This window comes from Bufo bufo, chromosome 1, assembly GCF_905171765.1.
Source record: "Bufo bufo chromosome 1, aBufBuf1.1, whole genome shotgun sequence".
NCBI lineage: Eukaryota > Metazoa > Chordata > Amphibia > Anura > Bufonidae > Bufo > Bufo bufo.
The window spans coordinates 45,273,243-45,417,421 of record NC_053389.1 but is presented as its reverse complement, the minus strand read 5'-3'; the positions used below and the strand labels follow the sequence as shown (position 1 = coordinate 45,417,421).

At 46.3% G+C, this 144,179-nt stretch overlaps 3 protein-coding genes across 4 annotated transcripts; 1 reads left to right on the top strand and 2 right to left on the bottom strand.

Annotated features, from left to right (window-relative positions):
* Positions 1–40,884: 40,884 nt before the first annotated feature.
* LOC120994049 (60S ribosomal protein L26-like) lies at positions 40,885–61,180 on the bottom strand. The gene is given in 4 exon segments (XM_040422511.1): positions 40,885–41,124; positions 41,126–41,382; positions 52,423–52,427; positions 61,177–61,180. Coding segments are annotated over 2 exon segments (438 nt in total). The 5' UTR covers positions 41,378–41,382; positions 52,423–52,427; positions 61,177–61,180; the 3' UTR covers positions 40,885–40,938.
* Positions 55,283–81,790, top strand: LOC120994036 (ATP-dependent RNA helicase DDX19A). Its single transcript, XM_040422501.1, has 12 exons — positions 55,283–55,492; positions 61,828–61,885; positions 64,753–64,827; positions 66,694–66,829; positions 68,309–68,401; positions 76,360–76,462; positions 76,680–76,794; positions 78,145–78,322; positions 78,401–78,638; positions 78,721–78,883; positions 79,135–79,326; positions 80,697–81,790. Exons 1-12 carry the CDS (start codon positions 55,436–55,438, stop codon positions 80,756–80,758), a joined length of 1,470 nt encoding a protein of 489 aa, XP_040278435.1. The 5' UTR covers positions 55,283–55,435; the 3' UTR covers positions 80,759–81,790.
* A 9,134-nt stretch (positions 81,791–90,924) lies between these two features.
* UBXN10 (UBX domain protein 10) lies at positions 90,925–93,398 on the bottom strand. 2 transcript variants are annotated; one of them, XM_040422486.1, is made up of 2 exons: positions 93,348–93,398; positions 90,925–92,562 (listed from the first exon to the last, which is right to left on the bottom strand). In XM_040422486.1, the coding sequence occupies exon 2, from the start codon at positions 92,545–92,547 to the stop codon at positions 91,801–91,803; it is 747 nt and encodes a 248-aa protein (XP_040278420.1). In that variant the 5' UTR covers positions 92,548–92,562; positions 93,348–93,398; the 3' UTR covers positions 90,925–91,800. The 2 variants fall into 2 exon arrangements, with proteins under 2 accessions (XP_040278420.1, XP_040278426.1); XM_040422492.1 differs by lacking the exon at positions 93,348–93,398 and adding an exon at positions 92,836–92,984.
* Positions 93,399–144,179: the final 50,781 nt, after the last annotated feature.

The following is a 144,179-nucleotide window of genomic DNA, read 5'->3' as shown; positions in this document are numbered from 1 at the left end:
CGGCAATTTTTTGGTAAAGTATACACTATGCGCATGTTAAATAATATTGTAGGTAATCACAAGGTATCACAATACATAAGGAGTTAATCACAACTTTCCAAATTTTGTACTTAATAATACAATATTTGTGTTTTGACGGACTCTTTATATAGGAAATGTTATTACCTATACAAAAGGCATGTTTTATGTGCAATACTAACAAGTGCCGTGCCTCCCCCCCCCCCCAATTAATATTTTTTATTAAACACTTCAAATGTTTTAAATACCTTTTTTAGAAGTTCAGAGGTCCAGGTGTGTGAAGGACAGCAGTCACGGTGTTGGTCGCAGAGGTCGACTCCCAGACGAAAAGAAGAAGAAAGTGCTCCCACACTTCCTCTCTCTCTGATGTCACTTCCTCTCACTAGCAAAGAGAAGGAGGGAGGGAGTGTCTGAAGCTAGCGCAGCGCGGCGCTGTCATCACTCACAGCTGATCGCTGCGCCGGCAGTGACAGCTAATCGCCCGCCGCCGACACCTCATCGCTGGCCGCCTCTGACTGACGCCTAATCGCCGGCCGCTCCCGGTCACCACTCGCCGCCGCTCACTGCCCGCCGCAGCTTGCCGCCAGCTGTCAGGTGAGCAAGTCTGCAGTTTGAAATGAATCCTGTGACCGGGTCTGAGAAAGGCTTGTACCCGGGCACAGGATTACAAACCCGGACTGTCCGGGTCATTCCTGTACAGGTGGCAACCCTAGTCCTGCCTTAGCCAGCTAGAGCACCTTCAGCTCTGCTGGATATTGAGGCCAAAGCCTAGAGCCTCATCAGCCAGGAGTAAAGTTCCCTGGATTAATATAGAGTCAGACTACAGAGAGAGAGAAGTTGCGGCATAAAGTTAGAAGCAAATATTTAATTTAAGCTTCACAGCAGAGCCAGAGAGCAACAGATGTAGCAGAGCTGAGTGTGTTTGGCTTCCAGAGTTGATGCTAACGCCTGCTGGGAGCCAAGATGAAGTCTGTAAACCGTTTGGAGAAATGTCTATGCCAAGTAAAGCTGCTATTGAACTTCACCCAAGGTCAGGACTCAGTTTATTACTTTTCTTTTGCAAGTAATGGTGCTGGCGTCATGAACACCAGGGACCCTGCCGCCAAGGCACCTTAACAAAAACCCATTCCACTCAGGGCACCTCAAACACCATCTAGCGGGATTCCCGAAGGAACCGGTGCTGTCCTTCCCATCACTTCACGCCTGCCCAGGCAGGCTCTGCTAACCGTGAGTAAACCGACTACCACCCCCATCGGCCCACCCTGCCTCACGTGATGCCCCTGAGGACCCGGTCGATGCATTTGGTTCTCCTGGGGCGGAATATTGTGGAGAGAAAGCAGGCGACAGGTCTAGAAGGAGGCACACAGCAATGTTGTTTAGCTTTGGTAGTTAGCAGATCGTTACTGGCTTAGATATAATTAGATACAGAGGCTAAGCAGACACTATCACACATGATAGGATTAGATACAGTGGCTCAGCAGACCGTATCACACATGATGCTTAGATACAACCTTTCAGCAGACACTATCACACATTATATTATTAGATATAGCGGCTCAGCAGACAGTATCACCCATAAGGATTAGATACAACAGCTCAGCAGACAGTATCACACATGATGCTTAGATACAACAGCTCAGCAGACAGTATCACACATGATAGGATTAGATGCAGTGGCTCAGCAGACCGTATCACACATGATGCTTAGATACAACCTTTCAGCAGACACTATCACACATTATATTATTAGATATAGCGGCTCAGCAGACAGTATCACCCATAAGGATTAGATACAACAGCTCAGCAGACACTATCACACATGATGCTTAGATACAACAGCTCAGCAGACAGTATCACACATGATGCTTAGATACAACAGCTCAGCAGACAGTATCACACATGATAGGATTAGATGCAGTGGCTCAGTAAACAGTATAACCCATTAGGCTTAGATACAACAGCTCAGCAAACAGTATCACACATGATAGGATTAGATACAGTATGTGATGTAATAGGCTCAGCAGAAAGTATCGCAGATGATAGGATTAGATACAGCATCAGCACTAGACCTTTAAACAGCCGATTTCATGTACTTGAACTACTTATCGCTACGAGGGATTGGCTTTGTTGTCAAGAATATATAGAAGTTTCGTCTGGCGGACGACCTTGAGTCATGGCGTCTGAGTGAGCAGCGGTGAACGGCGCCAGGTGTGCCGGGTGTATACAATAAGCACAATGCGCCCATTCATCCAGCGGAACTTCACTTTCTGGTTGCCGCATTTCATGAACATTCCTTTTAGTGTCATATAAATGTAGGTTACGAGACAATAACACGCCGCTTATTATCCCCGTTATCTGTTTACACAGCGCATTCCCCGAAAACTGAGCAACAGCGGGTGACATCTGCGAATACGCTTCCAGGCTCTTAAAGGCACAGGAAGTTTTTGCTTTGACAGTTTTATATTTTTTTTTTGCATTCTTTGCACTGTTTTGCAGTTCATGAACACAATTCCAGAATTCACTGTAGACTGACACTTAGGGCATCTGTCGGCAGATTTGTACCTATGAAACCGGCTGACCTGTTACATTGCGCTTGGCATCTAAAGGCATCTGTGTTGGTCCCTGTGACAAATACCGTACCCCACGTGCCCCCACTGACGCCGGACGTCAACTACGTCGAGTTCACGAGATACGGTAGGGTCACTGGTTACCCAGGCGTGACGTTACGCCCTCCTGGAGGAGCGGGTAAGGTCAGTCTTGGTACAGTTTTCACAGACTCCTCCTGTCCACATGGGCACAGAGAGGCAACAAGCTGAGAAAACCTTTTCACTGCCCCAGTGAAACAGCGCGTTCTCAGCCCGGACGTGGGGATTCGTGATCGAGATATAAGACAGCACAAGATTAAATTATATATTTAATCGCCTTAAGGGCACACTAGACAATACACTATACACAAGGATATATACAGTGGTCTGAGGTTACAAATACAGGTGGTATGGTACAAACAGGGTTAAGCAGAACAAAAGTCAGTTTACCAGATGGATGAGTCCTTTTGGGTTGTAATGAGTTCTTAGCTGTATTCACATGGAGGGCAGTGATGTCAGCAGGTTGCAGGTCCCTCTAAACACATGGCACGATGTGATCCTCCTTCAGAGAAAAGACACGCCTGCTTGCTGGCACAAGCCTTTTAAACTGCAGCCGGCCCCTCCTCTTCCCGCCTCTGGGAAGGGTCCCCCCCCGCTGATCCTGGCAGCACAATGACCCACAGAACCCTTTAGGGTTCATACCTTCAGACCAGAAGGTCACAGGGAGATGGTTCTGGGTCCAACAGACCCGCCTGGGTTCCGGCTACAAGTAGAGTCCAAGCATGGTACAGTTATGTAGTTTTTGTGGGGAGATATGTATATCTCCCTTCCCTGGCCTCCCACCGCCAGACTATGACCACGGGCCTGTTCATCGTGGACAGAAATATGTATCCGGTTTGCGATTGTGATGGCGGGCGATTCATAATTCCTTATGAACTGCTGCCCCTAGAAAGTCTGATAATTTCTATTGAACTGGGGAATGGACTAGACCTCCTGCAGAGAAGTCTTTCCTGTTCCATTAGCTGGGGTTCCTGGCTGGCTGAATGGAAGTGTGAAAAGTTGGAAACACTGGTGGACTGCTAGAGGTCCTCTGCCATCTGCTGGCTTTGAAGCAGGGTCCCCCTTTGGAGCTCACTACCTCTGCTAACACCCCCGTTGCTCCTAGAGGCTTATTTGCATATATTAAAACATCAATTCTCTCAGCAATGTGAGCACATATGAACATGGGACCAACACAGATGCCTTCAGCTGCCAAGTGCACATGTAACAGGTCAGCCAGTGTCATGGGTACAAAACTGCTGACAGATGCCCTTTAAGTCATACAGAGGAAGCAGAGGCTACCAATCAATGCTGATCTAGATGTCGTCCAGGGTCTGGGGAAAGCTGGATGATGGCAGCATTATTCTACTGGTGACACAGACGTGCATCGGTCAGAATTAATTATTTTTGGCTGAGGGCGTCATCACATTGATCCTTACTGAGAAGACGTCTCCCAGACAATCTGAGACTAGCAATCATCTTCGGGGAATTGGTTTTTTTTCTCTCTTATCACAGCAATAATTAAAATTTTCTCAAATGTCAAATTCTGTAGCAGACGTTGAGTGAAGGAGTAATTAGAAGGAGATCAGAGGCCGCCGCGCTGATAACTCTTTTACCGCCGTGAGCAGCTAACTACATATTACAGCGGAAACCACTAAAAATAGCTATTCATCTATTACTGCTGACAACCAGCCTGTATATCATGTCTGAGAGGTTGTCACAGCCCCGCCCCCTGTCACTGACATCACTGATATAATATCATTACATTGTGATCAGACATGAGATCCTCACACCTTATACTACAGGAGCAGCTATTCATCCATTACTGCTGACAACCTGCCTGTATATCATGTCTGAGAGGTTGTCACAGCCCCGCCCCCTGCTACTGACATCACTGATATAATATCATTACATTGTGATCAGACATGAGATCCTCACACCTTATACTACAGGAGCAGCTATTCATCTATTACTGCTGACAACCAGCCTGTATATCATGTCTGAGAGGTTGTCACAGCCCCGCCCCCTGTCACTGACATCACTGATATAATATAATTACTTTGTGATCAGACATGAGATCCTCACACCTTATACTACAGGAGCAGCTATTCATCTATTACTGCTGACAACCAGCCTGTATATCATGTCTGAGAGGTTGTCACAGCCCCGCCCCCTGTCACTGACATCACTGATATAATATCATTACATTGTGATCAGACATGAGATCCTCACACCTTATACTACAGGAGCAGCTGTTCATCTATTACTGCTGACAACCTGCCTGTATATCATGTCTGAGAGGTTGTCACAGCCCCGCCCCCTGTTACTGACATCACTGATATAATATAATTACATTGTGATCAGACATGAGATCCTCACACCTTATACTACAGGAGCAGCTACTCATCTATTACTGCTGACAACCTGCCTGTATATCATGTCTGAGAGGTTGTCACAGCCCCGCCCCCTGTCACTGACATCACTGATATAATATAATTACATTGTGATCAGACATGAGATCCTCACACCTTATACTACAGGAGCAGCTATTCATCTATTACTGCTGACAACCAGCCTCTGTATCATGTCTGAGAGGTTGTCACAGCCCCGCCCCCTGTTAGTGACATCACTGATATAATATAATTACATTGTGATCAGACATGAGATCCTCACACCTTATACTACAGGAGCAGCTACTCATCTATTACTGCTGACAACCAGCCTGTATATCATGTCTGAGAGGTTGTCACAGCCCCGCCCCCTGTTAGTGACATCACTGATATAATATAATTACATTGTGATCAGACATGAGATCCTCAAACCTTATACTACAGGAGCAGCTATTCATCTATTACTGCTGACAACCTGCCTGTATATCATGTCTGAGAGGTTGTCACAGCCCCGCCCCCTGTCACTGACATCACTGATATAATATCATTACATTGTGATCAGACATGAGATCCTCACACCTTAATCTACAGGAGCAGCTATTCATCTATTACTGCTGACAACCAGCCTGTATATCATGTCTGAGAGGTTGTCACAGCCCCGCCCCCTGTTAGTGACATCACTGATATAATATAATTACATTGTGATCAGACATGAGATCCTCACACCTTATACTACAGGAGCAGCTACTCATCTATTACTGCTGACAACCTGCCCCTATATCATGTCTGAGAGGTTGTCACAGCCCCGCCCCCTGTCACTGACATCACTGATATAATATCATTACATTGTGATCAGACATGAGATCCTCACACCTTATACTACAGGAGCAGCTATTCATCTATTACTGCTGACAACCTGCCTGTATATCATGTCTGAGAGGTTGTCACAGCCCCGCCCCCTGTCACTGACATCACTGATATAATATAATTACATTGTGATCAGACATGAGATCCTCACACCTTATACTACAGGAGCAGCTACTCATCTATTACTGCTGACAACCAGCCTGTATATCATGTCTGAGAGGTTGTCACAGCCCCGCCCCCTGTCACTGACATCACTGATATAATATCATTACATTGTGATCAGACATGAGATCCTCACACCTTATACTACAGGAGCAGCTACTCATCTATTACTGCTGACAACCAGTCTGTATATCATGTCTGAGAGGTTGTCACGGCCCCGCCCCCTGTTAGTGACATCACTGATATAATATCATTACATTGTGATCAGACATGAGATCCTCACACCTTATACTACAGGAGCAGCAATTCATCTATTACTGCTGACAACCAGCCTGTATATCATGTCTGAGAGGTTGTCACAGCCCCGCCCCCTGTCACTGACATCACTGATATAATATCATTACATTGTGATCAGACATGAGATCCTCACACCTTATACTACAGGAGCAGCTATTCATCTATTACTGCTGACAACCAGCCTGTATATCATGTCTGAGAGGTTGTCACAGCCCCGCCCCCTGTCACTGACATCACTGATATAATATAATTACATTGTGATCAGACATGAGATCCTCACACCTTATACTATAGGAGCAGCTATTCATCTATTACTGCTGACAACCAGCCTGTATATCATGTCTGAGAGGTTGTCACAGCCCCGCCCCCTGTCACTGACATCACTGATATAATATCATTACATTGTGATCAGACATGAGATCCTCACACCTTATACTACAGGAGCAGCTATTCATCTATTACTGCTGACAACCAGTCTGTATATCATGTCTGAGAGGTTGTCACAGCCCCGCCCCCTGTCACTGACATCACTGATATAATATAATTACATTGTGATCAGACATGAGATCCTCACACCTTATACTACAGGAGCAGCTATTCATCTATTACTGCTGACAACCAGCCTCTATATCATGTCTGAGAGGTTGTCACAGCCCCGCCCCCTGTCACTGACATCACTGATATAATATAATTACATTGTGATCAGACATGAGATCCTCACACCTTATACTACAGGAGCAGCTATTCATCTATTACTGCTGACAACCTGCCCCTATATCATGTCTGAGAGGTTGTCGCAGCCCCGCCCCCTGTCACTGACATCACTGATATAATATAATTACATTGTGATCAGACATGAGATCCTCACACCTTATACTACAGGAGCAGCTATTCATCTATCACTGCTGACAACCAGCCTGTATATCATGTCTGAGAGGTTGTCACGGCCCCGCCCCCTGTCACTGACATCACTGATATAATATAATTACATTGTGATCAGACATGAGATCCTCACACCTTATACTACAGGAGCAGCTATTCATCTATCACTGCTGACAACCAGCCTGTATATCATGTCTGAGAGGTTGTCACGGCCCCGCCCCCTGTCACTGACATCACTGATATAATATAATTACATTGTGATCAGACATGAGATCCTCACACCTTATACTAGAGGAACAGCTATTCATCTATTACTGCTGACAACCTGACTGTATATCATGTCTGAGAGGTTGTCACAGCCCCGCCCCCTGTCACTGACATCACTGATATAATATAATTACATTGTGATCAGACATGAGATCCTCACACCTTATACTACAGGAGCAGCTATTCATCCATTACTGCTGACAACCTGCCTGTATATTATGTCTGAGAGGTTGTCACGGCCCCGCCCCCTGTCACTGACATCACTGATATAATATAATTACATTGTGATCAGACATGAGATCCTCACACCTTATACTACAGGAACAGCTATTCATCCATTACTGCTGACAACCAGCCTGTATATCATGTCTGAGAGGTTGTCACAGCCCCGCCCCCTGTCACTGACATCACTGATATAATATAATTACATTGTGATCAGACATGAGATCCTCACACCTTATACTACAGGAGCAGCTATTCATCTATTACTGCTGACAACCTGTCTGTATATCATGTCTGAGAGGTTGTCACAGCCCCGCCCCCTGTCACTGACATCACTGATATAATATCATTACATTGTGATCAGACATGAGATCCTCACACCTTATACTACAGGAGCAGCTATTCATCTATTACTGCTGACAACCTGCCCGTATATCATGTGTGAGAGGTTGTCACAGCCCCGCCCCCTGTCACTGACATCACTGATATAATATCATTACATTGTGATCAGACATGAGATCCTCACACCTTATACTACAGGAGCAGCTATTTATCTATTACTGCTGACAACCAGCCTGTATATCATGTCTGAGAGGTTGTCACAGCCCCGCCCCCTGTTACTGACATCACTGATATAATATCATTACATTGTGATCAGACATGAGATCCTCACACCTTATACTACAGGAGCAGCTATTCATCTATTACTGCTGACAACCTGCCTGTATATCATGTCTGAGAGGTTGTCACAGCCCCGCCCCCTGTCACTGACATCACTGATATAATATCATTACATTGTGATCAGACATGAGATCCTCACACCTTATACTACAGGAGCAGCTACTCATCTATTACTGCTGACAACCAGCCTGTATATCATGTCTGAGAGGTTGTCACGGCCCCGCCCCCTGTCACTGACATCACTGATATAATATAATTACATTGTGATCAGACATGAGATCCTCACACCTTATACTACAGGAGCAGCTATTCATCTATCACTGCTGACAACCAGCCTGTATATCATGTCTGAGAGGTTGTCACAGCCCCGCCCCCTGTCACTGACATCACTGATATAATATCATTACATTGTGATCAGACATGAGATCCTCACACCTTATACTACAGGAGCAGCTATTCATCCATTACTGCTGACAACCTGCCTGTATATCATGTCTGAGAGGTTGTCACGGCCCCGCCCCCTGTCACTGACATCACTGATATAATATCATTACATTGTGATCAGACATGAGATCCTCACATCTTATACTACAGGAGCAGCTATTCATCTATTACTGCTGACAACCTGCCTGTATATCATGTCTGAGAGGTTGTCACAGCCCCGCCCCCTGTCACTGACATCACTGATATAATATCATTACATTGTGATCAGACATGAGATCCTCACACCTTATACTACAGGAGCAGCTACTCATCCATTATTGTTGACAACCTGCCTGTATATCATGTCTGAGAGGTTGTCACAGCCCCGCCCCCTGTCACTGACATCACTGATATAATATAATTACACTGTGATCAGACATGAGATCCTCACACCTTATACTACAGGAACAGCTATTCATCTATTACTGCTGACAACCAGCCTGTATATCATGTCTGAGAGGTTGTCACGGCCCCGCCCCCTGTCACTGACATCACTGATATAATATAATTACATTGTGATCAGACATGAGATCCTCACACCTTATACTACAGGAGCAGCTATTCATCTATTACTGCTGACAACCAGCCTGTATATCATGTCTGAGAGGTTGTCACAGCCCCGCCCCCTGTCACTGACATCACTGATATAATATCATTACATTGTGATCAGACATGAGATCCTCACACCTTATACTACAGGAGCAGCTATTCATCCATTACCGCTGACAACCAGCCTGTATATCATGTCTGAGAGGTTGTCACAGCCCCGCCCCCTGCTACTGACATCACTGATATAATATCATTACATTGTGATCAGACATGAGATCCTCACACCTTATACTACAGGAGCAGCTACTCATCTATTACTGCTGACAACCTGCCTGTCTATCATGTCTGAGAGGTTGTCACAGCCCCGCCCCCTGTCACTGACATCACTGATATAATATAATATCATTACATTGTGATCAGACATGAGATCCTCACACCTTATACTACAGGAGCAGCTATTCATCTATTACTGCTGACAACCAGCCTGTATATCATGTCTGAGAGGTTGTCACAGCCCCGCCCCCTGTTAGTGACATCACTGATATAATATCATTACATTGTGATCAGACATGAGATCCTCACACCTTATACTACAGGAGCAGCTATTCATCCATTACTGCTGACAACCAGTCTGTATATCATGTCTGAGAGGTTGTCACAGCCCCGCCCCCTGTCACTGACATCACTGATATAATATAATTACATTGTGATCAGACATGAGATACACACACCTTATACTACAGGAGCAGCTATTCATCTATTACTGCTGACAACCTGCCTGTATATCATGTCTGAGAGGTTGTCACAGCCCCGCCCCCTGTCACTGACATCACTGATATAATATCATTACATTGTGATCAGACATGAGATCCTCACACCTTATACTACAGGAGCAGCTACTCATCCATTACTGCTGACAACCAGTCTGTATATCATGTCTGAGAGGTTGTCACAGCCCCGCCCCCTGTTACTGACATCACTGATATAATATAATTACATTGTGATCAGACATGAGATCCTCACACCTTATACTACAGGAGCAGCTGTTCATCTATTACTGCTGACAACCAGTCTGTATATCATGTCTGAGAGGTTGTCACAGCCCCGCCCCCTGTTACTGACATCACTGATATAATATAATTACATTGTGATCAGACATGAGATCCTCACACCTTATACTACAGGAGCAGCTACTCATCTATTACTGCTGACAACCAGCCTGTATATCATGTCTGAGAGGTTGTCACAGCCCCGCCCCCTGTCACTGACATCACTGATATAATATCATTACATTGTGATCAGACATGAGATCCTCACACCTTATACTACAGGAGCAGCTATTCATCTATTACTGCTGACAACCAGCCTGTATATCATGTCTGAGAAGTTGTCACAGCCCCGCCCCCTGTCACTGACATCACTGATATATATAATTACATTGTGATCAGACATGAGATCCTCACACCTTATACTACAGGAGCAGCTATTCATCTATTACTGCTGACAACCAGCCTGTATATCATGTCTGAGAGGTTGTCACAGCCCCGCCCCCTGTCACTGACATCACTGATATAATATAATTACATTGTGATCAGACATGAGATCCTCACACCTTATACTACAGGAGCAGCTACTCATCTATTACTGCTGACAACCAGCCTGTATATCATGTCTGAGAGGTTGTCACGGCCCCGCCCCCTGTCACTGACATCACTGATATAATATCATTACATTGTGATCAGACATGAGATCCTCACACCTTATACTACAGGAGCAGCTATTCATCTATTACTACTGACAACCTGCCTGTCTATCATGTCTGAGAGGTTGTCACAGCCCCGCCCCCTGTCACTGACATCACTGATATAATATCATTACATTGTGATCAGACATGAGATCCTCACACCTTATACTACAGGAGCAGCTATTCATCTATTACTGCTGACAACCAGCCTGTATATCATGTCTGAGAGGTTGTCACAGCCCCGCCCCCTGTCACTGACATCACTGATATAATATCATTACATTGTGATCAGACATGAGATCCTCACACCTTATACTACAGGAGCAGCTGTTCATCTATTACTACTGACAACCTGCCTGTCTATCATGTCTGAGAGGTTGTCACAGCCCCGCCCCCTGTCACTGACATCACTGATATAATATCATTACATTGTGATCAGACATGAGATCCTCACACCTTATACTACAGGAGCAGCTATTCATCTATTACTGCTGACAACCTGCCTGTATATCATGTCTGAGAGGTTGTCACAGCCCCGCCCCCTGTCACTGACATCACTGATATAATATCATTACATTGTGATCAGACATGAGATCCTCACACCTTATACTACAGGAGCAGCTATTCATCTATTACCGCTGACAACCTGCCTGTATATCATGTCTGAGAGGTTGTCACAGCCCCGCCCCCTGTTAGTGACATCACTGATATAATATAATTACATTGTGATCAGACATGAGATCCTCACACCTTATACTACAGGAGCAGCTATTCATCTATCACTGCTGACAACCAGCCTGTATATCATGTCTGAGAGGTTGTCACAGCCCCGCCCCCTGTCACTGACATCACTGATATAATATCATTACATTGTGATCAGACATGAGATCCTCACACCTTATACTACAGGAGCAGCTATTCATCTATTACTGCTGACAACCAGCCTGTATATCATGTCTGAGAGGTTGTCACAGCCCCGCCCCCTGTCACTGACATCACTGATATAATATCATTACATTGTGATCAGACATGAGATCCTCACACCTTATACTACAGGAGCAGCTATTCATCCATTACTGCTGACAACCTGCCTGTATATCATGTCTGAGAGGTTGTCACAGCCCCGCCCCCTGTCACTGACATCACTGATATAATATAATTACATTGTGATCAGACATGAGATCCTCACACCTTATACTACAGGAACAGCTACTACTCTATTACTACTGACAACCAGCCTGTATATCATGTCTGAGAGGTTGTCACAGCCCCGCCCCCTGTTACTGACATCACTGATATAATATAATTACATTGTGATCAGACATGAGATCCTCACACCTTATACTACAGGAGCAGCTATTCATCCATTACTGCTGACAACCTGCCTGTATATCATGTCTGAGAGGTTGTCACAGCCCCGCCCCCTGTCACTGACATCACTGATATAATATCATTACATTGTGATCAGACATGAGATCCTCACACCTTATACTACAGGAGCAGCTATTCATCTATTACTGCTGACAACCAGCCTGTATATCATGTCTGAGAGGTTGTCACGGCCCCGCCCCCTGTCACTGACATCACTGATATAATATAATTACATTGTGATCAGACATGAGATCCTCACACCTTATACTACAGGAACAGCTATTCATCTATTACTGCTGACAACCAGCCTGTATATCATGTCTGAGAGGTTGTCACGGCCCCGCCCCCTGTCACTGACATCACTGATATAATATCATTACATTGTGATCAGACATGAGATCCTCACACCTTATACTACAGGAGCAGCTATTCATCTATTACTGCTGACAACCTGCCTGTATATCATGTCTGAGAGGTTGTCACAGCCCCGCCCCCTGTCACTGACATCACTGATATAATATCATTACATTGTGATCAGACATGAGATCCTCACACCTTATACTACAGGAGCAGCTATTCATCTATTACTACTGACAACCTGCCTGTATATCATGTCTGAGAGGTTGTCACAGCCCCGCCCCCTGTTACTGACATCACTGATATAATATCATTACATTGTGATCAGACATGAGATCCTCACACCTTATACTACAGGAGCAGCTATTCATCTATTACTGCTGACAACCTGCCTGTATATCATGTCTGAGAGGTTGTCACAGCCCCGCCCCCTGTCACTGACATCACTGATATAATATCATTACATTGTGATCAGACATGAGATCCTCACACCTTATACTACAGGAGCAGCTATTCATCTATTACTGCTGACAACCAGCCTGTATATCATGTCTGAGAGGTTGTCACGGCCCCGCCCCCTGTCACTGACATCACTGATATAATATCATTACATTGTGATCAGACATGAGATCCTCACACCTTATACTACAGGAGCAGCTATTCATCTATTACTGCTGACAACCAGCCTGTATATCATGTCTGAGAGGTTGTCACGGCCCCGCCCCCTGTCACTGACATCACTGATATAATATAATTACATTGTGATCAGACATGAGATCCTCACACCTTATACTACAGGAGCAGCTATTCATCTATTACTGCTGACAACCTGCCTGTATATCATGTCTGAGAGGTTGTCACGGCCCCGCCCCCTGTCACTGACATCACTGATATAATATCATTACATTGTGATCAGACATGAGATCCTCACACCTTATACTACAGGAGCAGCTATTCATCTATTACTGCTGACAACCAGCCTGTATATCATGTCTGAGAGGTTGTCACGGCCCCGCCCCCTGTCACTGACATCACTGATATAATATAATTACATTGTGATCAGACATGAGATCCTCACACCTTATACTACAGGAGCAGCTATTCATCTATTACTGCTGACAACCTGCCTGTATATCATGTCTGAGAGGTTGTCACAGCCCCGCCCCCTGTCACTGACATCACTGATATAATATCATTACATTGTGATCAGACATGAGATCCTCACACCTTATACTACAGGAGCAGCTATTCATCTATTACTGCTGACAACCAGCCTGTATATCATGTCTGAGAGGTTGTCACGGCCCCGCCCCCTGTCACTGACATCACTGATATAATATAATTACATTGTGATCAGACATGAGATCCTCACACCTTATACTACAGGAACAGCTATTCATCTATTACTGCTGACAACCAGCCTGTATATCATGTCTGAGAGGTTGTCACGGCCCCGCCCCCTGTCACTGACATCACTGATATAATATAATTACATTGTGATCAGACATGAGATCCTCACACCTTATACTACAGGAGCAGCTATTCATCTATTACTGCTGACAACCAGCCTGTATATCATGTCTGAGAGGTTGTCACAGCCCCGCCCCCTGTCACTGACATCACTGATATAATATAATTACATTGTGATCAGACATGAGATCCTCACACCTTATACTACAGGAGCAGCTATTCATCTATTACTACTGACAACCTGCCTGTATATCATGTCTGAGAGGTTGTCACAGCCCCGCCCCCTGTCACTGACATCACTGATATAATATCATTACATTGTGATCAGACATGAGATCCTCACACCTTATACTACAGGAGCAGCTATTCATCTATTACTGCTGACAACCTGCCTGTATATCATGTCTGAGAGGTTGTCACAGCCCCGCCCCCTGTCACTGACATCACTGATATAATATCATTACATTGTGATCAGACATGAGATCCTCACACCTTATACTACAGGAGCAGCTATTCATCTATTACTGCTGACAACCAGCCTGTATATCATGTCTGAGAGGTTGTCACGGCCCCGCCCCCTGTCACTGACATCACTGATATAATATCATTACATTGTGATCAGACATGAGATCCTCACACCTTATACTACAGGAGCAGCTATTCATCTATTACTGCTGACAACCTGCCTGTCTATCATGTCTGAGAGGTTGTCACAGCCCCGCCCCCTGTCACTGACATCACTGATATAATATCATTACATTGTGATCAGACATGAGATCCTCACACCTTATACTACAGGAGCAGCTATTCATCCATTACTGCTGACAACCAGCCTGTATATCATGTCTGAGAGGTTGTCACAGCCCCGCCCCCTGTCACTGACATCACTGATATAATATAATTACATTGTGATCAGACATGAGATCCTCACACCTTATACTACAGGAACAGCTATTCATCTATTACTGCTGACAACCAGCCTGTATATCATGTCTGAGAGGTTGTCACAGCCCCGCCCCCTGTCACTGACATCACTGATATAATATAATTACATTGTGATCAGACATGAGATCCTCACACCTTATACTACAGGAGCAGCTATTCATCTATTACTGCTGACAACCTGCCTGTATATCATGTCTGAGAGGTTGTCACAGCCCCGCCCCCTGTTACTGACATCACTGATATAATATAATTACATTGTGATCAGACATGAGATCCTCACACCTTATACTACAGGAGCAGCTACTCATCCATTACTGTTGACAACCTGCCTGTATATCATGTCTGAGAGGTTGTCACAGCCCCGCCCCCTGTCACTGACATCACTGATATAATATCATTACATTGTGATCAGACATGAGATCCTCACACCTTATACTACAGGAGCAGCTGTTCATCCATTACTGCTGACAACCAGCCTGTATATCATGTCTGAGAGGTTGTCACAGCCCCGCCCCCTGTTACTGACATCACTGATATAATATCATTACATTGTGATCAGACATGAGATCCTCACACCTTATACTACAGGAGCAGCTATTCATCCATTACTGCTGACAACCAGCCCGTATATCATGTCTGAGAGGTTGTCACAGCCCCGCCCCCTGTCACTGACATCACTGATATAATATAATTACATTGTGATCAGACATGAGATCCTCACACCTTATACTATAGGAGCAGCTATTCATCTATTACTGCTGACAACCAGCCTGTATATTATGTCTGAGAGGTTGTCACAGCCCCGCCCCCTGTTACTGACATCACTGATATAATATCATTACATTGTGATCAGACATGAGATCCTCACACCTTATACTACAGGAGCAGCTATTCATCTATTACTGCTGACAACCAGCCTGTATACCATGTCTGAGAAGTTGTCACAGCCCCGCCCCCTGTCACTGACATCACTGATATAATATCATTACATTGTGATCAGACATGAGATCCTCACACCTTATACTACAGGAGCAGCTACTCATCCATTACTGCTGACAACCAGTCTGTATATCATGTGTGAGAGGTTGTCACAGCCCCGCCCCCTGTTAGTGACATCACTGATATAATATCATTACATTGTGATCAGACATGAGATCCTCACACCTTATACTACAGGAGCAGCTATTCATCTATTACTGCTGACAACCAGTCTGTATATCATGTCTGAGAGGTTGTCACAGCCCCGCCCCCTGTCACTGACATCACTGATATAATATCATTACATTGTGATCAGACATGAGATCCTCACACCTTATACTACAGGAGCAGCTACTCATCTATTACTGCTGACAACCAGCCTGTATATCATGTCTGAGAGGTTGTCACAGCCCCGCCCCCTGTCACTGACATCACTGATATATATAATTACATTGTGATCAGACATGAGATCCTCACACCTTATACTACAGGAGCAGCTATTCATCTATTACTGCTGACAACCAGCCTGTATATCATGTCTGAGAGGTTGTCACAGCCCCGCCCCCTGTTACTGACATCACTGATATAATATCATTACATTGTGATCAGACATGAGATCCTCACACCTTATACTACAGGAGCAGCTATTCATCCATTACTGCTGACAACCAGCCTGTATATCATGTCTGAGAGGTTGTCACAGCCCCGCCCCCTGTTACTGACATCACTGATATAATATAATTACATTGTGATCAGACATGAGATCCTCACACCTTATACTACAGGAGCAGCTATTCATCTATTACTGCTGACAACCAGCCCGTATATCATGTCTGAGAGGTTGTCACAGCCCCGCCCCCTGTCACTGACATCACTGATATAATATAATTACATTGTGATCAGACATGAGATCCTCACACCTTATACTATAGGAGCAGCTATTCATCTATTACTGCTGACAACCAGCCTGTATATTATGTCTGAGAGGTTGTCACAGCCCCGCCCCCTGTTACTGACATCACTGATATAATATCATTACATTGTGATCAGACATGAGATCCTCACACCTTATACTACAGGAACAGCTATTCATCTATTACTGCTGACAACCAGCCTGTATATCATGTCTGAGAGGTTGTCACAGCCCCGCCAAGGGTCAAGGGGAGGTGACTGCACTAGTCAGCACCGGTCTCCTCCGAGGTCAGGCAGTGGACTCCAGTGTTTGGCTTTCCCTTCCAGCGCTGCGATTGGCTGGAACAATGCTCTAGCCAATTGCAGCGCTATAGCAGCACAGGAAAGTGCTGAACCTGTCTGCAGGCAGCCATTCTAGCTGGTGACTGCATGCAGAGAGGTTCTGTGCTTCTCTGTGCTGCTTGTTGGCTTGCTGGGACTTGAGGTGCACCACCACTGCTTACTGGTACCTGTGAAAAGAAGAACATCTGCTGCAGTATTATTCTTTTTTTTGCAGCAGAAGTTCCAGATCCCTAATCCACCCCCCCCCCTTCCTAAACCCTAATCCCTCTCCCTATACCCCTCCACCCCCCCTTCCGATTTTGCCTACAGCGAACAAATTGTGACTTTTTTTATCACTTTTATCTGGCTTTTTTTTTTCCTGCTCTGCACCACATTTTCTGTGTGCGAGCTGTGAACGCCAAGCGCTGATCAGTCCGTAATACACTGTTCAGCACCTGGGCTAATTTTTTTGGTGCATATTATATATTTTTTTCATCTGTGCTTTTATTTTTTTTTCAGTAATAGTTAGAATCTTACATATATATAAGTTGATTTTTAGATAGTGTTTTTTTTTTCTGCAGTACATTTTTACTGCAGTGTCTGCACCGATGCACCAAATGTCACCTTGCGTGCGTTCTGCAGCCCTGAGCACCAATAAGTACCAATTTTTTTACTGGTCGTTTTTGTGCTCAGTTTTTTTTTTTTTGTAAAAAATACATTTAGTGTTAAATAGAAATCAATTTTAGGTAGTGTTAGTGTAGATTTTTGCAGGCACATAATATCTGTGTGCGTGCGTCCTGCACCTGCTGAGCGCTGATCAGAAACATCCATTTTTCTGATCGGTCTGCTCAGTTTACTGTGCAGATATTATTATTTTTTCCGTGTAGATATATATATATAAATCTCAATATACATATTGTAAGGGATCAGCTCTATTTCAAGGGTCATTCTCACAATTAGCTATAGCCGGACTGCAGGTCCAAACGTGAGATTTATTTTACAGCAACAACAAAACAGTACAAAATAAAAGCCTGCCTGTCTGGGCTCTACCCAAACACAACATAATCCTACCTCACCTATAGCACCGTTCACACAAGGTACCAACATGCGGCTTTCTTGGCCAATACTCCAGCACTTCCAGGCTGTAACAAAGTCCAGTACCTTTGGGGGATTGTTGCCCAGAAGTCCGCCTGACTCTGGCCTAGCGACCGTCGATTCCCAGACCTCGCGAGTCCCCCAAAGTCCAGGCTAGCCCCGTGGCCCCTCAGCCAGCCCGGCTGAGACCACTCTTCCAGAGCCTCCAGCAGGACTCTGTTGCACCAAGACTCTCTCTCCTTGACTGACAGTCTGGGCTCTTATCCCAGTCTGATTGTGTCACCTGGTGCTGCCTCAGACCTCATGACTGACGGGGAAGACATGGAAACTCCTGCCATGAATCTCCCCTAGCAGCTATGAGGCCTGTCACTGCCTCACAATAAACAGATAGAACTCAGTTTTAGTTAGGTAGTGTAAGGCCCCTTGCAGACGAGCGTGTCCGGATTAGGTCCGGATGCTTCCGGTCCCGGTGCATTGCGGCAAACCCGCGCGAGTAGGTACGCAATTGCAGTCTGTTTTAAGTGCGATTGCATTCCGATGTAAAGTTTTTATCGCGCGGGTGCAATTTGTTTTGCACGCGCGTGATAAAAAACCGACTGTGGTACCCAGACCCGAACTTCTTTACAGAAGTTCAGGTTTGGGTTATAGAGTAGATTGTATTATTTCCCCTTATAACATGGTTATAAGGGAAAAAAATAGCATTCTGAATACAGAATGCATAGTACAATAGGGCTGGAGGGGTTAAAAAAATAAAATAAAAATTTAACTCACCTTAATCCACTTGTTTGCACAGCCCGGCATCTCTTCTGTCTTGTTCTGTGAGGAATAGGACCTTTGATGACGTCACTGCGTTCATCACATGGTCCGTCACAAGATCCATCACTATGGTGATGGATCATGTGACGGATTATGTGACGGACCATGTGATGAACGTAGTGACGTCATTAAAGGTCCTATTCTTCACAAAAGAAGACAGAAGAGATGCCGGCTGCGCGAACAAGTGGATTAAGGTGAGTTAAATTATTTTTTATTTCTTTTTAACCCCTCCAGCGCTAGTTTACTATGCATGCTGTATTCAGAATGCTATTATTTTCCCTTATAACCATGTTATAAGGGGAAGTAATACAATCTACACTACAACTAACCCAAACCTGAACTTCTGTTCTCTGAAGATTTTGTAAATTTAAGGCCTCTTTCACACGAGCGTGACGGATTAGGTCCGGATGCGTTCAGGATGCGTTCAGTGAAACTCGCACCATATTGCCAGCAAGTTCAGTCAGTTTTGTCTGCGATTGCGTTCAGTTGTTCAGTTTTTTCTGCACGGGTGCAATGCGCTTTGATGTGTTTTTCACACGCGTGATAAAAACGGAAGGTTTACAAACAACATCTCCTAGCAACCATCAGTGAAAAACACGTTGCATCCTCACTTGCTTCCGGATGCAATGCGTTTTTCACTGAAGCCCCATTCACTTCTGTGGGGCCAGGGCTGCATGAAAAACGCGGAATATAGAACATGCTGCGTTTTTCACGCCATGCAGAAGTGATGCGTGAAAAAAAAAACGCTTATGTGCACAGACCCATTAAAATGAATGGGTCAGGATTCAGTGCGGGTGCTATGCGTTCACGTCACAGATTGCACCCACGCGGAAAACTCGCTCGTGTAAAAAGGCCTAATGGTGACCCAAACCAATTTATACGGAGTTCGGACATTTTCTACCAGACTCCAATTTACAGTCAGACCATGACCGGGAAGCGATTTGAGTCAATTCGGAAATTCCTACACTACAACGACAATACACAGTGCCCACCCCAAAACTGCCCAACATTTGACCGACTGTTCAAGGTTAGGCCTGTCACTGACCACTTTAACACCAGGTTTGCTGAGGCGTACAACCAGATAAAAATGTCTGTGTAGATGAGTCCTTATTACTTTTCAAAGGGAGGATTAGATTCCGCCAGTACCTGCCTAGCAAATGGGCATTGTATGGCATAAAGATTTATAAACTCTGTGAGAGTAGCTCCGGGTACAAAAAAATTGGGGTCTGCTAGTAATTTTTCATTTTCACAAATGTGTGCTTTAAAATCCTTTAACAAGTGTTTCTGCCTTCTGTGAGACACCTGTTTGCTGAAAAGTGCCCTTTTCACCACTTAAAATGTTCGTACAGGGGAGCTCTTTCTAAAATAGGGTGATTTCTCGGGGTTTCTAATTTTTGGGGACCTCAGGAATTTTTTAAAAGCAACATGGCATCTAAAATCAATGTCTGCCAATTCAGGTCAGCAAAATCCATAGTTTGCTGTTTGACTCCTGTGCGCCCATACATCATTTTTCGAGCACATATGAGGTGTTCGGGGTATTCGGCGGGGAAATGGGGAACAAAACGTGGGGTGCATTTTGTCCTGTTACCCTTGGTGAAAGTGAAAAATGTGGGTGTAAAGCAACTTTTACTAAACAAAAAAATGCAATTTTTCATTTTCACTGCCAAGTTTTTCCAAAGCTAGGAAACCCCTTTGAAGTCAAAGTGCTCACTACACACCTTGAAAGATTCCTTGAGGGGTGTAGTTTCCAGAATGGGGTCACTTTATGGGGGTTTCCACTGTAGGACCACCCAAGGGTGTCTTCATATGCGACATAGCTCCCGATTACCATTCCAGCTAAATCCGCTCTCCAAAAGCCATATGGTGCTTCTTCCACTGCTGTGTGCCCATACTTTGGTTTATGAGCACATATGGGGTGTTTCTGTAAACTCCAGAATCAGGGTAATAGATTTTGAGTTTTGTTTGGCTGTTAACCCTTGATGTGTTGCAGAAAAAATAGATTAAAATGTAAAATCTGTTAAAAAAAAGTGACATTTTAAAATGTAATTCCCATTTTCCTTTAATTCTCGTGGGACACCTAAAGGGTTAACAAAGTTTGTAAAATCCGTTCTGAATCGCTTGAGGGGTGTCGTTTCTAAAATGGGGTGATATATGGGTGGTTTCTAATATATAAGCCCCACAAAGTGACTTCATAACTGAACTGGTCCTTAAAAAAATTGGGTTTTGGAAATTTTCTTAAAAATTTTAAGATTTGCTTCTAAACTTCTAAGCCTTCTAACGTCCCAAAAAAATAAAATGTCATTTTCAAAATGAGCCAAACATGAAGTAAAGACAAATCCAGCCGGCGCAAGCTACTATGGGTCAGCGTTCTGCGGGGAGGAGTGAAACTCCACGAGGACGAAAGTAAAAGTAAATCCCGGCAACTGCTTAGATATGCTGAATCTTCTTCTTTTATTGCTTATTATATAAGAAGTAACAATACATAACGCGTTTCGGCACACTGCCTTTCTCAACGAGTACATTCCACATGTGTTACACAGATATATATATAGGCAGATCAATTACAGGTACAAGTGACGTCATCCACCCACTAATAGGCGGGTATTCACTACCCACCAATCAATCACCTACTTTCTATTCATCAAGAGGACCACCAGAGAGTATAGGAGCACCAGAGAGTATAGGATAACCAGAGAGTATAGGATAACCAGAGAGTATAGGAGCACCAGAGAGTATAGGATAACCAGAGAGTATAGGAGCACCAGAGAGTATAGGAGCACCAGAGAGTATAGGATAACCAGTGCCAGAGAATAGAAATCAGCGAATCAGCTGTGTCTAAATAGAAAAGGAGAAAAAGAAAGAAAGAAACACATATCATTAGTAATACCATAAATTACAGTCATAATCACGGTTTAAACCTTTTGGATACAATGTATCCAACATATGTATCCAATAGGCTTCACGGAGGAGGAGTTTTTTTATATCCCCTCCTCTCCTTGGTCTCGTCACTTGTTCCAGGACCTGGAATCTTAACTGCGAAATTCTATGTCTACACTTATCAAAATGATAGGGTAGTGGTAATAGGAGATTTCTGGTCCTAATGGTGGACTTGTGTTTACAAATCCTGTCCCTCATTGTCTGCATTGTCTCTCCCACATATCCCAGGCCACACGGACAATTAAACAAGTTAATCACATTTTTCGATTCACAGGTACAAAACCCTTTCACTTTAAACGCTTGACCTGTGCGTGGGTGATGGAATTCAGGACCTTTGATAATATGGGAACACTGCAGACAGTGAAGGCACGGAAACGTTCCGTTTTTCACAGTTCTCAACACATTTTGTCTAGGGGTCTCCCTACCACTGCCTAGGTCCGCATGCACCAATTTGTCCCTCAAATTTGGATTTTTCTTGTTACAAATCAGAGGTGGACATTTAAATTCATCGACATTCGGATAGACTTTAGTTAGAATGTGCCAGTACTTCCTAACCACATTATCTAAATGTGCATTATACGGATGGAATTTATGTATGAATGCCACTCTCTGTTGTTTAATCCTAGGAGGGTTTTGAGAGGAAAGATCTAATCGCGTCCTATCAAGTATAGACCTAGGATAGCCTCTTTTCTCAAATCTATCAGTCATCTCATCTAGCCTCAGCTCCTGAATCAGAGACTATACGCTTAATCCTCTGAAATTGAGCTCGTGGGATTGCCTTTTTAAGTGAGGGTGGATGAGCGCTAGAGAAATGCAGAATACTGTTTTTATCTGTTTCTTTCCTAAATAGATCAGTGGAAAGATAGCCCTGATCCTCCTCCACCACCACCATATCAAGAAAGCTCACTCTCTTCTTATCACAAGTCATAGTGAATTTCAAACCTTAACAGACCATGTTCAGATGGTCAAAGAAGCCGGATAGGATCTCATGTGGCCCCGCCCACACGCAAAAAATATCGTCTATAAATCTTTTCTATATAATGATGTTCTCTTGGTAAAAATTACTATTATAGACAAAACGATCTTCTAAAGCGGACATAAACGCATTTGCGTAGGGCGGGGCCACATTCGATCCCATCGCGGTTCCCCGTCGCTGTAAATAATAGACATCTTTAAATAAGAAATAATTCTCACATAGGACCAAACACAACATCTGCAAGAAAAATTCCTGTTGTATCTCTGAGTAATCACTAGTTCTCAATAATTTTGCAACAGCCTCAATGCCTTCCTCATGACCAATAGACGTGTAAAGGCTTACAGCATCTATTGTTACCAGGCAGCTCTCAGCCGGGATCATACGAAGGTCAGCAATCATCTTCAAAAAATGTGTAGTGTCCAATATAAAGGAACGCGTGTTCTTTATAAGTGGCGTAAAAGAGCTTTCTCCAAGGTCATAGAAAGTGGTGACAACACCGAATCCACTGAAGCCACAATAGGGCGGCCTAACGTATAATATATATGAGAGGAGGGGATATCAAAAAAACCCTCCTCCTCCGTGAAGCCTATTGGATACATATGTTGGATACATTGTATCCAAAAGGTTTAAACCGTGATTATGAGGTTGCTAGACTGTAATTTATGGTATTACTAATGATATGTGTTTCTTTCTTTCTTTTTCTCCTTTTCTATTTAGACACAGCAGATTCGCTGATTTCTATTCTCTGGCACTGGTTATCCTATACTCTCTGGTGCTCCTATACTCTCTGGTGGTCCTCTTGATGAATAGAAAGTAGGTGATTGATTGGTGGGTAGTGAATACCCGCCTATTAGTGGGTGGATGACGTCACTTCTACCTGTAATTGATCTGCCTATATATATATCTGTGTAACACATGTGGAATGTACTTGTTGAGAAAGGCAGTGTGCCGAAACGAATTATGTATTGTTACTTCTTATATAATAAGCAATAAAAGAAGAAAATTCAGCATATCTAAGTGTCACGGCGGGCGTGCACTCAGTATAACAGATAACGCACCAACCAGGCTCTGGGTGAGAGACAGGGGAAGGGTCACCTCCTAGCTAATCCCTGACCTCTTTCCCTGCACTGCTCAGCCCACCTACAGACCTTTAAGGTAGGTATGAGGTGTCCCCGTGCCTGGGATGACAAAACCCTGAATTCCCTGAGATGGTGAAGTGGGAAATAGGAGCAGCCTGCTCGCACAGAACCTGGATGGGATAGATGACACAAAACAACCAACTTGAAATAACACTTATCTTCCTGAGCTGGAACAGACAGCCAACCTTCCTTCCTAGCTTCCAAGACCACAATGATGAGTATAATCCGCTCAGGGCACTGGGCTGAGGAGCTATTTAAACTAATGACTCCACCCAGTGCACCTGATGAGGGGCGGATTAAGCACGACTCCAAAACAAACACTAAACTCGTACTGCAATCCTGGCCGACCTCCGCACATCGTCAGAGTGGGGCATGACAGTACCCCCCTTTCTACGGGTGACCTCCGGACACCCCGGACCAACCTTATCCGGATGGGACCTATGAAAACCCCTCACCAGTCGGCTGGCGTTGACATCCGATGCCGGAACCCACATCCTCTCCTCAGGACCGTATCCCCTCCAGTGCACCAGGTACTGAAGGGAACCCCGAAGAACTCTCGAGTCGAGAATCCTGGAGATCTCAAACTCCAAGTTTCCCTCGACTAGAACAGGAGGAGGAGGCAATGGCGATGGTTCCACCGGTCTCACATATTTTTTTAGTAAAGACCTGTGGAACACATCATGGATCCTCCAAGTCTGCGGAAGATCCAGCCGAAACGCCACAGAATTGATCACCGCTGAAATTTTATACGGACCAATAAATCTTGGACCCAGTTTCCAAGATGGCACTCTCAATTTGATATTCTTAGTGGACAACCACACCAGATCACCCACACACAGGTCCGGACCAGTCATACGTCTCTTGTCAGCCATTCGTTTATACCTCTCACCCATCCTCTCCAAATTCCCTTGAATCCTCCGCCAGATAGAGGATAAGGCAGAAGAGAATCTCTCCAGAGGAACCAGACCCAGAGAAGGTACCAAACTGGGGATGGAAGCCGTATGCGCCAAAAAATGGCGACTTACCCGTGGACTCCTGTCTACGGTTATTCTACGCAAATTCTGCTAAAGACAAGAATGAGGACCAGTCCTCCTGATTCTCAGCCACAAAGCACCTCAAGTAGGTCTCCAGGTTTTGATTATTACGCTCCGTCTGACCATTCGACTGCGGATGAAAAGCTGAAGAGAATGAAAGTTGAATGCCAAGCCGAGAGCAGAACGCCCTCCAAAACCTGGAGACAAACTGCGTGCCCCTATCAGAGACCACATCCGAAGGAATACCATGCAATTTCACAATATTATCCACAAAAATCTGCGCAAGAGTCTTAGCGTTAGGCAGACTAGTTAGTGGTATAAAGTGAGCCATCTTACTGAAACGGTCAACCACCACCAAAATCACTGTTCTCCCGGAGGAACTCGGCAGATCCGTAATAAAGTCCATAGACAAATGCGTCCAAGGACGAGATGGAATAGACAATGGAAGAAGTGAACCAGGCGGTCGAGTATGAGCAACCTTTGACCGAGCGCAGGTTTCACAGGCTGTCACGTAATTCTCAATGCTCTTACGTAACCCTGGCCACCAGAACCTCCGGGATACTAGATCACAGGTGGACTTACCACCAGGATGTCCAGCGAGAACAGTATCGTGATGTTCCTTGAACACCTTGTATCATAGGCCCTCAGGAACAAACAACCTCCCTGGGGGACAAGAACCAGGAGCCCCCTCCTGGGCTCCCAACACCTCCATCTCCAATTCAGGGTACAGAGCGGAGACCACCACCCCATCCGCCAAAATCGGCGCCGGATCTTTTGAATCACCTCCCCCAGGAAAGCTGCGAGACAAGGTATCTGCCTTGACGTTCTTGACCCCTGGGTGAAAGGTAACCACGAAATTGAACCTGGTAAAAAACAGTGACCATCTGGCCTGCCTAGGGTTCAGACGCTTGGCAGATTGCAGGTAAGCCAAATTCTTATGGTCAGTATACACCCGTAACGGGGTGAGACGCCCCCTCCAACCAGTGGCGCCATTCCTCAAAGGCCAACTTGATAGCCAACAACTCTCTATCTCCAACATCATAATTCCTCTCGGCGACCGAGAGCTTCTTGGAGAAGAAGGTACACGGGACCCACTTGCCAGGAGATGAACCCTGTGACAGCACCGCCCCAACCCCCACCTCTGATGCATCAACTTCTACTACGAATGGTTGAGACACATCCGGCTGCACCAGAATGGGAGCGGACACAAAACGCTCCTTAACAGCCGAAAAGGCCTGCAATGCCTCATCCGACCAGACAGAGACATCGGTGCCCTTCTTGGTCATATCAGTAAGAGGTTTTACTAGGGTAGAATAATTCGAAATAAATTTCCTATAATAATTCGTAAACCCCAAGAACCGCATCAAAGCTTTCTGATTCTCTGGTCGGTCCCACTCCAGAACCGCCCGGACCTTTTCGGGGTCCATACGAAAACCGGAATCAGAAATCATGTATCCCAAGAACGGAAGCTCTTGCACGGCAAACAAACATTTCTCCAACTTGGCATATAACTTATTTTCCCGAAGGATCGTCAAAACCTGTCTCACATGATTCTGATGGGTCTTCAGATCAGGAGAATAAATTAAAATGTCATCCAGGTAAACTACTACGAACCTCCCCACCAAGTGATGAAAAATGTCATTGACGAATCGCTGAAATACGGCTGGCGCGTTCGTCAACCCAAAAGGCATCACCAGGTTCTCAAAATGACCCTCGTGCGTATTGAAGGCCGTTTTCCACTCATCCCCCTCCTTGATCCTGATCAGATTGTAGGCTCCTCTCAAATCCAACTTGGAGAACACCTTGGCTCCAACAATCTGATCAAAACGATCAGAGATCAAGGGCAGGGGATATGGATCCCGGACTGTAATGCAGTTAAATTCCCGGAAATCCAAACACGGTCTCAGTGATCCATCTTTTTTCTTCACAAAGAACAAACCTACTGCCACTGGAGACTTAGATGGTCTAATATGACCCTTTGCCAAACTCTCGGCGACATACTTTCGCATGACCTCTCTTTTGGGTTGAGAGAGGTTGTAAAGCCGAGACTTTGGCAACTTAGCACCAGGAATGAGATTAACTGGACAATCATAGTCTCGATGAGGGGGCAATTCTTGAGCCCCACCCTCCGAAAAGACATCCGCAAAATCCGAGAGATACTGAGGTAAAGCCGTAATGGACACACCAGAGATAGATGTGCCAAGACAATTATCCGAACAAAACTCGCTCCAACCAATGATTTGTTTCGCTTGCCAGTCTATAATTGGGTTATGTCTAGTCAACCATGGCAACCCTAAAACTATAGGCAGGGCCGGCCTTTGGGGTGTGCGGGCTGTGCGGCCGCACAGGGCGCCATAGTAACAGGGGCGCTGGGCGGCCGACAGCTCGCAATGTAATCTGCGGCAGGCGAGGCTGTACTTGTGTTCTCCTTCGGGGCGCCCCCTCCATCTCCCCCTCCCCTGTCTGACCTGCCTGCTGCCCCCGCCGCTGCCAATAAGAAGAGAGGCAGGAGGAGGAGGGGAGGGGCTGTGGCCACTGCGCCACCAATGAAAAAAACTGACCTGAAATACAAATACAGGAGGCGGGTGCTGGAATCAAATAGCCGGCACCCAACCTCTGTGACAGGGAGCTGCGATCAGCTGCAGTTGAGTTAACCCTTCAGGTGCGGTACCTGAGGGGTTAACTGCCGCTGATCGCAGCCCCCTGTCACAAAGGTCGGGTGCCGGCTATTTGATTCCGGCACCCGCCTCCTGTATTTGTATAAGAAACGTTGGTGGCACAGTGCGGCCCCCCCCCCCCCCCAACACCCCAGTATAAGAAACGGTGGCACAGTGCGGCCCCCCCCCCCCCCAACACCCCAGTATAAGAAACATTGGTGGCACAGTGGGAAGTGCCAGTGAGGGTTAAAAAATAATTTAAAAAAATTAACTCACCTCCTCCAGTTGATCGCATAGCTGCCGGTCTCCTGTTTTCTCAGGACCTGTGGTGACGTCACTGAGCTCATCACATGACCCATTACCATGGTGATGGATCATGTGATGAGCACAGTGATGTCACCACAGGTCCTTTGACAGGTCATGAAGAAAGAACAGAAGACGATCAATTGGAGGAGGTGAGTTAATTATTTTTTAACCCTCATTGGCACTGCCCACTGCGCCACCAATGTTTATTATATTGAGGGGGGGCGCACTGCACCACCAATGTTTATTATATTGGGGGGGGGGCGCACTGCGCCACCAATGTTTATTATACTGGGGTGTTGGGGGGGGCGCACTGCGCCACCAATGTTTATTATACTGGGGTGTTGGGGGGGGCGCACTGCGCCACCAATGTTTATTATATTGAGGGGGGGCGCACTGCGCCACCAATGTTTATTATATTGGGGGGGGGCGCACTGCGCCACCAATGTTTATTATACTGGGGTGTTGGGGGGGGCGCACTGCGCCACCAATGTTTATTATACTGGGGTGTTGGGGGGGGGCGCACTGCGCCACCAATGTTTATTATATTGAGGGGGGGGCGCACTGCGCCACCAATGTTTATTATATTGGGGGGGCGCACTGCGCCACCAATGTTTATTATACTGGGGTGTTGGGGGGGCGCACTGCGCCACCAATGTTTATTATACTGGGGTGTTGGGGGGGGCGCACTGCGCCACCAATGTTTATTATATTGAGGGGGGGGCGCACTGCGCCACCAATGTTTATTATATTGGGGGGGGCGCACTGCGCCACCAATGTTTATTATATTGGGGGGGGCGCACTGCGCCACCAATGTTTATTATATTGAGGGGGGCGCACTGCGCCACCAATGTTTATTATACTGGGGTGTTGGGGGGGCGCACTGCGCCACCAATGTTTATTATATTGGGGGGGGCGCACTGCGCCACCAATGTTTATTATATTGGGGGGGCGCACTGCGCCACCAATGTTTATTATATTGAAGGGGGGCGCACTGCACCACCAATGTTTATTATATTGGGGGGGGGCGCACTGCGCCACCAATGTTTATTATACTGGGGTGTTGGGGGGGGGCGCACTGCGCCACCAATGTTTATTATACTGGGGTGTTGGGGGGGGCGCACTGCGCCACCAATGTTTATTATATTGAGGGGGGGCGCACTGCGCCACCAATGTTTATTATATTGGGGGGGGGGCGCACTGCGCCACCAATGTTTATTATACTGGGGTGTTGGGGGGGGCGCACTGCGCCACCAATGTTTATTATACTGGGGTGTTGGGGGGGGGCGCACTGCGCCACCAATGTTTATTATACTGGGGTGTTGGGGGGGGCGCACTGCGCCACCAATGTTTATTATATTGAGGGGGGGCGCACTGCGCCACCAATGTTTATTATATTGGGGGGGCGCACTGCGCCACCAATGTTTATTATATTGGGGGGGGCGCACTGCGCCACCAATGTTTATTATATTGAGGGGGGCGCACTGCGCCACCAATGTTTATTATACTGGGGTGTTGGGGGGGCGCACTGCGCCACCAATGTTTATTATATTGGGGGGGCGCACTGCGCCACCAATGTTTATTATATTGGGGGGGCGCACTGCGCCACCAATGTTTATTATATTGGGGGGGCGCACTGCGCCACCAATGTTTATTATATTGGGGGGGCGCACTGCGCACAACGATGGGTTAGGAAAATTTCACAGCAGAGTGCGCATGCGCTGGGAGCCTCGCCGGCGGTTAGGGTAGGGAAAAATTATGGGCCAGTGCACAGGTGCGGTGATCGGATAGATGTTCTCAGCTGGACACCGGCCGACACTGCGCATGCGCTGGGAGCCTCACCAGCGGTTAGGGTAGGGGAAAAGCACTGGCCCGTACGTAATTTTTCCCTTCCCTAACCGCTGGTGAGGCTCCTGGCGCATGCGCACTCTGCTGTGAAACTTCCCTAACCTGTCGTTGTGCGCCTGCGCGGCGCTGCACACCTCCTCACGTCATGTCCGGTGCGACTGGAAGTGACGAGGGTAGGGAAATCTCACGAAGTAGGGAAGTATAACATTACACCGGCCTTTGGGGTGTGTGGGCTGGTAACTACTTGGTTGGATAGTCAGCCAGCCTATGCCATGATGCCAGCAACAAGCAGTGTTTTTTTTTTTTTTTTGGGGGGGGGGGGGGGCGCCACAAGGTTAGCTCGCACAGGGCGCCTGAACACCTAAGGTCGGCCCTGACTATAGGAGCTGGCAAATCCTTCATGACAAAACAAGAAATAATTTCAGCATGTGAATCACCCACCAGGGATGGACTGGGACAATAAAGTGGCCCTGGACTTCAGCCAGACCGGCCCACTGACCGGCCCACCAGGGGCGGAGCAAATAAAGGGGCGGGGCTCACATACATCCATTCAGCGGAGCAAATAGAGGGGCGGGGCTCACATCCATCCATTCATCAGAGCCGGGGGCGGAGCACCAGGAGGGGAGGGGCTCACATTCATTCAGCTGCGCTGGAGGGCGAAGCAGGAGGCGGGGCTCACATCCATCTATTCAGCTGAGCCGGGGGCGGGGCTAACATCTCTCTTCAGTCTATCAGGGCCTCGCTGATAACCGCCCCGCCCCCGTCTGGTAGTGATGCCGCCGCTGAGTGTACTGTGCGTGCAGGGGGGTCGTGCGGCCAGGGCCCCCTGATGGCGGCCCTGGCCGGCCCATAATTCGATCGGCCCACCGGGATTCTCCCGGTACTCCCGATGGCCAGTCCATCGCTGTCACCCACCCTTAAAGGGTTTCTATCACTTCGTTTCACCTATTTAGCTTTCAGACACTAGCGATCCGCTAGTGTCTGCTTTATCTAACCATCCTAATATAAGAGCTTATTGTCCTGCCGTTTAGCTAAAAAAAATAACTTATATAGATATGCAAATGAGCCTCTAGGTGCTATGGGGGCGTGATTAGCACCTAGAGGCTCCGTCTACCTTAACAAACTGCCGCCGCCCAGCGCGTCCCTCCAGCCCGCCCATCTCCTCCGGAATGCGATGCTCCTTGTGCGCGTCTGTATTCGGCGCATGCGCAGTGAATGTCTGACCGCTTCCCTGCTCAGACATCTCCACTGCGCCTGTTCCTCGGAGCACTATGACGTCATCGGCGCAGGCGCAGTGGAGATGTCTGAGCAGGGAAGCGATCAGACATTCACTGCGCATGCGCCGAATACGAGGAGCATCGCATTCCGGAGGAGATGGGCGGGCTAGAGGGACCCGCTCGGCGGCGGCAGTTTGTTAAGGTAGACGGAGCCTCTAGGTGCTAATCACGCCCCCATAGCACCTAGAGGCTCATTTGCATATCTATATAAGTTATTTTTTTAGCTAAACGGCAGGACAATAAGCTCTTATATTAGGATGGTTAGATAAAGCAGACACTAGCGGATCGCTAGTGTCTGAAAGCTAAATAGGTGAAACGAAGTGATAGAAACCCTTTAAGTGAATACCATGAACAATGTGAGTAAGGCTCCTTTGAGAAAGAGGGGAAGAATCAATTGCAAAAACACAAATCTCGTTCTCTAACGTGCAAGTACTTAGTCCCAGGCCTTGAAGAAAAAGAAAGTCAATTAGGTTTACCCCCGCACCACAATCAAGGAATATATCAACAAACACATTTTTTGACTCTAGCGCCACCATAGCTGAAAGGAGAAAACGGGAACTGCAGGGAGCTTGCATACCTGTCTGCTCCACCACACCATTCATACAACCAAGTGTGAGGGAAGTTTTTTTTCTCTTTTTTCTTTTTCTCTTCCACCTGTGATTTAACATGAGGACAAGAAAAAATAAAATGACCCCTCTTTCCACAAAAGAAACATAGATTGTGCACTTTTCTACAGTCTCTACTATCAGAATGGCAATATATCTGACCTAACTGCATGGGTTCCTCCCCTACCCCAGAGTTATAAGTAATATCACCCTGGGCAGTAGGAGAAACAAAACCACACGCGGGAGGAATCCCCTGCACAGAGGGACCCTTACACCTCTCTCTGATACGTCTATCCAACCGTATAGCCAAAGACATTGCATTCTCTAAAGTATCCGGATACTCATGAAAAGCCAGGGCATCCTTCAACCTTTCAGATAACCCCTGACAAAACTGACTACGTAACGCGGGGTCGTTCCACCCCGACTCAGTAGCCCACCTCCTAAACTCTGTGCAGTAACCCTCTGCAGTATGTTTACCCTGTAGTAAGTTACGCAATTTCGATTCTGCCATCGAGACCCGATCTGGGTCATCGTAAATCAATCCCAGGGCTTGGAAAAATTCCTCCACCGACCGGAGAGCCAGAGAACCGGGCGGCAGAAAAAAAGCCCAGGATTGCGCGTCCCCTTTAAGCAGAGACATGATGATACCAACCCTCTGATCTTCATTACCTGACAAAAATGGACGCAGTCGAAAGTACAATTTGCATGACTCTTTAAAGCGGAAAAAATCATCCGTACCCCCTGTAAATCTCTCGGGAAGAGCGACTTTAGGCTCCCCACCAATTTGACCTGTACCTGATGGCAGAAACCTCTGACACTGTGTGACCGAACTACGCAGATCAGCAACCTCTAGGGATAAACCCTGCATGCGGTCACTCAGTGCATCAATTAACGCCATCACAAAAGCGCTGAGTGATGGCAGTCACAGTATGGCGGATTATAATGTCACGGCGGGCGTGCACTCAGTATAACAGATAACGCACCAACCAGGCTCTGGGCGAGAGACAGGGGAAGGGTCACCTCCTAGCTAATCCCTGACCTCTTTCCCTGCACTGCTCAGCCCACTTACAGACCTTTAAGGTAGGTATGAGGTGTCCCCGTGCCTGGGCTGACAAAACCCTGAATTCCCTGAGATGGTGAAGTGGGAAATAGGAGCAGCCTGCTCGCACAGAACCAGGATGGGATAGATGACACAAAACAACCAAACTTGAAATAACACTTATCTTCCTGAGCTGGAGCAGACAGCCAACCTTTTTTTCTAGCTTCCAAGACCACAATGATGAATATAATCCGCTCAGGACACTGGGCTGAGGAGCTATTTAAACTAATGACTCCACCCAGTGCACCTGATGCGAGGCGGATCCAGCACGGCTCCAAAACAACCACTAAACTCGTGCTGCAATCCTGCCCGACCTCCGCACATCGTCAGAGTGGGGCATGACACTAAGCAGTTGCCGGAATTTACTTTCACTTTCGTCCTCGTGGAGTTTCACTTCCCCCCGCAGCAACGCTGACCCGTAGTAGCTAGCGCTGGCTGGATTTGTCTTTATCTCAGTAATGGGAGCCGAGCGCAGCACCTTAAAGATGACGACTGAACCGTCCACACTCGGCTTTGATGATATAGAAGCCAACAAGATTCTTTCACAAGTGACGCCTCCAGCAGAATTCCTGAACATTCCAACCTGTGAGTACAAGAAGAGAGGTTGGGAGAGGGAGTTTCGCAGATTAACCTCTTATGAACTGCATGCCAGTACTCTGGCTGAATATTGTAAGCTTAATAGGATCCCAAGAGGGCTGCGGGTCCACCTGCGCCCCACCTTCTTCCCAGAGGATACTGAATATAGGCGAGATTTTGAGAAAATCTTAAATAAATGTTCAAGGGATCTCATGCTATTAACCATCAACAGGATTCAGAGATCAATAGTGGAAATCAGAGAGCAGGTATCCAGTACAGAGAAGCAGCTTGAAGACGCTTTATCTTCAGAGGAATTTGTACAACTGAAGGAGACAGTGTATACCCATATTGCTACGTATAAGAAAGAAACAGAGGAAAAGAAACGTAACAGATTTTTGCGTGATAACGAGGACTATATCCTTAACAAGGTTTACAGATGGCAGGATACCTCATCCCAACCGCAATTTGGCTACAGGAGAGCTGGGAAACCAGGTCAACACTTCTCTTCCAGTTCTGGGAGCGAGTCGGCGGGCTCAGAGGAATCCCATCCTTTTTTTCGGAGAGGCGGTGGGCGCCCACAAGGAGGAGGCGGCGGGCAGGCCGCAAACACCGCAGGACAGAGCCTCCCGATGCAGACCTGCTCCCAGGTAAGACGGAATCACTTGTCATAAACTTGTCGTCTAAAAACATTGACCATGAACAGATGAGGGCTTTACAAAAAGGCCTTTCATTTAGTCCTACCATGGGATTTGACAGCTTTCAGTTAGATATTGACCTGCAACAGTTCTTTCGGAAGATCAGGCTCAAAGCTCACTTCTCCGAACCTAAAGAGATGGGCATCTCCAATAGAATTGTGAAAGAGGGGCAATTGAGCCTGAAGGACTTTGGTCTGAGAGTACGGTAAATAGAACCTTTATGCCGCCGAAAACATATCACCCTGTGGAGACGTATATACAGTTTGTTTCCAAAGAGATTGAAACTTTCCTACGGACGATTAAACAGAGTGATATGCATGTGTGTCATAATATTACTTTGAAAGAAAAAACAGCGCTCAGAGCATTAATGGAGGACAAAACGTTGGTCATACAGCCCGCCGATAAAGGCGGCTCCATAGTGATTATGGATAAGATAAATTATGCGAAAGAAGTGATGCGCCAATTGTCCAATGTTAATATATATGAAGCCTTACAATATGATCCAATTTTCAGTATAAAAGAAAAGATTAGGAAAGTGGTGAACCATTATGTAGAAAGAGGTGTGATTGATGAGCAACTACGTGACTTCTTGATTAAGCAGTCACCGATTACCCCAGTATTATACGTTTTACCTAAGGTGCATAAAACGCTGGTGGATCCGCCAGGCCGCCCTATGGTGGCTTCAGTGGATTCGGTGTTGTCACCACTTTCTATCACCTTGGAGAAAGCTCTTTTACGCCACTTATAAAGAACACGCGTTCCTTTATATTGGACACTACACATTTTTGGAAGATGATTGCTGACCTTCGTATGATCCCGGCTGAGAGCTGGCTGGTAACAATAGATGCTGTAAGCCTTTACACGTCTATTGGTCATGAGGAAGGCATTGAGGCTGTTGCAAAATTATTGAGAACTAGTGATTACTCAGAGATACAACAGGAATTTTTCTTGCAGATGTTGCGTTTGGTCCTATGTGAGAATTATTTCTTATTTGAAAATGTCTATTATTTACAGCGACGGGGAACCGCGATGGGATCGAATGTGGCCCCGCCCTACGCAAATGCATTTATGTCCACTTTAGAAGATCATTTTGTCTATAATAGTAATTTTTACCAAGAGAACATCATTATGTGGAAGAGATTTATAGACAATATTTTTTGCGTGTGGGCGGGGCCACATGAGATCCTATCCGGCTTCTTTGACCATCTGAACATGGTCTGTCAAGGTTTGAAATTCACTATGACTTGTGATAAGAAGAGAGTGAGCTTTCTTGATATGGTGGTGGTGAAGGATGATCAGGGCTATCTTTCCACTGATCTAGTAACATAGTACATAATACATACATAGTACATAAGGCCGAAAAAAGACATTTGTCCATCCAGTTCGGCCTGTCATCCTGAAAGTTGATCCAGAGGAAGGCAAAAAAAAACTGTGAGGTAGAAGCCAATATTCCTCACTTTAGGGTAATAAAAAATTCCTTCCCGACTCCAATCAGGCATCAGAATAACTCCCTGGATCAACGACCCCTCTCTAGTAGCTATAGCCTGTAATATTATTACACTCCAGAAATACATCCAGGCCCCTCTTGAATTCCTTTATTGTACTCACCATCACCACCTCCTCAGGCAGAGAGCTCCATAGTCTCACTGCTCTTACCGTAAAGAATCCTCTTCTATGTTTGTGTACAAACCTTCTTTCCTCCAGACGCAGAGGATGTCCCCTCGTCACAGTCCTGGGGATAGATAGATGATGGGAGAGATCTCTGTACTGACCCCTGATATATTTATACATAGTAATTAGATCTCCCCTCAGTCGTCTTTTTTCTAAAGTGAATAACCCTAATTTTGATAATCTTTCAGGGTACTGTAGTTACCCCATTCCAGTTATTACTTTAGTTGCCCTCCTCTGGACCCTCTCCAGCTCTGCTATGTCTGCCTTGTTTACAGGAGCCCAGAACTGTACACAGTACTCCATGTGTGGTCTGACTAGTGATTTGTAAAGTAGTAGGACTATGTTCTCATCACGGGCATCTATGCCCCTTCTGATGCAACCCATTATCTTATTGGCCTTGGCAGCAGCTGCCTGACACTAGATTTTGAAGCTTAGTTTGCTGTTTATTAAAATTCCTAGGTCCTTTTCCATGTCAGTGTTACCGAGTGTTTTACCATTTAGTATGTACAGGTGACTTGCATTATTCCTTCCCATGTGCATAACCTTACATTTATCAGTGTTAAACCTCATCTGACACTTATCTGCCCAAGCCTCCAATCTATCCAGATCCCTCTGTAGCAGTATACTGTCCTCTGTAGTATATATATATATATACAGTATACTGTCCTCTGCAGTGTGTGTATATATACAGTATACTGTCCTCTGTAGTGTGTGTATATACAGTATACTGTCCTCTGTAGTATATATACAGTATACTGTCCTCTGTAGTATATATACAGTATACTGTCCTCTTCAGTGTTAATTATTTTACACAGTTTAGTGTCATCTGCAAAAATTGATATTTTACTATGCAAGCCTTCTACAAGATCATTAATAAATATATTGAACAGAATAGGGCCCAATACTGACCCCTGAGGTACTCCACTAGTGACAGTGACCCAATCTGAGTATGTACCGTTAATAACCACCCTCTGTTTTCTATCATTGAGCCAGTTACTTACCCACGTTTTCTCCCAGTCCGAGCATTCTCATTTTATATACTAACCTTTTATGTGGTACAGTGTCAAATGCTTTGGAGAAGTCCAGATACACGACATCCATTGATTCGCCGCGGTCAAGTCTAGAACTTACCTCCTCATAGAAACTGATTAAATTAGTTTGACATGACCGATCCCTCACGAAGCCATGCTGATATGGAGTTATTTGCTTATTTCCGTTAAGATGCTCTAACATAGCATCTCTCAGAAAACCTTCAAACAGTTTACCCACAACAGATGTTAAACTTACCGGCCTATAGTTTCCAGGCTCTGTTTTTGGACCCTTTTTGAATATTGGCACCACATTTGCCATGCGCCAATCCTGTGGGACATTCCCGGTCAGTATAGAGTCCACAAATATCAGAAATAAGTGTCTGGCTATGACATTACTTTATTCCCTTAGGATACGGGGGTGTATGCCATCCGGTCCTGGCGATTTGTCTATTTTAATCTTTTTAAGTCGCTGATGTACTTCTTCCTGGGTCAGACAGGACACTTTTAATGGGGAATTTATTTCAACATTCAGCCTTTTATCTGACAGTTTTTTTCCTCAGTGAATACATTGGAGAAAAAAATATTTAACAGCTTTGCTTTCTCCTCGTCGCTCTCTGCGACTCCCCCCTCATTACTCTTTAAAGGGCCGACACTTTCAGATTTATACTTTTTAACATTTATATAATTGAAGAACATTTTAGGGTTAGTTTTATTCTCTTTGGCAATTAATCTCTCGGTCTCTAGTTTGGCCGCTTTTATTTGTCTTTTACATGTTCTATTTTTTTCCTTCTGTGCTTTTGCTTCTGTGCTACCCTCCTGTTTTAGTGATTTTATATGCTTTCTTTTTGTCATTTATTGCTTTCTTTACAGTTCTGTTTATCCACATTGGTTTCTTTTTGTTCCTTAACCTTTTATTGCCATACGGTATGTACCTCTCACAATGAGATTTTAAGATGCTTTTAAAGATATCCTATTTTATGGCTGTATTTTTATTTGTGAGGACTTTATCCCATTTAGTTAGGCCTATGGCCTCTCTTAGTTGGCTAAATTTAGCTTTTTTGAAGTTTGGTATTTTTGTTCCTCCCTGTAGAAACGCTCTTTTGAATGATAATTGGAAGGTTATTACTTTATGGTCACTATTTCCCAGGTGTCCCCCGACCTGCACGTCTGTTCTTCTGTCAGGCCTATTGGTTAATACTAAGTCCAGTATGGCCGTCCTTCTACTCGGGTCCGGAACCAGTTGGGAGAGGTAATTGTCTTTGGTTATTGCCAAGAACCTTTATGACATATACAAGTTTCAGTTTCCCAGTCTATAACTGGGTAGTTGAAGTCCCCCATAATAACCACCTCATTATGATCTGCCGCCTCGTCTATCTCGTTTAGTAGTAGATTTTCTGTGGACTCTGGTATATTAGGTGGTTTATAGTAAACTCCTATTAGTAATTTATTGTTGTTTTTAGCTCCATGTATCTCTACCCACAGTGACTCCACATGTTCATGTCCCTCACTTATATCTTCACGGAGTGTGGGCTTTAGACAGGACTTTAAATAAAGGCAGACCCCCCCCCCCCCCCTCTCCGGTTTTGACGATCCTTTCTAAACAGACTGTAACCTTGTACATTAACAGCCCAGTCATAGCTATTATCCAGCCATGTCTCAGTTATTCCCACTGTCATAGCTATCATCCAGCCATGTCTCAGTTATTCCCACTGTCATAGCTATCATCCAGCCATGTCTCAGTTATTCCCACTATGTCATAGTCCTCCTCACACATCACTAATTCCAGTTCACCAGTTTTATTAGTCAGGCTTCTGGCATTAGTATACATACATTTGAGAGGTTTATGTATATTTTTTACCCTACACCTTTCCTTCTGAACTGTTCTAGTCCCTCCTTCTATTCCTCCCCCCAATCCCACTACCTTGCCCCCGGTCTCTATCTGCACTATCTTCCCATCCTGTAACGTAATTACCCTCCCCCCCAGTCCCTAGTTTAAACACTATTTAGGACATCTATTTAGGAAAGAAACAGATAAAAACAGTATTCTGCATTTCTCTAGTGCTCATCCACCCTCACTTAAAAAGGCAATCCCACGAGCTCAATTTCAGAGGATTAAGCGTATAGTCTCTGATTCAGAGACACAGTGTCACCGCCAGTTCTGTGAGAAGATCTGGCAGACGTTCTTCTCTACCTCTTGTATGATGTTCTTTGTTTTGGTTTCACTTTCTCATCTCCTTTCCATCTGCCAGGTGTCACCTATTTCGACTAATTGTCTTCCTTTTTAATCCCTCCCATACTGCCTCACTTTGCGGTTTATACTACTTCCTGGATGAAGTGTTCACTGCTGGAGGCTGCTTCTGCTGTTTGTTCAGATAAGTCATTTACTTTATTGTGTTTCCTTGCTGGCTTGATTCTAGGTGACCCTGATTCCGTCCCTATTAAGTGCAGGGAGCCGGTGGTCGTGTCCCCTCACTATTATAGGGTTTTCAGGTGTCACACAGTATTAGGTACGCGGGCATTCAATCGTCTACCATACAGACCCTTGCATGTGCATAGCAGTCAGGGAGAGCTCTTAGGGTTTTATAGGGCTCACCTATAAGCTCCTCAGTTTGGGATCAAGCCAGTCGCTCGTTTATTTATATGTTCCAGCTATCTGCTAACTTCATCCGTGACACACAGGACCTGAGGCTAGATGAGATGACTGATAGATTTGAGAAAAGGGGTTATCCTAGGTCTATACTTGATAGGATGAGATTAGATCTTTCCTCTCAAAACCTACATAAATTCCATCAGTATAATGCACATTTAGATAATGTGGTTAGGAAGTACTGGCATATTCTAACTAAAGTCTATCCGAATGTCGATGGATTTAAATGTCCACCTCTGATTTGTAACAAGAAAAATCCAAATTTGAGGGACAAATTGGTGCATGCGGACCTAGGCAGTGGTAGGGAGACCCCTAGACAAAATGTGTTGAGAACTGTGAAAAACGGAACGTTTCCGTGCCTTCACTGTCTGCAGTGTTCCCATATTATCAAAGGTCCTGAATTTCATCACCCACGCACAGGTCAAGCATTTAAAGTGAATGGGTTTTTTACCTGTGAATCGAAAAATGTGATTTACTTGATTAAGTGTCCGTGTGGCCTGGGATATGTGGGAGAGACAATGCAGACAGTGAGGGACAGGATTTGTAAACACAAGTCCACCATTAGGACCAGAAATCTCCTATTACCACTACCCTATCATTTTGATAAGTGCAAACATAGAATTTCGCAGTTAAGATTCCAGGTCCTGGAACAAGTGACGAGACCAAGGAGAGGAGGGGATATCAAAAAACTCCTCCTCCGCCGTGAAGCCTATTGGATACATATGTTGGATACATTGTATCCAAAAGGTTTAAACCGTGATTATGAGGTTGCTAGACTGTAATTTATGGTATTACTAATGATATGTGTTTCTTTCTTTCTTTTTCTCCTTTTCTATTTAGACACAGCAGATTCCCTGATTTCTATTCTCTGGCACTGGTGCTCCTATACTCTCTGGTGCTCCTATACTCTCTGGTGCTCCTATACTCTCTGGTGCTCCTCTTTTCTTTTTTTTTTTTTTTGAAACTGAACAGTTTCTTTTTTATTGATAAAGTTACTCCTGCATTTTCTCTAAGGTTTCTTCCTTGTATTTGCCCTTCTCTTTGCCAACTTGGCAAGACTTCGCGTGGCGTTCCAAGATCTTCTTGCGATCTTTGTCAAGCTTTAGTCTGGTGATCACCACCTTGCTGGGGTGAATGCCAACATGAACAGTGGTGCCGTTGGCATTCTCGCGCTGCACAGCGTTCAATGTAGATCACGTATTTCTTTCTGTACACCTGGACAACTTTACCAATTTGCTGGCCTTTGTAGTGCCCACGAACCACCTGGACTTCATCGTCCTTGCGGATGGGCATGGAGCGGGCGTTGTACTTCTGCCTCAGCTCCTTAGACAGCGGAGAGGACGTGATCTTCCTGCGCACATGAGAGGGGGCATTGAAGTGCCTTTTACGGTTCTTGCTGCGGTCTGAGGTAACAAACCGACTGAACTTCATGGTGACTGCAGAAACAAACAGGACATTCATTATGCAGTGTGTATATAGGCTATGTGCAGGTCTCACACAGCGGCCATGTTTATTACCCCGCACCGTGCCACAGGGAAGAGCGCTCGTCTCTGGTGCTCCTCTTGATGAATAGAAAGTAGGTGATTGATTGGTGGGTAGTGAATACCCGCCTATTAGTGGGTGGATGACGTCACTTCTACCTGTAATTGATCTGCCTATATATATATCTGTGTAACACATGTGGAATGTACTTGTTGAGAAAGGCAGTGTGCCGAAACGAGTTATGTATTGTTACTTCTTATATAATAAGCAATAAAAGAAGAAGATTCAGCATATCTAAGCAGTTGCCGGGAATTACTTTCACTTCCAAACATTAAGTAGACATATGGGGAATGTAAAGTAATAACTATTTTTGGAGGTATAACTACCTGTTTTAAGAGTAGAGAAATTGAAATTGTAAAATTTGCAAATGTAAAAAATATTTGGGGGTAAATTTTGTACTTTTTTTTATAAATAAAAATGAAATATTTAGACTCAAATATACCACTGTCAGAAAGTACAATATGTGACGAGAAAACAAACTCAAAATGGCCTGGATAAGTAAAAGTGTTTCAAAGTGTTTTATCACCACATAACGTGACACATGTCGGATTTGCTAAAAATGGCCTGGTCCTTAAGGTGAAAAATGGCAGGGTCCTGAAGGGGTTAATAATGCCTCCTACAATTCTTAAATAGGACCCCCACCCCATCATATCTGTCCAGCCTAAAAGACCAGAACGATGTCCCTTGTGCCCAGTCTCTGATGAGGAGACCTCCATGCTCTGCAGTCTGGTCTGCTGTGACAATCACTAATAAATTGCCCAACGTTTCGCCTTGGTTTTCAGACTGTTCACATTGAGGGTACACCTAGGTTTCTTCATTTTTTTCCTTTTCCCGCTGCTATGTCCTTTGGTGTCCCACCTCTTGGTGGACACAGACACCTCAATGTCTCTCTCCTCAGGGACATCTCAATCAGCGGCCTCCTGGACATTCTGTCTGCAGACATCCTCACCTTCTCCTAAGACCTGGAACCTCCCAGGAGAGATCTCCACAGCAGGTGATCCTGGCGTCTGAATGGTTGTTTGTTTGCATGGTTCCTGTTCAGATGACACAATCTTTATTTTTACCAGTTGAAATCCCTCCTCAGTGGCTGACTCCATGGTTTCTGAGGTGCGACTGGAACCTTGATGTTTGGAAGGGTTCTCTCCAGGTATCTCACTGGATGTTTCCATACTGATGGTTTCTACAGTTTCTATATTAGTACTGGAACCTGGCTGCTCAGAGGAGATCTCACCAGCTGCTCCAGATGTCTCTCTAGATGCCTCCACGCTGACAGGTGTGACTTGCTGACTATGTATTTATGCGTAGTCACTTACACTTTCTGGCTGTGGCTCCATCAAGGCTTGATCATTGTGCTCTGTGCGCTTAGATTCGGTTCTTGCAGATAATTCGGGGAAATCTTGCACATCAACCTCATTAGATGGATCTGTGCTGTTTTTATTGTGCTGCGCAAGTGGACATTCGCTGAAAATATGTCCATATTCTGCACACAGGTTACAGATGACATATCCCGTGCAGGTCTCTTTCGTATGATCCAGTCCTCCACACATTGAGCGGACAGGTATAGGCCATGTGTCTGCCCCCACATCTATGGCACAGTCTTGGCTGCCCAGGATAGTAACGAATCCCCCTGTCAGATCCCAGGTAGAAGACATGAGGTAGGTGTTTGGTGTCTCCATGGTTCTGCATCAGCTGGACTTTTACGGTACTTTGTAGCCTCCATTCCAAATTCCTTCTTCATCATAAATCTTAGCAGGTGATTCGAGGACCAAACATTGTCTTCTTAGCCAGTACAATACGTCTGCTAGTGCCACCACCTCGGACTGGAGGAGAATTGTCACCTCTGTGGTCAGAGGTTTGGACAACTGGATAACTTGCAGATTTTTCCAGATTTCATGATGTTTGGTAGAATACAATTTTTACCAGAACAGGTCCAGGCTCATTGACTCCTTGTCTGGATCAGGATCATGGTTTAGGCCTCTTTCACACGAACGATACGGATTAGGTCCGGATACGTTCAGTGAAACTCGCACCATTTTGCAAGCAAGTTCAGTCAGTTTTGTCTGCGATCGCGTTCAGCTGTTTAGTTTTTTCTGTGCGGGTGCAATGCGCTTTGATGCAAAACTGAAGGTTTACAAACATCTCCTAGCAACCGTCAGTGAAAAACGCATTGCATCCGCACATGCTTCCGGATGCAATGCGTTTTTCACTGAAGCCCCATTCACTTCTATGGGGCCAGGGCTGCATGAAAAACGCAGAATATAGAACGTGCTGTGATTCTCACGCAACACAGAACTGATGCGTGAAAAAAAACGCTCATGTGCACAGACCCACTGAAAAGAATGGGTCCGGATTCAGTGCGGGTGCTATGCGTTCACGTCACGCATTGCACCCGCGCATAAAACTTGCTCGGGTGAAAAGGGACTTAACCCCATTTGTGCTGGGTCTTGCTGACTTGGACACTTATGTCCACTACTTGGTTGCATTAACCCCTCAGTGACCATGCTGCTGTCTCCCGCAGGCTCTACAGGTGCAGTGGCCATGAATGTGCTGTTCCGCAAAAAAATAGAACATGTCTCACAAATGCATTGCAATACCAGATCCGTCTTTCCGGTTGTCATCTGGAAAAAAACGGATCCGGTATTTATTTTTTTCTAATTTTTAAAGGTCTGCCTATGCGCTGACCGCAAAACTGGATCCGTTTTGCCGGAACACTTGGGGCCGGATGAGGCATTAATGCATTTCAATGGAAACTTTGGTGCATCCAGTGCCAGTTCTAAATGTAAGAGTTTCCTAGCTTCCTTGCTGTCTTATATTTAGACCATTTTCAACGTCTAAAAAACGATGAATGAGATGGGCCTGCCCCGCTCACGCCATACCCACTTTTTTAGACCTGGCGTGAGGTGAAAAGTCACAGATCTGCGCCAGAAATAAACCTAATATAGGCGTATATCTGGTTAATAAATGACCCCCTGTGCCTCAGTTTACACGGGCTGATCCGGTTTCTATTATCTGTCCATGAGGAGGAGGGCTCAATAATAACATCATAGCCCGCACCTCCAGCCTGCCTCCCAACCGTCGCGGATCCGGTAGGACAGTGTTTGATTCATTGGCTGTCCAGTGGTCTTGGAACGGCTGGGGTAGGTCCCGCGGTCAGCTGTCTCTGCATCCATGGGACGCAGAGACAGGTATTTGTAATGGTGAAGCAGAGATCCATCCACCATTCAGCTGTCGGCGCTCCATAGCAGCAGCACTATATGCACACATCACGCTGATGGTCTTTGTAAGAGGAGGGAGGCAGGCCGGCCTCTGCTCCTCCTACATATCATGCGCCATGTGCATCCTCCGGAGCGCCGGCAGCTGAGCTGTGATCATCATCGGAGGAACCAGGTGAATATTTACAGTTTTTTTTATTTTACTTCCTGTGAAGGTGGCACATATCTGGCTATAACTACTCTGAGGGGCACAATGTGGGCATTAGGGCGCATTCACATGACCGTGGATCCTCAAAGCACAGATATCGGCCCGTGTGCGTTTCACAGTTTGCAGACCGCGCATGCCACCGTAAAGTCCTGTCTAAAGCCCACAGTCCGAGAAGATACAAGTGAGGGACATGAACATGTGGAGTCACTATGGGTAGAGATACATGGAGCTAAAAACAACAATAAATTACCTAATATACCAGAGTCCACAGAAAATCTGCTACTAAACGAGATAGACGAGGCGACAAATCATAATGAGGTGGTTATTATGGGGGAACTACCCAGATATAGACTGGGAAACTGAAACTTGTATATCTCATAAAGGAAACAGGTTCTTGGCAATAACCAAAGACAATTACCTTTCCCAACTGGTTCAGGACCCGACTAGAGGGACGGCCATACTGGACTTAGTATTAACCAATAGACCTGACAGAAGAACAGATGTGCAGGTCGGGGGACACCTGGGAAATAGTGACCATAAAGTAATAACCTTCCAATTGTCACTCAAAAGAGCGTTTCTACAGGGAGGAACAAAAATACCAAACTTCAAAAAAGCGAAATTTAGCCAATTAAGAGAGGCCATAGGCCTAACTAACTGGGACAAAGTCCTCAAAAATAGAAATACAGCCACAAAATGGGATATTTTTAAAATCATGCTAAAATCTATTTGAATTCAATATATAGGGCTCTTACCTTGTTCTGTGGCTTCGTTTCATTAAAAATCGATCTTTTAAAATATGCAAATGACTTCACTACCAGCAAGTAGGGCGTCTACTTGCTGGTAGCCGCCGCATCCTCCTTTTAAAAAATCGCCCCCTCCTCCAGTTGATTGACAGGGCCAGCGAGAGCTCTCCTCCTCCGGCTGGCCCGGTCTGCAATTCAAATCCCGCGCCTGCGCCTTACGTGTCTTCATTTGGCGCAGGCGCTCTGAGAGAAGGACGCTCGCTTCCTCAGCACTCCCTCAGTGCGCCTGCGCCGATGACGTCTTCTCTTTCGGGTTTAGAGGTGACGTCATCGGCGCAGGCGCACTGAGGGAGTGCTGAGGAAGCGAGCGTCCTTCTCTCAGAGCGCCTGCGCCGAATAAAGACACTTAAGGCGCAGGCGCGGGATTTGAATTGCAGACAGGGCCAGCCGGAGGAGGAGAGCGCTCGCTGGCCCTGTCAATCAACTGGAGGAGGGGGCGATTTTTTAAAAGGAGGATGCGGCGGCTACCAGCAAGTAGACGCCCTACTTGCTGGTAGTGAAGTCATTTGCATATTTTAAAAGATCGATTTTTAATTAAACGAAGCCACAGAACAAGGTAAGAGCCCTATATATTGAATAGTCGTACAATAAGGATTATAATATGCCCAAAAATGAAAAATGAGTTTTGGGGGGTGACAGAAGCCCTTTAAGGAACAAGAAAAAAACTATGTGGATAAATAGAACTATACAGAAAGCAAAAAATGACAAAAAGAAAGCATTTAAATCACTAAAACAGGAGGTAGGCGAGGAAGCATTTTCACTCAACTTTTTGGGGGGGGGGGGGGGGGGTGCGTCTTATAAAGCTAAAAGGAAAAAATAGAATACCGTATTTTTCGCTTTATAAGACGCACCCCCCCCCCAAAAAAAAGTTGAGGGAAAATGTCTGTGCGTCTTATAAAATTAATACTACAGAGTGCTTCCATTATGGAAGCGCTCACTAGTATGTATTAGGAGCGGGGAGCGAAGCACCGCAAGCGCAGGTAATACTTACCCTTCCTGGTCTGATGGGCTGATCTGAGGTCTGGGGGTACTGATGGGCTAATCTGAGGTCTGGGGGTAATGATGGGCTAATCTGAGGTCTGGGGGTACTGATGGGCTAATCTGAGGTCTGGGGGTACTGATGGGCTAATCTGAGGTCTGGGGGTACTGATGGGCTAATCTGAGGTCTGGGGGTACTGATGGGCTATTCTGAGGTCTGGGGGTACCGATGGGCTAATCTGAGGTCTGGGGATACTGATGGGCTAATCTGAGGTCTGATTGGGGGTACTGATGGGCTAATCTGGGGTCTGATGGGCTAATCTGAGGTCTGGTGGGGGTCGAATGGTCTAATCTGAGGTCTGATGGGCTAATCTGAGGCCTGATGGGGGTCTGATGGGCTAATCTGAGGCCTGATGGGGTTCTGATGGGCTAATCTGAGGTCTGATGGGCTAATCTGAGGTCTTATAAGGGTCTGATGGGCTAATCTGAGGTCTGATAAGGCACTGAGTGGGCTGATATGAGGTCTGAGGGGGGTCTGAGTGGGCTGATATGAGGTCTGATGAAAAATATTTTTTTCTTATTTTTCTACTCTAAAATATGGGGTGCGTCTTATTATCGGGTGCGTCTTATAAAGCGAAAAATACGGTATGTAAAAAACAAATAAAAGCAGCCAAACTAGAGACCGAGAGATTAATTGCCAAAGAGGAAATCACAGAAATAAGATAATAATGCACTTAGTAAAGTAGATGCAAGCATTATATATGGACAAAGTCCTCACTCTGATATGATAATATCTGAGACACTCAGCCAATATATTTTGATCAAAACACATCTGAGCCCGCCTACCAAGCGCCAAGGTGGTCCCAGGTCAGGCGGGTCCTACGCTAAACCTACCTAAGCCATTGGGCTTCTATGTTCAGGAGCGCAGACGCCGCACATAGAAGAGAGCAAAACTAACCCTAAAATGTTTTTCAATTATATAAATGGTAAAAAGTATGAATCTGAAGGTGTCGGACCTCTACAGAGTAATGAGGGGGGAGTTGCAGAGAGCGATGAGGAGAAAGAAAAGCTATTAAATTTTTTTTTTCTCCACTATATTCACTGAAGAAAATAAACTGTCAGATGAAAAGTAGAATGTAAAAGTTAATTCCCCATTAAAAGTGCCCTGTCTGACACAGCGGCGTCTTAAAAAGATTAAAATAGACAAATTGCCAGGACCAGATGGCATACACCCCCGTATCCTAAGAGAAATAAGTAATGTCATAGCCAGACCCTTATTTCTGATATTTAAAGGGACACTGACAGGGCCAAAAAGCATATTAAGGTATATATATGACTGTACAGGTCTTATAAAGTGTATAAGAATCATGTAAGTATCCCCCCTGTCCACCTTATAACTACAGTAATGTGAAGTTTTATAACCTGCTGGAATCAGGTTCAATCTGCCCAAGGGGCGGTGCTTCACCTCAGCTTGCGCCCAGCCAGCCTCGCCGCAACAGCCGTTTGAAGCGCCGCCCAGCTCATCAATATTCACTTCGCTGGGCGGCGCTGTGCGGCTACTAGTGTCCCCGGCTATCTTCAGCGCATGCGCCCGGCAGCCTCACTGGCCGGGATCGCATCGCGCCTGCGCACAGTCTCGCTGAGCGGCGCTTCAAACGGCTGTTGCGGCGAGGCTGGCTGGGCGCAAGCTGAGGTGAAGCACCGCCCCTTGGGCAGATTGAACCCGATTCCAGCAGGTTATAAAACTTCACATTACTGTAGTTATAAGGTGGACAGGGGGGATACTTACATGATTCTTATACACTTTATAAGACCTGTACGGTAATATATATACCTTAATATGCTTTTTGGCCCTGTCAGTGTCCCTTTAAGGACTCTATACAGACAGGGAGTGTTCCACAGGATTGGCGCATAGTAAATGTGGTGCCAATATTCAAAAAGGGTCCAAAAACAGAGCCTGGAAACTATAGGCCGGTAAGTTTAACATCTGTCGTGGGTAAACTGTTTGAAGGTTTTCTAAGAGATGCTATCTTGAAGTGCCTCAAGGAAAATAAGCAAACAACGCCATTTCAGCATGGCTTCATGAGGGATCGGTCATGTCAAACTAATTTAATCAGTTTCTATGAGGAGGTAAATTCTAGACTTGACCGCGGCGAATCAATGGATGTCGTATATCTGGACTTCTCCAAAGCATTTGACACTGTACCACATAAAAGGTTAGTATATAAAATGAGAATGCTCGGACTGGGAGAAAACGTCTGTATGTGGGTAAGTAACTGGCTGAGTGATAGAAAACAGAGGGTGGTTATTAAATAGGTTGTCAATATTATATATTTGTTGATGACCTATCCTCAGGATAGTAAAATTGCTTAATGGATGCGGACACTATACAGTCGTGTGAATGAGCGCTATCTGTGAGGAGCACAGTGTGGGCATTACTACTGTGTGCTGGCACAAAGGAAGAATAATTTGTATGTGGGGGCAGGGCCGCTGATAGAAATCATGGGGCTCCGTACAGCATACATGACGGGGCCCCCTTCAGCTCCACCCCCTGATCCCTCCTTCAGCCACACCCCTGGCCCCGCCCTTGGCCCCTCCCCAGACGCCGCCTTGAAACAACATGCAGATTTGTCTACAAGTGATATTTATGGCGTTGGGGGGTCGTCTGTGAATGGCGCTGTTATGGAGGGGATCTGTGAATGGCACTGTTATGGAGGGGATCTGTGAATGGCACTTTTATGGAGGGGATCTGTGGATGGCACTGTTATGGAGGGGATCTGTGGATGGCACTGTTATGGAGGGGATCTGTGGATGGCACTGTTATGGAGGGGATCTGTGGATGGCACTGTTATGGAGGGGATCTGTGGATGGCACTGTTATGGAGGGGATCTGTGGATGGCACTGTTATGGAGAGGATCTGTGGATGGCACTGTTATGGAGGGGATCTGTGGATGGCACTGTTATGGGGGGATCTGTGGATGGCACTGTTATGGGGGGATCTGTGGATGGTACTGTTATAGAGGGGGATCTGTGGATGACACATACCGTATATAGCATCTTATGCTATGTGTCATCCACAGATACCCCTCCATAACAGTGCCATTCACAGATACCCTCCATAACAGTGCCATCCACAGATCCCCCCCATAACAGTCATCCACAGATCCCCCCATAACAGTGTCATCCACAGATCCCCCCCATAACAGTGTCATCCACAGATCCCCCTCCATAATGGTGCCATCCACAGATCCCCCCCATAAGTGTCATCCACAGACCCCCCGGCCCCCCCCATAAGTGTCATCCACATGACAGACCCCCCCCCCCCCCCATAACAGTGCCATCCACGGATCCCCCGCCCTCCCTATAACAGTGCCGTCATGACGTCATCCATATAGATCCCCCCCCGCCACTCACAGTAGTATACATTAATAAATTGGTGCAGCCGTGCAGGCTGCAGACAGTAACTTTAATTTTAGCACAGGCACAGCGCTCATCTCTTTACTAAAATACTACCTTACATTCAGCTCCTGCCTCCTCCCTCCACCCTCCAGTAACAAGTGCGGGCGGCAGCGCTCACTCACTGACGTCACGCGCCTGCGCCGCCTAGTGGGAGGAGCAGGCGTGTGACGTCAGTGAGTGAGCGCCGCCCCCACACTGCCTGCTGTTACTGGAGCCAGCCCACTGACAGCAAAAAAATCAAAATGGCTCGGGAGTCGGCAGCCCGGGCCCCCCTGCCAGCCGGGCCCGGTACAACTGGGCCAGCTGTACTGGCCTATCAGCGGCCCTGTGTGGGGGCATTAAGGGGAATGGGTGTGTATAGTTATGTTTTGGGCATTGCTGTGGCATGCTGCGCAGGTATATGTCCCTGTTTCTGTTTTCAAAACTTGGAAGGTGCTTGTACAGTCCTAATCAAAAGTTTAAGACCACTTGAAAAATGGCAAAAAATCATATTTAGCATGGCCGGATCTTAACAAGGTTCCAAGTGGAGCTTCAACATGCAACAAAATGGGAGTGAGAGAAAACATTTTTTGAGCATTCAATTTAATGAAAACAACGAATAAACTGAAACAGGTTGTTTTTCAGCTGATCAAAAGTTTAGGACCACACCTCCCAAAAAAAACTAAACCCCCCAAAACAAGAAATCCAACTTCCAAACATGAACTCAGTAATGAGTAGCTCCGCCGTTATTATTGATCACTTAAAAAAAAAAATTGGCATGCTTGATGCAAGCGTTTCCATGAGGTGAGTGGGAACATTTCTCCAAGTGGTGAAGACGGCCGCACGAAGGCCATCTACTGTCTGGAACTGTTGTCCATTTTTGTAAACTTCCCTTGCCATCCATCCCCAAAGGTTCTCAATTGGATTTAGATCAGGGGAACATGCAGGATGGGCCAAAAGAGTGATGTTATTCTCCTGGAAGAAGTCCCTTGTCCTGCGGGCATTGTGTACTGTAGCGTTGTCCTGTGTGGTAACCCAGTCGTTACCACACAGACGAGGGCCCTCAGTCATGAGGAATGCTCTCTGCAACATCTGGACATAGCCAGCGGCCGTTTGACGCCCCTGCACTTCCTGAAGCTCCATTGTTCCACTGAAGGAAAAAGCACCCCAGACAATTTTGGCGCCCCCTCCACTGTGGCGCGTAGAAAGCATCTCAGGTGGGATCTGCTTGTCATGCCAGTAACGTTGGAAACCATCAGGACCATCAAGGTAAAAAAAATTCTCATCAGAGAATAAGACTTTCTTCCACCTTTGAATGTCCCATGTTTGGTCCTCTCTTGCAAAGTCCAAACGAGCAGTTCTGTGGCGTTCAAGGAGACGAGGTCTTTGAAGACGTTTTTTGTTTTGAAGCCCTTCAGTCTCAGGTGCCGTCTGATGGTTATGGGGCTGCAGTCAGCACCAGTAAGGGCCTTAATTTGGGTCGAGGATCGTCCAGTGTCTTGACGGACAGCCAATTGGATCCTCCGGCTCAGTGCTGATTAAATTTTTTTGGGTCTTCCACTTGACTTTTTTGTTCCATAACCCTCAGGATCATTTAAGAAATTCCAAATGACTGTCTTACTGCGTCCCACCTCAGCAGCGATGGCGCGCTGTGAGAGACCCTGCTTATGCAGTTCAACAACCCGACCACGTTCAAAAAGGGAGAGTTTTTTTGCCTTTGCCATCACAACGTGTGACTACCTGACAGAAAATGACAAGGAATCCACATCTTTGCACAGATTTGGCCTTTTAAAGGCATGTGGTCCTAAAATTTTGATCAGCTGAAAAACAGCCTGTTTCAGTTTAATCGTTGTTTTCATTAAATTGAATGCTCAAAAAATGTTTTGTCTCACTCTCATTTCTTCTTGTTGCATGTTGAAGCTCTACTTGGAACCTTGTTAAGATCCAACAATGTAAAATATGATTTTTTGCAATTTTTCAAGTGGTCTTAAACTTTTGATCAGGACTGTATAATGTAATCTAATCATCGGGAGACTATTAGGGCTGGGCCACTGATGCCCCCGAAACCCTGCATTTCCTTCTCATTTAATCTCTGCAGACTGCCGCTGTGTTTGCCCTCTGCCCTGTCTGTGTTTTCGTCTCACTCTCCTGGGTAAAGGAGACGGCTCTTTGTACCGGATCTGTCACAAACGACCCATCGCTACTCAGGAGACGTGATGTTCCAACAAGATGACGCCGCCACTCACTGCCCGCTCTACACAACGTGCTCTTCAGGGTCTCCAGCAGCTACATCACCAGATCTCCCCCCCATGGAAAATGTCCGGGACTGGATGGCGCGACGGTTCTATGTACAGCAGTGACAACCACCTTGTCCAAGGTGAAAGATCTTGGAATGACCGCAGGAGGACATCCAGCGTCTGTATGACCGTCACCATGTCAGAGTGGCCACCTGTATGCCAGCAAGAGGAGATGTCACACAGTATTAAAGTGTCCTCATCATATACCCTTCTGCAGAACCCAAAAAAAAGGGGACACCACCCTGGTCGTGTGACCAGTGACCGAGCTCCACCAGCAGTTTATACTGGGTCAGTCTCAGCTCAGTCACTAGGTTTTCCAGATGTTCTTCTCACTTCCGGTAGACGGGTAGCATATGGCGGCGCTCACATGGAGAGATCAGCCATTGATGGTGGCCGCAGCTCGCGTATTGATGAAGCGGCCGCAGTGTGACTGAGCGACAGAACGCAAGACAAGTCCCCCCCCTCCGGGGGGCGATCCCTCAGCGCTCTGTGCATCTGATAATTGGGAACCAACAAAAAGCGTCATTTATTATCAGCTATAATGAATTGCGAGACCCCCATAATGCGGTAGTACAGAATAATCATCTCCAGGGACGGTGCGCTGCTGTATCTAAGCCAGTCATGTGTGATACTGCCTGCAGTGCTGGTGTATCTAAGTTTATAGCATGTCATACTGTCTGATGAGCTGTTGTATCTAAGCCAGTCATGTGTGATACTGTCTACAGAGCTCTGTATCTAAGCTTATCATGTGTGATAGTGCCTACTGTATCTAAGCCTATACACTGCGTGCAGAATTATTAGGCAAATGAGTATTTTGACCACATCATCCTCTTTATGCATGTTGTCTTACTCCAAGCTGTATAGGCTCGAAAGCCTACTACCAATTAAGCATATTAGGTGATGTGCATCTCTGTAATGAGAAGGGGTGTGGTCTAATGACATCAACACCCTGTATTAGGTGTGCATAATTATTAGGCAACTTCCTTTCCTTTGGCAAAATGGGTCAAAAGAAGGACTTGACAGGCTCAGAAAAGTCAAAAATAGTGAGATATCTTGCAGAGGGATGCAGCACTCTTAAAATTGCAAAGCTTCTGAAGCGCGATCATCGAACAATCAAGCGTTTCATTCAAAATAGTCAACAGGGTCGCATGAAGCGTGTGGAAAAACCAAGGCGCAAAATAACTGCCCATGAACTAAGAAAAGTCAAGCGTGCAGCTGCCAAGATGCCACTTGCCACCAGTTTGGCCATATTTCAGAGCTGCAACATCACTGGAGTGCCCAAAAGCACAAGGTGTGCAATACTCAGAGACATGGCCAAGGTAAGAAAGGCTGAAAGACGACCACCACTGAACAAGACACACAAGCTGAAACGTCAAGACTGGGCCAAGAAATATCTCAAGACTGATTTTTCTAAGGTTTTATGGACTGATGAAATGAGAGTGAGTCTTGATGGGCCAGATGGATGGGCCCGTGGCTGGATTGGTAAAGGGCAGAGAGCTCCAGTCCGACTCAGACGCCAGCAAGGTGGAAGTGGAGTACTGGTTTGGGCTGGTATCATCAAAGATGAGCTTGTGGGGCCTTTTCGGGTTGAGGATGGAGTCAAGCTCAACTCCCAGTCCTACTGCCAGTTTCTGGAAGACACCTTCTTCAAGCAGTGGTACAGGAAGAAGTCTGCATCCTTCAAGAAAAACATGATTTTCATGCAGGACAATGCTCCATCACACGCATCTAAGTACTCCACAGCGTGGCTGGCAAGAAAGGGTATAAAAGAAGAAAATCTAATGACATGGCCTCCTTGTTCACCTGATCTGAACCCCATTGAATACCTGTGGTCCATCATCAAATGTGAGATTTACAAGGAGGGAAAACAGTACACCTCTCTGAACAGTGTCTGGGAGGCTGTGGCTGCTGCTGCACGCAATGTTGATGGTGAACAGATCAAAACACTGACAGAATCCATGGATGGCAGGCTTTTGAGTGTCCTTGCAAAAAAAGGTGGCTATATTGGTCACTGATTTGTTTTTGTTTTGTTTTTGAATGTCAGAAATGTATATTTGTGAATGTTGAGATGTTATATTGGTTTCACTGGTAAAAATAAATAATTGAAATGGGTATATATTTGTTTTTTGTTAAGTTGCCTAATAATTATGCACAGTAATAGTCACCTGCACACACAGATATCCCCCTAAAATAGCTAAAACTAAAAACAAACTAAAAACTACTTCCAAAAATATTCAGCTTTGATATTAATGAGTTTTTTGGGTTCATTGAGAACATGGTTGTTGTTCAATAATAAAATTAATCCTCAAAAATACAACTTGCCTAATAATTCTGCACTCCCTGTAATGTGTGATAGTGCCTGCTGTATCTAAACCTATCATGTGTGATAGTGCCTGCTGTATCTAAGCCTATAATGTGTGATAGTGCCTGCTGTATCTAAACCTATCATGTGTGATACTGTCTGCTGAGCTGCTATGTGTGATATAGGTTGTTGACCTGGTGTATCTAAGCCTCTCATGAGTGATACTCTCTGCAAAGCCTGTATGTAACAATGTGTGACTGTCTGCCAAGCCGCTGTATCTAAGCCTATCCCGTGCGATACTGCCTGTGACTGACATATCAGCGCCCCCGCACACAGGCATGTTGAACCCTGTACAGACTGTGGGATATCAGCAGCCGCTTCCAGGACAGAACACAGAGGAGAAAGGCCGCAGGAGGTCTCCATGGCAACAGCTCTCCCTCGTTCCATCACGTGACTTGACACCGCCGTTGTCGGAAGTCACGTGGGGGTAAGGGAATCTGACGCGTTAAGGTTTTCTGACAGAACACCGTCCGGGGGAGCGCTGGGGATTGGAACGTCCGGGCCGGAAGTTCTGAAGCTTTCGTTCTGAGCGGGGGGATATTTGTGTGCACCAGGGCGGAGCTCAGCTTTGTTCTCATTGGCTGGGTGCCGGCGGAAGCGGCTGCTTTTTTAGGGTCTGGAGGTTCCGGTGTTGGAGAGCTGTAGCACGATGGCGACTGATTCCTGGGCCCTGGCGGTGGACGAGCAGGAGGCGGCCGCGGAGGGGGTAAGGAGCCGGGTTGTCGGGCCGTTCAGAGTCCGACTCCGCCATTATACCTGTGACACGCCGGTGGTGGGCGCCTCCTCACCCACTGCCGGGGGAGCAGTTATCTGGGTGCTGGCACCCTTACTATACCTGACGATCGGGGCAAGGCTCCTCCGTATCAGACACGTGGATTGTGGTTACAAATCCTCTTCTAGGAGATGTTCTCCAGTCTCCAGAGCCGCCTTCACCCAGTGACCGGCTGACTGCCCTGTGTCCAGTAGGGATGCTCCATACTGGTCTGTGGACCTGCCTGAACCTCTGCCCCAGGGCCAAGTACATACATACAGTACAGGCCAAAAGTTTGGACACACCTTCTCATTCAAAGAGTTTTCTTTATTTTCATGACTATGAAGGCATCAAAACTATGAATTAACACATGTGGAATTATATACATAACAAACAAGTGTGAAACAACAGAAAATATGTCATATTCTAGGTTCTTCAAAGTAGCCACCTTTTGCTTTGATTACTGCTTTGCACACTCTTGGCATTCTCTTGATGAGCTTCAAGAGGTAGTCCTCTGAAATGGTCTTCCAACAGTCTTGAAGGAGTTCCCAGAGATGCTTAGCACTTGTTGGCCCTTTTGCCTTCACTCTGCGGTCCAGCTCACCCCAAACCATCTTGATTGGGTTCAGGTCCGGTGACTGTGGAGGCCAGGTCATCTGGCGCAGCACCCCATCACTCTCCTTCATGGTCAAATAGCCCTTACTTTCAAAGTTTTCCCAATTTTTCGGCTGACTGACTGACCTTCATTTCTTAAAGTAATTCTTTACTTAGCTGCTTTTTTCTTGCCATAATACAAATTCTAACAGTCTATTCAGTAGGACTATCAGCTGTGTATCCACCTGACTTCTCCTCAACGCAACTGATGGTCCCAACCCCATTTATAAAGGCAAGAAATCCCACTTATTAACCCTGACAGGGCACACCTGTGAAGTGAAAACCATTTCAGGGGACTACCTCTTAAAGCTCATCAAGAGAATGCCAAGAGTGTGCAAAGCAGTAATCAAAGCAAAAGGTGGCTACTTTGAAGAACCTAGAATATGACATATTTTCTGTTGTTTCACACTTGTTTGTTATGTATATAATTCCACATGCGTTAATTCATAGTTTTGATGCCTTCAGTGTGAATCTACAATTTTCATAGTCATGAAAATAAAGAAAAGTCTTTGAATGAGAAGGTGTGTCCAAACTTTTGGTCTGTACTGTGTGTGTGTGTGTATATATATATATATATATATATATATATATATATATATATATATATATATATATATTATTTTTTTTTTTTTTTAAAGATGTTTCGCTACTGGCTTTCTCAATTTGAATGGCAATACGAGAAATCTGTGGCATTAAGGGGCTTATTTCACTTAAAGGGGTTGTCCGTCTTCAGAGCTGAACCCGGATACATCCCCGTTTTCAGCCAGGCAGCCCCCCTGATATGAGCAACGGAGTATTTCATGCTCTCCTTTGCTCAGCGCTGAATCACTCCTCCCCATCTTCTATGTATGTGTGCATAGAAGATGGGGAGGAGGGGGATGCAGCTGAAGTTTGTGTCTGAGACTGCATGCTGTGAAGGGGGGGAGGAGCGGGCGGCAGACATCAGAGCACACGGGTTCCATTACAGCAGGAAGAGCTCGCCTATTTGGCAGACATGGAGGGGGAAGAAGAGAGAAGGAAAAATACCCTAAATCACCGGCCATGCATCAGTCTTCATGACAATCGAGCCTCGGAGGAGGTGTCCTTAACTTGTAGTAGGGGTGGGCGATATGCAAATAAATTTGGGCCACGATATGGATTTTCGCCATATCGCCGGACTGCGATATGATCGCACTCTCTGCGCGCACCATTTTCTCCTGAGCCGGCACAGTGGAGAAGGAGTCCGTCCCTCCCCACTGTGTGCGGCTGCCGCTGAACACCAATGAGGACAGAGTAGGAGGGGAGGGACTGCGCCACCAATGAATGTGCCGGCCATATCCCACAGGGTCCCCCCCCCCCCCCCCCCATCATTGGTGGCAGTGGGCAGTTCCGATCGGAGTCCTAGCAGTGTAATGCTGGGGCTCCGATCGGTTAACATGGCAGCCAGGAGTCACGCTACTGAAGTTAGTGAGCAGCATTATTCTCACGTGCGCCGTGGCCGCCTGTCGCTCCTTCTTCTGTCTGTGTGGCCGCATTGCTAATGCGGCAGCACAGACCTATGAGAAAGAAGCGACAGGCGGCCACGGCGCACGTGAGAATAATGCTGCTCACTAACTTCAGTAGCGTGACTCCTGGCTGCCATGGTAACCGATCGGAGCCCCAGCATTACACTGCTAGGACTCCGATCGGAACTGCCCACTGCCACCAGTGATGGAGGGGGACCCTGTGGCCACTGCCACCAATGATTAATACTTGGGAGGGAGGGGGGGTGGGTTTGATTTACCAGAGGGGGCTGATAAGAGGGAGAGGCTGGGTGGGGCGGATGGGAGGCTGCGTGGGGCACAAGAGGCTGGGGGGCACATGAGGCTGGCACAGGGCAGCAGGGAGAGTGTAAAGTCCTATTCACTCTGATAGAGCTCTATTAGGGTGAATATGACAAGGGTTCTAGCCCTTAAGGAGGCTAATAGTTATTAAAAAAAAAGTTTAAACACCCCCCCCCCCCCCAAATATAGAAAACAATATATTGTGATATATATCGCACATGCTTAAAATTATATCGCAATATAGATTTTAGGCCATATCGCCCACCCCTAACTTGTAGGCCCTGATGATGAGCCATAGTAACATTTGTTTTGGGGGTAATTACTCCATACCTACCCTTTATGGAGATTAGATGGACATTAGACGTGAGCCCCCGTGTTGGTGCTTTGGCTGTGATTGGAGCAGTTTTCAGTTGGAGGATGGTCACTCCTCGGTGTCACTTATAGCTTACATCAGGGAAGAGTCGATTGCAGCAGACGTTGGGGGTCCTTTATCAAAGCTTGTCTGGCTTAAAATGAGTTGCAAAGGCCATTTTGTGACACGTTGGGGGTGTGATCGGGACCTTAACGCCGGCCCTGGGAAATCTACTACTTTTTCGCCTGGAAACGGGCAGCTCAGGGGGACAAGACTGGTGTGAAAAGCTCTCAGTGAACGTCCCTCAGACAGGGGTTAGATTTATCCTGGGGCCAATTTAAAGGGGAGGATAGGTCATCAATATTAAAATCACAGAAAACCCCTTTAAAGGGAACCTGTCACCGGGATTTTGTGTATAGAGCTGAGGACATGGGCTGCTAGATCACCGCTAGCACATCCGCAATATCCAGTCCCCATAGCTCTGTGTGCTTTTATTGTGTAAAAAAAACAACGATTTTATATATATGTAAATGAACCTTAGATGAGTCCTGTCTCCTCCATGCTTGAGATGAGTCCAGCGTTCTGACTCGGAGCCCAGCACCGGCCCGCATCCTCCCAATCTCCTTCTTGCTTCCCGACGTCACAAAGCTAGAGCGCCGCAATCTCGTGATGCACGAGCTAGCGCATGCGCAGTGTCGGCATAGTGTTACTTCCCTGTGCTGGCATCGGCCTCAGGGAACGAACTGCGTATGCGCTAGATTACGGCGCTCTAGCTTTGTGACGACTCGGCTCACCATACCTTATATACCCACCGAGCCAGCTCACCACACAAGACTTCCTTCATGAGCTACATGCTGCCAACGTCGAAAGTAGGAGGTGGCCATAATAATGTGACTCTGTATGTTGTGTGTAACTCCGTCTTCAGAATGAAATATTTTCAAGCTATTGAATACACAATGAATGTACACAACCTAGTGATAAGTGCAACTCCTGCACTGGTAATGGGGGGAAGTAAGGAGGACTTATCTGGTGCCAGCTGTACCTCTGTGTATGTACACAGTGACTGCACCAGCAGAATAGTGAGTGCAGCTCTGGAGTATAATACAGGATGTAACTCAGGATCAGTACAGGATAAGTAATGTAATGTATGTACACAGTGACTGCACCAGCAGAATAGTGAGTGCAGCTCTGGAGTATAATACAGGATGTAACTCAGGATCAGTACAGGATAAGTAATGTAATGTATGTACACAGTGACTGCACCAGCAGAATAGTGAGTGCAGCTCTGGAGTATAATACAGGATGTAACTCAGGATCAGTACAGGATAAGTAATGTAATGTATGTACACAGTGACTGCACCAGCAGAATAGTGAGTGCAGCTCTGGAGTATAATACAGGATGTAACTCAGGATCAGTACAGGATAAGTAATGTAATGTATGTACACAGTGACTCCACCAGCAGAATAGTGAGTGCAGCTCTGGAGTATAATACAGGATGTAACTCAGGATCAGTACAGGATAAGTAATGTATGTACACAGTGACTTCACCAGCAGAATAGTGAGTGCAGCTCTGGAGTATAATACAGGATGTAACTCAGGATCAGTACAGGATAAGTAATGTAATGTATGTACACAGTGACTTCACCAGCAGAATAGTGAGTGCAGCTCTGGAGTATAATACAGGATGTAACTCAGGATCAGTACAGGATAAGTAATGTCTGTACACAGTGACTGCACCAGCAGAATAGTGAGTGCCGCTCTGGAGTATAATACAGGATGTAACTCAGGATCAGTACAGGATAAGTAATGTATGTACACAGTGACTGCACCAGCAGAATAGTGAGTGCAGCTCTGGAGTATAATACAGGATGTAACTCAGGATCAGTACAGGATAAGTAATGTAATGTATGTACACAGTGAATGCACCAGCAGAATAGTGAGTGCAGCTCTGGAGTATAATACAGGATGTAACTCAGGATCAGTAATGCATGTGGAATATGATCCAGTTTCTTATGGAGATGACTGCTGTCAGTGTTTTCCCTCTAGTAATCTTATAGTTAGTTTGCTGTGTAGATATTTCAGCAAATCAATAGCTTTAGGGTTTTGGACCTTTTGTCTTGCAGACGGTCCTGTAGCTCCCTATATTGCAGCAGGATCCACCCTATAATCCCATCCACCCCTCTAACTCCTCCTATACATCTTGTAACAGGAATATTGAACAGAAAGTTAATTGTACGTTGGGAACCTGCTGCAGTGAATGAGGCCATTCATCCCTCACATACAGGGCAGACTGTTTCCGTATTGACCGTCGTCTGTATATAAGGTTTTCCTACATCCATGACAGGGAAGAGACATGTCCTGCAGTGTACTGGAAGGTGAGGAGAGCGGTGCAAGTTGTATAAGAAGATGTAGGGCTCATCCACTAGTATATGTATAAACGTTTGCCTCCCTGTTATTAAACTCTCTGCTTGTAGGCAGTGAATAGAACATTCCTGTTAACATCTGAAGCCTTAGAAATCTGAAGTAGTGTGACAGACCCTCAGCTGTAAGAAGTATTACAGGGTAGACGTCTATCTCGTGAGCGTCACCGTAAGCCCACCCTTAAAACTGGAGAATTGCGCTGCTTTTAATACACACAGGATTGCTTACACTGATACGCGGGAAGGCTACTTTCACACTAGCGTTAATATTTTCCGGTATTGAGATCCGTCATAGGGTTTCAATACCGGAAAAAAACGCTTTCGTTTTGCCCCCATTCATTGTCAATGGGGGCAAAACGTAATTGAACAGAACGGAGCGCTCCAAAATGCATTCCGCTCCGTTCTCATACCGGAGAGCACCATGCTGCGGTTTGCTCTCCGTCCTGGGATGTGGAGGAAGATGGATCCGTCCTGGCCCACAATGTAAGTCAGTGGGGACGGATCCGTTTTCTATGACACAATAGAAAAGTGATCCGCCCCCCATTGACTTTCAATGGAGTTCATGACGGATCCGTCTTGGCAATGTTATAGATAATACGACCGGATCCGTTATGCAGGCGGTCGTATTATCAGTAACGGAAGCGTTTTTGCTGAGCCCTGCAGGATCCAGTAACATTAGTGTGAAAGTAGCCTGACAGAACACCGCTGTGAGAGCAGAACCAGTTCTGGACGGCTCTCTGAATCTTAAAGGGCTTGTCTAGGATTAGAAAAACATGACTGCTTGCTTCCAAAAAAGCAGAGCCCCGTCTATCTCGAAAGCCGCCATGTTTTTCTAATGCTGTACAACCCCTTTAACAATGTCTTCAGTCACTGGCAGCAAGTAGAAATCTCCCCTTTAAATGTTGTGCGCTCTTCTGGTCCAGCGGTAACCATGTTGAAATGAGTGGGAGTCTAAAGCGCCGTAACCGGACAACGGTATTGGACGGATGTGAGCGCCCGTAGGTCTTGGCGTACGCGTACTCGTCGGTTTCTTTCTAAACGTCTGTTCTCTCTCTCCTCAGCTAACCAAGCTGCAGCTGAAAGAAGATAAGGTTGAGGCACCTAAACCTGAGAGTAACGGTGAGTACCAGCCCGTCTGCTGCGAGATGCTTCACATGTTCCTTAGAACTACAGCCTCCATCTTCAGGGGAAACCACAACTCCCAGCATGCCCTGACCGTCACATAGAGGTTGCTGCCTAAAGGTGCCCATTATCGGGACCAGCTGACATTGTGTGTCGGGGGATGTCCCGGCCCTGCTCCTGACAGCGGATGTTTGGGGATATAAGACTTCGCCGTGCCCATCCTCCGATCTCACGCGATATGTCCGCCATCGGAGGAGCCGAACAGCAGCTTATTTTCCCCTCTCCTGTGCAAACCAGTGTACGGTCACCAATATTTCTGCAGTGTTGTGGGGTGGGGGTTTCTGAGGGGCTCTACATGATGAGGTCTCTCATCTCACCCCTGCAGTGCACCCCCCTTCTCAAGCAGTATAGCCTGCGTGTCCTAAACGTGCGGTGGTAGCAGCCATGTCCCCAGGCGCATTTGGTAGAGATATCATTGGAAGGGAAAACAGATTTTTAAAATAAACCTCCTGAATTTTCTAACAAATGATTGGAGTTACACTGGAGCCGTCACTGGACTATTATCTCCTGTAATTCACGACTAGTACCAACTAGGGTGCGCGGGGCTAAGCTCCATTCAAGTGAACAGAGCCTAGCGGCGCCCAGGCCAGCGATACTAGTCGTGACGTCACTGGGCCAGCGGTAAACAGTGAAGGCCGCGGCGCTCCTAGAGCGCCGCTGCCTTCTCAAACAGCTGATCGGCGGGGATCCCGGGTGTCGGACCCCCGCCGATCAGAAGCTGATAATCTATCCAGAGGATAGATCATCAGTTAAAACAAACTGCAGAACCCCTTTAAGCATCAGTCTCGATGATGAACCTGGTAGAGGAGTCCAGGTCTTGTCATCAGAAGTGTCTGATTCCAACATGCAGTTTTGCTCATGGAGGGGTCAGACTTTGATCAATGTTGCATACCTATAAAATAAAATAAAAACTACCAGACCGCATGAAGTCGATGTAGAGTTCATGTATTAAAAAACAGTGCAAGAAAATGGCGGCATCAACCGAGAGGGGGCACAAAGGGTAACAATTCATACTTTTCCAATGAAATAAATCCAAGTTAAAGTGCAAAAATAATACAAATATGTAAAGGACAGAATCAATTACCCGTAATGTGCCTCCTCCGTGTTTTGGCGAACCTTTGTCGGGGGGGGGGGGGGGGGCGGCGGCATCATCGCTGCAGGACACACACTAAATACTCACAAACACCAATCGCAACGTTCGATACCCATCATCAAATGCATAATTATGTACACCTCATACGGAGCGGGCCGCATGTATGTGACGTAACGCATCACCCGACGAATCAGTCGTGTGACTAAGTATCAGGTCACATGATGGCGTTGGCAATCCCATCATCGCAGGATGGATACCGGCGGCATCAGATTATTGCGGAGGCCTGGCATAACCCCGCTCACAATATAAAGTTAATTCAAACCATATAAATTATTACAAAAATGAGTAATAATGTGAATCTATGTATAAAAAAAAATCATGTGCAAAAAATTATCATGAATAATAACAATATGACGAATGTTGCAACAGGACACACATTTGGACGAGCCTTCACCGCTGTGGCTTTCCAGAGGAAGCTGAATTTGGGCCGACAGCACTGCAGAGCTGGATTGTATGGGCAACATGGTTATGACTTAAAGGGGTTGTCAGTTTATCAAATGGCATTTATCATGTAGAGAAAGTTAATACAAGGCAGTTACTAATGTATTGTGATTGTCCATATTGCTTCCTTTACTGGCTGGATTCATTTTTTCCATCACATTATACACTGCTCGTTTCCACGGTTACAACCACCCCACAGTACAGCAGTGGTGGCTGTGCTTGCACTGCGGGGTCGTTGTAACCGTGGAAACGAGCAGTGTATAATGTGATGGAAAAATGAAGCCAGCCAGCAAAAGAGGCAATATGGACAATCACAATACGTTAAGGCTGTATTACACTGGCAAATATTTTTTTTTTCCGGCCGATAATCGCTAACGGGCGTTCGCATGAACGTTGGCGATCATCTTGCAGTGTAATACTGCCGCCGATTGCCTGATGAACAAGCATGCTTAAAAATCAGCACTTGCCGGCAGCAGATCGCGCTGTCTATTTACCATATTGTGCCGGCCAATCCACTAGACAGTATGGAGACGAGCTGTAACCATTGTTCCTCCCCATGCTGCTGAGGAGCTTGCTGCGTGTAAGGGTCCATTCACACGTCCGTAAGTGTTTTGCGGATCCGCTAAACGCGGACACAGGCAATGTGCGTTCCGGCACTCTCAGAAAATGCCTTTTCTTGTCGGCAATTGCGGACAAGAATAGGACATGTTCTATTATTTTGCGCATCTGCAGATGCGGACAGCACATTCCGGCCCCATTGAAAATGAATGGGTCCGCACCTGTTCCGCAAAACTGCGGAACGGATGCGGACGTGTGAATGGACTCTTATGGTAATATTTCCTCCGCTAGCTAGCGGGTGATTGCTCAATTGGCCTGTGTAATACAAGCATTAGTAAGTGCCTTGTATTAACTCTACATAATAATGCTATTTGCTGAAAGTGTTGTCCGTTCTGGTTTCATGGCGGTCTTCACTGGACTTCCGGTCCTCGTCTGTGAACTTCAGCACAGACAGCGTCACGTGTGCCACAGCAACCAATGACTGGCCTCAGTTGTGTGGGGAGGCAACGTCTCTCTCTCTCATTTAATACATACATACAGTATCTCTGGGAGGATCAGGACAGATGACTGTCAGCCAAATGTATGGGTGGCCATAGTGACATGGATGGAGGGGACGCCCCGTTGCTCACTGCCTCTGTTCTTATCATCGCAGGCACAGATCCTGTCGACAATGGAGGAGCTGAGAAGACTGAAAATGGAGAAGAGAAATCCGAGGAGGATGATAAAGGTGAGATGCCGGTTTGTGCGTGTGTTTAGTGCATGTTCCGAGCCTTCCTCTTTTACTGACCGTGAGCAGAGATACACGTAGCGGCAAATCATCGAAATGCGAAGCCTATTGGAAAGTTCTCGAAAATTGCCATTATCTAATAATTAAATATTTCCATATAACAGAAAAAGCACTCGGGGTGAGATTTATCATTCAGTTTGTGCCAGAAAAATAGCGTTAAGTCACAAACAAGTGGCTTTTTTTTATGCCGCTCTCTCCATCTTTCCAAAACAGAGCGTGGAAAGTGCGGGAAACGAGGCCTGGCCGACTACAGCGACCAATTAATCTTATTTAATGAAGCCAGAAATCTATGGCAGCTCAGCGCTACCGTGGATTTCCGTTTAGGTGAACGGACTGCCAGAGGATGCACCTAATTTACGATGCGACCTACGCCTCGCCATAAATTAGATGCGTCCTTTAGCAGCGCCGATCTTGATAAATCTCCTGCTTAGACTTTTGACAGCAATTTGATAGCCTATACTGAGCTGCTTCTGTCCGATATTAATTCTAGGGCTCGACTGATTATCGGTTTTACCGATATTATCGGCCGATTTATTCAGGATTTTGAAAGTTATCGGCATCTATTTTGCCGATATTCCGATAACGTATTGGGAACACAGAACGCGCTGCTCTCAGCGCTCTCCATGTTCCCTCAGCAGCACAGGGGAGAAGGACGCAGTGTCTTCCCCCCCCCCCCTGTGCCGCTGCCACCAATGAGGACAAGAGGAGGGGCTGTGGCCACTGCGCCACCAATGAAGATACCTCTCATTAATTCATATACAGGAGCTGTCTGCAGAATCGCATAGCCGGCTCCCGACCTCTGACAAGTGGCTGCGATCTGCGGTAGTGCGGCACCTGAGGGGTTAACTGCCGCGGATCGCAGCTACCACTCATCCTGCAGCCAGCTCCTGCCTCCTGTATATGAATTAATGAGAGTTATCTTCATTGGTGGCGCAGTGCGCCCCCCAGTATTAATCATTGGTGGCAGTGGCCACAGGGTTCCCCCCCCCCTCTTCATTGGTGGCAGTTCCCATCGGTGCCCCAGCAGTGTAAGCCTGGCAGCCAGGACGCTATTGAAGCCCCGGCTGCCATGTTCAGCTCCCTTCTGCTGTGTGCACAAAGCACAGGGCAGCAGGGACAGTGTGAGCTCCTATTCACCCTGATAGAGCTCTATCAGGGTGAATAGGACAAGGGTTCTAGTCCCTAAGGGGGGTAAAAGTTAGTAAAATAGATAGAGAGATAGATAGATAGATATATATATATATATATATATATATATATATATATATATATATATATATATATATTATATTTACAAAAAACTACACGTTAACAATAAATAAACATGTTCATTTTCAGCAGATTTGTGTAGGAATTTATATATTTTTTCAAAAATGAAAATTCACAGAATATCGGTATAAATTATCGGCCTGAAAGTTCAGTTTATCGGTATCTGCTCTAAAAAAAAAAATCTATATCGGTCGATTCCCTAATTAATTCCATAAGTGTTACTTTTTTTTTTTTTCGCCATGAAACCTAAAATTGCCTTGGACCTTGACTGTGTAAAGGTGTTTTTCCGCTCCCTCTAAATCACATCTTGTGTGATGTATATGTTCCTTATCTGATGGGCACTGCAGATAAATGTTGTATCCATGGCAGCGTGGATAGTACAACACCAATTAATTATCCTAAACTCGTTATATCTGATATTGCTGCAGGAGTGAGAACCTGGGGGGGCGAGGTGATAAAATTGTATACGTGCCTGTTCTCTATACCCACCTGCTGTACATCTATGACCCCTTTCATTGTATCGTTCTCTCCCTTCAGAGGATAAAGCCGCTCAGTCCTTGCTCAACAAGCTGATCCGTAATAACCTGGTCAACACGACCCACCAAGTGGAGGTTCTGCAGCGTGACCCAAACTCTCCCCTGTACTCCGTGAAGTCCTTTGAAGAGCTGAGGCTGTAAGTTCTGACATTAAAGATTAGGGGGGGGGGGGGGGTGGAATATATATATATATATATAATAAATTTTCGCTCCAGCTGTGGCGGAAATGCAACTTCCTGCATGTTGGGAGTTGTAGGTCGGCACCAGCAGGAGACAGACTGGTGCTCGTCATCTGCTGGGGCTCCAGTGCAGACGGTGATGACTGCAATGCAGGACGTGGCAGACTTTCTTGACTGATGAGAGAGCCACATTAACCTCTTCTTTGCTGATGAGGACCCCCACAGAATTTCCGGAACATATCAGATTTTATATCTGGTTTTATACAGTACAGGGTGATGTTCCCACCCAGTAGTGTTCGGAAGTGCACAGCGATATTTTCCTCGCCTGCACGGCGAGGCGTCTTCCCTGCTCGGTAATGTGCAACCGCTGCGAAGGAGCAGCGCTAATTACATTACCGAGCCAAATCTCTCGCCTGCGTCTCCACGGCAACTGGCTCCAAAGGAGCCTACTCCCCTGCGTGGAGCCTCTTGGGCCTTTAATGACTGGCGTCAGGCCCCCTGCTCACATGTGCTTTCTAAGCGCTGGATAAACTTGCCATTATCTTTATTTTTTATTTTTATTAGTGTTGAAATTAACTTAATGTTTGCAATTTATTATTTTTTTCCTGTAACTTCATAGCTAAAATGAAGCCACTGGGAGACATTCGTGTATAGCTTTGGGTCATCTGCGATCTCTGTGGTAGCACAGGGGGATGGCGGGGGTTGTGGACGCTCGTCATTATCTATTTAGGCCAGCCGCACATGTTTTTCAGCACAAATTCCCGTGTGAAAAACAACCGCGTAATACAGCACCGGCAAAGTGTATGAGATTCTACATATCTCATGTACACTTTGCGGATAGTGTGCACTGCAAATCTGCAGCATGTCCATTGTGTTTGCGGTTTTAGCTGCCGATTCTAACCTTTTCCAATGAAAAGTGAGATCTGCGCAAAACCGCGTCTAATCCACACCAAAGTGTGTAATTAGAAATGGCGGACTTTGGTGCGGAGATGTTGCAGAAATGCACATAAAAACCGCAGCGCAATTCAGTACCAGCAAAGTGTATGCGATTAGACGGATCTCTTGTAGACTTTGCTTAGGTGCCGAAATTGACCTTACTGCTGGCCAAGTGCCGTCACGACTAGTATCGCTGGCCTGGGCGCGGCTGAGCTCCATTCAAGTGAACGGAGGTTAACTGCGCCCAGGCCAGTTGATACTAGTCTTGACGTCACTGGGCCGGCGGTAAACAGTGAGAAGGCAGCGGCGTTGCTGGAGCGTCGCTGCCTTCTCAAACAGCTGATCGCCGGGGGTCGGACCCCTGCCAATCAGATGCTGATGATCTATCCAGAGGATAGATCATCAGTTAAATGAAGTGCAGAACCCCTTTAAAGATTTGGGTTTTGATATTTTATTTCATCTTTTTTTTTTTTTTTTTTTTTTTTTTTTTTTTTTTTTTAGGAAACCTCAACTTCTAAAAGGAGTTTACTCCATGGGATTTAACAGGCCTTCAAAAATCCAGGAAAATGCATTGCCGATGATGTTGGCAGAGCCGTAAGTATCTAGGCCATGCGTGTAGGGGAGGGTGTACAAACTTCTGCAAGGGAAGGAGGGGGGGGTTCCTTAGTACTGCATTCATATCAAGTACATTAATACTCTAGCTAGGGCTCAATGAGTCGAATTTACTAATGTGATTGCACCTAGACCTTGTAAAAAAAAAAAAAAACTTTTTGGGTATTTCTAGCTCATCTTGCATCACGTTCTAGACCTGTTTTATAAGGCTAATGTGCGAAAAAGAATAATCCACAGCACCTAGGTCGCCAGTTTTGGTTTTACCAGCTTAATGATTTAGCAGAAAGAGGCATGGCTTAAGACTTAACACAGTGGACCACAGAAGTGTCCCACTTAGCCGTGCCCCAAATATATCACCCAGCCTGGGTCACTCTGATAAATCTGGTATGTCTTTATAATGCCTATTTAAAAAGCATCTGTCAGCAGTTCTGTACCTATGACACTGGCTGGCCTGTTACATGTGCGCTTGGCAGCTGAAGGCATCTGTGTTGGTCCCATGTTCATATGTACTCGCATTGCTGAGAAATGAGGTTTTAATATATGCAAATGAGTCTCTAGGAGCAATGGGGGCGTTACCATTACACCTAGAGGCTCTGCTCTCTCTGCAGCGCCAGTGCTGTGCCAAGAGGCTCATTTGCATATATTAAAACCTCATATTTTTTTTCCCCTCCCCATGACAGCGCCACAGAGACAGAGAATCTGCCCCCAGGGACAGGAAACCTGCAGAATAAAAAGGTGGCGCCTCTTTCCCACCTCAGTGGTTTCCTGTCCCTGGAGCGGGGGGAGACCTGCAGTTTTTTTTCCAGGTTCTACCCATAGCTTGGAAGTCCTCGAGATGCTCTGGAGGGCTATGTGGCACATACCTACTGGGGTCTATCGCCCATATGTTGGGCTAGGCAGGACCCTAGGAGCCGGTGGTGGTCCAGGCTGCCTCCTGGCTCTTGCGGCAGGTGCGTGTGCGCTCCTCAATGGGAGTGAGGCCACGGGGGAGCAGTATGGAAGGAAATGGCCTCATGTGGGGTGTTGTATTCCTCCGCATGCGGCCGGGATTCAGCAGGCGTTGGATCGTCCGAGCACAGTTACCTTGCATATGGTCCAGAGGAGAAAAATGTGCGAGAGGTGGACGCCACTTCCGGTAGGGCGTGCTTTCCACCTGACGCGCTTCCGGTAGCGCAGGAGCACCCCGGGGGACCCTCAGGTATGACCAATGCAGTGGCAGTGCCCTCTGCCCCCTCTTCTCTCTGGAACTTGAGGACAACATAGGGGCTACCCCCTCCATGCAGCAGTATGCTGCTCCCCCCCCCCTGCACACTCTCCATACTCTGACCACGGCACCTACAGCGGTCCCCCCCCCCCCCCTCCCCCATGGACTCTGCTTACATACTCTCCCAACTGCCAGGACTTCCAGAGGTCACCACAACATGCCGCTCTGAAATCTCTGTGGTTCGAGGCGACCTACACTCTATTGCCATCTGGGTGGAGACCCTAGAGAAAGAACACGAAGTCACGCGGTCCTGTGTCTCTCAACTCCACACCTGTGCTCTTCAACAAAATTATGGGGAACCCCCCCCTCATACCGCTAAGCTGAGCTCTCCGACCCGAAGGATCCATCCCCCAACACTTTACCCGGAAAGAAGCAATCCTGACGCTGCAGAAACGTTGCCACCTGTGACGAGGGGACATCCTCTGCGTCTGGAGGAAAGAAGGTTTGTACACAAACATAGAAGAGGATTCTTTACGGTAAGAGCAGTGAGACTATGGAGCTCTCTGCCTGAGGAGGTGGTGATGGTGAGTACAATAAAGGAATTCAAGAGGGGCCTGGACGTATTTCTGGAGTGTAATAATATTACAGGCTATAGCTACTAGAGAGGGGTCGTTGATCCAGGGAGTTATTCTGATTGGAGTCGGGAAGGAATTTTTTTTTCCCCTTTAAGTGGGGAAATTTTGCTTCTACCTCTATGTATGCCTCACTGTACTCCAGTAACTTCCCTCCCCTCTTTCGTGAGCTTAAGTCCCTTCTCGTAAAATGGAAACCCCTATACATATCATTGCTAGGCCACATAGCAGTGGTGAAGATGTCCCTCCTCCCAAAATTGCTTCATTACTTTGAGACTTTCCTAGTACGAATCCCTATGTCAGAACTACGCCCCTCTTCTTCATATGGCAAGGTCATGTTCGCGGCCACGGAGGTGGCCTATCAGTCCCTAATATCATGCACTATTACTGGGCTTCTCATTTGCGTGTTCCTTATTGGGCGTCCCAACAGGCATACGCCAAATAAATAGAAATCGAAAAGCTCTGGATTGCCCTGGTTCCTCCGGACCCCAGTAGCCCCCCACACTCCCCTCCTGGGGCCTATGGCCTTTACCAAACACATATGGGACACCTGCCACAGCCGATTTGCCTTAGCCTCCCAACTGATCTTTTCTTTATAACCCAGCTATTCCCTCCAGCTTAACTGCCCCTATGGTCCGGGTCTGGTGGTCGTTGGGTCTTTTCCGCCTGGCGGACATTGTGGATGCTTCTACTCTGACGCTGAGATCCTTTGCGCAGCTTCAGGACCAACCGAAAGGACCGGCGATGGAGAGACTCCACTACCTCCAGGTTCGTCACTATGTGAGCACTACTTTTGGTTCGCTTAAGGTGTCACTCCCTACCCCATTTGAGCATCTGTGCCGACTGGGCACCGGGACGAGAGATCTGATCCCTCTCATCCGCAGAGGGCGAGATCCTACATCATGCATGCATACATGGATAAATGGGCTACCGCCCTCGGATCGCCTCTTTCTTGCAGCGCCTGGCAGACTGTATGAAATAGGGCAGCCCAGTCATCTATTTGCACCACGTATAAGGAGACGCAGTATAGGCTGCTAATGCACTGGTACCATGCCCCTGCACTCCTACATTCCATAAACCCCACTGTTCCATCTGTCTGCTGGCGGTGCTTGAACGATGTGGGTACCATATTTTTAGAACGTGTCCCAGTATCGCCCCATTTTGGGGGGAAGTGAGGGATGTGGCTCATTCCCTTTTTGGATCCCCCGTACCGCTAGACCCAAAGGTCTACTTACTTAACCTACCACCTCCAGGGTTGAACAAGCACTCCTCCAGGCTGTTCCTCTCACTATGTACTGCAGCCAAATCCTTGATCGCTAAATCCTGGAAACAGACCAAGTCCATGCTTTTAGCCAGGGTCCGTTACGTCAGGTCCATGCAATGTCTCACGGTGTCCCTTTAAAAATGCAGTGGAACAATTCCAAGTGATATGGCTACCCTGGGATACAAACCTGGCATCCGACTAATTAATGGTCTCTCCCCCTCCCCTACCATCCCTGCTCTTACTCCCCCTTACCTGTTCCTTTCCCTTTGTGTTCTGTCAGTTGTCTTACCCCCCAGTCCTGAGTTTTATGTGTTACTACTTTGGGCATAACTATGGGACCTGTACTGCCGTACGCCATGTTTTTTGTGCATTTTCCCATTTTGATGGTCTGCTAAATGACTCTGTATGAGCTATGTCGTACCATTTCATGTTGTTCCTTTTTTCTTTACTATTGAAAATATGCACATTTTGTGCTAATAAAAATGTACAGTTTAAAAAAAAAAAGTGGTTATTTCTTCTCTCTAGACAAGGCCGAAGAAAGTTTTTTGACAAATAGAAAAAAATAAGAGTGCGCATTATGTAGATGTCCCCTATCTTCCTCATATGAAAAGAAGCCGTGTCAGCAGTGTATAGAGAAGACTGTGGCGGAAGAATCGCCTAGTCTTTTTAAAAGTATGAAATCACTCATCTAGTTGGAAGTGAAAGTTTCTCTAAGGGCATGTAAACGCCAAGAGATCAGTAGAAGATTAGGGGTCAGAGGTGAATTCTTCAAATGATAGCGAAGAAGTAGTAGAAACATATGACTCAGAATTCCTTGGATGAGGCGATGGAGGGTAGACCGTTGTTTCCGGTTGAAGACACTGACAAATTGTTAAAAGCTAGACTTAGAAGATGTGAAAGATAATAAATCTGTAGTTGATTCCGTATTTGAAGGCCTTCAGGAGAAGAGACACCGATGTTTTCCATTGCACAAAAGTGTGTTAGGTCTTATTGATAGAAAATGGAAGAAACCAGATAAGAAACCCTTTTTTACTAAAGGATTTAAAAGAAAATATCCATTTTGAGGCAGAAGCTTCTTCCTCTTGGGATAAAGCCCTAAAGATTGATGTCGCCATTTCCAAGATCTCCAAAAAAAAAAGTCCTCTCTCCCCTTTGAGGATATGCGATTCCTGAGGGACCCATTAGATAAGATTGATTCTTGTCTAAAAATCACCTGGGAGGCTGTGGCCTCCGCATTTAGATTGTGTATTGCTGTCAAAGTCACGGCCAGATCCATGGGCATCTGGTTGGAACGTCAGATTAAAGTGTCCAAGAGAGAAGATTTTGACCTCCTTACCTACTCTACAGAGGGCCAGTGATTTCATTGCAGATGCCTCTGTGGATTTGGTGAAGCTGGTTGCGCGGGCTTCCTCCTTCCTAATTCTGCCCAACGAGCTCTTTAGCTAAAGAATTGGAGAGGTAGAGATTTGTCCTCTAAACAGAGATTGTGCAGCATTCCCTGTCAGGGTCAGTTTCTGTTTGGTCCAGAACTAGATGCCCTCTTAGAGAAGGCAGCACATAATAAAAGGGTTTCTAGGGTTTTCTCCTGGTGCCTCCTCGACCCCATTTTCTAGATCCAGACGGCCCTTTCGTTCATCAGTTAGATTTCAGAATGGGAGCAAATTAACAAAAGCCAGAACACTAGATCAGGGGGGACGGGGGGGAAGGGCTTCCTGTTTTGGTGGTTCCTCCTCCCAGCCTAAGAAGCCGTCACAGCTACAACGCCAGAAGTTCGGTGGGAGGAAGGCTAAAATCCTTTCTTCTCGCGTGGGAGAAAGTGGCAGGAGATTGGGTCAGGAATATCTTAAGAGAAGGTTTAAAACTTAGAATTTTGTGCAAATCCTCCCGAAAGGTTTGTAGTCATACAAAGACGCAAAGTTTAGTTATGGAGACAGAAGTGATGATACCGCTGTTAGAGAAGCCGGTGTTAATACCAGTCCCGGTGGCGGAAAAGGAGAAGGGGTTCTACTCTCCGCTGTTTCTAGTGAAGAAACCAGACAACTCCTTTCGCATGATTATAAATCTGAAACATCTAAACAGATACCTTCTCTTCAGGAAATTCAAGATGGAAACAGTAAAATTGTCAGTTCATCACAAATGTTTTATGGCGGTACTGGATTTAAAGGACGAGTATTATCACATCCCTATTCATCCTGTGCACCAACCGTTCCTCAGAGTGGCAGTGACTGTAGAAGGAAGTATTCGTCACTTCCAATTTCAGGCTCTTCCGTTTGGCCTCTCTATGGCCCCCAGAATATTTACAAAAGTGGTGGCAGAAGTAGCATTGTTTATAAGAAAGGAGAACATCCTATTCCTGCCCTATCTGGGCAATTTTCTAATCCTAGCAGGCTCTCAGCAGGATTGTGTGATGGCAGTTCAGGAGGTGAGGAAGATACTGTAAGATTTGGGATGGATTCTCAATCTCAAAGTCCAGAATGGTGCCAGAGACTCGTCAAGTGTTTCTAGGGCTTATCCTGGATTCGGGAGAAGATTTTGCGAATCCAGACAAAGCTGCAAATGTTAGCTTTTCTGACTGTCAAATTCTGGGCAGTCTATGTCTGTACTAAGGTTACTAACCTCCTGTATTCCGGCAGTGGAATGGGCCCATACTCGACGGCTACAGAAAGAAATACTCCTATCATGGAGGAAAACTGGGGGATCTTTGGACTCAAAGATAATCATCTCCAAGAAAACTTTAGATCTATCCTGGTGGGAAAACGGCACAAACCTGAATCGGGGGTTCCTTGGAGGTACCCCGATCCAGTAGTGATAACAGATGCCAGCCCATGGGGATGGGGAACTAATTTTTTTAGACCAGATGATTCGGGGTCAGTGGTCTTTGTTGCAGAGGATGTTTTCCTCAAACAGGAAAGAGCTGCTAGCCATAGGACTGGCCTTGGAGACAGCATTACCCTTTATTCATCTAACACATGTCAGAATAATGTCAATCGGTCTGCAGTAGTTTACATAAGCCATCGGGGGGTGGGGGGGGGGGGGGGGACAAGATCTGTTTCCCTCATGAGGGAGGCAGATCAGTTATTCCATTTTTTGGAAGGAAAGGCGAGTCATCTGTCTGCTCTCCACATAAGGGGCCAGGAGAACTTCCAGGCGGATTTCCTGCGCCGTCATCGACTAAGACGGGGAGAATGGTCCCTCAACCCTTCTGTATTCTCAAAGATAGAGGGGATCCCCCAGAGAGACTATCCATCTTTTTGCCACCAGACAGAACAGAAAAGTAGAGAGATTTTATTCTCTCAACCCAAGAGAATTCCCAGATGGGGTGGATGACTTTCTTCAGAAAAGGAAATTCCCCTTAGGCTATGCCTTTCCCCTGTTCCAGCTCATTCCTCTAGTCCTCAAAAAGATCAGGGACGAAGGTGCAATAATAGTTCTGATAGCTCCCTTCTGGCCAAAGAGAGCATGGTTCTCTCTGTGTGTCTCTCTCTCTCTCTCTGTCAGTCTCAGATCCGTAGAACCTTCCGGAGATCCCGGACCTTCTGATGCAGGGACCAGTATGTCCTCCAAAAGTCCTATATCTGCATCTTTTAGCCTGGAATTTGAGCGGTCACTACTAATTAGACAAGGTTTTTCTGAAGCTTTAGTGTCTGCATTGCTGAGAAGCAGAAAAGCTGTAACAATTTCTATCTATACGAGAGTTTGGAAGAAGTTCCTAGACTTTACAGGGATTGGGGCAGGTGCTTTACCCTGTGATATTTCAGTCCAACAGATTCTGAAGTTTCTTCAGAAGGGATTGTCTATGGGATTGGCTAAAAATACCCTTAAAGTACAGGTCTCTGCCCTGGGGAGTAAAAATTTTGCTGTTGACACTTCAAGGCAGTAGAAGATAGAATTGTCCCAATGAAGGTGCACAAGTTTCCACCCTGGGATCTAAACCTAGTGCTAAATGCCTTAACTAGGGAACCCTTTGAGCCTTTGTCTTTATCTAGAAGTCACAAGGGATTGGAGGAGGTTCTCTGCCCTGTTCCACCCCCCCCCACTCCCCAGACATAAATAAGGGTAAGATGGCCTCAAAAAGTTCCCTAGCCAGGTGGACTAGGGCAGTTATCTCTCTGGCCTACTCCCTTTCTGGAAGTTCTCCTCCTCTTTCTCTGAAGGCACATTCTACTCGTGCAGTCTCCTGGGCTGAGAGGGCAAATGTCTCTATCCAGCAAATCTGTGGGGCTGCCACGTGGTCTTCTACCGTCACTATCTGCTTCAACTAAATCCTGTCTCTGATCTTCTGTTTGGGAAGAAAGTTCTAGAAGTTGTTTCCCACCCTTAAGGAAGGTGTTCTCTGTAATCTTTCTCTGTGGTGCTGTCGTGGGGGCAGGGAAAAATAATGATTACACTCCCCGGTAATCGGATTTTCCAGACCCCATGACAGTACCCTTCCTTATTCCCTCCCTGGTGTCACGGGTACTAAGTGTTTTGCACAGGGTGTAGCAAAAAAAGAGTAATTGTATAAACAGGTTGGAGTCCCTCACGCTCTGTAAACCACTGAGGTGGGAGAGAGACTCCACCTTCTTCTTCTGTAGGTTTCCTGTCTCTGGGGCGGATCCACTGTCTCTGTGGTGCTGTCGTGGGTCTGCAAAATCCAATTACCTGTAAGTGTAATCATCATTTCTCTCAGCAATGTAGGAACATGGGACCAACACAGACGCCTTCAGCTGCCAAGCGCACATGTAACAGGTCAGCCAGTGTCATAGGTACAAAACTGCTGACGGATGCTCTTTAAGTTTATGCCGTCTATTTTTTTTTAACAATTAATAAATCTGCCACATTGTCTGACTCTGTTTTATAGGCCCCAGAATCTGATTGCTCAGTCACAGTCTGGTACAGGAAAAACTGCCGCCTTTGTTTTGGCAATGCTCTCAAGAGTTAACCCTGCCAATAGATACCCACAGGTAAGTGTGAAAAGAGTAGGAATAAAGAGCTTAGTCACTGTGTACATACATTACTAACCCTGTACTGATCCTGAGTTACATCCTGTATTATACTCCAGAGCTGCACTCACTATTCTGCTGGTGAAGTCGCTGTACACACATTGTTCAGATCGCACTGCACGCTCTGTATTAATGTGCAGGTTAGTGTTAATGTCAGTCATTCTGTATCTCTCCACAGTGCCTGTGTCTTTCTCCCACCTACGAGCTCGCCCTGCAAACCGGAAAAGTCATTGAACAGATGGGCGAGTTCTATCCTGAGCTGAAATTGGCTTACGCTGTACGAGGGAACAAATGTGAGTGCTGCCCAGTAAATGGCATAAGATGCTGTTGTCTAGGGTCACTGTACAGACACGTCGGAGTATTCGGGCGCTGCTTGTGAAGTGGCAGCTTGTTGCTAAGGAGCAGCTGCGACTCTGAATGTCATGGATAATGGCGGATCTTGTCCTTTTATGAAATCTCCCCTTTAGCTGCAGATACTTGGACCTTTTCAGATGCGCTGTTTGCTATGGTATCGCTCTACCTCTTTTGAAGGGTCTTTTGTATATGTCACTAGCTGTCTCCTCTCAATTGAGGCATTGCTGGTTGTGAATGCATCTGGTAAGTGCTGATCAAGAAGCAGAAATCTAGTGTGGTATTTGCACTACGACTCCAGGCATGTTCTAATGTAGCGGGCTTGATATTTTAAGGGATTTTCCAAGACCGAGAAATCATGGCCTGGGTCAAGTGCAAAAAATAAATAAAAAAAAGTCTTGCATCTCCTGAGCGCTCGGGGTCCAGTGGCAAGCTCCTGTCCCACCAGATGCGTGACGTACCGTCTGCACGGCGGGCTTTGTAGTAACCTTAGGCGACGTACATGTATGTTTTTTTTTTTTCCGTTTTCATTTTTTACTCCCCACCTTCCTGGAGACCTATTATAAAAATGTATTTATTTATTTTTCTTCTTCCATTTCACATAGCCATGTAAGGACTTGTTTTTTGCAGCATAAGTTGTACTTTTTTTGTGGCACCGTTTAATATTACATACAATGTAGTGGAGAGTTGTAAAAAAAAAAATCAAAATAGGGTGGAATTGGGGGGGGGGGGGGGGGGGGGGGAACGCCATTCTGCCACAGCTTTATGGGTTTTGTTTTTACGGTGTTCCCCACACAGTAAAACTGACTTGTTACCGTTTTCCTCAAGGTCAGTACTATTACAATGATACCACATTTATATTTATTTTTTTCTTGTGTTTTAATACTGAAAAAATAAACTTTGAGAAAAAAAAAAAATCTCTTTTTTAATCTCCATATTCTGACCTCCATAACTTTTTTTTTTTTTTTTTAGGTCTACGGAAATAATAATAAAAATAATAAAAAATATTATTATTATATAATATTATTATTATTATAATAATATTATAATTAATAATAATATTATAATACATTTTTTATTTTTTTTGGGACGATCTCTATTTTTAATTGATACACTTGAAGTGTGTATGACTTTAGTCAGTTTTTATATAAAAAAAAAAATTGGGGGTAGGTGAAGTGATAAAAAAAATTATAAAATTATGTTAAATCAGCCATTTTGCCACGAGATTATAAGTGCTTTGTATGGCAGGTGCCTGTGCTTTATGACTAGTGTCTCCTTTCATGTCTCCGCAGTGGATCGTGGGCACAAGGTTGCAGAGCAGATTGTTATCGGGACGCCTGGGACCGTGCTGGACTGGTGCTCCAAGCTGAAGTTCATTGATCCCAAGAAGATGAAGGTGTTTGTGCTGGATGAAGCCGATGTCATGATAGCAACGCAGGGGCACCAGGACCAAAGCATCCGCATCCAGAGGTGAGTGCTGGGCGCGCGCGCTGTGTTGCCTGCGGCCTCAGTACGGGCTGGAAGCTGATGGAGCGTTCTGTATTTCAGGATGTTGCCTCGGGACTGCCAGATGCTCCTGTTCTCCGCTACGTTTGAGGATTCTGTGTGGAAATTTGCTCAGAAAGTCGTTCCTGAACCCAACATCATCAAACTGAAGCGAGAAGAGGAGACTCTAGATACCATTAAACAGTATTATGTGCTCTGCAACAGCCGGGAAGAGAAGTTTCATGCCCTCTGTAACATCTATGGGTCTATCACCATAGCACAGGCCATGATCTTCTGCCATGTGAGTGCAGCCACCGGCTGAGCGGTTTTGGGGGGTTCTGGTGTATTAAACCAGTAAAATTAATATATAATTTTCACTGCAGACCCGGAAAACTGCCTCTTGGCTTGCAGGAGAGCTGTCTAAAGAAGGCCACCAGGTGGCGTTACTCAGCGGTGAGATGATGGTGGAACAGAGAGCAGCTGTAATCGACCGATTCAGAGAGGGCAAAGAAAAGGTTCTAGTTACCACCAACGTGTGTGCCAGAGGTGGGTAAAGCAGAACTGCCGCCATGGTGATTGGATAGATCCCAAGTCTAAAGCTCCACCTGTCTGTACAGAACCTAAGCGAGATAATAAAGTCAGGGTCATACTTTAGGTGTGAACTGTGATGAATACAGAAGAGCGACCCTGGAGAGTCTGATCTCCTGCAGTTGCTGACCAGACATGGACTGCGGACTATAGGGTGTTGTAAGAGGAGATCTTGTGTAGGTAACATGATTCTTCCCCATTTTCTCCAGGCATCGATGTGGAGCAGGTCTCTGTGGTGATCAACTTTGACCTCCCTGTGGACAGAGAAGGGAATCCAGACAACGAGACGTATCTGCACAGAATCGGGCGCACGGGGCGTTTTGGCAAGAGAGGACTGGCCATCAACATGGTGGAAAGCAAACACAGCATGAACATCCTAAGACAAATTGAGCAGCACTTCAGTAAGTTGTTCTCCACTCATGCATACGACCCAGCCTGGGAAACTTGAATAGTGTCCGCGAACCGCATCCGACGGTGCATGCACTACTTTTTTGCGGTGCAGAGGCACGCCCAGAAGCACTCCGTAGTGCTTCTGTGGGGTTCCGATCCGTGCTTCCTCACCGCATCTCCGGATTTGCTAACCCATTCAAGTGTATGGGTCCACATCTGTCATGCGGGGTGCACACGGCCGGTGCCCCGTGTATTGCGGACCCGCCATATGCCACAGTGGGGCAACGGCCGTGTGCATGAGCCCTAAGGGTGGGTTCACATCGGCATTTAGTACGTCAGGCTTAGTAAACGGGTTAACCTGTTCAAGATGCACCAAATTTATGAAGAGGGTACATGCCCCTTAATATTTTTGGCGCATCTGCAATACTAAACTGTGTGGGACCAGGTCGTAACTGGTGTAGGTTTCAGATTTAATACATTTTATAGCAGTTTTCTGGTGCAAATTATACTAAATATGAACAGGTGGCCGCTCCACCCCCGTTTGCCATCATGCTCCTAGTGACATCTCTTTAAAAAGTAAAAGAATCGGTTTGTAAAAAGGGGAAAAGTCACCATTTTTGTGACGTGGCTTCCAGAAGGCACTAAATTTTTTATTAATTTTTTTTTTAGACAAAAATGGGCCTACAGCTCATGATACATAAAGTCCTATATAATTTTTATTTTTTTCCGATAGAAAATTATCCCCAATTTTCCCATTGACTTCTCGATAGGGACAAAACAAGAAAAAATAGTGACTTAAAATGCTGCACCATAAAAAGCTTGTTAAAATACAGTACTTTCATTGTGGTTGTTTTTTTACTTTATTTAATTTTTTTGCAAGTCAAAAAGCTCCCAAAAGTAACGGTGTGTCAGCACCTTAACCAAGAGCTGAAAAAGATGAGGTAGCAGGTGCAGCAAAACTGTATTTTTGGGGAGGAGGCAGAGTTCTTTATATACTTCTAAGCACGCTTTGCAATGCTGCAGCTTGAAGGGTTTAAAAGTTCTGGTCCGTCTGGGACATGAATGGCAGGTGGTGGTCCCATCTCTCCATGACATTGCTCCATTTACTCTAATGGGGGATCTGAAAAAAAGTCGATACAATGCTCAGCTATTTTTTGGAACTTCTATAGCGATGACTGGAGAGTGACCGTGCTTGCACGGCGTGGTCTCCTTAACTTCAGGGGGGCCTTTTTTGAAGATAGGTGTAGGTCACTGAGCTGACTCGCAGGTCCTAGCGATATGCCATCAATGTCTGTGATGGGAATACCCCTTTATTGTAGGAGAGCGAGCTGCAATCAAATGGAGCAGCCTCCGATGCTCACGTGTCATTTCTTCTTTTTAGATAAACCCATTGAGAAGTTGGATACAGACGACATTGACGAGATTGAGAAAATCAACAACTGAATGAACCCGCGGTCACCTTCGCCCGACTCCCAGGAGGATGTCTCCCATCAGACGCCGAGGCGGGACCCAATGTTTTTAGCCTTGTGTTAAGAAAATTCTTAAACTTATATTTTTATTTTTTTTCCTCCCCGGACCACACATTAACCCCTCCTCTGCTGTCAGGACTTTTTCTCCCAGTGTTGGGGTTAATTAATCAACTGCTTAACCTGCTACCCATTCACACCAGCAGATGACTCTTCTCAGTCACTTGGGAATACGCTACGATGAGAATTTTTACCTGGACAGAACGGGCACGAAGTGACTGCCGCCTCCATTCATCATCTGGTGGCGCTGGTCACTTGGTGAAGAGACTTTCAGTTGTTTATCCAAATTTTATTTTTTGTCTTCCTCTTGATATTTTAGCTCCCCTTGGAGGACTACAAGCATGGTATACGCTATTTATTTTATGTTGGTCCTTTACTATAGCTATTCTATGCTTCAATATAGATTTTGCTCTTAACTACTTTTAGTAGCCGGTGACTCTCTTGTAGAGAGAAGTCCCAGCATTCCCTGCTGGTTGGGAAAGGCAAACTGGGATATGGTAGATTATGGGGTGAGGTGGGCACAGCTGTCAGGTAAGCGGACATCATTGCAGGCGGTCTCCTGGGAATCTCTGTCCGTAGATCTGCTCCTCTGCGTGACCATGGACAGAAGATCCATAAGTCATCAGCCGGTCCATCTCTCCATTTTGCTGGGTACCCACCCCCCTGTGTTAACACACTAGCATTTTTTTTTTGTTCATATAGACAAACAAAGAAAAAAAAAAAAAAAAAAAAAGCTTCAGAACAGAAGCAGGAAATTTTTACCAAGTAAAATTTATAGGCTAAAAAAAAAGATCTGTACCTAAAGTTTTAGGACAATGGACGATTTTAATTAGATGATGAGAAAATTGTAGATGAATCCGCAGGAGCGACATTTGTGCCGGGGAGGGATGGATTCCTGCTGCTCTGCTGTTTCCTTATGTTTGAATAATAAAGAATGTGATGAGATCAAGCGGCTGGTTATGAAGTTGTATTTATTACCACTCAATTGGGGGGAGGGTCTAATCCGTATGGCCACCGTTTCGGGCTATGCCCCTCCTGGGCAGACCCGTTTACCGACGCTGCCTCCCCGCAACTTCTCCCTTTTGGCCTCTGCTTCTCTGTACAGCTCCCTGAATGTAAACTTCAGTTTTTTTGACGTTGCTGGCTGCAAAGGTGACCTGCTCCCCTGGCATCAATTGACCAATAGATGTGATGCATGGGGGTAAAAGTTTACATTCGGGGAGAGCGTCTGGAAGCTGGTATGCTCAGGATGGTTGGTGGGGTTACCAAAAGCGCCTCCCCCCAAAGGTGCTCAACCCATTTAACATTTGGACTAAGGTCAGCCAAGCCTGCTGATTTTAGCGGGACGTTCATCTAGTGCAGGGATGCTCAACCTGCAGACCTCCAGCTGCTGTAAAACTACAACTCCCACCATGCCCTGCTGTAGGCTAACTGTAGGCTGTCCGAGCATGCTGGGAGTTGTAGTTTTGCAACAGCTGGAGGGCCGCAGGTTGAGCATCCCTGATCTAGTGGATGTTGGAGGGACAACTTGAGCAGGTGTGTTTTTTAAAGGGGTTGTCCCATTAAGACAATGTATTAACAGGATAGGGGGGATACATGTTTGATCAGCAGGGGTCCAACCACTGGGGGCCCAGACAATTACAAGAAGGGGGTCCATACTCCCCATTTTAATGGCGTGTCCACAGCTACATTCAGAGCTATAGGACTGACAGAGAGAGCCAAGCACTTGTACTCTGCAGCAGTCCCGGGGACTGGCAGTGCGCAGGTGGGACTGGCAGTGCGCAGGTGGGACTGGCAGTGCGCAGGTGGGACTGGCAGTGCGCAGGTGGGACTGGCAGTGCGCAGGTGTGACTGCCGCTCCAAATTGGGGGGGAAACCCGGACCACGTTATGATCGACTACTGGTTCCCTGCCGATCACTTATCCCCTTATTGTGTGGCTCTGGTGGAGTGACCTGTGACACCTAAGGGCGGAACCCTTTCCCGGGCGCGGTAAGCCTCTGCAATTGCAGCCCGAATCCAACGTGCGATTACCACATTGGAGGCTGCAAATCCCTTGCGAGGACCCTCCGAAATGACAAAAAGGGAGTCCGTACGGTGGAAGGGAGCGGAGGATGCTAAATAGATCCTCAGAGCTCTGACAACATCAAAGTGATGCAACTCCCTTTCCTTAGGGTGTGAAGGAGAGGGAAGGACAATTTCCTCGTTGATATGGAAGTCTGTGACCACCTTCGGAAGAAAAGGAACGGGCCGGAGAACCGCTTTATCCTTATGAAGAACCAGGAAGGGTTCCCTAAAAGAAAGGGCCGCCAACTCGGGCACTAGCCTGATGGAAGTGATAGCCACAAGGAAAACCACCTTCCAGGACAGGAGTCGGAGCAAAATCTCCCACAGAGGTTCAAAGGGGGAAACCTGGAGCGCTAAGAGGACTAAATTCAGATCCCAAGGCGGTAAAGGAGGACTGCACAGAGGAACCATATGTGCCACTCCCTGAAGAAAAGTCCTTACAGGCCAGCGGGCGCTGGAAAAAAATAGAAAGCGCCGAGACCTGACCCTTCAAAGAGCTAAGGCTCAAACCAAGGTCCAACCCTGATTGAAGAAAGGACAGGACCGTGGGAAGAGAAAAACGAAGAGGAGGAATATTTCGGTTCTCACAGAACCCCAGGAAGGACTTCCAGGTCCTGTAATAGATCCTGGAAGAAGCAGGCTTCCTAGCCTGAATCATAGTGCGGATACCATCCACCGAAAAACCCCTTCTCTTTAGAATGGTGGTTTCAACAGCCACGCCGTCAAACGAAGAGACCTTAAATGCTGATAGACCGGTCCCTGCGAAAGCAGGTCGTCTGAGTGGCAGTGACCAAGAAACGTCTCCCAAAAGCAGAATGAGGTCGGCGTACCACGCACGACGGGGCCAATCTGGGGCGATGAACGTCGGAATGCCCTCCGTCCTGATTTTCCGTAAAACTCTGGGAAGGGGGTAAACACAAAGGAGGGAGAACCCCTGCCAAGAGGTGATCAGGTCGTCCACACCGCAAGCTTCCAGATCCCTTGCGTGGGAAAGGAAGGTGGGAAGCTTCCAATTGAGCCTTGAAGTCCACGTCGGGGCGACCCCAACGGAGACAGATCGCCTCGAATACTTCCGGGTGGAGGGACCACTCGCCCAGATCTATCGTGGTCCTGCTGAGGAAGTCCGCAATCCAGTTCTCCACACCCGGGATGTAGATCGCTGAAATTGCTGGCACATGGGCCTCCGCCCATCGTAAGATCTCGGCAGATTCCTGCATTACCGCGAGGCTGCATGTTCCCCCCTGGTGGTTTATGTATGCCACAGCCGTGGCGTTGTCCGACTAGACTCTGACTGGGCGACCCTTCAAGAGGTGGGTCCAGTGCCGGAGGGACAGAAGAATCGCCCTGAGTTCCAGGACATTGATCGGGAGCTTGGACTCCGACCGAGACCATGTGCGTTGGACTGTCCTGGGAGGGAACACCCCTCCCTAACCCAGAAGACTGGCGTCGGTGGTAACAACCGTCCAGGAGATCGGAAGGAAGGACCTTCCCAGAACCGGAACCGACAGCCACCAACAAGGTACGACCGCACCTGAGGGGAGAGATGGATGAGATGGTCCAGGCTCTCTGAAGACTTGTCCCAGGAGGACAGTATCGCTCTCAGGAACGTGTGAGAGTGGAACTGGGCAAAGGGAATCGCCTCGAAACAGGCTACCATCTTCCCTAACGTCCTCATGCAGAGTCGAATGGACGGAAGTCTACAGTCGAGAAGGATCCTCGCGGAACAGTGCGAGGCCAGTCGCTTGTCCGGGGGGAAGGCAAATCCGTGCCACGTCTGTGTCCAGAAGCATACCCAGGAAGACCAACTGGCTGGAGGGTGTCAGAAATGACTTCTGTAGGTTGACCAACCACCCGAAGCGAGCCAGGGCTTCCAGCGTGATCTGTACGCTGTTCGATGCCTGAGCAAAGGAGGAGGCCTTGATGAGGATGTCGTCCAGATAAGGCATAAGGAAGATGCCTCTGGAACGGAGCAGGGCGAGAAGAGGGGCCAGAATCTTTGTGAAGACCCGAGGCGCAGTTGCCAGCCCGAACGGGAGGGCGACAAACTGGTAATGACAGTCTCCTATCACAAACCTCAGGAAGCGCTGGTGACTCCGCGGGATGGGAACGTGGAGGTATGCGTCCTGGATATCTATGGCCGAAAGGAATTCCCCCTGCTCTAGAGAAGCAATTACGTAACGAAGGGATTCCATCCGAAACCACTGGAGGCAGAGGAACTTGTTCAGCAGCTTGAGGTCCAGGATTGGGCGTACCAAGCCCTCCTTCTTGGGGACCACAAAAAGGTTTGAATAGAACCCCTTGAACCTTTCTGCTGGGGAAATGGGAGAGATGACTCCCCCGGTCCAGGAGGAACTGAATGGCCTGGGAGAAGGCGGCTGCCCGGTCAGGGTTCCGTGGAAGACTGGATTGAAAAAAACCTGTCTGGGGGAAGAGACAGGAACTCTATCGGGTATTCCAAGGATACAATCTCGAGCGCCCAAGCGTCGGACACGTGGGCCCGCCAGATATCCTGGAAGAAGAGGAGGCGGCCCCCCACCCTGTTGGGCGGGGGCACACCTTCAGGCTGAGGCCTGCTTAGCCGCAGGGGGTCGAGCGGCCTGAGGTCTGGGACGCCAGGAGGGCTGTGCCCGAAAAGACGTTTTTTTTGGCGTCGATCCTGGGAAGGAAAGCCGCCGCCCCCAGTGGAGGAACTTGCTGCAGGGCGGGAACTAGCGAATCTACGAAAAGGTCTGCCACGTGAGGAACCTGACCTAACGTGAGAGGCCCGCTTAGCCCTAGGCTGTGGGAGATGGGTGCTCTTGCCACCCGTGGCCTCAGAAATTATTTAGTCTAGCCGAGAACCAAAGAGACAGGTGCCAGCAAAGGGGAGACCGACTAAAGAACGCTTGGAAGTCGCGTCCGCTGCCCACACCTTCAGCCAAAGCTTGCGGTGTAAGGTGACTGCAAGCGCATGATGAGGGCGCCAGCGTCCAAGGACGCCTCGCAGAGGAATCTCCCTGCCTGAATGATCAGCTGCGCCAAGGATCGGAGGTCCTGAGCAGGGACCTCGGATCCTAAGTCCTGGTCCAGCTGGCTGCCCCACTCGGAGATTGCCTTTGCCATCAACGCGGAGGCGAACATGGGCCTGAGGGCTGACCCCGTGGCTGCAAAGAGGGACTTTGTCAATGATTCCATCCGACGATCTTCAGCGGACTGAAGGGAGGATCCATCGGCTATCGGAATAGCTGTATTTTTGGCTAGCCGTGCTACAGGTGGGTCCACCTTAGGAGGGGATGTCCACTTGGAAACGCAGTCCGCTGGAAAAGGATATAGGACGTTCAGTTTTTTGGGGGCGGAAAAACGCATGTCTGGGTGATCCCAAGCCTGGGAAACCACTGCCGAAAAATCGGTATGGCGAGGAAATACCTTTTGAGGCCTGTTTCGGACGAAGGAAGGACATCCCCTGCTGGTTGGGGGGGGGGGGGGGGGGAAGAAGAGATCTTCCTGCACCCGGAAGGTGTCACGGATGGCAGCAATGAGGCTATCCACAGTGGAGGCCAACTTAGAAGGCTGCTACGCATCCAAATCTGAATACTCAACCTCACCGTCGGACCGCACGTCTCCAGGAGAAGAAAAACCTGAGTGAGACCGTACACGTGGTGGAGAGGGAGAGGTGTCAGAGGAAGAAACATGGTGTACTCTGTGACGCTTTTGTGAATGCCGTGCGCTGACAGGGGGAAGTGACCTAGGGGGGTCGCCCGAGCCAGAAGCTCTGGAGGGTGCATCTGAGGGGAGGTGCAGCCTGCGCCGAGGGCGGATTCTCAACCAAGCGACCCACTATAGATAGGGTGGATTGGGAGATTTGAGCAAGGTTTTCCACTGCCTGAGAGAGTGTTTTGGCCCAGTCGGGTAACTCAGATGCCAGAGGGGGAGCAGCGGTATGGGCTGAAGGGGGGACCCTGCCTGAGCGTCTGACAAGCAGTGCAGACAGAATCCTGTTGCCCGCAAGGGAATTTAACCTGCCATATAGAGCAGGCATAGTGAACAGCTATTGGCCGCGGAAGAACCCCAGGGGGATCAGACATGGCGAAAACCGCAAGATATCCGAGATATCTGAGGCTGGAGGGATACAGTGACCTAGGGAGAGGAGTAACAGCATTTACCAGGACCAGGAGATGCCGACAGAGAAAGTCCGGAGAGAACTGGCCGAGGTGGGAAGAATAGGGCCCGCCCCCTCAGGTCCTGCATCCCTCCAGAGAGCCGCTGTGATGCGCTTGTCCATTAACCCCCGCATTGCTGGAATCGCCCCCCATTGTGACCCCCTGTTTGCTAAAGTAGCGCCATATAGCAGGCGGCCGCCCGAACCTTATGTGAGCAGGATCGCTGCCAGCCCTAGCCGAGGATCGGCTTGTAAGGGCTCCTGCGCTTGGCTCTGCCCACCGATCGGATGCGGCCCATGTCTGTGCCCCAGCGCCAAACCACTGCCGAAGTTAGGCGGCGGTCCGTTCAGGGAGGCACATGCGATAATAAACAGGGGCCCAGTGTGTTGCCCAGAGTGGAATACATGCAGCTGCTGTTGAGATTAACCCCTTGCAAAAGAGGTTGAGCGGCGGCCGGGGTACGATGGCCTGGACCAGGCATCTACTTATCTGTCCAGCCACCATCTTCACCCTTCCTCTGGTCCAGCAGGGTCACCCCTTCAGCTACTGGCACCGTAGTGGCAGGGAGCTGAAAGAGGGACTTGGACGGGTGACCCCTTGGCTGGCGGGATGCAGGGAGCGAGGCTGCCCTTGTCTTCTTGTGGGGGGAGGAGGCAGCGTGGCGGACCAACGCTGGCGTGCTCCCCCCGGGAGAACAGGGAGGCGAGGAAACCACTGTTTCCCACCTAAAAGAAGAGAAAACAATAAACTAAAATAAAAAATCTTCTGGAGCTATCCTCTCCAGGCTGGAGGGGGTATAGCTGCCGGGGGAGGAGCTAACAGCTTTATCTAGTGTCAGCGCCTCCTAGAGGACATAGCTATACCACGGTCTCTGTGTCCTCCAATGAATATGGGGGAGAGAGACTGAGTTTCCAAGGCTCTGCAGCAGGGTTCACCAACCTGTGTCTCCCCAGCTGTTGCCCAGTCACAAGGATTGTCATGCCTTGATAGCTTTAACTGTCAGGCCCTGATGGGAGTTGTAGTTTTACAACAGCTGGAGAAGCCACAGGTTGGAGATAGGCTAACCTACCTGTGTTAATTGGTTCTCCCAGGGGTTGCTCCCCCGACTGCAGCCTGCACTATATATTATGTAGAGCAGGGATGCCCAACCTGCGACCCTCCAGCTATTGCAAAACGACAACTCCCAGCATGCCCACAGCAGGGGATGGTGGGAGTTGTAGTTTAACAACAGCTGGAGGGGCCGCAGGTTGAGCATCCCTGAAATAGATCAATGACTGACGCTGGAAAGGACTTGTCCAATCTGTTTATTAAGTGCGATTAGTTCAGCTCTGCAGGAGAAATACAAGGATGAACTGACAGCAAAATGCGGAGGACGGAGGCGACCTACATATTCGGGGTGACCCCACAGAAGCACCATGTCCTTCTCCTCACTTGGCAAGAGGATAATATGAGGGTCTCTGCAGTTCAGGTTTTCAGTGGTCTCTAAACTCTCTCTTCAGCCACGTGCTGGGAGTTGTAGTATCACCACAGGTTTTGCAGTGGGGGACGGGGACACTGTTAGAAATTGGAGTAAGTTAGAGTTAAAGGTACACCAGCGCATGGTGCGCGGACTGCCGGGAGACTTGCAGAATTTATTACAGCGACGCCATGACACTAGGATATGCTACCACTGTCAGATGGGAGCGTGGACTTAAATGTTGTCTAGAATAGGCCCCCAAAGTGATGTGCTGCTTGCCCTCCATTCACTTCTATGGGAGTTCTGAAAATAGCTGGGCCGGCGCTCGGCTATCTTCTCAACTCCCGTAGAAATGAATGTAGGACGGCCGTGCGCGTGTGCAGTGTGCTCTCATTCACTTTTGGGGCCCCTTTCTAGAGAGAGGTGCGGTGGGACCCACACCTACCTGACCTTGGGGGCATGTCCTAGTGATCTGCCACAGCCCCTTTAATAAATCCGGCGCGTGCACCATGAGCTGCTGTAGATCTTGCTCTATAACTCCAGTTCCTGACAGTAAATCTGTTGGGCTGTGGCGAAATCTCTTACTCCAGTGCGGTTCTTAGTAAAAATCCTCAGGATAGGTCATCGGTATTGATCTGTGGGGGTCAGGCGTCCCCCTGCCAATCAGTTGTTTGGAGAGGTTGTGGTGCTGCCTCTTCACAGCGCCGTCCATCGTTTAGTGGTCGTGCTTGGTATTGCAGCTCAGCCCCATTCACTTCAGCTGCCCCTAGACCATGTGACCGATAAACGTGACGTCACTGGCCGAGGAAGAGGTCACAGTGCCTCTTCAAATAGCTGCTTGGTGGGGTCTCAGGAGGCAGACCCCCCCCCCATATCATATACTGATAACCTATCCTGTGTACAGGTCATCAGTTTTAAACACTCAGACAACCCCTTTCGGACTGAAGTTTGAAACACCTTATACGGCATCTGTCAGCAGTTTTTTACCTGTTACATGTGCACTTGGCAGCTGAAGACATCTGTGTTGGTCCCATGTACATATGTGCCCGCATTGCTGAGAAAGATTATGTTTTAGTATTTGCAAATGAGCCTCTAGGAGCAACGGGGGCGTCACCATTACACCTAGAGGCTCTGCTCTCTCTGCAACTGCTAGACTTTGATTGACAGGGCCAGGCATGAAGATTTCACTGCCCGGTCCTGTCAATCAAAGTAGACAGGGAGCGGCAGCTGCAGAGAGAGCTGAGCCTCTAGGTGTAATGGCGACGCCCCCGTTGCTCCTATAGGCTCACTTCCATATAGTAAAACATCATTTTTCTCAGCAATGCCGGTACATGGGCCCAACACAGACGCCTTCAGCTGCCAAGAGCACATGTAACGGGTCAGCCAGTGTCATAGGTACAAAACTGCTGACAGATGCCTTTTAACAAATCCTCCCTTTGTATTTCACTTCACCGTTTCCAAGATTGCTGTCAGTGAACGAGAACATCCACAGGCTGATGACTCATGTGGACCAAGTCTTGCTTATTATGCAGCGAAGGGTGAAGTGTTCGGTCTCATCCTGTGTATACAAGCAATAATAATGCAATTCACTGATCGGAAGCAGATATACTGAATATAGGACATGAAACACAAATTCTATTACAAAGTATCGGAAACCATTCATTAGAAAGCGACTCGAGGGGTTTTCTGGGACACGACTCGCCTCACTTACACACAACACCCCCGTAGGAGAACGTTTGGAATATAGCGACCAACCCGTGGATCGGACTCTCGGGAATCTGGTTTACGTGACAATCCTCTTCCGAAAATCCAGCTTCTGCCAACGCCACATCCTTTACCTGGTTTCCGGCCTGGGCTCTGGATGGGGTGTCACTTCCGCCCATAGCCCAGGCCGGAAACCTGGTAAAGGACATGGCCGGGGAAGAGAAGAGTCGTGTGACCGGGAGCCCGTACAGCAAGTACTGAATATTACACACTGTCCTACAGGAGCGCTATGTCTGATCACAGCGGGTTAGTGGGACAAGCCCGGGCCCAGAATACCCCTTTTAAAGAGGACCTTTCATAGGTCCAGACATTATGAAATAACTAGCAGGATATAGTGTGGGGATGTAATATCGCTTACTGGTTTGTCTGGGCGCCGCGCCGTTCACTTTTCCCGCCTGGTATGCTAATGAGTAGCATCGGTACAGGGAGGAGGAGACTGCCCCGTTTCTCAATGGGCGTCTCCTTCTCCGTGGCTGTAGCGCGGTCCAATCACAGCGGAGAGCGTCACAGCCAGGGAGAAGGAGACGCCCATTGAGAAACGGTGCAGTCTCCTCCTCCTCCCTGGACCGATGCTATTCATTAGCATACCAGGCAGGAAAAGTGAACGGGGGGAACGGAGCGGCGCCCAGACAAACCAGTAAGCGATATTACATCCCTGCACTATGCCCTACATAACCTGCTAGTTATTTCATAATGTCTGGACCCATGAAAGGTCCTCTTTAAGCCTCATTTATAGAAGACTGCCCCTTTAAGAGATGAAAAGTAAGGAGATCATTGTGGGGGGCTGCAGCACATATACAACACTGTAGATATTGGCCGGTTAATAACACAATCATCTTTATATATGAAGGGGGGGGGGTTCTGCTCATCAAACACGGATGCGGTAAATAACACGGAGAAGTTGTAACACTCAAGAATCAACGAAATAATCTATTTGAACGATGTACTGGAGGAGGTAACCGAGCCGCTCCAGAAAATCCTACAAATCCCGGCAAACCGTCATGGGGGAAGGGGCTATTATCTACGGTGGGCATCTGAGACTTCAATAATAAAAGAGCATGGGGCAGTGCCCACGGTCGCCATCTTGCCAGCCGTGTTAAGTCGCATTAAGCATTCCTGTCACCGAGACGCTCTCTTAAACCAGTACGGCCTTGACTAAAACTCCCATTCTATTTGCCAACCAGCTTTTCTTGGGCGAAACGTAAATCTGCACTGATGTAAAAATAAGTCAGGAAAATCCCCTCTACGTGTAAGTCGAGTTCTGACAAAAACTGGTTCCAATTATCTCTGTTTAGTGGTTGTCAGAACAACTCTTACAGGGGAAGGGATTCCTCACAACTTCTGACTGACTGATCTGCCTGGTTTTCATATCAGTATGGAACCATGGTATCCATTCCAGTCAGGGGTCTGGGAAAGCAGAGTGGTGACCCCGGGAGAGATATGAATGCAGATCAGTGTCAGTGATGGGGGGAGGGGGTCACGGTCTCAGGGTCACAGTGTTGGTCGATGATGTATGCATTTAAGGCACCGCAGGTTCAGTTCCTTCCAAGCCGATGGATGCACACTACAGACTTGTTGGGGATCCGACACTCCTGTAAGGTCTGGCTGAGGTCTGTGAAGCTCCGTCTTGGTATCTCCATTGATTCCACACTACAGTCCTTACATGAGACCCCCGTCTTCTCCTCCGCCGCCACTAGGATGGTGAACAGCGTGTCCGAGGGGCGGAAGAATTGCTCAAACCTCTGACCGGAATGGGACCTGATGGCCAGGAGAAGCCTGGGCTCCTGTTCGGATGGTGGCTCCTGCCCTTTCGCTTGAGAGTCCTCCATATTGACTTGGCCCTGGTGGTGGTTGCTCATCTGGTGAGGCTTGTTCTGCTCCCGGAACAGAGTCTTGGTGTTGTGGCGATCGTGGACCTCGGGGGTCAGCCTCATGGCGCTGGTTTTGTAGACCAGTTGATCCCCTACGTTCTCTGGACCACCTGCTGTGCCAATGGAGGGGAGCACTCGGTAGCGGTTGAGGCTGGAGGATGGTGGTCTATATGGAAGCTGGTGGAGAAGCTCCGGGGTTTCGTCCTGTGCCATCCTGGGACCAGGCTGGGCTCTTGCTGACGACACCCTGGGAGTAGGTGACGTGCGGCAGGGGTAAGCCTCCATGTTGTGAGTGGTGCCCTGCGGGGTGGTCCTGGTGCGACCTTTGGCAGATTTGGGTCTGGTGACGTGCATCCTCTGGAGGGGGTCCCCTGTGGCAAGAGAATTAAGGCCGGTCGGAGCAGATGCCATCTCTATTCACTATACCTGCAAGACATGGAAACAAATCAGCGTCCTCCGCAGAAAAGTCTAGATGCCCCCTCCCCCCCAAAAAAAACAAAACAAAAAAAAAATATTTACTGAGGAGGCACCCCATGTGTAATGAGTGTGCCAGCAACAATACTCCATCACTACAGCAACAGGCCCCCCCCAAAAGTGACCCCCAGGACTGAACGGTGTCCTCCTCCTCCATACGCGGTACAGGAGGGGACCCCCAACGCGTCAAAGGGCCCCAAACAGAAAACTGCTCCATGCACTTACCTCTTTCATGCCAGCCGGAGCAGATAGAAGTCCTGGAGGGTCTGTGACGTCCCAAAAACAGGAGCTACGTGCAACTCCATGCAAATGTCTCAAAATGGTGGCGCAGCATGAAAGAGGCAATAGTAATGCATCACCAGAGTCACCTCCACCTGCGGAGTCAGCTTTCATGAAGAAAGTTGCATGCTGAGTCACTTCTGCAGGGCACTACCCTACCTATAGAGGGCACCCTATTTCTGCATAGCCAGCACCTAATTAGTCGCCCCCTCACTCCAAATTATATCTACCACCCTGTATAGCACACACCCCTATAAATAGTACACTCCAAGCGGGGCAGCTCATACAAGCTACGACTGATCGGAATAACCCACTAATTGCAGGGGGTGGAGACATGACCGACCCCTAACCGGTTCCCCCCCCCCCCCCCCCACATAACACCGCACTAGTAGCCCACGCTCCTCACGACCCGTGTAGGGACCCGTTTATTCGCCCACTAAGAAACCGCCTCGGGTTACCTGTCCTGGGCCGCTCCTATGGCCGCCATCTGCCCGTCCAGTAGCGGCTAGTAAACAACCCCGTCTCCCGGGGTAACCAAGCGTCATGCGCCCGGCCTGACGTCACCGCGTGCACGCGAAAGCCCGGATTGTGTAGCCATGTCGCTGTGCCGGCGGCGGCCATGTTGTTGGTGGTTTACTAAGGCGAAAGGTTCCCGTGAGTGATTTGGTTTTGGTATGTAAGGGGGCTCTAAGGCCAGTCATTCTGGGTCATGCTATTTTTTATGATTATTTTTTGGGATGAGAACACAACAAGAAAGAGACATACGCAAAAAGTCAGTTTTATAATAATAGTAATGTCATGCCTCCCAAGTGTCCCTCTTTTTGACCCGAGTCCCTCTGTCCCTCTTTGATCCTTTAATGTCCCTCTTTTTGACCTGGGGAATTAATGCATAAATGTGTATTAGGCTTCGTTCACATCACCGTTCACCCTTTCCGTTAAACGGGGCAGGAAAACAGAAAGGACGGATTCGGCACATAACTGAGCCGAACGGAGCCCACGGGCCCCATAGACTATAATGGGGTCCGCTAGGTTTCCGCTCAGAAGATGATTTTTGGAGCGGAGATAAAAGCCCTGCACGCACAACTTTTGTCTCCGCTCCAAAATCTTCTTCTGACCGGAAACTTAGCGGACCCCATTATAGTCTATGGGGCCCGTGGGCTCCGTTCGGCTCAGTTATGTGCCGAATCCGTCCTTTCCTGTTTTCCTGCCCCTAAACGGAGCTGGAGAACGGAAAGACTGAACGGTGATGTGAACGAAGCCTTAGTAAAGTTACTAGATAGCTCCTTACTAAACTATCTGTATGGTTTTTACCTGTATAGTAGACCATAACATTATTTTGACCTTAAACTATCTATAATCCGCTGATTTATATGCTAATATTTAAATCGATATTGAAGCGCAAGAAAAAAATTGTCCCAGAGGCTCCACAATAACCGATCCCCAGCTTCTGCTGTCGTGACGGAGTCCGTAATTATTCTTTGGGCGGAGTTAGAGGCGTGACCTAGTATGAAAAAAACTGCCGTGATACACGCCGAAAATAATGTCCCCCTTTGCGATTTTCAAAAGTTGGGAGGTATGGTAATGTCAGTCACTTCTTACAGCCAACCTCTGCCCCATGTTCCAGGGACTACTTATGGGGTCCTCATACTGTGTGGGGAGCACTTATAGGGCCCTATTGGACTGTATTCAGACTATGCTTTTGCCTGTGTCCTTGGCGCACCAGTGGGTCAGCAGCCAACTACACCAGGACTACTCCAGGAGGTAGTGGCCTGGTTGGTTCCCTGCAGCAAAGTCCAGATCCCTGTATGGAGGTTAAAAGGTAAACACCAGGGGACTGGTGGTGCAATGATTACTAATTTGGGAAGCTATTAAGGTTCCTAGATTAGATGAGGTACTTGAGGCGGGTACATTACTTAAATTTGAAAATGTACAATCTAGGGCTCTAGCCTTGCGGTTGTCATGGATGGGATATGAACATTTACGTTTCTTCTTGCGCAGTACATTCCCTAAGAAAGATGAGATTCCCTTGCTGTGTGCGTTCGATGAGCTGTTTCTCCTTTCCTCTCGAACTTCAAGAAATGGAAGGAAGAACTAGGGGTTACCTTTTCTGGACCTTAGGTTCTGAAGATGTGTACAGTCGTGGCCAAAAGGTTTGAGAATTACATAAATATTGAAAATTGGAAAAGTTGCTGCTTACGTTTTTATAATAGCAATTTGCATATACTCCAGAATGTTATGAAGAATGATCAGATGACTTGCATAGTCCTTCTTTGCCATGAAAATTAACTTAATCTCAAAAAAACCATTCCACTGCATTTCATTGCTGTCATTAAAGGACCTGCTGAGATCATTTCAGTAATTGTCTTGTTAACTCAGGTGAGAATGTTGACGAGCACAAGGCTGGAGATCATTATGTCAGGCTGATTGGGTTAAAATGGCAGACTTGACATGGTAAAAGGAGGGTGATGCTAGAAATCATTGTTCTTCCATTGTTAACCATGGTGACCTGCAAAGAAACGCATGCAGCCATCATTGCGTTGCATAAAAATGGCTTCACAGGCAAGGATATTGTGGCTATTAAGATTGCACCTCAATCAACAATTTATAGGATCATCAAGAACTTCAAGGAAAGAGGTTCAATTCTTGTTAAGAAGGCTTCAGGGCGTCCAAGAAAGTCCAGCAAGCGCCAGGATCGTCTCCTAAAGAGGATTCAGCTGCGGGATCGGAGTGCCACCAGTGCAGAGCTTGCTCAGGAATGGCAGAAGGCAGGTGTGAGCGCCTCTGCACGCACAGTGAGGCGAAGACTTTTGGAAGATGGCCTGGTGTCAAGAAGGGCAGCAAAGAAGCCACTTCTCTCCAAAAAAAAACATCAGGGACAGATTGATCTTCTGCAGAAAGTATGGCGAATGGACTGCTGAGGACTGGGGCAAAGTCATATTCTCAGATGAAGCCTCTTTCCGATTGTTTGGGGCATCTGGAAAGAGGCTTGTCCGGAGAAGAAAAGGTGAGTCCTGTGTCATGCCAACAGTAAAGCATCCTGAGACCATTCATGTGTGGGGTTGCTTCTCATCCAAGGGAGTGGGCTCACTCACAATTTTGCCCAAAAACACAGCCATGAATAAAGAATGGTACCAAAACACCCTCAAACAGCAACTTCTTCCAACAATCCAACAACAGTTTGGTGAAGAACAATGCATTTTCCAGCACGATGGAGCACCGTGCCATAAGGCAAAAGTCATAACTAAGTGGCTCGGGGACCAAAACGTTGACATTTTGGGTCCATGGCCTGGAAACTCCCCAGATCTTAATCCCATTGAGAATTTGTGGTCAATCCTCAAGAGGCGGGTGGACAAACAAAAACCCACTAATTCTGACAAACTCCAAGAAGTGATTATGAAAGAGTGGGTTGCTATCAGTCAGGAATTGGCCCAGAAGTTGATTGAGAGCGTGCCCAGTCGAATTGCAGAGGTCCTGAAAAAGAAGGGCCAAAACTACAAATACTGACTTTTTGCATAAATGTCATGTAATTGTCGACAAAAGCCTTTGAAACGTATGAAGTGCGTGTAATTATATTTCACTACATCACAGAAACAACTGAAACAAAGATCTAAAAGCAGTTTAGCAGCAAACTTTGTGAAAACTAATATTTGTGTCATTCTCAAAACTTTTGGCCACGACTGTACATTGACGCACAATATGTCTCTGGTGTCCCAGGCAAATGAGAAGAACTTAAAAATACTAATAGGATGGTATTATTGCCCGGTGTTGGTGCATCGCATGTACCCGTCAGTCCCGGAGGCTTGTTGACGAAGTGGCATGGAAAGGGGTACAGTGTTGCACATCTGGTCGGCTTGCCCTGATATCAAAAGGTTTTTGGAGCGCATCCTCCAGCTCTATAGCCACTTCTCAGGGGAACATATACCTAATACCCCCCAATGCTCGCTCCTATCTCTCATACCTGGAGCTTGGGCCCAAGTCAAAAAGAACATCTTGCGTCACCTACTTGTGGCAGCTAGGTTGGTAATCCCTAGACACTGGAGGTCAACTATGTATGAGTGGTATGAGGAAATCGGGCGCATTCATCAAATGGAGGAGTTAGTCACAGCTGCACATGAACGCACTTCAGTGTTTTTGGCACTTTGGAATCCATAGTTGATAATCATGGATACAGCAGAGTACGATTCTCTACTCACTGGTTGATCATCCGATGTTTAATTTATATACTTCCCTCTTAGTATGTAGGAAGTTGTGTTTTTGGTGGGGTTTTTTGTGTGTTTGTTCCCCCTCCTTCACTTCTATACCTCTCCCTCTTTCTCCATTGCCTAAACTCTGTTTCTCTTTTCATCACATTTGAGAATTATAGGTTTGGGTCATTATTGGATGGCATCTTGGTTAATCCTCTTCATACAGGAGGTTAAATGTTGACTGAGGCCCTAACTGTAATTAGCTATTTTTTAATTACATGACTACATATAGAGTGGAACCTTGACATGTCCAGACTGTATTGAGGTTCAAGAAGCCGCTAGTGGGAGCATGCACAAGGCGGGTTGGCGTTCTACTGATGAGCACCATCAGGAGTACAGCGTTGACTGTGAAAAGATAGCAATGTTATGACCAGATAAGATGTGTTAACTTTTTGTATTGATAAAACATTACTAAAAATCAGATTATACCATAAAGGGGGCATTTTTTCTACTGGCACACATTGTAAGGGGGTATTGTTGTACTGGCACGCATTGTAATGGGGTATTACTGTACTGGCACACATAAGGCGGTATTCTTGTACTGACACATTTTAAGGGGAATTAATACTAATGGGGGCTTTATGGTGGGCTTTATTACTGTGAAACTCGTGGTCGAGGTATATTGACAACGTTTTGTTCATCTGGCAGGGCTCGACGTCGCACTTGGAGGGGTTTCTACACGATCTCAATCTGAACAATCAGAATATCAAACTCACGTGGAGTTATGGTAGGGACCATGTTGGTTTCCTGGACCTTGCGATCACTGTGGAGAATGAGGGCTTCTTAGGTTTTGAAGCCCTCATTGTTGTTCTCCTCTTCCTCACATCGCCCACGGGTCTCTCGTGCTATACCCATTGGTCAATTTTGTAGAGCTAGGCGGATATGTTCTAATGAGGCCAGTTTTGGGGACGAGAGGCAGAGGATCTATCAAGAAGATTCCTGGAGAGGGGTTACAGCAAAAAAGTGATTAGGAAGGGATATATTAGGGCCAAGAACTCCTCTAGGGATAACCTGCTAAATCATTCCCCCCACAAAAAACGAAGAGATCATGGCTTCCCCAGATTTATTACTAACTTTGGTGATCGATGGAGACGGCTGCAGGATGTCCTCCAAAGACACTGGCGGGTCCTTCGAACTGACAGAGATTTAGGGAGGGTCGTTTTGGAGAGACCACTGGTCACCTGGAAGAGAGCAAAAAATCTTAAGGTGACTAGAAGCCATTATGTGGCTCCGAAAAAATGTGATCTCTTTGGTGATAAGGGTCCACAGTGGGGATTTTTTCCATGTGGTGACTGTACCGCATGCCAATATATGGTGAGGACAGATAAATTTACCAATACAAGCAGGGAGAAGGAATATAAAATCGTACATCATATCTCCTGCAGAGGCAGTGATTTATCATGCTTAATGCCCTTGTGGTCTGATCTACATTGGGATGACCACAAGGACACTCAAGACGAGAGTTTTGGAGCATATTTGTGATATTAAGGCGGCTGCTGAGATCACTGAATGCGACAAACTAAAAAAACTGAAACCAGTGGCGAAGCACTTTAGGGAAGCCCACAACTGTAACCCTAGAGGTATCTCTTTTAAAGGGATAGACCGTGTACGACTAGGGATCGGGGGGGGGGGGGACATAAAGCGTTGTCTCCTCCAAAAAGAAACAAAATGAATGGTTCTGCTCAATACTGTAACTCCTCATGGATTGAATGAGGCTTTGAGTTTCGAATCCTTTCTTTAGTGTAGTTTTTATGTTGACTTTTTTAGTGATTTAACATTTTTTTCTTATTTATACAGTTTCTTGTGTGGCCATACAACCTGATGATTGGAGAGGTGTGAGGAGAGAGATGATTCGTATACATTGTAAACATGAAGACGGACCATCATGGAAATACTATGACGTACCTTTACATTTATGATCTGTGCCTGATGCATTTTGATCACTTTTCTGTATTTTTGGGTATATTGTATATTATTAGGCTTTTTGATGCCAATATTGTTTTCTACAATTATTGGCTATAATATAGCACTTTAATAACACCATTTGCATTGGGTCGCTAATGTGATTTGTGATGCTAGCTATCGCAATCATTATGTGGCTATACACAACACATCACGCTATTATTTTAGTTCCAGTGCGTTGATGAGGAGACGGGCTTCGACTTCCAACCATCGACCTCCCGTGGAGACACCGTCGCAGTGGGCACCCCAGCCCTGGAGACTCGCGTCCGATTCCACTGTGAATTCCGGTTGAAAACCGAAAATCGCTCTGCCGTTCCACGCTTCCAAGTTGTCGATCCACCAATGAAGCTCCTCCCGAGCCTCTGAATCCAGAACCACTGTGTCCGCAAAAGTGGCACCGGAACGAAGGTGGGCAATCTTCAGTCGCTGGAGGGCGCGATAATGGAATGGGGCCGGGAACACCGCCTGAATCGAGGAGGCCAACAGGCCAATGATGCGGGCCAGGTGTCGCAGGGACAGGCAGGTAGTCAACAGAACATGTCTCAGTTCCTTGCGGATCGCCCGCAATTTCTCCGCCAGAAGGCTGAGGGATTCCGAGATTGAGTCCACAGAAAAACCCAGGAACTCCATCCGCTGTGACGGTGTGAGGCAAGATTTCTCTAGGTTCAGAAGAAACCCAAGTCCCGTTAGGAGATCCAAGGTCTAACGAAGATGTTGTAATAGGGTAGACTGACATTGGTGCATAATGAGGATGTCGTCTAGATATATGACGAGACGAACTCCTCGACTCCGCAGCCAGGACATGACTGGGCGCAGAAGCTTGGTAAAGCACCAAGGCGCCGAAGAAAGGCCGAACGGGAGACAGGAGAACCGCCACACTTCGCCTCTCCACCGGAAACGCAGGAGATCCCTGGACGTCGTGGCAATTAGGACCGTTAGATAGGCGTCTTTGAGGTCCAACTTCACCATCCAGTCCCCGGGAATCAGCAAGTCTCGAAGAAGGTGAATCCCTTCCAATTTGAAGTGGCGATAGCATACCACAGCGTTCAAGGCGCGGAGATTTATTACCGGCCGCATCTGACCGCCCTTTTTCTGGACCAGAAAAAATGTTGCTGAGGACTCCCCCGGGAGTAGGGGGAGCCCTTCCTATCGCCATTTTCTGAAAAAGGGATACGAGCTCGATGTCTATGAGCTCTCTGTCTGGCTGCACAAGTGACAGCGGGGGGCCGGGGGGACGAGACTTGGAGAGTCTGTGAGTTCTATGTGGAAGCCCCTCACTGTGGTCAACACCCATGGGTCTGACGTAATGCTTGACCAAACGTGGAAACAGTGACGGAGTCTGCCCCCTACACAATGACCCAAAGAAGCCCCCACTGGGGATAGACTTACCGAAGGACTTGCGGAAATTCTGGTTCCCCCTAAAGGACCTTGATCGCCACTGGCCACCTCTGGCCGGGAAGAATGGAGGCGGGTTCCTCTGATCCTGGAAGGGCGGTCTTTGGGTAAAGGAGCCTCTGCCCAAGCTGCAGGCTTGAAAATTGGAACGGCCCGGACAGGCGGTCCTTACTACTGCCGGCCCAAGTGGAGACCCGTCCCTGAAAAAACGCCCCCACGAAACGACTGAGGTCCTTGATAAAGGAATCCTCAAATAGCAGACCCTGTGCATCTTTACCTGTCTCTGTAAGGGCCAGGTTTGCCAATTTAGGGTCAATCTTAAATAGGATGGCTTTACGCCGTTCAATGGCCAGGGATGAGTTAGTACTTCCCGCAATGCAGATTGCCCTTTGTATCCAGCCAGTAAGCTCCTCCGGGTCAATCGGAGAACCGTCTACTCTGGCCAACTCGGCCATCTCAAATATTTTGGCAAGGGGACCAAATATGTCCAGGAGCTTGTCCTGGCAGCTCCGTAGTGCCGAATCTAACCCCTTGCGGGGGTTCCAGCCGATTTTTGCCAAGAACTTGGTCATCTTGGGATCGACTGAAGGGGTCTCACAGACCTTGTTGGGGACCAACGGTCTGGGGCACTCAGATCTGAGTTTGCTACGCGCCTCTTTGCTAAGAGGACGGCGCACCCAGTGTTCAAGATAGTTGCTCACATAAGCCGCTGGCAGCCACTCCGCCGACCTAGGGTGGTGGAGGGCATCAGGGTCAAATAAGGGAGCGCCAGATGGATCCACCAGTGAAGATGCCGAATCCGCGGCGGTGGAGGCTGGACCCATAGATACAGAGGTGTGAGGTATAGGACCAGCAGTGCCTGGTAAATCATCCTCCACCTCCTCTTCAGAATGGTAACTCGCCTCCGCTTCAGACCCAAGGTCTGATTCAGTATCACTATTTTGTGCTCTAGCACATTTCCACGTGCGGATTAGGTATAACAGGCGTCTGCCTGGAGGGGCCAGGGGCATGGGCAGACAGAGCCTGAGATATGGTATGGGATAGGATAGAGGACATAGACCCCATAGCTTCCATAATCGCGCTGGAAACCGAGCGCTGTAAATCCAGGGCCTGAACATTTATGTCAGACAACCTGGGCTCCCCAGTGGAGGGAGGGGGGTTAGGCCCAGAAGGGGAATGATCTACATACATAATTAATGTGGCCAAATTGACTAGTGCAGAGGATAGAATACTGTCACTGACCTAAAGGGAGCAGCTGGCTAAATCAGACCGAAAGAATAATGCCCCTAAACTAACTAGCAATGAGGGGTTAATCACCCCAGAAGCCGCAGAGCAGGACCGCCGAAACAGTGATCGGTAAGAAGCAATGGCCGCCGAAATCCCGCGATATTTCCCGCGAGACGCGCGAGATCTCGCAACCAGCAGAGGAGAAGCGGGGCTGGCGCAGGAAGGAACCAAGATGGCCACCGGGATCCCATGTGAAGACGCGAACAACGGGAGGGGGGGGGGAATCGGGCACCCGAGAGTGCACAGGTAAAGCGGACAAGGGGGGGAGGAGGTGACGGGAGCGGCAGAGAAAACCGCCGCGCAGGAACGCAAGAAAACCCTCCCAAATAACGCAGGACCAGCGAAACGCTACAGGGGAGAAGAAAAAAAACTAAGAATGGCAGGAATAATAATATAGTGGGGCAAGCAAAGTGGGGACACAAGTCAATAAACAAAGGAGAGGTGCAAAAGCACAGCACAACGTTAATACAGAACCCCTGAGCTAAGCTGAAGCTCAGGGATTAACCCATTGATAATAGAAATCATGCAACAGAAAGTAATACATAAAGGGAAAGGCACAGATGTTACTTATCTGGTGGCAGCAGCAAAGAAAGAGGAAGATCCAGAAGAGGAGCTGCTTGTTATAGGGGCTGTCTGGGAGGGTCCATTATTGTTATGAGTATGTAAATTTTCTTTGCTGCTATTGGTGGACAGTAAAGGAAGAGATAGCAATAAGAGCCTCCGTGTCTTGCTGTAAAACTCAGGATCAGTACAGGATAAGTAATGTATGTACACAGTGACTGCACCAGCAGAATAGTGAGTGCAGCTCTGGAGTATAATACAGGATGTAACTCAGGATCAGTACAGGATAAGTAATGTAATGTACACAGTGACTGCACCAGCAGAATAGTGAGTGCAGCTCTGGAGTATAATACAGGATGTAACTCAGGATCAGTACAGGATAAGTAATGTAATGTACACAGTGACTGCACCAGCAGAATAGTGAGTGCAGCTCTGGAGTATAATACAGGATGTAACTCAGGATCAGTACAGGATAAGTAATGTATGTACACAGTGACTGCACCAGCAGAATAGTGAGTGCAGCTCTGGAGTATAATACAGGATGTAACTCAGGATCAGTACAGGATAAGTAATGTATGTACACAGTGACTGCACCAGCAGAATAGTGAGTGCAGCTCTGGAGTATAATACAGGATGTAACTCAGGATCAGTACAGGATAAGTAATGTATGTAATGCATGGTGAAACTATACATACTTTTAGTATATACGTTCAAGGTTTTATATTTGTCTACATATGTTTGCAGATTGATGATTTTATAAATAATAGATTGATATTAAAGCCGGCTGTTGATTGTATATTAAAACTGACAAATACCCTTCTGACAGATCTAAGAAAGAGAGACTTTTACTTTTCTAATGATAAGCAGTTTCAGGGGCACGCCCTTATCAATGAATTAATTGCTGAAACATAACTGGCCTAAACCTGACAAGCGTTTTTGAACACGCCATGAATAATCTATTTCCAACAAAGCTAGAACCAGCCCTGTACCTTACATGGATCCAGAGATCTCCCCATTCGTTGCTCCAATTGCTCTGTTACATTCCATTCAGGCTGGTAGCTCAGGGATTGTGTACCTTCTCAGGGGTCAAGTCCTTCCTGCTGTAACTCGTTTCCTGTAACTGTCACGGCTTCTAACAGAACATATGGCTGATGACAGTTGAACATTTAAACTGAGCGCGTGGGACCACCTCAGTGAGGTGGACAAGAAATAAGGAAAAGAACAAACAGCAGGTGGCGCTATACAGATACATTTTATTGAATAGCTCTCTGGCATAACAGTTCAGTCAGGCCATGGACCCCATTGATCTGAACCCCCCCCCCCCCCCCCCCAGTCTCACCGAGTTACATCAGGAGTTGGCCCAACAGCGTGACGTAATGTAAATATGCATCTAAATGACCTGATGTCTGCTAACCCATCATCATTGGGTCCCTCTGCCGCTGTTAACCCGGCTTCTGCTCCGCCATCTTCCTACGTACCTACGTACAAGGGTCTGGACCTCGCCTTTCAGCCCCTCCACGCTTCAATGGTGACCCAGTGCTGGGGGTTCATAAATCAATGCACCCTTCATTTTGAACCCTTGCCTCACCAATTTTCCTCGGACCGAGCCAAAGTGGCTTTTCTTATGTCAGACCTTTCTGGAGAGGCACTGGCCTGCATCAACCCTCTCTGGGAAAGGAATGACCCAGTCGTAATGGATCTACAGGCCTTCCTAGAAGCATTCCGCAGGGTGTTTGACGAGCTAGGACGCACCACCTCAGCCGCATCCTCTATACTGCGGTTGCGTCAAGGGAGCCAATCCATGGGCCAGTATGCAGTCCAGTTCCGTACACTGGCCTAATGAGGGACTCATGGCTCATTTTTTGGAAGGTCTTTGTGGGAAAATTAAGGACGAGCTGGCCGGTCAGGATGTTCCTTCTACCTTGGATGACCTCATCTCCCTGGCTACTCAAATTGATATGCGGTTCCAGCATTGTGCCAGAGAGGTGGCACGTGAGGGGAGACCTTTTCGCCTGGCATCTTCCCTTCAGCAAGCTCTTACCCCTCAGCCTTCCATGTTGTCTGCAGTTCCAGAGCCCATGCAGGTCAACCGAGTCAGGCTGACTAAACAGGAACGTGATCACCGCCGTGCTAAAGGACTTTGTTTCTATTGTGGTTCTGATAATTTTCTCTGTGATTGTCCCCTGAAGCCGGGAAACTCCCGAGCCTAGGGTCTGTTGGAGAGGCGGCCCTAGGTGAAGATAATTCCTCTCTACTGCTGACTCTGCCGGCAACTTTGCTGTTTGGAGATAATCAGTTCACGGAGACGGCTCTTCTGGATTCCGGATCGGCAGGAAACTTCCTGCAGCAATTCATAGTGGATCGATATTGCATTCCAGTCCGACGCCTGCAGAGACCATTGGTGTCATCTGTCGATGGAAGGGCTCTATCTGAGTCCGTAAAATTTTCTACTGAACCTGTGAAACTACAGGTGGGAGCTCTCCATACGGAAGAAATTTCGTTCTTGATTCTTCCAAGTGTGTCTCATCCTCTCCTTTTGGGGCTACCATGGCTCCGTATCCATGAACCCGTTCTTGATTGGAAGTCCGGAGAGGTGCTTCGTTGGGAACAGTTCTGCCTTGGAAAATGTCTTTCTCCTGTTCAGCCTGCTCGGTTACCCCGGGTACCACCAAATCTTGAAGATCTGCCTGCAGCATATCACGCCTATGCCAACGTGTTCAATAAAAAGGAGGCTGAGATGTTACCTCCACACAGGCTCTATGATTGTCTTATTGACCTGGTTCCTGGTTCTTCACCTCCCCGTGGTCGTATTTATCCCCTATCGCCAGCAGAGACACAAACCATGTCTGATTATATTAAAGAAAATCTTGATAGAGGATAGTATCCGGAAATCATCTTCTCCGGCTGGCGCTGGCTTCTTCTTTGTGAAGAAAGACGGTTCTCTCCAGTCATGCATCGATTAGGGGTCTAAATAAGATCACAGTCAAGAACAAATACCCTCTTTCCCTTATTCCAGAGTTGTTTGACCGCCTCAGAGGAGCTAAGATTTTCTCCAAATTAGATCTGCGTGGGGCCTACAACTTGATCCGAATTCGTCAAGGGGACGAGTGGAAAACCGCCTTTAACACCAATAATGGTCACTATGAATATCTGGGGATGCCCTGCGGGCTAAGCAATGCCCCAGCGGTATTTTAAGAATTCATCAATGATATCTTCAGAGACTTACTCTATTCCAGTGTTGTGGTCTATCTTCACGATATTCTAATCTTCTCTCCAGATTTGGCTTTTCACCGGAGGCAGGTTCGTCTGGTTCTTCAAAGACTAAGAGAGAATAATCTGTACGACAAATTTGAAAAATATATCTTCTAACAATTGTCGCTTCCATTATTGGGGTACATAATATTAGATACTGGCCTCCAGATGGAGCCTGAGAAGCTGTATGCGATTTTGAAGTGGCCTCGTCCTTCTGGTTTAAAGGCAATTCAAATTTCCTGGGATTCACCAACTACTACCGCGAGTTTGTGCCACACTTCTCTTCCTTGACAGCTCCCATCTCAGCCTTGACGCGCAAAGGGGCGAATCCCAAAAGTTGGACTGCTGAGGCTGAATCAGCCTTTCAAGCCTTGAAGCAGGCCTTCTCTACGGCTCCAGTACTCCATTCGTCCTGATGCTAGTAAGCAATTTTTTCTGGAGGTGGATGCATCGTCTATTGGAGCTGGGGCGGTGCTTTTGCAAGGGACTGGGGGATCCTTTGGTTTCCATCCCAGCGTCTGGGGTATCCCTTACCCTTTAAGAGGTTTTTACGATATGTGTCCCTCTGATAGAGCAAGTTGTCGTGACGCCAGTTGCATTTCAGCAACAAGGACATGGAGTCCCCTTTAAGTATAGTGGTGTTGGTACCTAGATGTAGGACTGCCAGAGTGGTGTAAGGGTTGCCTAAAGTGTCCCTTGCGTGTGGCTTTTGCACTTGTCACGGTGCTCCTACCTAGATATCCTTGGATCCCAGACGTGGTTGTCCGAAGCAGTGGTAAAAGGGGGTGATTAACTTGGATGGTGAAGGAGTATTGAAGTCCAGACTTTATTAACGTTGAACACAGCTTTACTTGGCATAAACTTGCATCAAGGAACAATCTTCCAACTTTATCTTAGTCATCAGCAGGTTTTGGCATTAGTTTTGGCAGGAAAACACTCTCAGCACTGCTATATGTGCTCTCTCTCAGCTCTGCTATGTCGGCTGGATTAAATAGTTACTTCTCCTCTTCTGCTGGAAATTAGCTTTGTTGTAGTCTGTCTCTTACTATAATCCTAGGAAGACTTCTTCCTGGCTTCAAGCTTACTTAGCTTGGCTTTAGGCAATGCAAGCCCATGAGGGGACATGCAACAATTTAGAACTCACAGGCAGGGGGGCATGAGAGGACGCTGATACTCGCGCTCCCGGACGAGAATCCTGCAAATCCTCCTGCATCCACACAACATCGTACAGAACAAGTCCCCTGAACTACGATATTGATGCGCCAGAGTAAGAAGGAGAAGAAGGAGAGGGAGAGCGGACCTGCAGTGCGGGCGAGGCAAGATGGCGCTGGAGCGGGGATAAGGGCAGCAGAGGTGGCAGCGCGACTAGAGCAGTTTGCTAGCGTGGCTCCTGCAGATGCCCCAAGTGTCCCTAAGAAATCACAGAGGGGAGACACTGGACTTTTGGTGCATCCCCCTCTTACCAACTGCAATAACAGTCCAGAAAGTACAGGGGGCCAGGTGGCAGATGACGAGGCCACAATAAATATGGTGGCTGCTGAGGGAGCCAATAGTGCAGTACCAGCACAAGAACTAACTGAACCCACAATTGCAGATGTCTTCAAAGCTGTCACCAACTGCGGTGCTGCGCTTGTTTCCCTCAATACTCAATTGGGGAACGTACAAGAGAATATGTGATTATGTTAATTCTGAGAGAATTAAAAAAGTAGAAGACCGGGTCAGCTGCTTGGAAGATGCAGTACCTCCTCTAAGAAAAGACCTAGGAAAAGTCGCCCACGATGTTTCATATCTGCTAAGCAAGGCTGATGATCTAGAAAACAGACTCCCCAGGAATAATCTGCGCCTTGTGGGTATACCAGAAAAAGCGAAGGGAACAAACGCTGTAGTCTTTTTTGAGCAGTGGCTGACTGCGAAGTTTGGAAAAGACTCTCTGTCTAATATGTTTGCTATTGAAAGAGCTCACAGGGTGCCCTTCCGGTCACCACCACCGGGGGCTCCTCCAAGACCGATCCTGATCAAGCTGCTGCATTTCAAAGATAGAGACACCATTCTGCGTAAATCCAGGGATCACATGGATTTATTGATAGATGGCAGAAAAGTATTCATCTTCCCAGATTTCTCAGCAGAGGTGCAAAGGAAAAGAGCAAAATATGTAGAAGTGAAACGTCGTCTGAGGGAACGCCAGCTACCATACTCGATGCTGTACCCATCTAAGCTGAGGGTCGTGGCGGAAGGAAAGATCCACGTCTTTGATACGGCCAACGCTGCGGTGCAATGGCTAGAGTGAACAATCTCGCCTCCATATTCTGCGCCATCTTCTGGATGATCTCCTGATAACTGGAGAATGAGCGGGACTGAATCTGCTGTCGGGGATACCGCTACATCAGATGCTAAGTAACCCAGGGAGAATGTGTCTTTAATATAGAGAGTGGTTAGGAGGTCTGGAACTTTGATTCTGCAGTGCAAGTACTAGGAGTCCACATAGTGAAGGGGGAAGAAAGAAAATACAGTAAAAAAGCATTATGTTATATGATATTGCACTATTTTATATACTGTAGAATAGGATGCATATATGCTACTATATAAAACAAATCCTGGAGAAGAGTGAAATGGAAGGGGAATAGCCTGAGATTGTTGGGCACTCTCAACCGTTCATGGATAGGACATGCCTATCACTCCACGTATTCTACTCATGCTAGGGGGTCAGTGTGCTTATACATAAACAGCTTCCATTTCAGTGTTCTAAGACAAGTATAGACCCTTATGGTGGGTATGTATGCCTGCAATGTACGATATTTCAGACAAAACTTTTAATTGTGGCGATATAGAAACATAGAAACATAGAAACATAGAATGTGTCGGCAGATAAGAACCATTTGGCCCATCTGGCCCATCTAGTGTGTCTCATCCTCTCCTTTTGGGGCTACCATGGCTCCGTATCCATGAACCCGTTCTTGATTGGAAGTCCGGAGAGGTGCTTCGTTGGGAACAGTTCTGCCTTGGAAAATGTCTTTCTCCTGTTCAGCCTGCTCGGTTACCCCGGGTACCACCAAATCTTGAAGATCTGCCTGCAGCATATCACGCCTATGCCAACGTGTTCAATAAAAAGGAGGCTGAGATGTTACCTCCACACAGGCTCTATGATTGTCTTATTGACCTGGTTCCTGGTTCTTCACCTCCCCGTGGTCGTATTTATCCCCTATCGCCAGCAGAGACACAAACCATGTCTGATTATATTAAAGAAAATCTTGATAGAGGATAGTATCCGGAAATCATCTTCTCCGGCTGGCGCTGGCTTCTTCTTTGTGAAGAAAGACGGTTCTCTCCAGTCATGCATCGATTAGGGGTCTAAATAAGATCACAGTCAAGAACAAATACCCTCTTTCCCTTATTCCAGAGTTGTTTGACCGCCTCAGAGGAGCTAAGATTTTCTCCAAATTAGATCTGCGTGGGGCCTACAACTTGATCCGAATTCGTCAAGGGGACGAGTGGAAAACCGCCTTTAACACCAATAATGGTCACTATGAATATCTGGGGATGCCCTGCGGGCTAAGCAATGCCCCAGCGGTATTTTAAGAATTCATCAATGATATCTTCAGAGACTTACTCTATTCCAGTGTTGTGGTCTATCTTCACGATATTCTAATCTTCTCTCCAGATTTGGCTTTTCACCGGAGGCAGGTTCGTCTGGTTCTTCAAAGACTAAGAGAGAATAATCTGTACGACAAATTTGAAAAATATATCTTCTAACAATTGTCGCTTCCATTATTGGGGTACATAATATTAGATACTGGCCTCCAGATGGAGCCTGAGAAGCTGTATGCGATTTTGAAGTGGCCTCGTCCTTCTGGTTTAAAGGCAATTCAAATTTCCTGGGATTCACCAACTACTACCGCGAGTTTGTGCCACAGTTCTCTTCCTTGACAGCTCCCATCTCAGCCTTGACGCGCAAAGGGGCGAATCCCAAAAGTTGGACTGCTGAGGCTGAATCAGCCTTTCAAGCCTTGAAGCAGGCCTTCTCTACGGCTCCAGTACTCCATTCGTCCTGATGCTAGTAAGCAATTTTTTCTGGAGGTGGATGCATCGTCTATTGGAGCTGGGGCGGTGCTTTTGCAAGGGACTGGGGGATCCTTTGGTTTCCATCCCAGCGTCTGGGGTATCCCTTACCCTTTAAGAGGTTTTTACGATATGTGTCCCTCTGATAGAGCAAGTTGTCGTGACGCCAGTTGCATTTCAGCAACAAGGACATGGAGTCCCCTTTAAGTATAGTGGTGTTGGTACCTAGATGTAGGACTGCCAGAGTGGTGTAAGGGTTGCCTAAAGTGTCCCTTGCGTGTGGCTTTTGCACTTGTCACGGTGCTCCTATCTAGATATCCTTGGATCCCAGACGTGGTTGTCCGAAGCAGTGGTAAAAGGGGGTGATTAACTTGGATGGTGAAGGAGTATTGAAGTCCAGACTTTATTAACGTTGAACACAGCTTTACTTGGCATAAACTTGCATCAAGGAACAATCTTCCAACTTTATCTTAGTCATCAGCAGGTTTTGGCATTAGTTTTGGCAGGAAAACACTCTCAGCACTGCTATATGTGCTCTCTCTCAGCTCTGCTATGTCGGCTGGATTAAATAGTTACTTCTCCTCTTCTGCTGGAAATTAGCTTTGTTGTAGTCTGTCTCTTACTATAATCCTAGGAAGACTTCTTCCTGGCTTCAAGCTTACTTAGCTTGGCTTTAGGCAATGCAAGCCCATGAGGGGACATGCAACAATTTAGAACTCACAGGCAGGGGGGCATGAGAGGACGCTGATACTCGCGCTCCCGGACGAGAATCCTGCAAATCCTCCTGCATCCACACAACATCGTACAGAACAAGTCCCCTGAACTACGATATTGATGCGCCAGAGTAAGAAGGAGAAGAAGGAGAGGGAGAGCGGACCTGCAGTGTGGGCGAGGCAAGATGGCGCTGGAGCGGGGATAAGGGCAGCAGAGGTGGCAGCGCGACTAGAGCAGTTTGCTAGCGTGGCTCCTGCAGATGCCCCAAGTGTCCCTAAGAAATCACAGAGGGGAGACACTGGACTTTTGGTGCATCCCCCTCTTACCAACTGCAATAACAGTCCAGAAAGTACAGGGGGCCAGGTGGCAGATGACGAGGCCACAATAAATATGGTGGCTGCTGAGGGAGCCAATAGTGCAGTACCAGCACAAGAACTAACTGAACCCACAATTGCAGATGTCTTCAAAGCTGTCACCAACTGCGGTGCTGCGCTTGTTTCCCTCAATACTCAATTGGGGAACGTACAAGAGAATATGTGATTATGTTAATTCTGAGAGAATTAAAAAAGTAGAAGACCGGGTCAGCTGCTTGGAAGATGCAGTACCTCCTCTAAGAAAAGACCTAGGAAAAGTCGCCCACGATGTTTCATATCTGCTAAGCAAGGCTGATGATCTAGAAAACAGACTCCCCAGGAATAATCTGCGCCTTGTGGGTATACCAGAAAAAGCGAAGGGAACAAACGCTGTCGTCTTTTTTGAGCAGTGGCTGACTGCGAAGTTTGGAAAAGACTCTCTGTCTAATATGTTTGCTATTGAAAGAGCTCACAGGGTGCCCTTCCGGTCACCACCACCGGGGGCTCCTCCAAGACCGATCCTGATCAAGCTGCTGCATTTCAAAGATAGAGACACCATTCTGCGTAAATCCAGGGATCACATGGATTTATTGATAGATGGCAGAAAAGTATTCATCTTCCCAGATTTCTCAGCAGAGGTGCAAAGGAAAAGAGCAAAATATGTAGAAGTGAAACGTCGTCTGAGGGAACGCCAGCTACCATACTCGATGCTGTACCCATCTAAGCTGAGGGTCGTGGCGGAAGGAAAGATCCACGTCTTTGATACGGCCAACGCTGCGGTGCAATGGCTAGAGTGAACAATCTCGCCTCCATATTCTGCGCCATCTTCTGGATGATCTCCTGATAACTGGAGAATGAGCGGGACTGAATCTGCTGTCGGGGATACCGCTACATCAGATGCTAAGTAACCCAGGGAGAATGTGTCTTTAATATAGAGAGTGGTTAGGAGGTCTGGAACTTTGATTCTGCAGTGCAAGTACTAGGAGTCCACATAGTGAAGGGGGAAGAAAGAAAATACAGTAAAAAAGCATTATGTTATATGATATTGCACTATTTTATATACTGTAGAATAGGATGCATATATGCTACTATATAAAACAAATCCTGGAGAAGAGTGAAATGGAAGGGGAATAGCCTGAGATTGTTGGGCACTCTCAACCGTTCATGGATAGGACATGCCTATCACTCCACGTATTCTACTCATGCTAGGGGGTCAGTGTGCTTATACATGAACAGCTTCCATTTCAGTGTTCTAAGACAAGTATAGACCCTTATGGTGGGTATGTATGCCTGCAATGTACGATATTTCAGACAAAACTTTTAATTGTGGCGATATAGAAACATAGAAACATAGAATGTGTCGGCAGATAAGAACCATTTGGCCCATCTAGTCTGCCCAATATATCTAAATACTATGAATAGCCCCCGGCCCTATCTTATATGAAGGATGGCCTTATGCCTATCCCATGCATGCTTAAACCCCTTCACTGTATTTGCAGCTACCACTTCTGCAGGAAGGCTATTCCATGCATCCACTACTCTCTCAGTAAAGTAATACTTCCTGATATTACTTCTAAACCTTTGCCCCTCTAATTTAAAACGGTGTCCTCTTGTGGTAGTTTTTCTTCTTTTAAATATTCTCTCCTCCTTTACCGAGTTGATTCCCTTTATGTATTTAAAAGTTTCTATCATATCCCCTCTGTCTCTTCTTTCTTCCAAGCTATACATATTAAGGTCCTTTAACCTTTCCTGGTAAGTTTTATCCTGCAATCCATGTACTAGTTTAGTAGCTCTTCTCTGAACTCTCTCTAGAGTATCTATATCCTTCTGGAGATATGGCCTCCAGTACTGAGCACAATACTCCAAGTGAGGTCTCACCAGTGTTCTGTACAGCGGCATAAGCACTTCACTCTTTCTACTGCTTATACCTCTCCCTATACATCCAAGCATTCTGCTGGCATTTCGTGCTGCTCTATTACATTGTCTTCCCACCTTTAAGCCTTCTGAAATAATTACTCCTAAATCCCTTTCCTCAGATACTGAGGTCAGGACTGTGTCAAATATTCTATATTCTGCCCTTGGGTTTTTACACCCCAGGTGCATTATCTTGCACTTATCCACATTAAATTTCAGTTGCCAGAGTTCTGACCATTCTTTTAGTTTTCCTAAATCCTTTTCCATTTGGCGTTTCCCTCCAGGAACATCAACCCTGTTACATATCTTTGTGTCATCAGCAAAAAGACAAACCTTACCATCGAGGCCTTTTGCAATATCACTTATGAAGATATTAAACAAAATTGGTCCCAGTACAGATCCCTGTGGAACCCCACTGGTAACATGACCTTGTTTTGAATGTTCTCCATTGACTACAACCCTCTGTTGTCTGTCACTCAGCCACTGCCTAATCCACTCAACAATATGGGAGTCCATGCTCAATGACTGCAGTTTATTGATAAGTCTTCTATGTGGGACAGTCTCAAAAGCCTTACTAAAATCTAGATATGCGATGTCTACTGCACCTCCACAGTCTATTATTTTATTTTATACTGTACATCCCTCCCCCATACACAGGAGAGGTGTTAAAAACAAGTGATAGCATTTATGGCTGCGTCTCTGGGTGCTCCAACACTTATTTTAACATGGTGTTTGATTGCAATTGGATAGACACCGGGAGGTTACAAACACGGAACAGGTTCTGTTATCAAGCATGTGTAGTGTCCCACTAGGTAGGGGTGGGCACTACACAAGGGTCAATTGGGTCACGTGTTACTCCTACTCCTAAGGGACAGTAATATTATATGTAACCATGCATTTTAATGTATTTTCTATGTGTTTTTGTGTGTATTGTTCCCCTGTGACATGCATAGCAGGCCTATGAGGGTGTAGTTAGGCATCCTAGACACTAGAGGGAGATAGGGAACCCCTAGTATAAATGTTCAGGCCCAGACAGGGAGGAGTTAGTCTGTAGTCAGGAGTCTGTGGAGACAGAAGTGAGAAGGCACCAGCCAGAGATATGCTGAGGGCCTCCTCCTGACATGCAGCTGGATAGTCCAGGCTGCTAGTTGCCACCGGGAGGCTAGTGAAGGATTATAGCCTGCCTGAAGTATTATTGAGCCTATGATAGCACAAGAAGAAGTCACCCTAGTAGAAGAGATGTGCCTCCTGGGAGAAACCTGCAGTACCCACAAGCCAAGCAGAGCCAGTGTGTCCAGCTAAGACAAGTAAGCTGATGGGCAGAAGAATTATAAATATAATGCAAGGATAAATACGAGACGAAGATTATTTTTACCAAGGATAAAAGCCAGCATTGAGGCATCCGGGCGTTGGGATAAAAGCCAGACAGGAGTTCTAAGGAACAGTGTACACTATATCTGAGGAGAAGGTACAACCTGATTCTGAGTGTGGATTATTATTGCCCTCTGAGTATCTTGCAAAGATTATACCTGCCAGTATTGAAATTAGCCTGCTTGTGAAGCACTTGATGTAAGGGACTGTATTACCATCTTATTGTACAAAGTTGGACTGTTCTCCAGTAAAGCAAAGTTTGGTTCACCATACCATCTGTGTACCTCACTTATTACAACTAGAAATCAGTGTGCCACCGTTACAGGCACTGGCGTCACGATTCTTAAAGGGACCTTGCACTAGGCACATAAAACACCTGCAACATCCAGGGCACCTCATCCACCATCAGGCCTGGTCCCTACATACAGAGTGTGCCCCAGAGGACTACTGTGCCAGCCTCTCCTTCACTGTCGCATGCCTGCCCAGCGTTCGTCTTCAGAACTGTGAGTAACCCTCGCTTGCCCATAACCGTGACCTAACAATCGCAATACCCTGCAGGTCTGGCGTGCTGCACATGGCAAAAATACTCATGGAAGCAGAGCTCGGTGACATATGGAGGATGCGTAATCCTAAAGTCAAACAATACTCGTGCTATTCTAGTTCCCATAACACACTGTCCCGAATTGACCTAGCAGTAGGCAACTAGCAGGTAATGAGACTTGTGCAAACAATTGAGTATTTACCCAGAAGTATCTCTGACCACTCTCCTATAAGAGAATTTAGCCTAAATCCTAAAGCCATGAGAAACAGAGGCCTATGGAGGTTAAACCCTTTCTGGCTGACAATCTTGAAGGATCCTTTGGGAGTAATGGCAGAAATGCAGGAATTTATGTCCTTTAATATTGGGTCGACATCTCTGATACTAGTCTGGGATGCCTGTAAAGCTTTTGTTAGGGTTTTTTTCATGAAACGTATTCAAAGGCACAAATCTAAAAGTAGGGAACTGTTGCAGGATCTGCAGTCCAGAGTCACTGTCACTGAGTGCAAATATATAGAAAACCCCACAGAAGTAAATCGGTCTAATTGGGTTGAGGCACAACAGCTGTATAGAGAACATCAGTTGGAGGTAGCAGATCACAAGAGGTTCTTTTGGAAACAAAAGTACTTTGAGGAGGGAGAAAGTGTGGGACACATGCTGGCTACTATTATTAGGGCTCAACAGGGTTCTTCCTATATAGGGTGTAGCCGAGATACGATGGGTGATTTGATAACGGAAAGTTATGCCTAATTAAGGCATATTTAAGCTCAGTAAAAGACCCTCTAAGTGTCAGGATCACAGACTTAGACTCAGGATGGGAGCCTGCAGGGTCACGCTGGACCTCCCTCTTTCAGAACTCCGTTATCCGAAACGAATCAATCTTGGCTGCCACCGCTCGTCATATCAGGCTGATGAGACACCTTTTTTGAAGTAACGCCCAAGTACACTCTACAACTGCTAGCAATGCATTCACACGTTAATACCACGCAATAGATAATGCTTCTTCTAAGGTCATGGAATCGTTAGAACACAAGTAGGCTCCTCTCTGTATATTTGACCCCACCTTTTATATTATTTTATTATTTGATGCAATTTGGATTTTAGAAATGTCAATATTCAGATAATTGTGCACTAAGAAGACTATTAAAGTTTATAAATATACAGGAAAAATTGACTCTTACAACAATGAACCATAAGGCTAGAGTTACTCGGCAAACTGGATTTCTTGCAACTGTTGCGAATATCCCATTCATTTCTATGGGATCATTGTCGCACCACCTGTGTCGCCGTGTAGTCCTAGCCTAAGTGTCCCTCTTTGATCGTCTGAAAATTTGGGAGGTATGCTTAATACGTTATGCGACGGTTAAGTCCGGTTGCCTAGGGAAGCAGAAATATTGCTTAGTACATCAAGCTAGTGATCACCAAAGAAATGACAGTTTCCTTTTCTCCATACGTGTTAAAAAGGGTCTGTAGATTCCCCCATAACCTCCCCCCCCCCCACCACCACCTGTCATGTCAGAGGTGGACAGGGAGTATGGTAATAATGACCTTTTATGACCATTTAATGTAAACGAGGTATGCCTTAAAAATCTTTGTATTTAACAATATTTTTAGGCATTTATCCAAGCAACTTCATATTACCTCCATCCACTGTGTCCTAATGTCCCTCACAGGTGCGTAACAAACATGCCCGAGGTCATGGCAAGATGGCTTGAGTTATCAACTTGCTCCCTGTTACTGAGCTGGGATCGATTTGATTTTGATACCGTAGACGCATCTACATGGCCTGAGTTCTCAGGAGAAAGACTCGTGGCCCAAATATGTATATCATATGTGATCTCGCTGGAAAAGACGCTAGCCTTTTCCTGACCCCTCTAACGGTTCTGGTCTGTGTAAAGCTAGTATATGACCCTCACGCTATCTTTACATTTTATTATAGGGGTCTCGGATCTCTGTGACGTGGTTCCATCTTAATGATTTTATGGCTACAATCTCCTGACATGGCTTCGGGTAGGGAACATGGACAAGGTTATGACCCAATTCTGGAATGTAGGGGTTGCCTAATCCTAACAATAATTTTGATATCTGGATGCCTCTATCACCACACTAAGTAGCCCTGGAATCATCCCCACATCATGAGAAACTGAAAATCATGTACAGTACCTACAGGACCAGTACCATGGGTGCCATTGAGCACTGAAGTGACCAGCTTTTTAATATCTAACTTCTGAACTTTGCCTTATAGTCCCCTAAGGATCCAGCTTGATTTTCGGGAAAACGCGTTGAGACACCCAAAAGAACGTATAGCGAGGTAATTGGGGCAACTGAGGGTTTAGCCACCGAGAGGTGGGGTCGCCCCTTTCAGTTTGGGTGCTCTGTCTGTAGGCAGGGATAGAGTAAGGGGCATTATAGGGCAAGATACATGTCCTATATGGATTAAAGTAACATCAATTACTCAGAAGAAACAATTGTCTATAATTCGAAGACCTCAATGGATGGTGTTTAACAATATCAAGAATCATCCAGAGACCTCACCTGTGGTGACTTGACGACTTTCTACTTTGATTACCAGTCATGAGTACAGATGGATCATGGGAAACTTTACACAGTGGTCCCTACCTTCATGAAATATATGTCCCCTATGCCTGCAATCTAAGGCTACGGATTAATATTGTTTGTTAATTAATTATATGATTTTTGGGTTATGTTTTAATGGGGGTTAATGTTTAATTCACGGTCATTTGTTCAATAACACCCTCTATAGTAATATTTTTCTTTCGGTGAAAAGCCCGTACAGTACTCTTGAATTTGTCCGGTTCTGAAACCAGACAGCAGATGGCACCTAATTACAGACCTGATATGTCTCAAAAAAATCCCAGTGAAGAAGAGATTCAAACTGTTCTATCTGTTCTTCTGCAAAACAGCTTCATGGCATCCAAAGACCTCACAGATACATACTGTATCTTCAGGAAACAAAGGAAATTTTTGAGTGGTGCCATCCGAACCCAGTCAAGGCCTTCTTCACTTCCAATTCAAGTATCTGTCGTATGGCATTATATCTGCTCCTCATATAATCACAAAGATTGCAGTGGTCCTTACAGCAGTTTTCTGTCTCCAAGGAGTGTCAATAATCGGGTACCTTGACAACTGGCTGATCATTGCACTATCCAGACAACTACCCTTAGCATGGTATCCTGGTCAACATGCAGAAATCACTACTTCTTCCAGTCCAGAAAATAAAATCTCTGGAGTTATTCCTCAATGTATACCATCTGTCAATAAAATTGTCACCAGAGAGGAGGAGGAAGATCTTTACAGGAGTAAATCTTGTTTCACCTTCCAGTCATTGTTCATACAGTGTTAAAAGCGCTGGACCCATAAACCTCAGCAATGGATGTGGTACATTGGGCCAAGACTCACATTTGGACTCTACAGGCCAACATTCTTTTAGCATGGAACAAAAAGAGGATGTCATGAGACTCCACACGTCCTTTAGTGCATACACCAGGTGGGACCTGAGGTGGTGGATTCATCCAGACTATCTACAGAGAGATCCCTGACACACCACCAACAGGTAGTCCTCACCACGATGCCCCCTCTTTGAACTGGGGAGCGAATGTAGAGGGTTTTTGCTTCCAGCAGGTCTGGTCCTCCCAAGACAAGCTACTGACATTGAATCTAAAATAACTCAGCTTGCCTTAATTTATCCCACTCTAATGAACCACAATGTTCTCATCCAAAGGGGAACCTGCCATTAGTTTATTATAGAAACAAAGAGGGGAGGGGTACCATGAGTCTATTCTGTCCATCTTTTCTACAGCATAAATTCAGGAATTGCATAGAAATCCCCATTTTCAGAGTAACCTTATTCTCCGTACTATGCCGGTTTTGCTGACAAAGTTGTCTTCAATGTCTAATATCAACCAGGAAATTGCACTTCATGTGTTCTTCCTAAAATTAAAAGATGAACAACAAAACATTTTTCAAACCTTGTTCTCATCACGGGCATCTATGCCCCTTTTGATGCAACCCATTATCTTATTGGCCTTGGCAGCAGCTGCCTGACATTGGTTTCGACAGCTTAGTTTGCTGTTCACTAAAATTCCTAGGTCCTTTTCCATGTCAGTGTTACCCAGTGTTTTACCATTTAGTATTGTTGTGCATTTTCATACGTATACAATATTATCTAATGACATTATAGCCAAAATGAATGCTCATCTCATTGCCTTTAACCACCTCAGCCCCCAGTGCTTAAACACCCTGAAAGACCAGGCCACTTTTTACACTTCTGACCTACACTACTTTCACCATTTATTGCTCGGTCATGCAACTTACCACCCAAATGAATTTTACCTCCTTTTCTTATCACTAATAGAGCTTTCATTTGGTGGTATTTCATTGCTGCTGACATTTTTACTTTTTTTGTTATTAATCGAAATTTAACGATTTTTTTGCAAAAAAATGACATTTTTCACTTTCAGTTGTAAAATTTTGCAAAAAAAAACGACATCCATATAGAAATTTTGCTCTAAATTTATAGTTCTACATGTCTTTGATAAAAAAAAAAATGTTTGGGTAGAAAAAAAATGGTTTGGGTAAAAGTTATAGCGTTTACAAACTATGGTACAAAAATGTGAATTTCCGCTTTTTGCAGCAGCTCTGACTTTCTGAGCACCTGTCATGTTTCCTGAGGTTCTACAATGCCCAGACAGTACAAACACCCCACAAATGACCCCATTTCTGAAAGTACACACCCTAAGGTATTCGCTGATGGGCATAGTGAGTTCATAGAACTTTTTATTTTTTGTCACAAGTTAGCGGAAAATGATGATTTTTTTTTTTTTTTTTTTTTTTCTTACAAAGTCTCATATTCCACTAACTTGTGACAAAAAATAAAAAGTTCTATGAACTCACTATGCCCATCAGCGAATACCTTGGGGTCTCTTCTTTCCAAAATGGGGTCACTTGTGGGGTAGTTATACTGCCCTGGCATTCTAGGGGCCCAAATGTGTGGTAAGGAGTTTGAAATCAAATTCAGTAAAAAATGACAAGTGAAATCCGAAAGGTGCTCTTTGGAATATGGGCCCCTTTGCCCACCTAGGCTGCAAAAAAGTGTCACACATCTGGTATCCCCGTACTCAGGAGAAGTTGAGGAATGTGTTTTGGGGTGTCTTTTTACATATACCCATGCTGGGTGAGATAAATATCTTGGTCAAATGACAACTTTGTATAAAAAAATGGGAAAAGTTGTCGTTTGCCAAGATATTTCTCTCACCCAGCATGGGTATATATAAAATGACACCCCAAAACACATTCCCCACCTTCTCCTGAGTACGGAGATACCAGATGTGTGACACTTTTTTGCAGCCTAGGTGGGCAAAGGGGCCCATATTCCAAAGAGCACCTTTCGGATTTCACTTGTCATTTTTTACAGAATTTGATTTCAAACTCCTTACCACACATTTGGGCCCCTAGAATGCCAGGGCAGTATAACTACCCCACAAGTGACCCCATTTTGGAAAGAAGAGACCCCAAGGTATTCGCTGATGGGCATAGTGAGTTCATGGAAGTTTTTATTTTTTGTCACAAGTTAGTGGAATATGAGACTTTGTATAAAAAAAAAAAAAAAAAAAAAAAATCAGCATTTTCCACTAACTTGTGACAAAAAATAAAAAATTCTAGGAACTCGCCATGCCCCTCACGGAATACCTTGGGGTGTCTTCTTTCCAAAATGGGGTCACTTGTGTGGTAGTTATACTGCCCTGGCATTTTCCAGGGGCCCTAATGTGTGTTAGGTAGGTAAATGACCTGTGAAATCCTAAAGGTGCTCTTTGGAATATGGGCCCCTTTGCCCACCTAGGCTGCAAAAAAGTGTCACACATGTGGTATCGCCGTATTCAGGAGAAGTTGGGGAATGTGTTTTGGGGTGTCATTTTACATATACCCTTGCTGGGTGAGAGAAATATCTTGGCAAAAGACAACTTTTCCCATTTTTTTATACAAAGTTGGCATTTGACCAAGATATTTCTCTCACCCAGCATGGGTATATGTAAAATGACACCCCAAAACACATTCCCCAACTTCTCCTGAGTACGGCGATACCACATGTGTGACACTTTTTTGCAGCCTAGATGCGCAAAGGGGCCCACATTCATTTTATGAGGGCATTTTTAGACATTTGGATACCAGACTTCTTCTCACGCTTTGGGGCCCCTAGAATGCCAGGGCAGTATAAATACCCCACATGTGACCCCATTTTGGAAAGAAGACACCCCAAGGTATTCAATGAGGGGCATGGCGAGTTCATAGAAATTTTTTTTTTTTGGCACAAGTTAGCGGAAATTGATATTTTTTATTTTTTTCTCACAAAGTCTCCCGTTCCGCTAACTTGGGACAAAAATTTCAATCTTTCATGGACTCAATATGCCCCTCACGGAATACCTGGGGGTGTCTTCTTTCCGAAATGGGGTCACATGTGGCGTATTTATACTGCCCTGGCATTCTAGGGGCCCTAAAGCGTGAGAAGAAGTCTGGAATATACATGTCTAAAAAATTTTACGCATTTGGATTCCGTGAGGGGTATGGTGAGTTCATGTGAGATTTTATTTTTTGACACAAGTTAGTGGAATATGAGACTTTGTAAGAAAAATAAATAAAAATTCCGCTAACTTGGGCCAAAAAAATGTCTGAATGGAGCCTTACAGAGGGGTGATCAATGACAGGGGGGTGATCAATGACAGGGGGGGGTGATCAATGACAGGGGGTTGATCAATGACAGGGGGGTGATCAATGACAGGGGGGGGTGATCAATGACAGGGGGTTGATCAATGACAGGGGGGTGATCAGGGAGTCTATATGCGTTTTGCGGATCCGATCCATCTATCAGTGCATCCGTAAAAATCATGCGGACATCTGAATGGAGCTTTACAGGGGGGTAATCAATGACAGGGGGGTGATCAGGGAGTCTATATGGGGTGATCACCACAGTCATTGATCATGCCCCTGTAAGGCTTCATTCAGACGTCCGGATGCGTTTTGCGGATCCGATCCATCTATCAGTGGATCCGTAAAAATCATGCGGACGTCTGAATGGAGCTTTACAGGGGGGTGATCAATGACAGGGGTGTAATCAATGACAGGGGGGTGATCAGGGAGTCTATATGGGGTGATCACCACAGTCATTGATCACGCCCCTGTAAGGCTTCATTCAGACGTCCGGATGCGTTTTGCGGATCCGATCCATCTATCAGTGCATCCGTAAAAATCATGCGGACATCTGAATGGAGCTTTACAGGGGGGTGATCAATGACAGGGGGGTGATCAGGGAGTCTATATGGGGTGATCACCACAGTCATTGATCACGCCCCTGTAAGGCTTCATTCAGACGTCCGGATGCGTTTTGCGGATCCGATCCATCTATCAGTGCATCCGTAAAAATCATGCGGACATCTGAATGGAGCTTTACAGGGGGGTGATCAATGACAGGGGTGTAATCAATGACAGGGGGGTGATCAGGGAGTCTATATGGGGTGATCACCACAGTCATTGATCACGCCCCTGTAAGGCTTCATTCAGACGTCCGGATGCGTTTTGCGGATCCGATCCATCTATCAGTGCATCCGTAAAAATCATGCGGACATCTGAATGGAGCTTTACAGGGGGGTGATCAATGACAGGGGGGTGATCAATGACAGGGGGGTGATCAATGACAGGGGGGTGATCAGGGAGTCTATATGGGGTGATAACCACAGTCATTGATCATGCCCCTGTAAGGCTTCATTCAGACGTCCGGATGCATTTTGCGGATCCGATCTATCTATCAGTGCATCCGTAAAAATCATGCGGACATCTGAATGGAGCTTTACAGGGGGGTAATCAATGACAGGGGGGTGATCAGGGAGTCTATATGGGGTGATCACCACAGTCATTGATCACGCCCCTGTAAGGCTTCATTCAGACGTCCGGATGCGTTTTGCGGATCCGATCCATCTATCAGTGCATCCGTAAAAATCATGCGGACATCTGAATGGAGCTTTACAGGGGGGTGATCAATGACAGGGGTGTAATCAATGACAGGGGGGTGATCAGGGAGTCTATATGGGGTGATCACCACAGTCATTGATCACGCCCCTGTAAGGCTTCATTCAGACGTCCGGATGCGTTTTGCGGATCCGATCCATCTATCAGTGCATCCGTAAAAATCATGCGGACATCTGAATGGAGCTTTACAGGGGGGTAATCAATGACAGGGGGGTAATCAATGACAGGGGGGTGATCAGGGAGTCTATATGGGGTGATCACCACAGTCATTGATCACGCCCCTGTAAGGCTTCATTCAGACGCCCGTATGCGTTTTGCAGATCCGATCCATCCATCAGTGGATCCGTAAAAATCATGCGGACATTTGAATGGAGCTTTACAGGGGGTTGATCAATGACAGGGGTGTAATCAATGACAGGGGGGTGATCAGGGAGTCTATATGGGGTGATCAGGGGCTAATAAGGGGTTAATAAGTGACGGGGGGGGGGTGTAGTGTAGTGTAGTGGTGCTTGGTGGGACTTTACTGAGCTACCTGTGTCCTCTGGTGGTCGATCCAAACAAAGGGGACCACCAGAGGACCAGGTAGCAGGTATATTAGACGCTGTTATCAAAACAGCGTCTAATATACCTGTTAGGGGTTAAAAAAAACACATCTCCAGCCTGCCAGCGAACGATCGCCGCTGGCAGGCTGGAGATCAACTCTCTTACCTTCCGTTCCTGTGAGCGCGCGCGCCTGTGTGCGCGCGTTCACAGGAAATCTCGCGTCTCGCGAGAGGACGCACCGGCGCGTCCACCCAGAAGAGCAGGGCCGCCGCAAAGACGCAATCCTGCGTACGGCGGTCCTGAGGTGGTTAAGAATAAAATCAGCCTGAACCGAAGGTCTATTATATGGCTGAGGGAGCCAAGATGAGTTCATGGCAAGTTCAGTTTATATAAAAATTATTGTGAACATGAACGGACATTGTATTTAAAAGTTATTACTAAAGATATGGGATTATCTATGGGGAGTAAACTAACTTCCTCAGACATGTCTGTCTGAAGGGAACAAGGTTGTTTCATGGATAAGCCATGACATGATAAGGATTCATATCCTTGAGGCACACCTGCTGTATGAGGTTCAATTTATATATTCATAATTATATTATATACACTACTCAAAAAAATAAAGGGAACACTTAAACAACACAATGTAACTCCAAGTCAATCACACTTCTGTGAAATCTAACTGTCCACTTAGGAAGCAACACTGAGTGACAATCAATTTCACATGCTGTTGTGCAAATGGACAACAGGTGGAAATTATAGGCAATTAGCAAGACACCCCCAATAAAGGAGTGGTTCTGCATGTGGTGACCACAGACCACTTCTCAGTTCCTATGCTTCCTGGCTGATGTTTTGGTCACTTTTGAATGCTGGCGGTGCTATCACTCTAGTGGTAGCATGAGACGGAGTCTACAACCCACACAAGTGGCTCAGGTAGTGCAGCTTATCCAGGATGGCACATCAATGCGAGCTGTGGCAAGAAGGTTTGCTGTGTCTGTCAGCGTAGTGTCCAGAGCATGGAGGCGCTACCAAGAGACAGGCCAGTACATCAGGAGACGTGGAGGAGGCCGTAGGAGGGCAACAACCCAGCAGCAGGACCGCTACCTCCGCCTTTGTGCAAGGAGGAACAGGAGGAGCACTGCCAGAGCCCTGCAAAATGACCTCCAGCAGGCCACAAATGTGCATGTGTCTGCTCAAACGGTCAGAAACAGACTCCATGAGGGTGATATGAGGGCCCGACATCCACAGGTGGGGGTTGTGCTTACAGCCCAACACCGTGCAGGACGTTTGGCATTTGCCAGAGAACACCAAGATTGGCAAATTCGCCACTGGCGCCCTGTGCTCTTCACAGATGAAAGCAGGTTCACACTGAGCACATGTGACAGACGTGACAGAGTCTTGAGACGCCGTGGAGAACGTTCTGCTGCCTGCAACATCCTCCAGCATGACCGGTTTGGCATTGGGTCAGTAATGGTGTGGGGTGGCATTTCTTTGGAGGGCCGCACAGCCCTCAATGTGCTCACCAGAGGTAGCCTGACTGCCATTAGGTACCGAAATGAGATCCTCAGACCCCTTGTGAGACCATATGCTGGTGCGGTTGGCCCTGGGTTCCTCCTAATGCAAGACAATGCTAGACCTCATGTGGCTGGAGTGTGTCAGCAGTTCCTGCAAGACGAAGGCATTGATGCTATGGACTGGCCCGCCCGTTCCCCAGACCTGAATCCAATTGAGCACATCTGGGACATCATGTCTCGCTCTATCCACCAACGTCACGTTGCACCACAGACTGTCCAGGAGTTGTCAGATGCTTTAGTCCAGGTCTGGGAGGAGATCCCTCAGGAGACCGTCCGCCACCTCATCAGGAGCATGCACAGGCGTTGTAGGGAGGTCATACAGGCACGTGGAGGCCACACACACTACTGAGCCTCATTTTGACTTGTTTTAAGGACATTACATCAAAGTTGGATCAGCCTGTAGTGTGTTTTTCCACTTTAATTTTGAGTGTGACTCCAAATCCAGACCTCCATGGGTTGAAAAATTTGATTTCCATTTTTTTATTTTTGTGTGATTTTGTTGTCAGCACATTCAACTATGTAAAGAACAAAGTATTTCAGAAGAATATTTAATTAATTCAGATCTAGGATGTGTTATTTTTGTGTTCCCTTTATTTTTTTGAGCAGTGTATATCTCTGTATGGTATATTTAGTTTACAACATATTTTAACCAATAATTCATATAATGTGTTATCTATGTGTAACAATGTATCAATTTATATATATGTTATACCATGTATTTATCATTTAGAATGTATTGTAGAAGGTACAGAAACATTAAAGTAAGTTTATGTTAATTGGAATTCTGAGAAGAGTAAATGTTATTTCAAAACAATAGTTATTCATGGATGTAGATAAGTGAAATGTACAAGTTCCGATGCCAAGCATCAAAGCCGGCATATAAAATTTTTATCAAGTCAACATATATTTCAAAAAGATAGGAGAAGACAGTGACTCCAACAAGTCCAGGATATAGGTAATTAAAAGTGTCAGGAAAAGACCTTCCTCCATGATGTATATCAAAAGGTTAAGAAGGTCATGAGAACGTATTATTAGATATTTAGATTTAATGCTTAAAAGTTGTGATGTTCATCTGCAGTACCACAGTGCCATCTGGAGGCAGATGGACAATATTATATTATTTTATCATTTGTTTGATGCCATATTAGGAGTTAATATGACATCATGATGTTATTAGCATGCGAATACACCCACCTTACCTGATTCGAAATCCCTAATCTAAAGGGGATGGATTCTTAGATAAGGTGGGGGATAATTACTCGTGTGCGGAGCAGCAAGGGAGATCCATATTTCCATAGATCCATCCATCCATTCATTCAATATAAAAGAAAACTTTACCAGAAGAAACTTGGATTATTTTTTTGGATTACTAGGAAAGTTCTTGAGAACTGGTCCGATCTGAACTCTGTCTACCTTTGACCCGGTAACGTATATTTTGTTTACTGCTCGTGATATTAATAAGATATTTCTCTCGGTATATAGCCAAGCGTCCCCATACTGTGGGAACATATAGTGTTAGGTGCCTCCATAATGCTGATTATTCTCTTAGCAAAGATGCATGTTACGCTGAGCGCTCCGGGTCCCCTGCTGGCCTCGGAGCGCTCACAGCGTATGCCCCCAGGCAGCACTCCAGCGTCTCGGCTTGTGCGTCCTCGCTCTCTAGGGCGCGCGCGCGCCGGGACTCTTAGATTTAAAGGACCAGTGCACCAGTGATTGGTGCCTGGTCCAAAGGGGTTATTAAGGGTTAAGGTTGTGAGAGGCAGTGCTGACTTAATTAGGCTGCACCTGTGCACTGCCCATTTATACCTTCTCCTCCCACAGCTTTCTGCCGGATCTTTGTGCCTTGTGCCTCAGAGAAAGCGTTCCCTACGATGTTAGTTTGCCTTACCTGTTGCCGTACACGTTGCTACCGTCCACTCGCCTTTGAACCTTTGCCGCCTGCCCTGACTGCTGCTACGTCCGACTACGCTCTTGCCTTTTTCCTGTGTACCATGCCTTATCAGCTGCCAGAGAGGTCGAGTTGTTACTAGGGGACATGACCTGGTAGTTACCGCCGCGGCAAATCCATCCCGCTTTGCGGCGGGCTCTGGTGAAGACCAGTAACTGCTTAGAACCGGTCCTCTAGTACAACCCGCGCCATCGCCTCTATGGTCCAGAGGATTCACTACCTGTCCTGCCGGTTCGTGACAGTAAGATCCGGCCATGAATCCCGCTGATGTTCCCCTGCCAAGCCTGGCGGACCTCACCACCATTGTGGCCCAGCAGGGTCAACAGCTGGCCCAGTTGACCGCTCTGTTTCAGCAGCTCCTGCCTTCTCAGCAACAGCCAGCTCCTCCGTCTGCTCCTGCTGCATCACCTCCGCCTGCAGTTACCACCGGTTCCAGAATCCGTTTGTCCCTACCAGACAAATATGACGGAGATCCTAAGCAGTGCCGTGGGTTCTTGTCACAGTGCTCTCTCCACCTCGAGCTTCTGTCCGACCAGTTTCCTTCTGAGCGAGCCAAGGTAGCCTTTATTCTCAGTTTACTGTCCGGGAAGGCCCTGGCCTGGTCTACACCACTATGGGACCGCGCAGATCCTGCCACCGCTTCCGTCCAGAGCTTCTGCCTAGAGTTCCGGAATGTTTTTGAGGAGCCTGTCCGGGTTACCTCCGCAGAGACTGCCTTACTAAATTTGACCCAAGGATGTTCTTCCGTGGGTGACTATGCCATTCAGTTCCGCACCCTGGCCTCTGAGCTGAACTGGAACAATGAAGCCCTTTGTGCCACCTTCAAGAAAGGACTTAACAGTGAAGTAAAGGACGTTCTGGCTGCGCGTGAGCTTCCTTCCACTCTTAGTGACCTCATTTTGCTGGCCACTAGGATAGACAAACGTTTCGCCGAAAGACAAGAGGAACTCCTCCTTGAAAAGGAAAAAGCTCGTCCTAGACGCTTTCCTCGTCTGGCTCCCGTTTTTCCGCATCCACCTCAACCCGCTACTGGGTTTTCCGCCGTGGAAGCCATGCAGGTGGATCGGTCACGTTTGACTCCGCAAGAACGAAGCCGCCGCAGAAACGAAAACCTGTGTCTGTACTGTGCCAGTACCGAGCACTTCCTTAGAGATTGTCCTCTCCGTCCACAGCGTTCGGGAAACGCTCGCACCTAGTAAGCGTGGGAGAGGCGTTGCTAGGTGTGGATTCTTCCTCTCCACGTCTCATCATACCCGTGCAGTTGATCATCTCTTCCAAGTCCTCTTTCTCCGCAGCCGCCTTCTTGGATTCCGGTTCAGCTGGCAACTTCATTCACGCCTCCTTGGTTGACAAGTACCGTATTCCAGTAATCCATCTACCCAAGCCGTTTTTCATCTCTACTGTTAACGGTGAGAGACTCTCAGCCACCGTGCAGTTCCGTACCCAGCCTCTGCAGAAGGACATCGGAATATTTCATACAGAGACTTTAGAGTTCTTTGTCCTTCCCTTCTGTTCCTCCGAACTCCTCCTGGGTCTGCCGTGGCTTCAACGTCATAGTCCTGTCCTGAATTGGTCCACCGGTGAGATCCTGCGTTGGGGCTCCTCCTGTTCGGACCACTGTCTCAAGCCTGCTCTGGTCAAACAGAACCCGCAAGTTTCTCCGCCTTCTGGGCTGCCCAAGCCATACCATTCCTTCACGGATGTCTTCTGCAAGAAACAAGCTGAGGTTCTTCCTCCTCACCGATCCTATGATTGCCCGATCGACCTGATACTCGGTTCTACTCCACCTCGGGGCAGAATTTATCCTCTCTCACCTCCTGAGACTCTTGCCATGTCCGACTATACAGGGAGTGCAGAATTATTAGGCAAGTTGTATTTTTGAGGATTAATTTTATTATTGAACAACAACCATGTTCTCAATGAACCCAAAAAACTCATTAATATCAAAGCTGAATATTTTTGGAAGTAGTTTTTAGTTTGTTTTTAGTTTTAGCTATTTTAGGGGGATATCTGTGTGTGCAGGTGACTATTACTGTGCATAATTATTAGGTAACTTAACAAAAAACAAATATATACCCATTTCAATTATTTTTTTTTACCAGTGAAACCAATATGACATCTCAACATTCACAAATATACATTTCTGACATTCAAAAACAAAACAAAAACAAATCAGTGACCAATATAGCCACCTTTCTTTGCAAGGACATTCAAAAGCCTGCCATCCATGGATTCTGTCAGTGTTTTGATCTGTTCACCATCAACATTGCGTGCAGCAGCAACCACAGCCTCCCAGACACTGTTCAGAGAGGTGTACTGTTTTCCCTCCTTGTAAATCTCACATTTGATGATGGACGACAGGTTCTCAATGGGGTTCAGATCAGGTGAACAAGGAGGCCATGTCATTAGATTTTCTTCTTTTATACCCTTTCTTGCCAGCCACGCTGTGGAGTACTTGGACGCGTGTGATGGAGCATTGTCCTGCATGAAAATCATGTTTTTCTTGAAGGATGCAGACTTCTTCCTGTACCACTGCTTGAAGAAGGTGTCTTCCAGAAACTGGCAGTAGGACTGGGAGTTGAGCTTGACTCCATCCTCAACCCGAAAAGGCCCCACAAGCTCATTTTTGATGATACCAGCCCAAACCAGTACTCCACCTCCACCTTGCTGGCGTCTGAGTCGGACTCGAGCTCTCTGCCCTTTACCAATCCAGCCACGGGCCCATCCATCTGGCCCATCAAGACTCACTCTCATTTCATCAGTCCATAAAACCTTCGAAAAATCAGTCTTGAGATATTTCTTGGCCCAGTCTTGACATTTCAGCTTGTGTGTCTTGTTCAGTGGTGGTCGTCTTTCAGCCTTTCTTACCTTGGCCATGTCTCTGAGTATTGCACACCTTGTGCTTTTGGGCACTCCAGTGATGTTGCAGCTCTGAAATATGGCCAAACTGGTGGCAAGTGGCATCTTGGCAGCTGCACGCTTGACTTTTCTCAGTTCATGGGCAGTTATGTTGCACCTTGGTTTTTCCACACGCTTCTTGCGACCCTGTTGACTATTTTGAATGAAACGCTTGATTGTTCGATGATCACGCTTCAGAAGCTTTTCAATTTTAAGAGTGCTGCATCCCTCTGCAAGATATCTCACTATTTTTGACTTTTCTGAGCCTGTCAAGTCCTTCTTTTGACCCATTTTGCCAAAGGAAAGGAAGTTGCCTAATGATTATGCACACCTGATATAGGGTGTTGATGTCATTAGACCACACCCCTTCTCATTACAGAGATGCACATCACCTAATATGCTTAATTGGTAGTAGGCTTTCGAGCCTATACAGCTTGGAGTAAGACAACATGCATAAAGAGGATGATGTGGTCAAAATACTCGTTTGCCTAATAATTCTGTACAGGGTGTATACGTGAGAACCTACAGAGAGGATTCATAAGAAAATCTTCTTCTCCTGCTGGGGCCGGTTTTTTCTTTGTGACAAAAAAAGACGTCTCCCTCCGCCCCTGCATTGACTACAGAGGTCTTAATAAAATTACCATCAAGAACCGTTACCCTCTGCCTCTAATCTCTGAGCTATTTGATCGTCTCCGAGGGGCTAAGATCTTCACTAAATTGGACCTTCGAGGGGCCTATAATCTGATCCGTATCCGTGAGGGAGACGAATGGAAGACCGCCTTTAACACAAGGGACGGCCATTTTGAGTATTTGGTGATGCCCTTCGGCCTCTGCAACGCACCTGCTGTCTTCCAGGAATTCGTCAATGATATTTTCAGGGACTTACTTTACACCTGCGTGGTCATATACCTGGATGATATCCTCATCTTTTCCTCCAATTTGGATCAACACCGGGTCCATGTGCAACAAGTTCTTACTCGTCTTAGGAGAAATCGCCTGTACGCTAAACTTGAAAAATGTATTTTTGAACGGACCTCCCTGCCTTTCCTGGGATACATTATCTCAGCCCAAGGACTTCAAATGGACCCAGCCAAACTCTCGGCGGTTCTGGATTGGCCACGTCCCTCTGGTCTCCGAGCCATACAAAGATTTCTGGGCTTTGCGAATTACTACAGGCAATTCATCCCTCACTATTCCACTCTGGTAGCTCCTATCGTGGCCCTCACTAGAAAAGGAGCTAACCCCAAATCCTGGCCTTCCCAAGCCGAGGAAGCCTTCCAGTCCCTGAAATCCGCCTTTGCCTCTGCACCCGTTCTCTCTAGACCAGATTCCACCAAGCCCTTCTCTCTTGAAGTGGATGCCTCCTCGGTGGGAGCCGGAGCTGTCCTCACCCAGAAGTCTTCCCGGGGCAAGACTTCAACTTGTGGCTTCTTTTCAAAAACATTCTCTTCGGCAGAGAGAAATTACTCCATTGGGGACAGGGAACTGCTGGCTATTAAATTGGCACTGGAGGAATGGAGACATTTACTCGAGGGCGCCACACATCCTGTGTACATCTTCACGGACCACAAGAACCTGGCTTATCTCCAGTCTGCTCAGAGATTAAATCCCCGTCAGGCTCGTTGGTCTCTGTTCTTCGCCCGCTTTAACTTTGAGATCCATTTCCCTCCGGCTTGTAAGAACATTAGTGCAGATGCTCTGTCTCGCTCCTCTGATGTGGTGGGCGACGAGTTAACACCTCGATATATTATCCCTCCAGAACACCTTATTACAGTCGCTCCCGTGGACCTGCGCCTTCTTCCTCCTGGCAAATCCTACGTACCTCCACGTCAGCGGCTGCGAATTCTCAAGTGGGGCCACGCCTCCCCTTTTGCCGGTCATCCAGGGGTGCTAAAGTCTCTCCAACTAATCTCCCAAAGGTACTGGTGGTCTTCTCTGGAGAAAGATGTCTCAGACTTCGTCCAGGCCTGTATGATTTGCGCCCGGGATAAATCGCCTCGCCAGAAACCAGCGGGTCTCCTCTTGCCTCTACCTGTTCCTGAAGTTCCCTGGTCTCACATCGCCATGGACTTTATTACAGATCTTCCCTCCTCCCATGGCAAGTCCGTTATTTGGGTCGTGGTGGATCGCTTCTCCAAGATGGCTCACTTTGTACCCTTGCCCGGTCTACCCTCTGCACCCATGTTGGCCAAACAATTTTTCCAACACATCTTCTGTCTCCATGGCCTTCCCAAACATATTGTCTCGGATCGTGGGGTACAATTAGTCTCCAAATTCTGGAGGGCTCTATGTGCTCAGCTCGGGATCAAATTGGACTTTTCTTCTTCGTACCATCCTCCTTCTAACGGCCAAGTAGAACGGGTGAACCAGATTTTGGGTGACTATCTGCGTCACTTTGTATCCTCACGCCATGATGACTGGGCTGATCTACTTCCCTGGGCGGAGTTCTCCTACAACTACAAACAATCCTCTGCCTCTAACAAGTCTCCTTTCTTTGTAGTTTTTGGCCGTCATCCTCTTCCACCTCTGCCGCAGTCTCCCACTCCTTCTTCTGTACCTGCCGTTGACAGTCTTGTACAGGATTTTTCCTCCATCTGGCGAGAAACCCACGCTGCTCTCCTCAGGGCTTCCACCCGTATGAAGGTTCAAGCTGACAAGAGACGCAGATCTCCACCGGAATTTCGCCCGGGTGACAAGGTGTGGCTCTCCTCTAGGTACATCCGATTTAGGGTCCCAAGTTACAAGTTGGGCCCTCGTTTCTTGGGACCCTATAAAATCAAGAGTCGTATCAATCAAGTTTCTTATCAGCTCCATCTTCCTCCCTCCCTCCGAATCCATAACTCCTTCCATGTCTCCCTTCTTAAACCTGCTGTCTTTAACCGTTTTTCTCCCAAGCTTGTTTTTCCCACCCCTGTCGCCGGTACCTCCGATATATTCTCTGTCAAGGAGATCTTGGCGACCAAGATCTCCCGGGGGAAAAGATTTTTTTTGGTCGACTGGGAGGGCTGCGGTCCTGAGGAGAGGTCATGGGAGCCGGAGGAGAACATCCTGGACCGCAGTCTCATCCGCAAGTTCTTCGGTACCAAAAAGGGAGGGAGACCAAAGGGGGGGGGGGGGTACTGTTACGCTGAGCGCTCCGGGTCCCCTGCTGGCCTCGGAGCGCTCACAGCGTATGCCCCCAGGCAGCACTCCAGCGTCTCGGCGTGTGCGTCCTCGCTCTCTAGGGCGCGCGCTCGCCGGGACTCTTAGATTTAAAGGACCAGTGCACCAGTGATTGGTGCCTGGTCCAAAGGGGTTATTAAGGGTTAAGGTTGTGAGAGGCAGTGCTGACTTAATTAGGCTGCACCTGTGCACTGCCCATTTATACCTTCTCCTCCCACAGCTTTCTGCCTGATCTTTGTGCCTTGTGCCTCAGAGAAAGCGTTCCCTACGATGTTAGTTTGCCTTACCTGTTGCCGTACACGTTGCTACCGTCCACTCGCCTTTGAACCTTTGCCGCCTGCCCTGACCGCTGCTACGTCCGACTGCGCTCTTGCCTTTTCCCTGTGTACCACGCCTTATCAGCTGCCAGAGAGGTTGAGTTGTTACTAGGGGACACGACCTGGTAGTTACCGCCGCGGCAAATCCATCCCGCTTTGCGGCGGGCTCTGGTGAAGACCAGTAACTGCTTAGAACCGGTCCTCTAGTACAACCCGCGCCATCGCCTCTCTGGTCCAGAGGATTCACTACCTGTCCTGCCGGTTCGTGACAATGCATATTGTTAATGGAAGATCTGACATTATTTGAAAAGAGGACTAAGCCCTTGGAAAGTTATTTTCCATAGTCTGATTGCCGAGCTGAATATTTTATCATATTAATATCGTATATTTTTGATTGGTCATAGGAAAACAGAGTCAAGGGATAATTATAACAGTTATTTTCCTGTATAATCCGTGTTTTATTGCTATAGCCTGTTTGATAAACAGAAGATCCTAAGTTTCTCTTGGTATATGAGTCTGTTTGTTAAAAGTATGACACTGATTGTCATAAGTCACACTGTGCTGATCAGATAGGGGTGTGTTAGCACCACCGTGTGGTACATTTTGGGTATCATTTTGTAACTTCATAATTTGTTTAGCAATTGTATTGATTTTATATTCTTTGTTTTATAATAAACAATATATATATATATATATATATATATTTGCATATACAATTGTCCCTTTGTTTCATTGCTTGCACAAATCAAATTAAGATACTCGATAAAAAGAACTTAGAGGCGATTATGTCTGCCTGAAGGATAATATCATTTTTATGTTTTTTTTTATCCTCTCTTTTATATGAAGATTCTTTTTATATAGAAGATATATGACAGTATGTACGGGTGACTTGCATTATTCCTTCCCATGTGCATAACTTTACATTTGTCAGTGTTAAACCTCATCTACCACTTATCTGCCCAAGCCTCCAATCTATCCAGATCCCTCTGTAGCAGTATACTGTCCTCTGTAGTATATATATACAGTATACTGTCCTCTGTAGTATATATATACAGTATACTGTCCTCTGTAGTATATATACAGTATACTGTCCTCTGTAGTATATATATACACTGCGTGCAGAATTATTAGGCAAATGAGTATTTTGACCACATCATCCTCTTTATGCATGTTGTCTTACTCCAAGCTGTATAGGCTCGAAAGCCTACTACCAATTAAGCATATTAGGTGATGTGCATCTCTGTAATGAGAAGGGGTGTGGTCTAATGACATCAACACCCTATATTAGGTGTGCATAATTATTAGGCAACTTCCTTTCCTTTGGCAAAATGGGTCAAAAGAAGGACTTGACAGGCTCAGAAAAGTCAAAAATAGTGAGATATCTTGCAGAGGGATGCAGCACTCTTAAAATTGCAAAGCTTCTGAAGCGTGATCATCGAACAATCAAGCGTTTCATTCAAAATAGTCAACAGGGTCGCAAGAAGCGTGTGGAAAAATCAAGGCGCAAAATAACTGCCCATGAACTGAGAAAACTCAAGCGTGCAGCTGCCAAGATGCCACTTGCCACCAGTTTGGCCATATTTCAGAGCTGCAACATCACTGGAGTGCCCAAAAGCACAAGGTGTGCAATACTCAGAGACATGGCCAAGGTAAGAAAGGCTGAAAGACGACCACCACTGAACAAGACACACAAGCTGAAACGTCAAGACTGGGCCAAGAAATATCTCAAGACTGATTTTTCTAAGGTTTTATGGACTGATGAAATGAGAGTGAGTCTTGATGGGCCAGATGGATGGGCCCGTGGCTGGATTGGTAAAGGGCAGAGAGCTCCAGTCCGACTCAGACGCCAGCAAGGTGGAGGTGGAGTACTGGTTTGGGCTGGTATCATCAAAGATGAGCTTGTGGGGCCTTTTCGGGTTGAGGATGGAGTCAAGCTCAACTCCCAGTCCTACTGCCAGTTTCTGGAAGACACCTTCTTCAAGCAGTGGTACAGGAAGAAGTCTGCATCCTTCAAGAAAAACAAGATTTTCATGCAGGACAATGCTCCATCACACGCGTCCAAGTACTCCACAGCGTGGCTGGCAAGAAAGGGTATAAAAGAAGAAAATCTAATGACATGGCCTCCTTGTTCACCTGATCTGAACCCCATTGAGAACCTGTGGTCCATCATCAAATGTGAGATTTACAAGGAGGGAAAACAGTACACCTCTCTGAACAGTGTCTGGGAGGCTGTGGTTGCTGCTGCACGCAATGTTGATGGTGAACAGATCAAAACACTGACAGAATCCATGGATGGCAGGCTTTTGAGTGTCCTTGCAAAGAAAGGTGGCTATATTGGTCACTGATTTGTTTTTGTTTTGTTTTTGAATGTCAGAAATGTATATTTGTGAATGTTGAGATGTTATATTGGTTTCACTGGTAAAAATAAATAATTGAAATGGGTATATATTAGTTTTTTGTTAAGTTGCCTAATAATTATGCACAGTAATAGTTACCTGCACACACAGATATCCCCCTAAAATAGCTAAAACTAAAAACAAACTAAAAACTACTTCCAAAAATATTCAGCTTTGATATTAATGAGTTTTTTGGGTTCATTGAGAACATGGTTGTTGTTCAATAATAAAATTAATCCTCAAAAATACAACTTGCCTAATAATTCTGCACTCCCTGTACAGTATACTGTCCTCTGTAGTATATATACTGTATACTGTCCTCTGTAGTGTATATACAGTATACTGTCCTCTGTAGTATATATATACAGTATACTGTCCTCTGTAGTATATATATATATATATATATATACAGTATACTGTCCTCTGTAGTATATATACAGTATACTGTCCTCTGTAGTATATATATACAGTATACTGTCCTCTGTAGTATATATACTGTATACTGTCCTCTGTAGTGTATATACAGTATACTGTCCTCTGTAGTATATATATACAGTATACTGTCCTCTGTAGTATATATATATATATATACAGTATACTGTCCTCTGTAGTATATATACAGTATACTGTCCTCTTCAGTGTTAATTACTTTACACAGTTTAGTTTCATCTGCAAAAATTGATATTTTACTGTGCAAGCCTTCTACAAGATCATTAATAAATATATTGAAACGCCGTAGAACCCTCAACGCAGGAGGAGGAAATCAGTTGAGGAGGTGACGTGTTATGTGATGTCTTAGGGTATGCTCACACAGAGTTTGTTTCTGTGCTGAAAGAAAAAACTGATATAAGCTGTCTCTACTCCTTTCTGTTTTTGACCTATTTCCGCTTTCTCAGCGCTGTGTATTTGTTTTTCTTTTGTAATTATTCTTGGGGAAAAATTAAAAATTTATTAATAAAAAAAAAAAAAAAAGAAAGCGAGAAAAAACTGATGCGGAATTTACTTCAGGATTTCTCCTGGATTTTTAGGATAAGGATTTCATTCCGATATGTTTTTCGATGCGGTTTTGACGTGGTTTTTCGTCCTGCCCATTTCAATGGGAACTCTGGATGTAGATTCCACATGGAACCCGCATCAAGAACAGACATGCCAGCTCTTTTTTCTGCTGAGGGTTTTTAAAACCACAAGTGGAAAAAAAGAGCCATATAAATTAACAAGTGTATTCCCCATTTAATTTAATGGAGACGAATTGCAAGCGTTTTCAGCACGGTTTTTTAGTGCAGAATTCTTTCTGAATTCCATGTTGAACATACCTGAGCATTCTTCATTGTCGATTTTAGCTCCTCAAAGGTTGAAGATAATTATTGTTTAAACCACGTGGAAAATAATCTGGTCTCAGACTGGAGTGAGATAGAGATTCTGGAAATAAAAAGCCTGTGCTAATGCCAAAAGGCAAATCATCAGGAAGAAGCTGTTGGCATCTCCTGCAAACATGACATTCTTAAGAAATTAATCTAGTGAGGAAAGCTTTTGTGGCCAAAGCAAATAAAAGCCATTATTATCACATGGCAAAGGAACAAATGTACTTAGTGAACAACTCCAAGAATTTGCGAAAGAGTATTTAAACTAGGAAGGGGGGGAAAAAGAGTGAAAATAAAAGAGTCCAATTGCCCCCCGAAACAATGCCAGAACAGGTCAGAAGCACAGAGGTTAAGAAATGATAAGCTCAGAGTCCTGTCTACAAATGCTCGCAGTTTAGGTAAAAAAATCAATGAACTTGGGTCAATAATGGCATCTGAGAATGTAGATTTAGTGGCTGTTACAGAGACATGGTTTAATGAAAGAAATGACTGGGACATAACCATACCAGGGTACTCTTTATACAGAAGAGACAGAGAAGGCAAGAAAGGAGGAGGAGTGGCCCTGTATGTGAAAGATAGCATTAAATCTAACCTAATACAAGTTGGTGAGGCCAACATAGAGTCAGTTTGGGTTACGTTGCAGTTTGCTAACCATGCAGTAACTCGTGTAGGTGTGATATATAGACCACCTGGTCAAGTTAAAGAACTAGATGATCTACTAGTTGAAGAAATAGCTAAAATGACAATGAAAGGAGAAGTTATCATTATGGGAGATTTCAATCTTCCAGATATAAACTGGAAAACCAAAATAGCAAGTTCTACCAGGAGTACAGATATTCTAAATTCCCTACTGGGGTTATCTCTACAACAAGTGGTTGAGGAACCAACCCGGAGGGAGGCCATTTTGGATTTGGTATTCACAAACGGGGATTCGGTATATGATGTCATTGTAGGCGAAACCTTGGGATCTAGTGATCACCAGTCAGTGTGGTTTAATATAAGAACTGTGAAAGAGTCCCACCACACAAAAACAAAAGTTTTAGATTTTAGAAAAACAGACTTTTCAAAAATGAAATTAGTCATAAATGAGTCCTTATCAGACTGGAACGGATTACATGGAGTCCAGGAGAAATGGGACTACTTAAAAGGTGCATTATTGAATTTAACAGAAAATTGCATTAGACTTGTCAGTAAAAGCAAAAAAAGGAAGAGACCAATGTGGTACTCAGCAGAAGTGGCCCAAATCATTAAAAATAAAAATCTAGCATTTTGTAATTATAAAAAAACCCAGAGCAATGAAGATAAGGAAATCTACAAGATTAGGCAGAGAGAGGCCAAGCAAGTTATAAGAACTTCTAAAGCGCAGGCAGAAGAAAAACTAGCTCAGTCTATGAAAAAAGGGGGTAAGACATTCTTCAGATATATAAATGAAAAAAGGAAATTAAAACAAGGAATAACTAAATTAAAAACAAAGGACGGAAGGTATGTAGAAGAGAATAAAGGGCTAGCCGACTGCCTTAATGAATACTTCTGTTCAGTTTTTACAAAAGAAAAAGAAGGAGAAGGACCTCCACTAGAAAGGATGACTAATAAATTGTTTGATGCATGTGTCTTTACAGAGGAAGATGTTCTAAGTTTGCTGTCTAAGGTGAAGACAAATAAGTCACAGGGGCCTGATGAGATACACCCAAAATTATTAAAAGAGCTTAGTGGTGAGCTGGCAAAACCGCTAACAGATTTATTTAACCAATCATTAGTAACAGGAGTCGTCCCGGAAGATTGGAAATTGGCAAATGTCGTGCCCATTCACAAGAAAGGTAGTAGGGAGGAATCGAGCAACTATAGACCAGTGAGTCTGACATCAATAGTAGGCAAATTAATGTAAACCCTATTAAAGGATAGGATTGTGGAACATCTAAAATCCCATGGATTGCAAGATGAAAAACAACATGGGTTTACTTTAGGGAGATCATGTCAAACAAATCTTATAGATTTTTTTGACTGGGTGACTAAAATAATAGACGGTGGAGGTGCAGTAGACATCGCATATCTAGATTTTAGTAAGGCTTTTGACACTGTCCCACATAGAAGACTTATCAATAAACTGCAGTCATTGAGCATGGACTCCCATATTGTTGAGTGGATTAGGCAGTGGCTGAGTGACAGACAACAGAGGGTTGTAGTCAATGGATCTGTACTGGGACCAATTTTGTTTAATATCTTCATAAGTGATATTGCAAAAGGCCTCGATGGTAAGGTTTGTCTTTTTGCTGATGACACAAAGATATGTAACAGGGTTGATGTTCCTGGAGGGAAACGCCAAATGGAAAAGGATTTAGGAAAACTAGAAGAATGGTCAGAACTCTGGCAACTGAAATTTAATGTGGATAAGTGCAAGATAATGCACCTGGGGCGTAAAAACCCAAGGGCAGAATATAGAATATTTGACACAGTCCTGACCTCAGTATCTGAGGAAAGGGATTTAGGAGTAATTATTTCAGAAGACTTAAAGGTGGGAAGACAATGTAATAGAGCAGCACGAAATGCCAGCAGAAAGCTTGGATGTATAGGGAGAGGTATAAGCAGTAGAAAGAGTGAAGTGCTTATGCCGCTGTACAGAACACTGGTGAGACCTCACTTGGAGTATTGTGCGCAGTACTGGAGGCCATATCTCCAGAAGGATATAGATACTCTAGAGAGAGTTCAGAGAAGAGCTACTAAACTAGTACATGGATTGCAGGATAAAACTTACCAGGAAAGGTTAAAGGACCTTAATATGTATAGCTTGGAAGAAAGAAGAGACAGAGGGGATATGATAGAAACTTTTAAATACATAAAGGGAATCAACAAGGTAAAAGAGGAGAGCATATTTAAAAGAAGAAAAACTACCACAAGAGGACACAGTTTTAAATTAGAGGGGCAAAGGTTTAAAAGTAATATAAGGAAGTATTACTTTACTGAGAGAGTAGTGGATGCATGGAATAGCCTTCCTGCAGAAGTGGTAGCTGCAAATACAGTGAAGGGGTTTAAGCATGCATGGGATAGGCATAAGGCTATCCTTCATATAAGATAAGGCCAGGGACTATTCATAGGATTCATATATATTGGGCAGACTAGATGGGCTGCTTAAGGTCTCATGTACACGACAAGTTATAGAACATGTTGATGAGAAGAATAGAACTTTCTATTGCTGGGACAGAGAAAAGCATGGAATTAATATTGAAGTATATTTATTTGGCAGACCTGTTGTTTTCGGACCAAAATACAGACACGATTGCGTGCATGAGGCCTAACCAGTGGTTAGAAAACATATAAAATGTGCTGGGAAAGTCTTCACACCCTTTCACTTGTTTCACATTTTGTTATGTTGCTTATTGTGCTTTTAATTCCATTTTTTTCCCATCATCCTTTACTCTATAATGAGAAAGTGAGAACAGAAGGTTAGAAATCTCTGCTAATTTATCGAAAAGGAAAAACTAAAATCTTGCATTGACATACGTCTTCAGCCCCTTTTGTAACGCCCCAGAGTGGTATTACCACCTTTGCACCTTGCTACTATCTGCTATGGTTAACCTAATGTCACCCTATGAATTAATTTCCAGGTCGTGCAAAATGTGTATTCATATTTCTTATTTTGTAACTGTTCAAGTGTAATATGCCTGGTTCACCAGCAGGTGGCAGCATCAATGGCAGAGGTACAGGTACAGGGAATGGAGCTTTCTATTCCATTATAGCCCCCCCTCTGTGTGGTGAGCGTGTCCCACTTGCTGCAGGGAGGGAGGAGTTGTAGTTTAGAGAGTTCAGTTTACCCCCGGCTAGGGAAAGGTGTAGTTGACCCCCTGCTGGACGAGCCCTGTCTAGACCAGCTTGAGCACCTTCAGCTCAGCTTGATCTGGAGGCCAAAGCCAGAAGCCTCCGCAACCAGGAGTAAAGTTACCTGGACAAAATTAGAGACAGACCAGCCCACAGAAAGTGAAGTACAGCATACAGAAGAAGCTGAGTTCTATAGCCAGCCTGTTAGCACAGCAGAGCCAGAGAGCAACAGAAGTAGCAGAGAGGAGTTTGCCTGCCACAGTTAATGCCAACGGCTGCTGGAACCAAGACAAAGTCTGTAAACTGATGGAGAAACGTTTATTCAAGTAAAGTTGCTATTCCACTATATACAAGGTCTGGACTCAATCATTTCTTCAAATCCCTCAACTATTCCCCCTATTTGCTGTGCTTCGGACGACAACGCCTGTGGTCCAGCGTATCCAGGTAGAAGCACCGTGATACGTGCTTAATACCTAAAGAGACATTATAGGCCACTCTACACCACTCTGGCATTCCTACACCTGGGTAGCTACTACATCACTAAAAGGGGCCCTGTGCCCTTGTTGCTTCACTGCAACTGGCGTCACGACAAACTTTCACTAAAAGGGACCCTTGCCGCTGTCATGAGTCGCACTTTACCAAGGAGTTAGTTGAAGCCCCTTTGGCAGTGATTACAGCCTCCAGTCTTCTTGGGAATGATGACAAAAGGTTTGCACACCTGGATTTGGGGATTTATTTGCCATTCTTCTCTGCAGATCCTCTGTCAGGTTGGATGGGGACCGTTGGTGGACAGTGAACAGGTCTCTCCACAGAAGTCAGGGCTCTGGCTGGACCACTCAAGGACATTCACAGAGATGTCCCTAAGCCGCTCATGTGTTGTCTTGGGGTCATTGTCTTGTTGGAAGGTGAAACTTCAGCCCAGTCAGAGGTCCAGAGCTCTTAGAATTGGGTTTTTATTAAGAAACCAGTTTCCCTGTCTCCCAGCATGATGCTTCAATGTAGGGATCGTACTGGGCAGGTAATGAGCAGTGCTTGTTTTCCTCCAGATATGATTCCTACAATTGAAGCCAAAAAGTTAATCTTGGTTTCCTCAGACCAGAGAATCTTGTTTTTCACAGTCTGAGAGTCCTTTAGGTGCTTTTTTGGTAAACTCCAGGCAGCTTTCATGTTTATTTTACTGAGAAGAGGCTGCAGTGATGGTTGACCTTCTGGAAGTTTCTCCCATCTGCACACAGGATCTTTGGAGCTCAGTTAGAGTGATTATTGGGTTCTTGGTCACCCGTCTTACCAAGGTCCTTTTCCCCAGATTACATAGTTTGATGGGGCAGCCAGCTATAAGAATAGTCCTGGTTGTTCCAAACCCCTTCCCTGTAAGAATTATGGAGGCCACTGTGGGAACTTTCAGTGCAGCAGAAATGTTTTTGTCCCCTTCTCCAGATCTGTGCCTCCATACAATCCTGTCTCTGAGCTCTACAGGCAGTTCTTTCCTCCTCATGGCTTTGTTTTGCTATTGAAATGCATTGTCAGCTGTGTGTCCAATCAACTGAATTTTCCACAGGCGGACTCCAATCAAGGTGTGGTAACATCTCAAAGATGATCCAGAGAAATGGGAGGCCAGAGCAAAATGTTGTGTCGTAGCAAAGGGTCTGAATACTGTAGAATTTGTTTTTTTTTTGTTTTTTTTTATAAATTCGCAAACATTCATGCTTGCTTCCTTCCCGACAATCGGCTGTTCTTCGCATCATTTGAATGCGCCTTAGGTCTACACGCCTGGTCCTGTCAGACAAAGAGGTGGGGGCGCTGAATGTAGAGAGTGAGCCGTGCAACAGAAACGCCCTTGTTGCACCCAGGGACTAATGAAAAAGCTGTGTTCTCTGCAATAAGGCCACGGATCGACATGGGAGCAAGAACATTAGATTCATCTGGCAAGGGCTCATCGGACATGTAAGCTGGTTGTAATAAGATGGATTTGATGACAGATTCCGTCTAAGCTTTGGCTGTGCATTATTTTCTCCATTGTCAGGATTACCATCTAAGATTCAGGATGGGAGCCTGCAGGGTCACGCTGGACCTCCCTCTGTCAGCTCTCCATCATCTGAAACTAATCGATTTTAGCGGCCACCACTCGTCATATTAGGCAACTTCATATTACCTCCATCCACTCCGTCCTAACGTCCCACAAACTTGCGTACCAAACATGGCGGAGGTAATGGCAGGATAAAGGGAGTTATCTAATTGCTCCCTGTTGCTGAGCTGGGATCGATTTTATTTTGATACCGTAGACGCATCTACATGGCCTGAGTTCTCAGGAGGAAGCACGTGGCCCAAATATGGATTTGGCCACGTATTTCTTTGATGTATATCATGTGTGACCTTGGCCGGAGGGGACGCTAGCATCTTCTTGGCGTCTCCTAACGGTATGACCCTCGTGCTATCTTTAGGTTTTATGATAGGGGTCTCTGTGAAGTGGTTCCATCTTACTGATTGTATGGCTGCAATCTCCTGACCTGGCATTGGGCAGGCGGACAAGGAGGAGGTGATGGCCCAATACCGGAATGTGAAGGGAGGGGTTGCCTACTCCTGAAAATAATTTTGATATCTGGACACCTCTATCACCACATCCATAAAACTATTTTACATAGTTTTAAGTATTTAATACCCTATAAAGACTTCTTGACCAGGTTGCCATGTAACTTAAAGGGAACCTGTCCTCAACTTTATGCTGACCTAACTGTGGGCAGCATAGATAGTGACAGAAATGCAGATTTCAGCGGTGTGTCATTAATGAGCTAAATGTAAGTGGTTGCCGAGAACCAACTACATAATCATTGCAGCCCGGGCCTGGAGAAGAGTCACATCTACCTGAGAAGAGTCCTGGTTATTATAATCTCCTGCACTCTCACCATCTGCTGATGACTGGCAGTTCTCTCCTAGAGAGAAAGAGAGAAAACTAGGTAGAAGCCTGTCAGTCATCAGCAGGTGGGCAGGAGAGCAGGAATTCATGAATAACCAGGACTCTTCTCAGGTGGTCGTGACTCTTCTCCAGGCCCGGTCTGCAATGATTGTGATGTTGGTTCTTGGCAACCACTTACTTTTAACTTATAAATGACCGACCGCTGAAATCAACCCACCCGTCTCTACTCTATGCCGCCGTTAGTATGGGCAGCATAAAGTTGATGACAGGTTCCCTTTAAGGCCGACCCTGCCTGCACAGTTTTTAATGCTCTGTATGGTGAGTAACCAGTGCAGGACATTTTTTGTAAAGTTTACAGTAAGTAACTAGAGAAGTTACACTGGCGTGCGCTTTTGTCCGTTTTTAAACTCTGCTGTTCCAGGGTAATATTGCACTTTATATCGCTGTCTACATTCTAGTTCTTCAGGACAAGTGGAAGAAAGAGGGGGAAACTTTTTGATTTTGTAACTTCCAGAGAAGCGGTGACATTTCCAGTGAATCCACCTTCCTGAAAGCTGGTAATTTGGCAGCGTGCCCTTTCACAATGCAGGATGCGCAGGAGGATCTTTACACATTCCTTTTAGCTTTGGCGTCCATTATAATGAGGTGGCAGCTCCAGTAGGAAAGGCAGAGATCGC

Bases quoted from the DNA above. Each gene is read 5' to 3' on its own strand.
- LOC120994036 (XM_040422501.1), top strand. From the start codon at position 55,436: ATGGCGACTGATTCCTGGGCCCTGGCGGTGGACGAGCAGGAGGCGGCC. The intron at 76,463-76,679 runs GTAAGTGTGAAA...ATCTCTCCACAG, and splicing joins CTGCCAATAGATACCCACAG to TGCCTGTGTCTTTCTCCCAC. The intron at 78,639-78,720 runs GTGAGTGCAGCC...TTTTCACTGCAG, and splicing joins AGGCCATGATCTTCTGCCAT to ACCCGGAAAACTGCCTCTTG.
- UBXN10 (XM_040422486.1), bottom strand. From the start codon at position 92,547: ATGGCATCTGCTCCGACCGGCCTTAATTCTCTTGCCACAGGGGACCCC.